The sequence below is a fragment of the Neoarius graeffei genome, chromosome 16 (assembly GCF_027579695.1).
Source record: "Neoarius graeffei isolate fNeoGra1 chromosome 16, fNeoGra1.pri, whole genome shotgun sequence".
In the NCBI taxonomy this organism is placed as follows: domain Eukaryota; kingdom Metazoa; phylum Chordata; class Actinopteri; order Siluriformes; family Ariidae; genus Neoarius; species Neoarius graeffei.
The window spans coordinates 52,237,641-52,381,819 of record NC_083584.1 but is presented as its reverse complement, the minus strand read 5'-3'; the positions used below and the strand labels follow the sequence as shown (position 1 = coordinate 52,381,819).

The 144,179-nt window shown below is 42.9% G+C and overlaps 1 protein-coding gene across 4 annotated transcripts; it reads left to right on the top strand.

Moving 5' to 3' along the window:
- The first annotated feature begins 26,261 nt into the window (after positions 1 to 26,261).
- Positions 26,262 to 129,984, top strand: zgc:86598 (STKc_CK2_alpha domain-containing protein). Of its 4 annotated transcripts, XM_060943157.1 has the most exons (14): positions 26,262 to 26,325; positions 76,524 to 76,654; positions 77,497 to 77,608; positions 78,307 to 78,408; positions 79,822 to 79,908; positions 82,761 to 82,811; positions 82,899 to 82,958; positions 83,765 to 83,848; positions 84,950 to 85,060; positions 90,185 to 90,286; positions 128,040 to 128,140; positions 128,282 to 128,430; positions 129,368 to 129,457; positions 129,601 to 129,984. In XM_060943157.1, exons 2-14 carry the CDS (start codon positions 76,554 to 76,556, stop codon positions 129,717 to 129,719), a joined length of 1,269 nt encoding a protein of 422 aa, XP_060799140.1. In that variant the 5' UTR covers positions 26,262 to 26,325; positions 76,524 to 76,553; the 3' UTR covers positions 129,720 to 129,984. The 4 variants fall into 4 exon arrangements, with proteins under 4 accessions (XP_060799140.1, XP_060799142.1, XP_060799141.1 ...); XM_060943159.1 differs by lacking the exon at positions 78,307 to 78,408; XM_060943158.1 differs by lacking the exon at positions 79,822 to 79,908.
- The last annotated feature ends 14,195 nt before the right edge of the window (positions 129,985 to 144,179 follow it).

The following is a 144,179-nucleotide window of genomic DNA, read 5'->3' as shown; positions in this document are numbered from 1 at the left end:
TAGCGGTGAACATCCCCGTGCACACACAACACCTTCACCCCTTGTGCTCTCCCCAATGCCTCGTCTTGAACCAGGCTTTGGCGAATTGAGGTCTGATTACAACCAGAATCCACCAACGCCTGATATGTAGCCCCTTGGATACTCACCAGTATGCGATACGCTCCAGCCCGATCGAGGGCGGCCTCTGGCGCGTCAGGGATCCGAACCACCGCGCCCACCTCCATCGCCGTGCACTGCTGTTGAAGGTGGCCTGGCTCCCTGCAGCGCCAGCAAACCGGCCCGGGCTTTCCCTCTGCACCGGTGATCTGGGGCTCACTCACCTGAGGTGGGGTAGAGACAGATACAGAAGGGAGAAATGGGAGGGCATCGCAGGTGCGGCGGGCCGGCTGGGGTGGTGCCGGCCCCCACCTCCGCGGTGGGGGAACGGGGAGAGGACGGGACACAGGAGGAGGGGGAGAGAGAGAGAGAGAGAGAGAGAGAGAGAAGAGGAGAGAAGAGAAGATGCCATCTGCTGTCCTGCCGCCGGGACAGCCGCCAGATGATCCTCCGCCAGCTCGATTGCCTGATCCAGCAACGCTGGGCGGTGGCACTGGATCCACTCTGCGGTTCCCGCTGGTAAACGCGCGACGAACTGTTCCAGTACCACCTGGTCAATGAGTCCCTCGGCATCGCAACTGTCGGCCCTCAACCACTGCCAGCAGGCGTCCCGGAGTTGCTGGCCAAACGCAAACGGCCGGCCGACTTCCTCCAAGCGCAGAGCGCGGAAATGCTGATGTTGTTGCTCCGGGGTGCGTCCCACCCGCTGGAGGACAGCCCAGCGAAGGTCCGCGTAGGCCAGCCGGCGGTCGGCGGGGAGCTGTAGCGTGGCCAGCTGCGCCTCTCCCGTTAGCAGGGGGAGGAGGCACGCCACGCGCTGTTTCACCGGCCACCCCGAGGTCTCTGCTACCTGCTCAAAGAGCGTGAAGAATGCCTCGGGGTCGTCCTGCGGGCCCACCTTCATGAGGGTGAGGGGGGAAGGGCCTGCGGCGGTGGAGATGGTGGACCTCGCCGACGCGAGGAGGTACCGGAACGCCCGACGATCTTCCTGTTGCGCCAGCACCAGGGCCTCGAACCGTTGTTCTTGCTCCTTTTGGAGGGCGAGCAGCGCCTGGTGCTGGCTCTGTTGGGTTGTGGCGAGGGCGTGGATCAGGTCGGCGAAGGTGGAGGACTCCATGGGGCTGCTGTCTTCTGTGCTCGGGTCCCGGGTTTCGGCACCACTGTAGCAGTCCATGTAGGTGGGTGGAGCACAGAAGGATGGCAGGACAGAACTGATTTCACAAACTCTCTTTTATTCAGCTTTTCAGCATTAAATATATGTTCCCACACGCTCAGACCCACGCACACACATCAGCCGTCTGGTTGTGGAGAGAGAACTCCCTCTGCTCTCGCTCTCTCTCCTTAAATAGGGCGCAGTCACTGGGAAGACACACAAACACATTAATTAACAACAGGTGTAGTGATTCTGCCACTTAACTTCCCCGACTCCGCCCTCCTGTCACAGACCGATGCTAGACCACGCCCCCGCTGCCACACAGAGACTTTCTTTTTGTGGATGACTGTGCTCTCAGCGTCTGCCTCGACCAAGAGATGTAGTCTCAGGTGGACAGCTTTGCATCAGCCTGTGACAACTTCAGCCTCACCATCAGCATCAAAAAGACTAAAGTGATGCTCCAACTAGCCCCAGGCAAACCCTATCAGGAGCCCAACATTGCAGTGAAGGGTCAGAAACTCCAGGCGGTTGACAGCTTCACATACCTGGGAAGCACTCTCTCCTGCTCGGCAACTATTGATGCAGAGATCAACAACCGAGTCTCACAAGCCAGCAGTGCCTTTGGAAGACTGAGAGCAAATGCCTGGGACTGAAGAGGGATAAGCTTGACCACCAAGCTCAAATTTGATTGGGCTATGGTACTCACAGCTCTCCTCTATGCCTGTGAGACATGGACTGTTTACAGGAGACATGAGAAGCAGCTGAATCAGTTCCACCTCAGATGTCTCTGCAACCTCCTCAAGATCCACTGACAGGACAAAGTACCAGACACTGTAGTCCTGAGTAGAGCAGGCATGACCAGCGTCACCACCATCAAGGCACAGCTTAGATGGGCAGGCCATGTCACCCGCATGCCAAATAACCGGATCCCCAAACAGCTCCTCTATGGGGAACTCAGCCATGGCAAGCACTCTGTCGATGGCCAAAGAAAGCATTTCAAGGACAATCTGAAAGTATCCTTCTCAATGGCCATGGAGGTGCATTGCTCTTTTGCTGCTTTGGCTACTTGCCAGATGAGCCCACGCCAGGCTGGTTGGTCTGCTGCCAGAGACTCGATGTCGAGCCTCCAGTGCCCCCAGTGTCCCACCCACCCACTGGTGCCCTACCTGTGGGAGAGGGTTCCTTGCCTGGATTGGTCTCATCAGCCATTTTTGGGTCCACATCAGATCAATTTCAACCTAACCAGTGGACATGGTTATCTTCGAAGCTGAAGGACTAACAATATATATATATATATATATATATATATATATATATATATATATATATATATATATATATGAAAAAGGTATCACCAAACCAAGAAATAAGGATTGGCGTATGGAATTTTGGAAAAAGAGAGGATTTCATATACACTGAAAACTGATGGCACTTTCTACACACTCATGCTTCTAAGACTAATATCCTTATATGTCCTTACCAGGATAATCGTTGTGGTCATTCAATCTGTTGGGTCTTTTTGCCTTTTATCAGGCCGAATGAATGCCAGAAGTGAATGGGCTGTCTCCAGACAAGACAGGAAGTCTACCCATCTGGGTTTTATGTTTCCTGAATTTGTTTGGGCGCCTGCAGCAAAATAGAACAGGCCCCTCTCAAGCTGAACAGAGGTTAGAGTTGTGATAATGGGAGAAAGTGGTCCTCTGTATTAGAGTTACATCTCACACGTCTTTCGTTCTGGTATTTAGAACTGGTCTGGTCTCCTCTCAAAAGAGCTCTCTGTCTCTATACTAAAAGGATTTCTCTCTTTAAGTGTAAATGGATAATTAACCTCAGTAAGTGCACATTATGGCTTCTTAGCTGCCTTTTAATAGAATATATTTGTGAGTGAAGTCTTAGAAATTTGGTAAGGTCAGATTTACATGTGTATGCAAGGACGCCCCCGGACATTTGGGAATTTCAATCTAGCGGTGTTTTTTTTTTCTTGTGGAAGGAAGTGATTGGATACCTGAATTACACCACACACACACACACACACACACACACACACACACACACACACACACACACACACACACAGAGAGAGAGAGAGAGAGAGAGAGTGAGAGAGAGAGAGTGTTAAGTTCACTCTACTGTGCATCAGATCTCTGTGGAACCCTTTGTCCTCTCTGGACTAAGAATAGTTCATATTGAAAAAGACAACTTGGTAAATGGAGTATTATAATATAGAGGCAACCTTCACTGCCTTCCATCATCATGAAAAATTACACTCTATAACCAGCACATACCAGACAGGATTTATTAAAAGGCTGATAGTACTAGATGGCTTTTTAATATATACAGAGTATCATATGAAGCCTATTGCTTGAACTGTGGGAAAATAATCTGCAGACAATTACTACATATCTTACAGAGTTATTTAAATCTGTTATTCATCCTACAGAGTTATTTAAATCTGTTTTTTTTTTAATTCTATAGCCTTATTTAACAGACTAATTTAACAGCTGAAACAGTTTTTTTCAGTAGGTTTGTTACATATACAAGAAGTTTGCCTTGGTGAAAACATACACATAAGCATGTAACATATTAGGCACACAAATCAAATACACTATATTATTAATAGATATTGAAGAAATACATTGATCATCCATAACATTATGATCACTGACAGGTGAAGTGAACCACACTGATTATCTCATTACAATGGCACCTGTCAAGGGGTGGGATATACAACCCCGATTCCAAAAAAGTTGGGACAAAGTACAAATTGTAAATAAAAATGGAATGGAATAATTTACAAATCTCAAAAACTGATATTGTATTCACAATGGAACATAGACAACATATCAAATGTTGAAAGTGAGACATTTTGAAATTTCATGCCAAATATTGGCTCATTTGAAATTTCATGACAGCAACACATCTCAAAAAAGTTGGGACGGGGCAATAAGAGGCTGGAAAAGTTAAAGGTACAAAAAAGGAACAGCTGGAGGACCAAATTGCAACTCATTAGGTCAATTGGCAATAGGTCATTAGCATGACTGGGTATAAAAAGAGCATCTTGGAGTGGCAGCGGCTCTCAGAAGTAAAGATGGGAAGAGGATCACCATTCCCCCTAATTCTGCACCAACAAATAGTGGAGCAATATCAGAAAGGAGTTTGACAGTGTAAAATTGCAAAGAGTTTGAACATATCATCATCTACAGTGCATAATATCATCAAAAGATTCAGAGAATCTGGAAGAATCTCTGTGCATAAGGGCCAAGGCCGGAAAACCATACTGGGTGCCTGTGATCTTCAGGCCCTTAGACGGCACTGCATCACATACAGGTATGCTTCTGTATTGGAAATCACAAAATGGGCTCAGGAATATTTCCAGAGAACATTATCTGTGAACACAATTCACCGTGCCATCTGCCGTTGCCAGCTAAAACTCTATAGTTCAAAGAAGAAGCCGTATCTAAACATGATCCAGAAGCGCAGACGTCTTCTCTGGGCCAAGGCTCATTTAAAATGGACTGTGGCAAAGTGGAAAACTGTTCTGTGGTCAGACGAATCAAAATTTGAAATTCTTTATGGAAATCAGGGACGCCGTGTCATTCAGACTAAAGAGGAGAAGGACAACCCAAGTTGTTATCAGCGCTCAGTTCAGAAGCCTGCATCTCTGATGGTATGGGGTTGCATTAGTGCATGTGGCATGGGCAGCTTACACATCTGGAAAGACACCATCAATGCTGAAAGGTATATCCAGGTTCTAGAGCAACATATGCTCCCATCCAGATGATGTCTCTTTCAGGGAAGACCTTGCATTTTCCAACATGACAATGCCAAACCACATACTGCATCAATTACAGCATCATGGCTGCATAGAAGAAGGGTCCAGGTACTGAACTGGCCAGCCTGCAGTCCAGAGCTTTCACCCATAGAAAATATTTGGTGGCATCATAAAATGGAAGATACGACAAAAAAGACCTAAGACAGTTGAGCAACTAGAATCCTACATTAGACAAGAATGGGTTAACATTCCTATCCCTAAACTTGAGCAACTTGTCTCCTCAGTCCCCAGACATTTACAGACTGTTGTAAAGAGAAAAGGGGATGTCTCACAGTGGTAAACATGGCCTTGTCCCAACTTTTTTGAGATGTGTTGTTGTCATGAAATTTAAAATCACCTAATTTTTCTCTTTAAATTATAAATTTTCTCCGTTTAAACATTTGATATGTCATCTGTGTTCTATTCTGAATAAAATATGGAATTTTTAAACTTCCACATCATTGCATTCCGTTTTTATTTCCAATTTGTACTTTGTCCCAACTTTTTTGGAATCAGGGTTGTATTAGGCAGCAAGAGAACAGTCAGTTCTCAAAGTTGATGTGTTGGAAGCAGGAAAAATGGGCACATGTAAGGATCTGAGCGACTTTGACAAGGGTCAAATTGTGATGGCCAGATGGCTGGGTCTGAGCATCTCCAAAATGGCACATCTTGTGGGGTGTTCTGGGTATGCAGTGGTTAGTACCTACCAAAAGTGGTCCAGGGAAGGGCAACCGGTGAACCAGCAACAGGGTCATGGGTGTGGAAGACTTACTGATTTGCATGGGGCACAAAGGTTAGCCCATATCGTCCAATCCCACGGAAGAGCTACTGTAGCACAAACTGCTGAAAAAGTTAATGCTGACACCTTTCTGTTTTCGCCAGCATGCCCAATTCATCTCATCTCATCTCATTATCTCTAGCCGCTTTATCCTTCTACAGGGTCGCAGGCAAGCTGGAGCCTATCCCAGCTGACTACGGGCGAAAGGCGGGGTACACCCTGGACAAGTCGCCAGGTCCATGCCCAATTCAATTGGTTAATTCTGTTTCTCACCTTTGTTATGACTATTACTATATGCAAAAATGTTTTTGGACATTGAATAATACTTTGCCCAGTAATTACACTATAATAATCTTAAAAGGTGTATATAATCCACTGTGCTGTGCTGTGCTCTCTCTCTCTCTCTCTGTGTGTGTGTGTGTGTGTGTGTGTGTGTGTGTGTGTGTGTGTGTGTGTGTGTGTGTGTGTGTTAACCATCCAGGAATAAACATTTGGAACTGAAAAATATTTCAGGGGGTCCACCCCTTTAGCTATGGCACTTGGAAGGATATGTGACCTTTTTTTTTTTTTTGAAATACCAGTAGCTAATCTTACTAAATTACATCATTCTACTGCATGGTATAGGGAATACATCAATTTAATTCACTTTGATAGAGTAGGGATAAAGTTTTCACTGGCAATAAACATTAGTATTAGGGGTGGGGAGGTATAGGGAGGGGTGATGTCAAAAGCAGAGGCAGGGGAATTCATGTTTAAGTGCATGTGTGTGTTGTGTCGGCTTCACCAGCTCCATCTCTTCCTAGCTCAGAGAATCTACTTAATAGAAAAACACACATATATAGGCTGCTGGTAATATCACACAAGTGAGAAAAATCACTCATTACTTGCTGGTTCAACCCACTGACATTCTCTGTTCACAGACAATGCTTAACCACATAACCACATGCATGTCCACATGCACTTTAGCAATAGCCCAGCTTGTATAGTGAGAAATTAATGCTCTTTCCAGTACTGTCTCAGGTCAGGTTCACTCCTATTATACACTGGGCATCTCTCCAAGCAGCACTTTATCACTTTTGATCACATATTGTCACTTTTGAGCTCTTCTCTTTTATAATCCTTTAGAGAAACTTTGTTCATTACAAGGTTTCAGACATAGTTAGACAAAAAGAAACCATTATTTTAAATCATATTGCAAACTTTGTCCAGTTTAGAAAAAAATGGCAGTGAATCATGTTGGAGTTGAAAGAATAATTCTTATTGGTGAACCGAATCAAATAATCTGCCTCACTTAAACAAACTTGACTTCCGACTAGTACTTGGGAGACTCTCTGCACAAAAGTGTTAAGAGATAGACAGGGTGCGGTGGTCACGCAAATGTATGCTTTTGTGGAGAACCTGCTTCCGTTACCAAACCAGGAATTGTCTGTACTTTTGAAGTGCTTGGTTGCTCCGGATCACAGCAGCTGACACACACCATCTTCAGTAGCTTTCAAACAACACCAGTGCTGTACCTCTGTGATCTACGGTGCATGAGAAGAGGCTATAGAATTCAGGCATTTTAGGTAACTTTAGAGCTCTATTTCCAGCTACAATGACACATTAGATACTGCCACAGTGCTCTTCATGTTTCAATCAATCATCAAAGTTGCCAGTTCATAGACTCGGTTTATTCAATCAATCTAATTTCTTTGGAGAACCATTCTGCAGGGAGCTCTGCCACTGTGGGTGACCTCTGTACATCCTCCTGGGCTTGGGCACACACCTCATCTTCATTGTAAACAAATGCTCAGTGACCAGTACTCAGCAGTAACTACCTCTCTTAGTGCTAGTTTGAAGCTGTTATAATGTGTATAGTCACATAGAGCCAACAAACAAACAAACAAACAAACAAACAAACAAACAAACACATATACAGTTGTGGCAATGGGAATGTGGCCAAGTGGCAGTTTGTGAATGGAGAGCAGAGTCGGGGAAGGTAAGTGGCTAAGTCATTACACCTGGTGTCATTAATGTGTGTGGGTGTGTTTGTTTGTCACAGGGATTGAGCATAAAAGGAGGGGGAGAGCAGAGAAGAGGGGCTCCCCAACCCCAATGCATGTGTGTGACTGAATGAACGAATGAATGAATGAATGAATGAATGAATGAATGAATGAAGCTAAAAAGCCAAAAGAACCAAATAAAACATGTATGTGAGTGTGTGGAGTTTTGCGCACAGGTCAAGAACATACTGAATTTCACTCTTGCTAGGTGAAGGTCCCTCCTCCCAATTTTCTCGTAGCACATCCAAAATGCCACGTGGCTTATGCCCATATAATAATTCGAATGGAAAAAACCCCATGGAGGACCTCTCGTACTGCAAATAACAGGGGCTCAAGCCACTTATCCCAATTACGTGCGTCCTCACTTACAAATTTCCGAATTATGTTCTTGAGTGTTTGGTTAAATCGCTCCACTAAGCCATCCATTTGTGGGTGATAGACACTGGTGCGGATAGACTTAATCCCCAATAGCTCATACAGTTCGCGCAGTGTGCATGACATAAATGAAGTGCCTTGGTCTATCAGGATTTCATTTGGAATCCCACCCCGGGAGATAAAACAGAAGAGTGCTTCTGCAATACTGCATGCTGAGATATTGCGGAGAGGCACTGCTTCCAGATATTGCATTGCATAGTCCACCAGAACTAAAATAAAGCGATATCCCCATGCTGACCGATCTAATGGCCTGACAAGATCCATCCCAATTCTTTCAAACGGGGTCTCGATTAGAGGGAGAGGGCGCAAAGGCGCTTTTGGAGTGGCCGCGGGATTGACTAATTGACATTTATGGCACGCCGCACACCACCAACAGACGTCCCCGCAAATCCCTGGCCAATAGGGACTATTGCCAATAGGGCCATTATTCAGGCTAGTGTTTTATCTTGCCCCAAGTGTCCAGCCATGGGATTAAAGTGAGCCACATGGAATATGAGTTCCCTAAGGCTCTTTGGGATCAACAATTGAGTTATCTGTTCCCCAGTTTGAGTGTACTGCGTCACTCGGTACAACCTATCCTTAACAATAGCGAAATAAGGGAAGGCCGGCATCGCATTTGGCTGGAGAGTTTGACCATTGATTACTCTCACTTGGTCAAATGCATGCCACAGAGTCTCATCTCATGACTGCTCTAACAGGAAATCCCCAAGGGAATCCCTGAGAGAGGGAGGAGGGGCAGGGTGCTCCTCACTCCTCGCATTGCTCTGACACAGTGCTGACGTAGACGGCTCTGTAACAGCTTCCCCAGTCAATGCCACACCGGGAGCTTCCCGTGATGTATTTATGCAGGACCCACCTCTTATTATGTGTTCCATCAATTCTTTAAACCCTGGCCAATCAGTTCCCAAAATTAAGGAGTGGGTGAGACGAGGGTTAACTGCTGCCTTAATTCTATGCATTTGGCCCTGGAATAGAATATGGACGGACACTAGAGGGTAATTGTGAACATCCCCGTGCACACATAACACCTTCACTGCTTGTGCTCTCCCCAATGCCTCAGCTTGCACCAGGCGTTGGTGAATTGAGGTCTGATTACAACCAGAATCCACCAATGCGTGATATGTATCCCCTTGAACCCTTATTGGAATGCGATACATTCCGGCCCGATCCGGGGCAGTCTCTGGCATGTCGGGGATCCATATCACAGCTTCCACCTCCCTGGCGGAGCTCCGACTCTGGAGATGCTCCGACTCCCCACCGCGTCAGCACACCGGCCCAGGCTTTCTCTCTGCACCGGCATTATGGGAGTCACTCACCTGAGGAGGAGACAACATAGACACGGAAGAGGGAGATGGGAGGACACCACGGGTGCGACGGGCCAGCTGGGGTGGAGCTGGCTGCCGCCTCCATAGAAGGGGAACAAGGTGGGGAGGGGAAGAGAGACAGAGGGGGAGAAGAGAGAGAGAGGAGAAGCAAGGAGAGACGCCTCGTCTGCCTGCTGTCGGCGCCACCTCCAGATGGTCCTCCACCAGGTTCATCCTAGCAACGCCGGGCGATGACACTGGACCCATTCCGCTGTTCCTTCTGGAAGTTGAGAGATGAACTGTTCCAGTGCCACCAGATCGATAATCTCGTCAGCGTCACAGTCTTCCACCCTCAGCCACCGCCGGCAGGTGTCCTGGAGTTGCTGGCCAAATGCAAATGGCCGGCCGACCTCCTCCAATGCCAGTGTCCGGAAGCACTGGCGATGTTGCTCTGGGGAGCAGCCAACCCGCTGCAGGATGGCTTTCTTCAGGTCAGCATACACCAGTCAGCTGTCAGCAGGGAGCTGCTGCACTGCGAGCTGTGCCTCACCAGTCAGGAGCGGGAGGAGGCGTACCACGCGCTGCTCCAGTGGCCACCCCCACACCTCAGCTGCTTGTTCGAAGAGGGCGAGGAACACTTCCGGATCATCCTGCAAGCCCATCTTCATGAGGGTACCAGCTGCGGTGATGGTTGATGCCCCTGCTGACGTGAACAGATGCCAGAATGCCTGGCGATCTACCTGCTGGGTCAGCTTCAAGGCTTCAAAGCATTGCTCTTGTTCCTTTCGGAGGGCGATCAGCGCTTGATGCTGGTTCTGCTGGGCAGTAGCGAGGGCAAGGATGAGCTCTGCGAATGGGGAGGACTCCATGGGGTGGTTCCCTTCTGTGTGGCCTGGGTTTCGGCACCACTGTAACAGTTCCTGATATGGATGGAGCACAGAAGCATGGCAGGCGAGAGTTAATGTTCACATACACTTTTTATTTGGCTCTTTTGGCTTTTCAGCTCCCTTCCTTCCTTCATTCATTCAGTCACACACATGCTTTGGGGTCAGGGAGCCCCTCTTCTCTGCTCTCCCCCTCCTTTTATGCTCAATCCCTGTGACAAACAAACAAACACACCCACACACATTAATGACACCAGGTGTAATGACTTAGCCACTTACCTTCCCCGACCCTGCCCTCCATTCACAAACTGCTACTTGGCCACGCCCCTGTTGCCACAACAGTTTTTCTGTAGGATGCACACTGACAGCTGTCTATGGTACACATACAGTCACATGTTATCATTCCTGTTTTGGATGCCATACTAATAATGCATTGTGTAATAGACAACTGCACTCTCTCCATCTTTTAAAGGGGCCAACTCTCAATTCCCAGAATCCATTTCCTTGTTTTTGCTTTGAAAGCACGTGACTGTTACTCCACAAGCTTTCTGTGCAGCAAAACCTCTGCAAATTCACTGTTAGTGATCCTTCTGAAATCCATCTGAAACTTTTTCTTCATCAATGTGTCAAATGTGGAACTTTTGAGTAGAATATGCCAGATATTTTCTTTCCTTCATGGCCACGCATGAGACGGCTGAGGTTGGTTCCGGTCCATTACAATAGAATAACCATACAAAAATGGAATGGATTGGCTGAAATAATTTAAAATATAACTTTTTTGGCTGTGATGACCTGGGGACTTGTCCAGGGTGTACCCTGCCTTTCGCCCGTAGTCAGCTGGGATGGGCTCCAGCTTGTCTGCGACCCTGTAGAACAGGATAAAGCGGCTAGAGATAATGAGATGAGATGAGATGAGATGAGATGAGATGAGATAACTTTGTAGGCAAAATAGCTTCAATTTCACAGTACAATTTCATACTTGCCAACCCCCAGAAAATGAAAAGCAGTAGATCAGATTGTGCGATGCAGTCACGCCCTTCTAGGGGGGTCCGGGGGCATGTTTCCCCAGAAAAAAAAAAAAAAAAAGGTGTATAGTGGTGCATTCTCCTGCATTCTGAGTGCCATATTCAAAGAAAATTGATTGGGAAATCAAACTGCCATATTTCACCTCGTCTCAATGCTGTGATGCTGGATGATCCAATGACCAAGTCACCTTGAACTTGTTGTCATAGTGCATATTTTTTTTCTAGAGTTTTAATTGTTTGCGATCACCAGAGTATGTTTGTTTTTTACAAATACTGGCACGATTTGTTGAAATATGTGAGCTCATTGCTGATTGGCTAGAACCATTATGAAAACCAGTGGAATGACGTGATAGAATGATACAATTTAGATTCAACATCATTATCACGCCGTTCCATTGGCTCTCAGCTTCACTTAATATTACCATTTGACGGTATATACTTGTATCCCCTGTGGCAAAAACAGCTGAAGTGAGGTCAGAAGAACGAATCCAACAATGTTCGTTGATTAATTTGTAATGCGGTAGTTTCTAGAACTAATATTTGTAGGCGGTATTCACCTGTCAAAATCAGTAGACTACCGTGTGAATTGGCAGAGTTGGCAAGTATGCCATTTTTGATCTATACCTTTGGAATGTTGCCAAATTATTGTGGATTTTTTTTTTTAAAGGTCCCATGGCATGGTGGTTTGTTGATGCTTTAAACGGGCTCGTGGAGGTTTCCGGATGTTATATCCGCAGCCTTTCTCGAAATGAACCCTCAGCACGTAGATATAGCCTCCTGGGAGAAAGCCCCATTTCAGCACTTTTCCCAGTGTGTCGTTTTGCTAATGAGAAGCAGGAGGCGGGGAAGGATAGAGGGTGGGGGTGGGTCTTATCATTAATATTCATGACATGTAAACATGTTACCTCTGATTGGCTAACAGCACTGTGACGCTACCTCCAGTGGGTCAGAACAAGCGGATGTGGGTGTCTTACTATGGCGAGAGAGAAGGAACAAACCGCGAAGGGAAAAATACCGTGCGCTGATGTCATTAAGGTGCGACGCGAGTAAATAAAATAAATTCAACAAATGTTTGGGTTTTTACTGAACAAACAAACAAATAAAATGAACGAGTGACTTAAAAAAAGAATGTGGGTGTCTTTATAAAAACTGTTTTGATTGGCTATTATAACAGCATGCTGCATGCTTTTTGGTTTTGTAGCGCAGAGTACCTGGCTAACTGCAGGAAGCGGTTAGCTGCACAGCTAATGTAGCCATTGCAAGGCTAACGTGGCACCGATTTTAAAACACGGCAAAACATAAGCTCATAAGTTACAGTCAATTTCCAGACTAAACTCAGTTTAACAGAACATGCTGCATGCTTTTTGGTTTTGCAGCGCAGAGTACCTGGCTAACTGCAGGAAGCGGTTAGCTGCACAGCTAATGTAGCCATTGCAAGGCTAACGTGGCACCGATTTTAAAACACGGCAAAACATAAGCTCATAAGTTACAATCAATTTCCAGACTAAACTCAGTTTAACAGAGCATGCTGCATGCTTTTTGGTTTTGTAGCGCAGAGTACCTGGCTAACTGCAGGAAGCGGTTAGCTGCACAGCTAATGTAGCCATTGCAAGGCTAACGTGGCACTGATTTTAAAACACGGCAAAACGACTTAACAGTTATACACTTACTTGTTCGGTGTTTGTTGCTGATGTGGCAGGGATGCTTGGTACGGACCCAGGCTTCAGTGACAGTTGATGTGCAAAACCTGCCCTGTACTGTCCCAAGTTGTGGAAACATTCCTCAGGAAAATGCTTCCGACAAACATACACCGTCTTAGGTAGACTCGATGGCGTATTATTGGAGTAAATAAAATTAAGCCACTGCGTCTTCAGGGGCTCTCCCGTCGGCAGTAAAAACAGACTCCTTTCTGTGTTGTCACATCCATGTACAGCACAACTTCCATGTTTGGTGGCAACTTTTGAGCTGGGCGGGCAATCCATACAGTGGGTGGGAATCCAGAGGGGGGGGGGGCGTGGGGATCATCTCCCTTGCTGACGTAGGCAAGGGAAGAGTTTATCAACGCGCCGTTTTGACGCGCCATTCTCAAATGTTGGGCATAGTTTGGTTTACACATTATGAAATTTCTAGCCACTGGGGTGACTTACGAAGGTCAGAGGAACTCATTTTAACGTTAAAAAACCTCAGAAAGTGAAAATTTCATGCCATGGGAACTTTAAATGGAGAATATCCATAAATGCGAAAATGGCGATTCTGCTACATGGCGCAGAAGCTTCTGAGAAGGGTGAGCCGGCCCCTTTAACTCTATGATTTGCACAGATTTATTTGATTTGCCTAACACCACTGATCTCTATGTAAAATATCTGGATAGCTCATTAGCCAATGCGCTGTACAGATGAGTAAAGCCATTTGGCTGCCATATTACCACACCCATCGCATGTATTTAGGTTACGTGTTAAACGGGTGTATTCGATCAAATTTTCCCGAAGAAAAGTATTTCCTTGTGTCAGCCCTGTGATGACCTGGCGACTTGTCCAGGGTGTACCCCGCCTTTCGCCCGTAGTCAGCTGGGATAGGCTCCAGCTTGCCTGCGACCCTATAGAAGGATAAAGCGGCTAGAGATAATGAGATGAGATGAGAAAAGTATTTCCTGACTTTTTCCCTTTCATTACCTCTTCTTATTTCCTCCACTTTACCCACATTCCCTACATATCTTTATAGCACTCCCCTTTGCAATTGTTTTTTTTTTCCAGTTCAGTATCTGATATTATTATTTTTGAATGGCTCTTTTACTTGTATAATCATGTTTACTAAGATTATTTCAGTTTTTCTCTTATACAGTGTATTTTTCTCTTTAGTATATTTCTTCTTCCTTTCTATTTAGGACAGTTGTTGAAACAGGATTATTTTCTCATATTATTTGCCATTTTCACTTCATTCTTACAGTCATGTCTTAACAGTATTGTAACGGCCAAAGTAGAATTCATTTAGATGTGAATTACAATTTATGTTACATGGTATATATAATTTCATTTGAGTGTGTAATTTCATATAAGTAGTTTATTTCATGATTAAGATGATGAATAATATGTGGCAAGGTTAAAAGAATCAGAATTCATATGTTAAGAATTAGAACTGCCTCACGCTTCTTAAGAATTCATATGTGAAGAATTAGAACAAGAATTAGAACTGTCTCACACTTCTCAAGAATTAGAATTAGAATTCATTCAGCTATATAAGAACGGTCTCGCGCTTCTCAGGGTAGATCTCGAGAAGCCGTGGAAGCGAACAGTTTTTCTTACCTGACTCTCTGACTCTCTGATATTGACTCACCGACTCTCTGTATCTTAGAACCTTTGTAATAGTTAAACGAGGATTAAAGTTCAACTTTCAAGACGTTTCAAGTGGATTTATTGCAAGGCACACGGACGCTGAGAGTGGAAACAGTTACTTTGGGACAGAGACTTCGTCAGCATAAGCTATAGCACTTTTCTCAAGGTCTCACTAAGAACGAGCCTCTACAATAGTAAGAAAAACTGGCTTGACATCGGATTACAAAACGCTGGAGAGGTTCGCTGAAACTGGAAAGAAGATTCATCGAGGGATTTACCGAGGGACTTCTGAACTAGCGCGATCACGCGCTACACTCGTGGCTGGTGATTGACAAGTGGACATGGCTGCAACGTGACTGTCGCAAGTGGAATCGGAACAAAAAACCGGACCGACGTTCAAAGCAACCATGACGGATGAAGAAGAAAAGACGGTAAGCCTTCCGAGGGAAAAACGTCAGCGTAAACCAACACAACGGTCATCGGAAAATAGTCTGCAGACAAGAATTGACTCCAGAAGAGCAAAGCTAGGAAAACTGACTGAGAAAAAAAACGAATTGCGTGAGTTAATGGATGATGATGCAAACGTGGAAATTATAACAAAGGAATTGTTAACCAAGTATGAAGAGCTGATAGAAGAATTCAGTAAGATAAATGCCGATGTCAAAGACCTGTACAGTCAACTTGGATGCACAAAGAATATGAATACAGATCAAAGTAATTGGTTTCAGCCAAGATATGATGAGCAATGCAATTTTGTGCGAGAGGTTAGATCATGGATACAGGATGCAACGCATCGCATAGAAGAGTCTGAAAGAGTGAACAATGAGGTAAATCCTGAAGATAGCGTTTCAGTTACATCCAGAAAGAGTAAAAAAGCCAAGTCTGTCTCTTCTGCTTCTGTAGTATCATCGGTTCGCTCTGAGCGCTTAAAAGTTGAAATGGAGAAAGCTGCTTTGTTAACCAAGACAGCCACATTGAAACAGAAAAGGGCTTTGGAAGAGCAGGAGCTACGGCTCAAAGCTGAAAAGGAAAAACAGAAAAGGGCTTTGGAAGAGCAGGAGCTACGGCTCAAAGCTGAAAAGGAAAAACAGAAAAGGGCTTTGGAAGAGCAGGAGCTACGGCTCAAAGCTAAAAAAGAAGAGTTGGAGTTACAAGCAGAGCTCGCTGCATCAGATGCAAGATTAGCTGTGTTAAGAAAATATGAAGACTCGGATGTGTCAAGTGGCTCTAAAGGCAGTAGAGTGGATTCACTGACGGCTACTCAGAGACAACATGTCAGCCACAATAGGAGCAGTGGGGCTAGTAATGTATCTCAGCATAGCCATAGTAGTGGAATAGCTGCCGCTGCAACACCTGTTGTGCGACAAGAGCCTGTCACTTCAAAGGGCAATTCTGCAAACACAGACAACCTGGCTTCTGTCATGCAACGCCAAAATGAGATAACTGAGAGTCTAATAAAGCAACAAAAGCTATCTACATTGCCATCGCCGAATATTCCAGTTTTTAAAGGAGATCCAATGGAATACCATCTATTCATGAGAGCTTTCGAGCATTGCATAGAAAGCAAGACTGAACACAGCAAAGACCGGCTTTATTATTTGGAACAGCACACAAGTGGTCAGCCTAATAGCTTAGTGCACAGCTGTCTTCATATGGACCCCGAACGGGGCTACCCTGAAGCCAAGAAATTATTAAAGGAGCGCTTTGGTGACAAATATAAGATCTCGATGGCATACCTGGACAAGGCTTTAAATTGGCCTACTATCAAGTCGGACGACGCTAAGGCACTTGAAGCATATGCTCTGTTTCTGATCAACTGTAACAATGCAATGTCGGATCTAGAGTACTTGGATGAGATGGAGAATGCTGCGAACATGCGCACAGCCATCTCCAAGCTCCCATACAGGCTGAGGGAGAAATTCAGGAGCGTCGCCATTGACATTCAGAAGAAAGATCGGCAAACAAAGTTCCAAGATGTGGTGTCATTTGTAACCAAACAGGCTGAAATGGCAGCACACCCTGTGTTTGGTGAAATCTCAGGTCAAACAAAGCGCCAACCTGAAAAATCAGCTGGCAAGAAAACCATCATAACGCTAGCCACTGAAGCTAAAGAGCAGAAAGTAGTGAAAGCTGTTGCTGGTGCCGAGAACAAGAAAGCTAAAGAGAAGAAACCAAACATGAACATGGCTTTCGTGAAACCGTGCATCTTCTGTCAGGGAGAGCATACCATGGAACAGTGCAAGAAACTTCAAAAAAAGCTGCACAAAGAAAAATTGGAATTCCTTAAAAGTAAAGGACTCTGCTTCAGCTGTCTTATAGGAGGACACATGAGCAGTGCCTGTGAAGAAAAGAAGAGCTGTGAGATGTGTTCAGCTAAACACCCTACACTGTTACACATAAAGCAGACCCCTAAAGACATAACAAAAGAAGACACTTCAAGGGAGGAACCAAAAAAGGAGTCTTTACAGGAAGAACAAACTGTGGTCAGTGGATTCGTGGATGCAGGGAAAACTTGCTCTCAGATGGGGGCTGGGGGTGCAGGAACCGTCCTCGCCATCGTTCCGGTGAGAGTGAAGGCAAAGAAAGGCAACAAGGTGCTGACCTGTTATGCGTTCCTGGATCCAGGGAGCAACGCCTCCTTTTGCACTAACAAACTAGCCAACAACCTTAACCTGCAAGGAAAAAATGTGAACATCCTACTTACTACTATGGGAGACCAAAGGACCGTCTCGTGCAAGGTGTTGCCAGACCTAGAAGTCAGCAGTCTGGAGGGGGATGACTTTGTCGGGCTCACTGGTGTGTTTACGCAAAGGGCCATACCTGCTAGTCAGGAGAATATCCCAACCCAAGAGGACGTGGATAGGTGGCCACACTTAGAGGTGTACGAATTCCATTGATCAAGGCGGATATCGATCTTCTAATTGGGACTGATGTCGCAAAGGCTTTAGAGCCAAAAGAGGTAATCTGCAGCGTGAAAGATGGGCCGTATGCAGTACGTACAGTCTTGGCATGGACAGTGAACGGGCCGCTGCGTGAGAACATCGGAAGCTGGTCAAAGGACGGATACCCACAGATCCAAATGAATCGGATATCGGTGGCTCGACTTGAAGAATTGTGGACCCAGCAATTCAAATATGATTTTCCCAAGAATGCTCAAGGAGAGCAGCTTGAGATGTCAAAGGAAGATCAACTGTTTATGGACAGAGTCACCATATCCACAAAACTGGTCGACGGTCACTACTCTATCGGACTGCCATTGAAGAACAAAGATGTGAAAATGCCTAACAATAGAGCAATGATGGAGCAACGAGCGCTCAACATGAAAAAGAAGCTTCAGAAAAACCAGACGTTCCGAGAGGAATACGTCAGCTTCATGAACCAGGTCATAGCCAAGGGATATGCCGTCAAGGTCCCAGACGAAGAGCTTAACAGGAGTGATGGAAAGGTGTGGTTTATTCCACACCATGCTGTCTACCACCCCAAGAAGCATAAACTTCGAGTGGTATTCGACTGCGGTGCTTCATATCAGGGAACCATACTTAATGAGCAACTACTGCAAGGGCCTGACATGACAAGCAGTCTGGTTGGAGTCTTAACACGATTTCGTCAGGAGCCAATCGCAGTTATGGCAGATGTGGAGGCCATGTTCCACCAGGTCAAGGTCCCATCTGAAGACGCAGACCTTCTCAGGTTTTTATGGTGGCCTGACGGGGATATCTCAAAGGAGCTGCAGGAGTACAGAATGGAGGTACACTTGTTCGGAGCCACCTCTTCACCCAGCTGTGCGAACTATGCGCTGAGAAGATGTGCCGAGGACAACAGGAGTACTTTTGATGCAGCAGCTGTGGAGACAGTGTTGAACAATTTTTACGTCGACGATTGTCTAAAATCAGTTAACTCAGAACAGGAAGCGATCAAGCTACTCCACGACTTGACGGCCATCTGTCAAACAGGAGGCTTTAGACTGACAAAATGGACGACCAACAGTCGAAACGTGTTGTTAACCATTCCGCTTGAGGACCGAGCAACAGAAGTCAAAGATCTTGATCTCGACCAGGACTCACTCGCCATCAAGAAAGCCTTGGGAGTACAATGGTGCATCCGGTCAGATCATTTCAAATTTCAGGTGAACATCGAGCAGAAGCCTCTTACCAGGAGAGGAATCCTGTCTACAATGAGCTCTGTCTATGATCCACTAGGAATGTTGTCACCAGTCATACTACCTGCTAGAAACATCTTGCAAGAATTGTGTAGACTAAGAACAGCCTGGGATGACACTGTGCCAGAATACCTCGCACAACAATGGACCAAGTGGACTGAAGAACTCCAACAGCTCACTGACTTTCGAGTAACACGATGCTTTAAGCCACCTGAATTTGGCAAAACTGTGCAAGCTCAACTGCATCACTTTTGTGACGCATGTGAAATAGGCTATGGTACTGTCACGTACTTAGTCCAGAAGAATAGCAGCAACCAAGTATACTGTGCATTCGTCTTGGGGAAGACGGGGGTCGCCCCTCTGAAACCAACTACCATCCTGCGGTTGGAGCTGACGGCGGCTGCCTTAGCTGTGAAAGTGGATGTCATGCTGAAGAAAGAGCTTCAGTTGCTGCTATCAGATTCCAAGTTTTGGACAGACAGTACCGCCATACTCAAGTACATAGCCAAGGAGATAGAGGATCATGGCTAATGGGAGGAATCGTGAAGACTGTGGAGGACGAACATGGAGTCGTCCGCAAGGTTCGAGTCAAGACGAAGATGAATGAACTTGAACGGCCGATCACCAAACTCTGCCTACTTCAAGAAGCAGAATGAAAAGGACTGTTAAGTACATTCAATGTTGTAATTGTTTCTAGGATAGAAAGCAATTAGGGGCCGGGTATGTAACGGCCAAAGTAGAATTCATTTAGATGTGAATTACAATTTATGTTACATGGTATATATAATTTCATTTGAGTGTGTAATTTCATATAAGTAGTTTATTTCATGATTAAGATGATGAATAATATGTGGCAAGGTTAAAAGAATCAGAATTCATATGTTAAGAATTAGAACTGCCTCACGCTTCTTAAGAATTCATATGTGAAGAATTAGAACAAGAATTAGAACTGTCTCACACTTCTCAAGAATTAGAATTAGAATTCATTCAGCTATATAAGAACGGTCTCGCGCTTCTCAGGGTAGATCTCGAGAAGCCGTGGAAGCGAACAGTTTTTCTTTCCTGACTCTCTGACTCTCTGATATTGACTCACCGACTCTCTGTATCTTAGAACCTTTGTAATAGTTAAACGAGGATTAAAGTTCAACTTTCAAGACATTTCAAGTGGATTTATTGCAAGGCACACGGACGCTGAGAGTGGAAACAGTTACTTTGGGACAGATACTTCGTCAGCGTAAGCTATAGCACTTTTCTCAAGGTCTCACTAAGAACGAGCCTCTACAGTATTTATTGGTCACATAATTCACATCACACATGAATTGATCCTGATAGGGTTCAATAACTTATAGATTATTTCTCAGTGCTCACACTGATGTCTCACATCTCATTTTCTTTAATACACATTGGCCTTTTATACTATTGAATTGTTTTATTGATCTTATTTTTTTCTGATATAGTTATAAATAGATATTGCCTGATGTTATTTAGGTTTTCTTGAAATTTCTGTCAAAATTTTTTAACATTTTGGAAATATTAATTTGTATGGAAAACATTTCTAATAAATGGAGTATTAGAATATTGTTTTGTTATAATTATGCGGCAGGGTGAGAAGCTTGGTCATTCAGGAGAGATTCAAAGTAGAACCACTGCTCCTCCACATTGAGAGGAGTCAGTTGAGGTGGTTCAGGCACCTTGTTAGGATGCCCCCTAGATGCCTCCCAAGGGAGGTATTCTGGGCATGCCCCACTGGGAGGAGACCCCGAGGCAGACCCAGGACACGCTGGAGAGATTATATCTTTCGGCTGGCCTGGGAACGCCTCGGTATTCCCCCGGAAGAGCTGGTGGAGGTGGCCGGGAGAGGGAAGTCTGGGCTGCTCTGCTTAGGCTGCTACCTCTGCAACCCAGATCTGGATAAGCGATAGAAGATGGATGGATGGATGGATGGATGAATATAATTATGCAGTAAATAGTAATTTAGGACTTGTTTAATTTTTTTATTATTTCACAAGTGATTGGGCAGCATGGTTGTGTAGTGGTTAGCGCTGTTGCCTCACAGCAAGAAGGTCCTGGGTTTGAGCCCAGCTGCCGATGGGGGCCTTTCTGTGTGGAGTTTGCATGTTCTCCCCGTGTCCGCGTGGGTTTCCTCCGGGTGCTCCGGTTTCCCCCACAGTCCAAAGACATGCAGGTTAGGTTAACTGGTGACTCTAAATTGACCGTAGGTGTGAATGTGAGTGTGAATGGTTGTCTGTGTCTATGTGTCAGCCCTGTGATGACCTGGCGACTTGTCCAGGGTGTACCCCGCCTTTCGCCCGTAGTCAGCTGGGATAGGCTCCAGCTTGCCTGCGACCCTGTAGAAGGATAAAGCGGCTAGAGATAATGAGATGAGATGAGATGAGATTGGGCAGCATGGTTGTGTAGTGGTTAGCACTGTTGCCTCACAGCAAGAAGGTTCTGGGTTTGAGCCCAGCTGCCGATGGGGGCCTTTCTGTGTGGAGTTTGCATGTTCTTTCCGTGTCTGCGTGGGTTTCCTCCTGGTGCTCCGGTTTCCCCCACAGTCTAAAGACATGCAGGTTAGGTTAACTGGTGCCTCTAAATTGCCCATAGGTGTGAATGTGAATGGTTGAGAGGAGAAAACCTCTATAATAATCCTGTAGAAGGCAACGGGAAACCACTACTGTAATGTTTCCTAGAGACTTTGATGGCTGAAGCTATCAGAGCGGCCACATCACTGTAGTGATATGCCAAAAAGGATGGAGATGATTGATTGATTGATTGTACATAATTTTTAACGATAGCTACAGATTGTTATCAATCTGTTTCTAAATAGTTAATTTGTAATATCTACATGATTAGTTTCATTTCATTCTAAGCAATATAATGGATTTGTTATTTATTTATTTATTTATTTTTATTGCTGATCTGGAACAGCTTATGAGGGTAACAGGAAATGACTTTACTTTTGTGGACTCTGGCTCACATGCTGTCTCCATCACTGTGGAGACCAGAGTTGTTTGGTCATGTTGTAATGTACACTTTGTTTTCTTTTCTGTTTGACGAGTGACTGATCCATTGACGGTAAACAAGGATCGAGTGGACTTCAGTGGCGACTATGATATTGAATTTACACTTTGTTGAATTAATTCAGTATCATAGTCGCCACTGAAGTCCACTCGATCCTTGTTTACGGTCAATGGATTGGTCACTCGTCAAACAGTCCGCCAGAATCCGAGTAGGGAATGGCTGAGCGTAGCTGTCAGTCAAACACAAGTTAGCCAATGGGAATGCATTCCTGGACAGCCCACCCACACGTGAAGTTTGTGCCAAAACTGCAAGCAAAAAGTCAGGGAGCGCAAACGAGAAAGCTGGAATCGCAACCAAAATAAATTACGTCAAGCAAAACTGAGAAAGACGCGGAACAAAAATAAAAGGTTTCTGAAGAGTAATAGAGTGATATTTTGCACGATTACACGAATAATTTGTTTGCCAGTCTAAAAAAAATTGACTTTTTTTTTCTTTTTTTGTATTTTGATTTGTCGTTTTTGTTTGATATTTCAAAAGTATTGCATGAACATTTTGGCACAAAATTGATTCCATATCTATCTATCTATCTATCTATCTATCTATCTATCTATCTATCTATCTATCTATCTATCTATCTGAATGATTCACCATATTTCGTGTCAATTTTGTGTCAATTAAATCTTATTAATAGTAACAGATCTAGATAAATCCATTGACTATAGACCAAACTTTAATATGCCTAAAGTCAGTGTTAATAATGATTATTATAAATTGCCAAGGGTGGCACGGTGGTGTAGTGGTTAGCGCTGTCGCCTCACAGCAAGAAGGTCCGGGTTCGAGCCCCGTGGCCGACGAGGGCCTTTCTGTGTGGAGTTTGCATGTTCTCCCCGTGTCCGCGTGGGTTTCCTCCGGGTGCTCCGGTTTCCCCCACAGTCCAAAGACATGCAGGTTAGGTTAACTGGTGACTCTAAATTGACCGTAGGTGTGAATGTGAGTGTGAATGGTTGTCTGTGTCTATGTGTCAGCCCTGTGATGACCTGGCGACTTGTCCAGGGTGTACCCCACCTTTCGCCTGTAGTCAGCTGGGATAGGCTCCAGCTTGCCTGCGACCCTGTAGAAGGATAAAGCGGCTAGAGATAATGAGATGAGATGAGATAAATTGCCAATGGTAGACCTTCTGATGATAATGTTCTAATAATATTCTAAGTCTAAGTTAGTAAAAGTCAGACAAAAAAAGTCAGACAAGTTCGTTAGAATCTAACATCTGGTCTGGTGATCTAACCTTGTCAGATATAGGGTCATCTTGCTGCTGTCCAAAATAGTCCGCCATTTGTCCCTGGCGACCATCGCGATGGGCAATCCGAACTTTATGTTGGTGATTTTCTGATATCTTTTCTTCATAGTTTGGCTTTCGCCATTTCCACCAACGGAATGTCGTTTCATTATCTCATTCAAGAGAACATAAAGTTAAAGACGAGCAGGCGATAAATGCAGACGAAATGCAGATGTGAAAAAACAAACAATATGGTTGAGTGTCGCGGGTTTTCTCATTCTCTCGCGCGTATCATTAATAGCACCATCTGTATGCTTTATTGGTAACTGCTAAGACATTGGGTGGGCTCAAGTGTGTACCCCGCAGCATACCGAATTCCGCTCGTTTCATATGCGTGCTCATAGGCGCCAACTTCATGTCAACATTGGGGGGTCAGAATTATGTTCTTGCACTGTGACATCATGACATCGGCAGTGTATGTAGTTGAATATCAAAGACTCAGTTGTAAGTCATTTTCATTCATTACTATTCACCATTGCAAGTGGGAAGCGCCCATTTTAACGATAACTTATTATGATGCATTAAAAAAATCTCACGACTTTAAACATTGTATGAAACACAATTTATTCAATAAACAAATTTAGTTTCATGCAATTTTCTTTGAGATGAATTCGGCAGACAACTGTACATGAATGTAGTTTCTGTTAAGAGTTAATGGATATGACAAAGTTAATTTTAATCTTACTTACAAACTTTAACAACACATCTCTTTCATGGCCACGGAAATTAACAAGTAGGCAGTGAGAAAATCATATTCATGAACATGAGAAAATCATATTCACCCTAATAACCCATCAGCCCTAAAACTTCGCAAAAACATCACTCCTTCTGTCACAAGCGCTGAACTCATTGGTAATTTTTTTCAAATCAATGTGGTCTGTATGTTCCTTGTGTGTGTAAAGAACAGCCAAGTAATTCAGTCTCGGAGCAGTCATGGTGCTCCGCAGGTAGGTCTTAAGTCTGCGCAAAGCACTAAAGGACGTGTAAATTTTGCGTAGTGAAACCTGTCAATCACTCACTGCCAACCATTGGAATATTGCAAGCGGAAAAGGGGGCGGGTCATGTCTGATCATAACATTTTAGGTGACGTTTCTATAGATTACTTATTTTGCATTCAAAGCTAGACTATTATTTGTTTAGGTGGTTTCAATCGTCAGTTAACATGAGTTCATCTGTACTGTTTACTACTTTTTTCATTATTGGGGTGTTTTTGCCCCCCCAACTTTATCTTTGGGGGGTCAAAAAGGTCCGTGCCCCCGCAGATGGCACCAGTGAGCGTGCTTCATCTGCGCGCGCATGCCTCCAGCATTCACTCCAATCCCCCCGTTACGCTGATCGGTGTACCGACTGGGGAATCGGCATATACCGCAGGGTACACACTTGGATCAATCCATACAATGTCAGACACGAAAAGCGGAAAGTCAATTATTAATTTTCGTCAACATAAACGTATCAAGTTATATATTTTTTAACTAATCATGTGTAGTAAGGGCAGGTGGGAGATTTTTATGTTGTCAGCAGGAGGTCGGGAGGATTTTCTAAATGTTCCCTAAAGCGGGAGATCTCCCGCCCATGGTGGGAGAGTTGGAGCCTCTGTGTTATGCATGTATTGTCCATGTATTTTCTATTTGGTCCAAATAATAATAATAATAATAATAATACAATCTGCAGTAATCTTCCTGAATGTTTCTGTAATGATAAAATGCATTGAATACTGTACATTATGATTAAACACAAAACACCCCCACAAAAATAATTCACACACGTGTAAATAACATGTTCAGTTTGTGTTTTTTTTTTCCTCAACAGTTAGATGAATAACGGGTGGCACGGTGGTGTAGCGGTCAGCACTGTTGCCTCACAGCAAGAAGGTCTTGGGTTCGAGCCCGGTGGCCGGCGAGGGCCTTTCTGTGCGGAGTTTGCATGTTCTCCCCGTGTCTGCGTGGGTTTCCTCCGGGTGCTCCGGTTTCCCCCACAGTCCAAAGACATGCAGGTTAGGTTAACTGGTGACTCTAAATTGACCGTAGGTGTGAATGTGAATGGTTGTCTGTGTCTATGTGTCAGCCCTGCGATGACCTGGCGACTTGTCCAGGGTGTACCCCAGGCTCCAACTTGCCTGCAACCCTGTAGAACAGGATAAAGCGGCTAGAGATAATGGATGGATGAATAACATGCCCAGTTTTGTGTAGCTTCCTAGGCAGAGATATGACCGGACCGATCCGATGTGTGTGGTAATATGGCGGCCAGATCGCTTCACTCTGACTAGCCGATAGGCCTCCAGATATTTTACGTAGATATTATGCTGCATTCATGTGCTATGGGAATTATGGTAAATACCAAACGCCGACATGGAAAACACACATGAACGCCCCCTCTTGTGGTATTTTCCACTGGGCAACTCGTAGAAAATTTTGATACACGAGTTGCCGAGATGAGATGAACTTTAACCTTTTCAACATGGCGGCGAGCGGTACAAGACACTTGAATGCTAAGCATTGTACGCTACTAAAGTTTTTTTTTTACTAGTACTAGTGGGTAGTTTTTGGTGTCTATGCAATGTTGCGTCATTAACAAGTGTAATATAATACATTAGAAATCCGTTTCCTTTAAAAATGCGTTGTTATGGTTTGTTTTTACCTATCCAGAGCAGACGCTATTGCTAACGATAGCTAACTAACTATTGCTAACTTGAATCTGGTCCACCATCTTTAATTTGTCAACCACAACAAAAGCATGTGAACACAACACACTGGTAAATACCACTTCCCAACTGGAAAATATCATCTTCCCAGAGTGTCGAAAACTGATTGAAGCCCCACTCATTTTTAAAAAAGGCTGAATCTGTGATGGCGCCCCTACAGGTGCGGATGTCTTTCTCCCCTCTTTACTCCAGCTAAACCTGTTTGCCCGTCTTCAAGACCCGCCATATTGTCAGCCTCAAAGAGCCAAGAGGTAATGCATGCTGTCTGTTTGAAATATTTATTGAGTGTTTAACCTGAAGTTGTAAGAAGCTGATAAAACTCAGCTTGTGAAACGGCTTTTCATATTAGCTCCCTTCCATGCTTTTATGATTTACCAAAAAAAAAAATATATTGTGGTGTGGCTAACTAGCTATGCTAGGCTATGCTAGGCTAACAACAATAAAAGCATTGAATCCCCTGAACCCGGAGGTTTACCGAGACTCGGCAGTAGCATTGAGGCTACAACTGGCGCTAGTAGCAGGTGGTGCGGTATCTGTCCGGGTTAGCCAGCACACGGTACTGACTGCTACCTGTGTAACCAGCCACTGTAGATCATGTGCTTCAGGTCAGTTATCTGTGCAGTTCAGAAACCTGGCTGAACTTTACTTGGTGAAGCGGAGTGAGTTTGCGGCTCTCATCACTTGGGAGTGTTAGCGAGCTGCTACCCGGCAAAGCAAACTAGCTGAAGGCAAGCCGAGCGGCTCAGGGAGAACTCTCGCTTCTTTCTTTACTCCACACACAACGGAAATGTGGCCGAGGTTCTCCTGCAGTTCTCTGTGTAATCACCATTTCTCAGCTGTCTTAATCAAGCAACAGGAGCGGAGTGGAGTTAACTCAGCTCAGCTCATTAACACGACTAGTCTTAACCTACTGACCTAAACCTGGGGAGAGGAACCTGATGGTTTGAGCTTTCTGCTTCACGATATGGCCCTTTTTTTACTAAACACTGATACAGAGTCGACTTTATTGCAGTTTAATATCAATCTACAGGTGTTTTCTGCTCGTGTGTGTATAATAAATATATAATATACACACACACACACACATTTTGTGGGTATATATAAAATATATATACATACACACAAAATGTATATTTGTGTGTATATATTATATACAGATGCGTGCGTGCATATTTTATATACACGTGTGTGTATTTTATATACGCGTGCGTGTGTGTATTTTATATATGCGTGCGTGTGTATTTTATATACACGTGCGTGTATTTTACATACGCGTGCGTGTATTTTACATACGCGTGCGTGTATTTTACATATGCGTGCGTGTATTTTACATACGCGTGCGCACTTGAGTGTATTTTACATACGCGCGTGTGTGTATTTTACATACGCGCGTGCGTGTATTTTATATACACGCGTGCGCACATTTTACATACACGCGTGCGCGCGTGCGTGTGTTTTATATACACGCGTGCGCGCGTGCGTGTGTTTTATATACACGCGTGCGCGCGTGCGTGTGTTTTGTATACACGCGTGCGCGCGTGCGTGTGTTTTGTATACACGCGTGCGCGCGTGCGTGTGTTTTGTATACACGCGTGCGCGCTGTATACACGCGTGCGTGCGTGTATTTTATGTACACGCATGTGCGCGTGCGTGTGTATTTTATATACACGTGTGCGTGTGTATTTTATATACACGTGTGCGTGTGTATTTAATATACGCGCGCACGTTTTATATACGCGCGCGCGTTTTATATACACGTGCGCGCGTGCGTGTATTTTATATACGCGTGCGCGCGTGCGTGTTTTTTATATACGCGTGTGTGTATTTTATATACGCGTGCGCGCGTGCGTGTATTTTATATACCTGTGCGCGCGCGTGTATTTTATATACGCGTGCACGCGTGCGTGCGTGTATTTTATATACGCGTGCACGCGTGCGTGCGTGTATTTTATATACACGTGCGCGCGTGCGTGTATTTAATATGCGCGCGTGCGTGTATTTAATATGCGCGCGTGCGTGTATTTAATATGCGCGCGTGCGTGTATTTTATATGCGCGTGTGCGCGCGTATTTTATATGCGCGCGTGCGCGCGTATTTTATATGCGCGCGTGCGCGCGTATTTTATATGCGCGCGTGCGCGCGTATTTTATATGCGCGCGTGCGCGCGTATTTTATATACACGTGCGTGCGTGCGTGTAGTTTATATACACGCGCGTGCGTGTATTTTATATACAGTGGTGCTTGAAAGTTTGTGAACCCTTTAGAATGTTCTATATTTCTGCATAAATATGACCTAAAACATCAGATTTTCACACAAGTCCTAAAAGTAGATAAAGAGAACCCAGTTAAACAAATGAGACAAAAATATTATACTTGGTCATTTATTTATTGAGGAAAATGATCCAATATTGCATATCTGTGAGCGGCAAAAGTATGTGAACCTTTGCTTTCAGTATCTGGTGTGACCCCCTTGTGCAGCAATAACTGCAGCTAAACATTTCCGATAACTGTTGATCAGTCCTGCACACCGGCTTGGAGGAATTTTAGCCCATTCCTCCGTACAGAACAGCTTCAACTCTGGGATGTTGGTGGGTTTCCTCACATGAACTGCTCGCTTCAGGTCCTTCCACAACATTTCGATTGGATTAAGGTCAGGACTTTGACTTGGCCATTCCAAAACATTAACTTTATTCTTCTTTAACCATTCTTTGGTAGAACGACTTGTGTGCTTAGGGTTGTTATCTTGCTGTATGACCCACCTTCTCTTGAGATTCAGTTCATGGACAGATGTCCTGATATTTTCCTTTAGAATTCACTGGTATAATTCAGAATTCATTGTTCCATCAACGATGGCAAGCTGTTCTGGCCCAGATGCAGCAAAACAGGCCCAAACCATGATACTACCACCAACATGGTTCACAGATGGGATAAGGTATGCTGGAATGCAGTGTTTTCCTTTCTCCAAACATAATGCTTCTCATTTAAACCAAAAAGTTCTATTTTGGTCTCATCTGTCCACAAAACATTTTCCCAATAGCCTTCTGGCTTGTGTACGTGATCTTTAGCAAACTGCAGACGAGCAGCAATGTTCTTTTTGGAGAGCAGTGGCTTTCTCCTTGCAACCCTGCCATGAACACCATTATTGTTCAGTGTTCTCCTGCTGGTGGACTCATGACCATTAACATTAGCCAATGTGAGAGAGGCCTTCAGATGCTTAGAAGTTACCCTGGGGTCCTTTGTGACCTCGCCGACTATTACATGCCTTGCTCTTGGAGTGATCTTTGTTGGTCGACCACTCCTGGGGAGGGTAACAATGGTCTTGAATTCCTTCCATTTGTACACAATCTGTCTGACTGTGGATTGGTGGAGTCCAAACTCTTCAGAGATGGTTTTGTAACCTTTTCCAGCCTGATGAGCATCAACAACGCTTTTTCTGAAGTCCTCAGAAATCTCCTTTGTTCGTACCATGATACACTTCCACAAACATGTGTTGTGAAGATCAGACTTTGATAGATCCCTGTTCTTTAAATAAAACAGGGTGCCCACTCACACCTGATTGTCATCCCATTGATTGAAAACACCTGACTCTAATTTCACCTTCAAATTAACTGCTAATCCTAGAGGTTCACATACTTTTGCCACTCACAGATATGCAACATTGCACCATTTTCCTCAATAAATAAATGACCATGTATGATATTTTTGTCTCACTTGTTTAACTGGGTTCTCTTTATCTACTTTTAGGATGTGTGTGAAAATCTGATGATGTTTTAGGTCCTATTTATGCAGAAATATAGAAAATTCTAAAGGGTTCACAAACTTTCAAGCACCACTGTACACACACGTGCGCGCGTGCGTGTATTTTATATGTGCACGCGTGCGTATATTTTATGCCTCGGTCACAACCGGCCGTACGTGCTCCTACGGCCAGTCTACGTGCAAAAAACGCAAGAAACGCATGGAGGGCGCGTGTGTGAAGTGCTGATTTTCGAGCTGTAGACTGGCCGCAGAGGTTCTTTGTCATGTCAAACAAACTCTAGGGACGCTTACGTTTTTTTCAGGTTGCAAGACAAACTTACGGCCAATGTGCCTCTTTCTCCACGAACAAAAAAAACGCAGCGATTTTGGGAAACTCCAAAAATCGCACGGCCAAAAAATCGTACTTCCGGTTGTGACCTAGGCTTTATATACACGTGCGTGTGTATGTGTATTTTATATACACGTGCGTGTGTGTGTTTTATCTGTATGTAAAATATACATCCATCTATCTATCTATCTATCTGTCTGTCTGTCTATCTATCTATCTATCTATCTATCTATCTATCTATCTATCTATCTATCTATCTATCTATCTAAATAATCTCTCACCAAGAAATAAGGATACAAAAAAGGTTACAGATATCACTTAGAAAATTAGCAGCAAATACCAAGTTAAAACAAATGAGTATTTGTTGATTTAGAAGTCTTTAACAATTATAGAAATAATTGTTACCTCTCAAGTGCATTCTTATATGCTTTTTTTTTTTTGTAATGGATAATAATCTACAGCTCTTTAGAGGTGTCTCTTGGAAGCTGTCTTAAAAAAAAAAAATCCAAATGATTAAGGAGAGCATGAGGGTCATTCCTTAGACCCTGGGCACACTACAGCTCATGATGTGTTTGCAAATACTTGCTAATGAAAAATTGGTAGAATCGCCTACAGTCATGCAATTCATGACAATTGATCTCCGAGCTTTGCGAGTTGTTTTTTGTCGTCTTTCCACCTCATGAGTGGCCATAAACATTGTGAAAACTTTCAGTGCATGCATTGAAACTTGGTGGTACTGTTTTTGTCTGCGAATACTTGCAGATGGGTTTGGGAATACTTCCCGAAGCTCAGGGAATCTTAGCTGAGTCTCTTGAGATGTATTTGTCTCGAATCCATGTGCCTGATGCTCATGGGAGCCTCATCAACACAGCGGCTCACCATAGCCTAACCTTAGCTGAGACTTAAAGGGCATATCACGGGTAAATTCAGGAGCAAGATCAATGTAGTTCTCCTATTTTATATTAAACTTTGGTCAAATAACTGGAACATTCTGCATTCTCTGCAATTTTTTTACGTTGTGCAATACCAGAAAAATTCAGTTGAAATCAAGCCATTTGAGGCGAATTGGTCCGCCTCTGAAAAAACTTGGCATTTGGATTTCCCGGCAAGCATTGATTTTCGTGACGTCATCTGCGGGACGCCTCCCTCTGAATCCTACGTCAGCGCTGGTTTGTCTATGAGAAAACGATCTGGTGGTTTTCTGCAAATTTCTTCAACGTTATCGCTTAATTATTAAAATGGTTAACAGCTGTATTGTAGGAGGGTGTAGCAACACCGATCTTGATGGGATTAGTACTCATCGTTTCCCAAAAGAGCGGACAATGAGAGAGAAATGGGAGCGCTTGGTGCTGCAGACATCACTCTACACGGACAAATGGATGAAAACCTGGAAGGGCATGGTGGAGTACAACTTTATATATATATGGCTGGGTTAAAGATCTGGGGATCAGGACACTTCGATAAATCATGTATTGTTTATGCCCAGGTAAGGAGGCATTTTTGGGCTTTCTGTACGTGTCTTTTCGGTGGTTGCTAGGACGCTACAAGTTTTAGTGTCTGGTGTAAACAAACCACAGCTGGTCAATTCTCAATCCTCCCTGCTCTTCTCTTCCAGCAAATGATTTATTTATTATTATTATTATTTATTATTTTTTAAATTAAAACTGAGAAAATGTAGTGAGAAGGTACAGTGCTGAGCGTAAATGAGTCCACCCCCTTTGAAAAGTAACATTTTAAACAATATCTCAATGAACACAAACAATTTCCAAAATGTTGAAAAGACAAAGTTTAATATAACATCTGTTTAACTTATAATGTGAAAGTAGGCTTAATAATATAAATTTAGATTACACATTTTTCAGTTTTACTCAAATTAGGGTGGTGCAAAAATGAGTACACCCCACAACAAAAACTACTACATCTAGTACTTTGTATGGCCTCCATGATTTTTAATGACAGCACCAAGTCTTCTAGGCATGGAATGAACAAGTTGGTGACATTTTGCAACGTCAGTCTTTTTCCATTCTTCAACAATGACCTCTTTTAGGTGACTGGATGCTGGATGGAGAGTGATGCTCAACTTGTCTCTTCAGAATTCCCCAAAGAAAATGCTTTCTTTACACCACAAAGGTGAAGGCTCCAAGAAGATCAGCAAAGCTTTACTTATCAGTCAGAATACTGTAGCAAAAGTGGTATAAAAATTTAAGAAAGATGGAACTGAAACCATTTCACAGGGACATCCAGGTCGTCCACGGAAGTTAACACCTCGACAGGAGCGTCTTCTGATGAGAAGGGTTGAAGAAAATCGGCTTGCAAGTTCACTGCAGTTATCTAAAGAAGTAGAAAGCCAAACTGGGGTGACTATTTCCCGTGACACAATACGGCGTACACTGCAGAGGAATGGCATGCATGGATGCCGTCCATGAAAGAAGCCTCTCCTAAAGCCCAGGCACAAAAAAGGCCGCCTAGAGTTTGCCAGGGCCCATACTGACGAAGATGAAGACTACTGGGACTCTATACTCTGGAGTGATGAGACCAAGATAAATGTTTTTGGAACTGATGGCTTGAAAACTGTATGGCGTCGCAAAGGTGAGGGATACAAAGAAAAATGCATGGTGCCTACAGTGAAGCATGGTGGTGGCAGTGTCCTTATGTGGGGCTGCATGAGTGCTGCTGGTGTCGGGGAGCTGCATTTCATTGATGGCATCATGAATTCACAGATGTATTGCTCTATACTGAAAGAGAATATGCTACCATCACTCCGTGCCCTTGGTCGTCGTGCACTTTTCCAACATGACAATGATCCTAAACACACATCTAAGGCCACTGTTGGATTTCTGAAGAAGAACAGGGTGAAACTGATTCAGTGGCCAAGTATGTCTCCTGATCTGAACCCAGTCGAACACCTATAGGGAATTCTGAAGAGACAAGTTGAGCATCACTCTCCATCCAGCATCCAGTCACTAAAAGAGGTCATTGTTGAAGAATGAAAAAAGATTGATGTTGCAAAATGTCGCCAACTTGTTCATTCCATGCCTAGAAGACTTGGTGCTGTCATTAAAAATCATGGAGGCCATACAAAGTACTAGATGTAGTAGTTTTTGTTGTGGGGTGTACTCATTTTTGCACCACCCTAATTTGAGTAAAACTGAAAAATATGTTATCTAAATTTATATTATTAACCTTACTTTCACGTTATAAGTTAAATAAATATTCTATTAAACTTTGTCTTTTCAACATTTTGGAAATTGTTTGTGTTCATTGAGATATTGTTTAAAATGTTACTTTTCAAAGGGGGTGCACTCATTTACGCTCAGCACTGTACGTTCCAACATCTATGTAGGTAACTCTAGGCCACAAATCTACATCGTCACTCCAATGATTTTGAGGAACTTTGTATGGCTCATAACCACTAATAAACTCTACTTTCTGCATATATCTATCCTTTGCTTCTTTCTGACTTATCCAAGTGATCCATTAGTAAAGCATTTTTAGCTGTAGCATTGTAGCATTTTTAGCATTTTTAGCTTCAAACTACAGATGTCTGACATCTTCAATATCACTTCTCTTCAGTATGTAAACAAAGTTCACTTGTCCATCAGGACAAGGGTAGCAATGGTTGCTAAAGTAAGTGTGAAGTCAATGCAAGGGGTTTATATAACGTCCTGTGACAATTCCTATTTTCGAGTTTTCTTTTTTTTCCTTTCAGTGTTAAATCTACAAACTGTTTCATCTTTTCTATGAATAATTTTCCACTATCATTTTTATTTTTGTTGTACAGTGTCTTGCAAAAATATTCATCCCCCTTTGTGTTTGTCTTGTTTTGTCACATGACAAGCTGGAATTAAAATGGATTTTTTGGGGTTGGCACCATTTGATTTACACAACATGCCTACAACTTTAAAGGTGCAAATTGTTTTATTGTGACATGAACAAGAAGTTTCAAAAAAGAACAGAAATCTGTAGTGTGCATAGGCATTCACCCACCCCACCCCCCAAGTCAATACTTTATCGAGCCACTTTTTGCTGCAATTACAGCTGTAAGTCTCTTGGGGTATGTCTCTATTAGCTTAGCACAGCTAGCCACTGGGATTTTTGCCCATTCCTCAAGGCAAAACTGCTCCAACTCCTTCAAGTTAGATGGATTGCATTGGTGTACAGCAATCTTCATGTTATGCCACAGATACTCAATTGCATTGAAGTCTGGGCTTTGATTAGGATATTCCAAGACATTTAAATGTTTCCCTTTAAACCACTCCAATGTAGCTTTAGCAGTATGTTTAGGGTCGTTGTCCTGCTGGAACATGAACCTTCGTCCCAGTCTCAAACCTCTGGCCAACTCAAAAATGTTTTCCTCCAGAATTGCCCTGTATTTAGTGCCATCCGTCTTTCCTTCAATCCTGACCAGCTTTCCTGTCCCTGCAGATGAAAAATATCCCCACACCATGATGCTGCCACCACCATGCTTCACTGTAGGAATGGTGTTCTCAGGGTGTTGGGTTTGCGCCACACATGACCTTTCACATGATGGCCAAAAAGGTCAATTTTAGTCTCATTTGACCAGAGAATCTATTTCCATGTGTTTGGGAAGTCTACCACATGCTGTTAGGCAAACTCCAAGCATGTTTTCTTAAGCAATGACTCTTTTCTGGCCACTCTTCTATAAAGCCTCGCTCTGTGGAGTGCACGACCTAAAGTGTTCCTATGGACAGATACTCCTATCTCTACTGTGGATCTTTGCAGCTCCTTCAGTGTTATCTTTGGTGTTTTTGTTGCATCTCTGATTAATGCCCTCCTTGCCCAGTCCGTGAGTTTTGGTGGGCGGCCTTCTCTTGTCAGGGTGTAGTGGCGACATATTCTTTCCATTTTGCTAGAATGGATTTAATGGTGCTCCGTGGGATATTTAAAGTTTGGGATATTTTTTTTAAGGCCCGGTCCCACTGCACTTACGGAGGCAAAGAGGATGTAAAACGTAAAAAAATCTTTGCCATCCGTTGGAAAACGCTATGCATCCGTTGTGTACTCACTGCATACGTGCTTCATACGCTCTATCCATCGAGCATCCGTCCACTGTGATTTCATCCGCGCAAAAAGTTTTGAGCTGCACAAAACTTTTAGAACGGATGAACTTTCCGCCGTGTACGATGTAAATCCGCAACATATACGAGCAACAAACGTTCTATGTCCGTTATCATCCGTTAAACGTCTGCTGTATCCTCTCTGCATCCTCTGGGCATCCTTGCAACTCACATCCGCTGCAGCTGAAAATGGAAAGAGGGAGGAAAGATAAGGTACATGAAACGTCTATTCATCGTTAGTAGCACGGAAATAGAAAGGATGTAAGTGTATGCATCTCGTATATAAAGTATTCAAAATGGACAAAGCATTTATATCTGGGATGTATCTCGTATATTTAGGATGTCTGGAGTATGTCTAGAGTATGTAGAAGGACACCTAGCGGACAATCGATATTTTGTATAAAAAGGGGGAGAAAATCATCTGGATCTCTTGATGTAGCCGCCAGCACGTCTTTCCACTTTATGCTGACGGCGTGCGTGCTGCATCCCTTTATATCCGCAGAGCAGACGCAATTCATACCCCCCGCATGCGCAGTGAACGGTCTGCATCCGATATACATCCGCGCAACATCCCCTTTGTTTCCGTTAGGCGTACGTGATGCATCCCCTTCATCCGCTATGCATCCGCTCTTTCTGCTATGCGTCCGCTTCTCAGTTATCACCGGTAACCCCTTCGGAGCTGTCATCCACTTCCATCCGCTTTCATCCGCTAGGCTTCCTATGAACATGCGTTTAACATCCCCGCTATATACTACCCACGTCCGTTCTTTTCCGTTCTGTTTTCGCCAATTTTGTCCATTTCTGGAGCGGATGAAAACGGATAGAGCCACCCCCCAAATTTTGCTCGTCGGCTGTGTCCTTTTTGCATACGTTTTGTGTCCATCGGCCAGTGGGACCGGGCCTTTAGAACCCAACCCTGATCTATACTTCTCCACAACTTTGTCTCTGACCTGTTTGGAGTGCTTTTTGGTTTTCATGTTGCTTGCTTAGTAGCGTTGCAGAGTCAGGGTCCTTCCAGAACAGGTTGATTTATACAGATATCGTGTGACACTTTGATTGCACACAGGTGGATCTTAGATTAGATTAGATAAAACTTTATTGATCCCTTTGGGAGGGTTCCCTCAGGGAAATTAATATTCCAGCAGCATCATTACAGATAAACAGAGAAAAGAAATAGAGAAAAGTTTGAGATAAATTAAAATAAATTATTTACATATACAAATATATAAAAAGAATAAGGAAGGGGGGAGGGGGAAGGGAAAAAAAGGTGGGGAGAAGGGTAGGAGAGATAGGTAGGAGAGATGTTGCATTTTATATTGCACATTGTCCGGTATTGCTTATTGTTAGGCTAGGCTACTGCTCCTTCCCGTCCTCTGTCCTCCTGTTACCCCTCCTCCCCCCCAGAGAGGAGTTGTACAGTCTGATGGCGTGAGGGACAAAGGAGTTATTGAGTCTGTTTGTCCTGCACTTGGGAAGGAGCATTCTGTCACTGAACAGGCTCCTCTGGTTGCTGATGACGGTGTGCAGAGGGTGACTGGCATCGTCCATGATGTTCAATAGTTTGTCCATAGACCTTTACTCTGACACCGTCACCAGAGAGTCCAGCTTCATGCTGACCACAGAGCCGGCCCGCCTGATCAGTTTGCAGGCATGAAAATCTCTCACCTTTCGGCGAAATTCACCGTTTTGAAGTCAAAAAGGGTGACCTACGCGAATCGTGTAGATCCGAGGAGATTTTTTTGGGGGGGTGTCGGGGTCGGGAGATTTTTTTAAAAAAATTATCATATGATTGACTTAATACGCAAACTGAGCACTTCAGAAATCGGCCCTTTAAATGACACTTGGACGGTCAGTAAATCCTCCTGGCTGCTTCGCTGCCGAGAACCAATCATATGCCAAACTGCGTTCCATTATTCCAATCATGCGCACACTCTTCACGTGTACTTGGAGTGCATGGAGAGAGCCCGTGGTTGAATTGCAAAGCTGCGAGAACGAGAAGCAGGACATATCCACCTGGGGCCATTATTAAAAAATGTTCTGTTTCTGGTCCACCGGCCGGGTGAGTGCCGTTTGTGCGGGTGAAATTTTTTTTTTAACGCCGGTTTTTCGACATTTTTTTCGGGTTTGTAAATCTAAACTCGAACTTGACATTTACGCATTCCCAGGGCTTTCCACTAAAGCTCATACTGCCTCCGCCGAGTGCGCGCGCACACTACTGCCTCCGCCGAGTGCGCGCTCGCGCACACACCGCATGTCGGGGCCGCGGATGAGTTCCTGTCCCCTGATCAATGAAGTCTGCTGGGAATTTGTGGTTATTATCGGTACAAACAGCGCGAATCACAACTTAAATGAGTGCGGTTCAGTTTGACATTATTGTCAGTCCGTTAGATAAACATTTAATTTTATTAAAATCGAAAATTAATATTTAGAGCCTGTGGGCTACAGAAATAGTCATTAAAGTAGCCGGCTGGACTTAATTGTGTAGCCGCAGCCGGTGCTTGTGGAAAGCCCTGTTGAATCAGCTCTGCGCATGCGCCGTGCGGCACAAAAAAAATGGCAGCCACTATGAAGGAAGGAGATCCGGAGTTTTCAAACATTTGCTTAAGTGTGAAATCGCAAAATGGTATTCTGGCGAACAACAAAATAGTAAAGATTCAGAAAAACAAATCATTCAGTGATCATTTTAATAGTGTAATTTCATCTGAACTAGGCCTAACGCTCGATTTAGAACTACAAAAAGTCAGTGTGTCGGACATTTTAAGTACCTTTGTAAAAGTTTTGCAAATGTTGCAGTCAGCATTTAAAATGCTAACTTAAAGTTTTTGTACAAGTTTCAGTTGATTAAACTGTCATTTTATTAAATGTCTGCTTTTGTAATAAAAAAGTACTGAAAGAAAAAGCAAACACAGCATTGCGATTTCTTATCCATCCATATATAATAAAAAAAAATTTAAAATAAAAATCCCTCCCTCCCGACTGAAAATTTTTTTGCTCACCCGGTGGACAGGAAACGGATTTTTTTTAAGGATGGCCTGGGACAAGGCAGACCAGAGTGTAACTTACACATTTACCTGCATTTACCAGCGGATTGAATTTGGTGAGTAATGGTTTCAATCGTTTTCATATTTTGTGCGGTATAACAAAGTTACTGCCGTTCGCTACAGCTTGCGTTGAACACTGCCAGAGCTAGCCGAAGCTCTGGTGAAAATAATAGCTCCCGTTTGCCAGATATTAAGTTAGCTTAAAGCTTGTGTAGTTAACGGTAACATAAAAGAAGAAACACAAACTTCTTTCTATTATCTCTGTAATTGGTATTTCAGGGACGTGTGAGGATAATATTCACGTGAGGGGCTGAAAAGGCTGAAGGTGAAGTGGTAAACTCTAAAACTTGTTAGCCTATGCTTTAGCCCATGCTTGAAGCCTTTTGTGACAAAATAAAAACTTGTGAACCCTGGTCATTTTTACACTCCACTGTTTTACACTGTTATTTATTGATTCATTAAAACGTAATGGTTTTGAGCCATCTAAAATAGCGAAAGCGGGCATCTCGCATTTACTGCCCGGGCTCCATCCATTGACAAGACGGGGCGTCAATTTTTTTCAGCGCGAAATTAGAGAGAAGACAACAGGGAAGAGTGTGTCACGAAAGGCTTGGCGTGTGTTTAGACCAAAAGCCACTAAAGCTGTTGTGTAAATCGTTATGTTGATATTATTTTTAGTCGCTGCTGTAGCTTTTGTCACCATTCTAAGTCAGCTAGCCTACTCCTGGCCATTAAAGCTTTAGTAGTTTCTGGTGTGAACACACAGACCGTGAGCCAGGGCCTCAAAATATGGAAACAGTTACCGAAAAAGTGGAAAAGGCTACCATACCTTTTCTGAAAGCTTGGATTCTCAGCTTTTCAGTGATGTATGATGGCCATCTGACAAGAGTAGCTGTTTTGAGTTATCACACATAATGTAAACTAAGGTTGAGAAAATATTGCGTATAAATCAAGCAGAACACTGTGTTCATTTTGTAATGTAAATTCCATGAAAGTTGGGACCTGATATAAATTATATGTGGTGGACATGTATTAAGGACCCTTTGAAATATCTCAAAATGCTGAATAACAACTTTTTCTAAAAATGTTTTACCTCAGACTTTCAACTCGACATGTCAACAAATTAGAATCGTACACTACTGTTTTGTCTTTGAAAAAACGCCATGTCTGTTATCAGACTGAAAATCCCCCCTCCAAATCAGATAATATGGGTAAATGGTACATTTTCTGAATCCTCAGGGTCATGCCAGTATTTCAGTGTTTGGATTTTGTTTTTCTGGTGCTCCCTGGTGCCACAGAATTAAAAGACAAAGGATGACTTAGGCGGAAATGGAAGGAAAATGTCATCTCATCTCATTATCTCTAGCCGCTTTATCCTTCTACAGGGTCGCAGGCAAGCTGGAGCCTATCCCAGCTGACTGTGGGCGAAAGGCGGGGTACACCCTGGACAAGTCGCCAGGTCATCACAGGGCTGACACATAGACACAGACAACCATTCACACTCACATTCACACCTACAGTCAATTTAGAGTCACCAGTTAACCTAACCTGCATGTCTTTGGACTGTGGGGGAAACCGGAGCACCCGGAGGAAACCCACGCGGACACAGGGAGAACATGCAAACTCCGCACAGAAAGGCCCTCGCCGGCCCCGGGGCTCGAACCCAGGACCTTCTTGCTGTAAGGCGACAGCGCTAACCACTACACCACCGTGCCGCCACGGAAGGAAAATGTGTGTGATTAAAAGTTTGAAGAGCTCCAGGGTTGGCTGTACTCATCTAAAATGCTCACAAAAGGATTTAAATGAAAGCTCAGAGTCTCCCCTATAAAATGATGCCAAACATAACAAAATAAAATATTCCAATATGTCCAATATAGATTTCGGCAATATCAGTGTTCTGCTTGATTTATACACAATATTTTCTCAACCTTAGTTTACATTATGTGTGATAACTCAAAACAGCTACTCCTGTCAGATGGCCATCATACATCATTGAAAAGCTGAGACTCCAAGCTTTCAGAAAAGGTATGGTAGCCTTTGCCACTTTTTCGGTAATGACCAACCCCTCTAGGTCACGGACTAACAGTAGAGAGTGGTTTACAGTTGATACTGATGTACCACTTGCACTAATACAAACATTATCCTTAGAATGAGTGTGTTAGGGGAAGAGGACGCTGCAGCTGTTAAGCTGGATGCAGGCATTAAATGCAGCTGGAAGTGGGCCTGGCTTAAGCTGGAGGGCAAGGTATCTGTGAAGGGACAAGAGGTGTCCTTTCATGTTGGGGATTTCTTTAAGAAAATTGACAGAGAGGGATTGGCCAGGTGTGTCCTCTGCCACAAGGACATAAATTATGCAAACAAGGGCAGCCATGCTTTGATTGCTCACGTCCAAACTGCGATACATCAGTGTACCGGAAGTATTTCCTCCGCACCACCAACGCCCGTCGCCCGACAATACCCCACCCCCGCGCGTGCGCACCCTTCTCACCTTTTCAACCCCTGACCCATTTTCATGCCTGAGTTTGTCCAGCCTGGATGTGTCCTTGGATGTGCTGCCCCCCCAGCACACCACGGTGTAAAACAGGACACTGGCGACCACATACTGATAGAACATCCACAGGAGTTTCCTGCAGATGTTAAAGGACTGCAGCCTCCTAAGGAAGTATAGCCTGCTCTGTCCCTTCCTGTATAAGTGTTTGGTGTTGCAAGTCCAGTCCAGCTTGCTGTCCAGCCACAGCCCAAGGTACTTGTAGGAATCCACAGCCTCCACCTTGACTCCCTCGATCAGAACTGGTTGTGACCTTGGTCTGGACCTCCCAAAGTCAATGACCAGCTCCTTGGTCTTCGAGGTGTTGAGCTGCAGATGGTTCCTGTTGCACCACACAGAAAAGTCCCTCACCAGGCTCCTATACTCCTCCTCTCTGTCATCACTGATGCACCCAATGATGGCTGTGTCATCGGCAAACTTCTGAATGTGACACAGCTCTGAGTTGTAGCAGAAGTCCGCGGTGTACAGGGTGAAGAGAAGAGGGGCCAGCACGGTGCCCTGGGGTGCTCCGGTGCTGCTAATCACAGTGTCAGACGTGATGTCCTTCAGCCTGATGTACTGCGGTCTGTCAGTGAGGTAGCTGGAGATCCAGGTGACCAGGCAGGGGCCCACTCGCATCCTGTTTAGTTTGTCCTGAAGCAGTAGGGGCTGGATGGTGTTGAAGGCACTCGAAAAGTCCAAGAAGAGGATCCTCACTGTGCCATTTCCCTTATCCAGATGCGAGTGGGCTCGGTGTAGCAGGTAGAGGATGGCGTCTTCCACGCTGACACCTGCCCGGTACGCAAACTGCAGACAGTCCTGGGCATGTTGTACCTGGGGTCTTGAGGAGGCTGAGGAAGAGCTGCTCCAACGTCTTCATCAGATGTGAAGTGAGTGCCACCGATCGGCAGTCGTTCAGCTCGCTGGGCCAATTCTTTTTGGGAACTGGAACGATACATGCTGTCTTCCAGAGGGTGGGTGCTCTCCCCAGCTGCAGGCTGAGGTTGAAGATGTGTTGGAGTGGTTCACCCAGTTCAGCAGCACAGGTCTTCAGTAGTCAGGGACACACCTTGTCCGGGCCTGCTGCTTTCCTGGGTTGAAGCTTCCTCAGTTGACCTCTGACCTGGTCTGCAGTAATGCATGGAGGAGTCTGTGTTGAGGTGGGGGAGGAGGGGGCTGCAGTGATGACTGGGGGGAGGTGGGTTGAGGGAAGAAGGAGAGATGGCTGCAGTGAGGGAGAGGGTGGGGGGGGGACCGATTGAAAAAGTCATTCAACTCATTCGCCCTCTCTATTGTCCCCTCAACGACTCTGGTCTTTGTATTGTGGCCTTTAATTATTGTTTGTGTCACAATAAAACAACAATTTACACCTTTGATGTGGTAGGCATGTTGTGTAAATCAAATGGTGCTAACCCCCCAAAATCCATTTTAATTCCATCTTGTAATGCAATAAAACAGGGCAAACACCAAGGGGGATGAATACTTTTGCAAGACACTGTAGTTTTTATTAGTGAGAGTAAGAGCATTTCCATGCTCACAGCTGTGTCTCCAGGAGGCACTGTATTTTCACTTTCCCTTCTTCTGCATTTTCATTTTTCTCGGATAACTCAAGACTGCAAGTTTTTTCTTTCCTGTGCAAAAACAGCAATTGGCGGCCATCCACATCAGATCTGCCTTAATATCAACAGCTCTTTGATTAAGGTACGTAAACCATTTATTCATGGCACACATTAAGCTAGTTGAGTGCAGGATGTTTAGTCATTCTTCTTCTGTCGTTAGTAATAGCTTTATTTGTGATAAGTGTAGATTGGTTAGCTCTCTGACAGAGAAGATTGCAGCTCTAGAGGTGTGCATCCAGACTCGAGAGAGGGTTAGTGAGAATGAGAGCAGTGTCATTTCTGTAGGGGAAAATCTGGATGCCCTAGGTGGAGTTAGCAGTTCTCCAACTCTGGCATTAGAGCCCTCACAGCGGGGCAAAACGGTGACGACTTGGTGGCACAGTCATAGAGCCAAAGCTACCATTAAGGCACGCCCACGGGAGCACCACTCCTCTCCGCTTCACATGTCTAACAGGTTTGCTCTCCTCAGTGAAGCACCCACTGAGAAACCTGAAAGAGCTCTGGTTATATCTTATAGCATGTGAAATTAGCTAGGCCTTTAGGGGCACCAGCAGCTTTAGTTCAGTGTATACCGGGAGCCAAGGTGCCAGACATAGCAGGTAGTTTTAGGGTCTTGGGCAAGTACAGGTTTTCAAAGATAGTTATTCATGTAGGAGCTAACGTTGTACATCCTCATCACTTTGCCATCCTCATCCCAGTGTAGTGTGGTGATATACCTTTCAGCAGGTTATGGTCACTGAACTGTTCGTTGTCCAGGTGGTGCTCTGAAAACAATGTGGACTTTATAGATAATTGGAGTAGTCTTGAGGGCAGGGCGGGACGATATCCATCCCACTTGGGAAGGTGCTGCTCTTATTTCTTGCAGCATAGGCTCAGAATAGGCCTTGTTAACTTGTGACAATCCAGAGCCAAGGCCAGGGAGTAGATGAACAGGCTAAACCGACTGTCTGCTAGCTGCACAGAGTCGTCACTCAGGTTCCACTATATTGAGACTGTGTCTGTTCCCTGAGCTATAGAAGAAAGTAAAAATACTCAGTTTATTCTCGTAATGTAATTAACATAAATTAGATCATACAGAGACTGTACAGCCACTGCTAGCACCTTTGATCAAAAGGTAGGACTATTAAATATTGGATCCCTTGTGTCTAAAGCACTAATTTTTAATGAACCTATTACTGATCAGGAGTTTAATGGACTGTTTTAACAGAAACATGGATTAAACCAAATGAGTACATAGCATTAAATTAAGCTAGCTCTCCTGGATACAGTTATATACACCAGCCTCGTCTAAGGGCAATTCCATGTAAATGTCAACCTCACCATGCAAAAATAAAGCAACATGTAATACATCAAAACCACTCCCAGAGATATCACCTAGGCCTGTATTTTACAGATGTGAATAAGTTGAACCAATTTGTAACCAACCTAATATGTCACTGTCAGTCTTTCTTATAATGTAAAACCCAAGCTAAAACCAACTTTGATCATGTACAATTCTATATTATTGCCACAAGCCACAGAAATGTATGCTAAAATCCACAAAACAGCAAAACAATAGCCATCCTAAATATTATTTAAGAACTTTGATAGTTTTAGCTGATATTTAGAGAGTTTTTCAAAGGGTTATGGTGGTTAAATTGCTGATTTTCTAAACATATGCCATGTCTATTTCAGACGCGTCACATCCATAACGGAATTTCGTCACATCCATAACGCTGACTTTTCCTTCCGAAACTCTGCATGAAATACAAAATATTTTAAACAAAGATTTTTTAATATTCACCTTGGACCCCTCTATCAAATGCATCTCTCCATTTCGACATTAGGTTTACAATTTCACAGAGTTTGATAAAAATGTACAGTCACCCAAGAAAAGTGATACTTTTTCTGTCACATCCATAACGCATCTTTTATTGGCGTTTTCTGGCATGCCCTAGATGTACTATGGGAATTGTTCTTGTTCTATCACTTCTCCAGTATGGTACAGCCTTAAAATATGCAACACCTGTTTAAATACTGGGAGACAGTAAAACATGCACTGGGTCATTTGTTGCCATTTTGAGTTCAAGTGTCACGTCCATAACGCTGGAATTGCTCCTAACTGGCAATCACGGTTATTTATAATGATTGATTATCTAAGTGTGACACAAAAACCTGGATATAAATTCAATGCGCTTGAAGTTCTTCATAGTAACATATGTAGCCTCAAAAAATAAGTCTACCCAGTCAATTCTGTTATTAATTATTTACAGGCCCCCAGGACCATATTCTAAATTTCTTTCTGAATTTGTGAATTTCATCTCAGATTTTAATGTTCACTTCAATAAGACCCTCTGAAAACAGTGTTCGTGTCCATTCTAGATTCAGTAGGGGTTAATCAGAATGTCATAGGACCTACTCATAATGGTGGTCACACTCTTGATCTAATACTAACATTCAGATTAAATACAGAAATACAGTTGCACTTCCACAGTCTGAAGTTACTTCAGATCATTTCATCTTATTCAAAATATGTCTGAGCAATAATATGTGCACCTTGCCATGCTACTGGGTCAGACGTACATTCATGTCAATTATTGCACAAAGTTTTATAAATAGACCCCCCCCCCCCCCCCCCGGGTTATCAGCTTCAATTTGATCACTGCCAGCCCCCACAGAACTTGATCAGGCAACTGAATGCTTAGTCAACATTCCGCTATACCTTAGATAATGTAGCGCCACTTAAAAGAAAAATGATGAGAGAGAAAAAACTAGCACCCTGGAATAACGATTACATGTGTACCTTTAAACGGACCACTCAAAAATGAGAACGTAAATGTTGTCAAACAAAATTGGTAATATTCTAGTTCGCATGGAAGGAGAGCTTCTTGAAGTACAGAAAAGCTCATAGTGCTGCTAGATCAGTGCATTTCTCCACCCTAGTAGAGAATAACAAAAATAATCCAAGATTCTTATTTAATACTGTAGCAAAATTAACCAGAAAAAAAAAAGAGACTACCATAGTCTTGCATAGGTTGCAGGTGTACCACATGCACACCTGCAATATGTACAGTGGAGCGCCGTTATAATACGGAGCGCTGTTACATGAAATTACACCGTTATAACATGGGTTGACTCGTAACACGGTCAGTTTCTTTGGATCCCAACTACCATGTTATAACAGCGCTCCACTGTCATAGCAATGACTTCATAAATTATTTCCATAGCAAAACTGAAAATATCAGACAAAAAATTCAAACTGCTAATTTAAAGCCACACAATTTGTCACCCTGTAGTTAACTATATAACTGTATCAAATCAGCAATTAGAATGTTTTACTCCCCTTAGAGAGATTGAACTAACTTCCACATCAAAATCTTCAATTTATGTTGTAGCTCAGTAGCAAAGCGAGAGAACAGTCACCTTATCCTGCCTTGAATCCAGGTCTACGGGGTGCCAAATCTGCACCCTGACCACAACACCAAAGAGCCAAGCTAGTTGGTATGGCAGTCAGAGCACATACTCAATTGTAGTGACTGGTACTCCATCACACTGCCCTCCCCTTTGGGAGGTGCACCCGTGCGCTTCACGCGCACAGGTGTCCCTCACGCATCCCCCAACCGTACTTTTCCCACACCAGAGTGCCCCACACACTCGTGCTTCTCCCATCTCTGGGGTCTCTCGCACAGGGGCTACCTATCCTTCGTACAGGTCACACACAGGGCACACCTCCGATGGCCTCCCGGCAAGCCATCCCAATTCTGACACCATCTGTAGCGAAGCGAGAACAGTCACCTTATCCTGCCTTGAACCCAGGTCTACAGGATGGCAAACCTGTACCCTGACCACAACACCAAAGAGCCAGGCTTGTTAGTATGACAGTCAGAGCACATACTCCCCCCACAGTTCAAAGACAATGTGGTTAGGTTAACATGAGGCAGCCTTGGGCTGAAGTGCCCTTGAGCAAGGCACCTAACCCCCAACTGCTCCCTGGGCGCTGTAGCATGGCTGCCCACTGCTGTGTGTGTGTGTGCATGCATGTGTTCACTGCTTCAGATGGGTTAAATGCAGAGGATGAATTTGAGTGTGCATGTGACTGACAAAGGCTTTTTCTTCTTAATGGCTTTTTATTCAAGAGTACATCTGGAGGGTCCTCAGGCATAGTGTTTTTTGGTAGACTGGGATGTGTGGACGTTGCATCCCCTCCCCCCCCAACACACACACACACACACACACACACACACACACACACACGCGCGCGCGTTCACTCAGGTTTGTTGACGGTAAAATGGCTTTGTGTCCTAGGGCTCCCTCATATCTGTGCCTGTCATAGTCTTGCTGGAGTCCTTGCTTGCACTCAGTGCCCAATGTACACTGTTCTTAACCATTAGGTGACACCGGGCATACCTAACAACCTGTGTTGTGCTTTTTCTCTCTCTCTCTCTCTCTCTCTCTCTCTCTCTCTCTCTAGTTACATATCAATTGTGACACACCAGTGATACTGACCTCTTCTACTCCTCAGACCTGCCTGATCCACCCGGATGCCCTGTGCCTGGCTGGAGTCTCATCACATTGCTCCTGTTGAGGATGACTCCCATATGGACAGTCGAAAGTCGCTCTTGGAAGATGGCTCTGGGCACGTAGTTTTGCTATAATGGCTGAGGACTACAATTGCCATAATAACTTTGGGACTGCAGTTGTCATCAACCATTTTACACTCAAGTCTCCATCAGTGACAAGTTGATAACTTCAACAAAATAGACTTCAGATCAAAACTATCATGAATTTCCTGGTTACACAGTTGTACTTTGTGACTATGTAGAACGCGATTATAGAAGCATGTTATTTATAATCACGCTGTCTGTTATCACCCAAGGTCAAGGCTTTTTTATTTGTCATTTCAACCATATACAGTTGGTACAGTACACAGTTAAAATGAAAGTGTTTCTCCAGGACCATGATACTACATTAAACGTCACAGAAGTACAGTCTACAATACAGCATAAAGTGCAATGAGTGCCAACATTGCAGACAGTAATCAACACAAATAACATGAAGTGCAGAGATGTGTGCATATTGAGGTAGAATATGAAAAGGGAACAAATAAATGTAAACCGTGTGTGTGTGTGTGTGAAAGGCATTTGTAAACATTGTAAAGCAATAGTGCATTATTGTCCACTGTGCAAAGACTGCAGTGTGAGTGGTGTGTTCAACAGTCTGTGAATATCAGTCCAGTCCTCCAGAGTTGAGGAGTCTGATGGCATGTGGGAAGAAACTGTTAGAGTCTGGCTGTGAAGGCCCGAATGCTTCGGTACCTTTTTCCAGATGGCAGGATGGCGAAGAGTTTTTGTGAGGAGTATGTGGGGTCGGCCACAATGCTAGTAGCTTTACGGATGCTGCGTGTGGTGTAACTGTCCTTGATGGAGGGAAGAGAGACTCCAATGATCTTTTCAGCTGTCCTCACTATCTGCTGTAGGGTCTTGTGACCCAAGACGGTTCAGTTTCCAAACCGGACTGTGATGCAGCTGCTCAGAATGCTCTCAATAATCCCTCTGTAGAATATTGTGAGGATGGGAGATGGGTTTTCCTCAGCGTCTGTAAGAAATAGAGACTCTGATGGGTTTTCTTAGCTATGGAGCACTTGCATGTGACGTCACAGCCGATCCAGATTGTGACAGACGCCATCTTGTCGGTCAAACGCCATATTCCGCCTTCTACTTCTACTTCTGGGTCTACTTCTGCTTTTACTTCTACCTTTTCTTCTGGAAAACCCTACTATATACAATTCTACTACAACGGCTGCGGCTACAAGCTCTCCCTACCTGTGCACGTTTTTTATGTTTTTTGTGTGTATTTTTGCGTGTTGTTCGTCTGTACCGGACTTCAATATCCACTACAACCGTATGGACTTACTGGACATTGGTTTCCAGCAGAAAATGACGGTTTGTAGCGATTTCCATCGCATGCACAACATTCCGGACGAGAAAAAAAAAAAACATTCCGGACGAGATAGCGAGACCAGCGGGGTCTCCGTGGATTGTTATCGGAAGCAAAGCGAAGGAGGCGGTGCCGGGAGTGGAAGCAAAAGCGAGGCTGCAGAGCCGGCCTGTTGACTAAGCTCAGAAAACAGCCACTCAAATCTCCACTGCCAAGCCTCTACCTCTCCAACACCAGATCCATGTAAACAACACGGACGATTTGGAATTACCTTATTCTATTCTATAATCGGCTGGTCAGTGCTATACTCAATACTTAAGTGACTTACCCATTCAATGAGGATTCTTGTTTACAAGATGCCACATCTGAGTCGCTGACAAATCCTGAATTTCTGTAGAGATAACTGTCCAGAGATTTATAGGCACGCAGTGCTTCACCACTGAACAGCGAGGGAAAGTTAATGAGGTAATTATACACGTCCGGGTATTCCGCTGACAGTTCAAAATCCGGTTGTGAAAACTCCGTCCGGTAAGCCATAAGGGTCACAAATCTGTAGATCGTTTATTTTAGACATGTATCTAGTTATCTGTTCATTAGAAAAATGAGCCGTGTAGTCCGTCGGTTGAAATTGATCCATTCTGTACACGAGTGCAGCAGTATTCAGCGGTGTTTTTGACCGACAAGATGGCGGTTGTGTACTTTCCGGTCACGTGACTGCAAGATCTCTATAGAGCTGGTGTTGAGGGACCAGGTAAGGTCCTCTGCCAGAAGAACACCAAGGAATTTAATGCTCTTGACGTTCTCCATGAGTGAGCTGTTGATGTGTAGTGGAGAGTGGTTACTCTGTGTTTTTCTGAAGTCAACAACCATCTCTTTTGTTTTGTCCACGTTTAGAGACAGGTTGTTGACTCTGCACCAGTCTGATAGCTGTTGCACCTCCTCTCTGTGTGCTGACTCGTCATTCTTACTGATGAGACCCACCACAGCCATGTGATCAGCAAGCTTGATGATGTGATTCGAACTGTGCCTTGCTACACAGTCCTGAGCCAGCAGAGTGAACAGCAGTGGACTGAGCCCACAGCTCTGGGGGGCCCCAGTGCTCAGTATGGTGGTGCTGGAAGTTCTGCTCCCAATCTGGACTGACTGAGGTCTCTCAGTCAGGAAGTCCAGGATCCAGTTGCAGAGGGAGGTGTTCAGGCTCAGCTTTCCAATTAGCTGCTGAGGGATGATTGTGTTGAATGCTGAACTGAAGTCAATGACCAGCATTTGAACGTATGTGTCATTTTTGTCCAGGTGGCTAAGAGTCAGATGAAGGGTGGTGGTGATGGCATCATCTGTTGACCAGTAATGGTGATATGCAAACTGCAGGGGGTCCAGTGAGGGAGGCAGTAGGGTCTTTTATGTGCCTCATGATGAGCCTCTCAAAGCACTTCACAATGATGGGTGTGAGTGCAACAGGACGGTAATCATTGAGGCAGGACACTGAAGACGTCTTCGGTGCATAGACAATGGTAGTGGTCTGGAAGCACTTTGGAATGATGGTGTTGCTCAGGGAAATGTTGGAAGATGTCAGTGAGAACATCTGCCAGCTGGTCCGCACATTTTCTGAGCACTTTACTGGGGATGATTGCTGGACCAGCAGCCTTCTGTGGGTTGACTCTGCATAGAGTTTTCCTCACATCAGCTGCGGTCAGACACAGCACCTGGTCGTTGGGAGGAGGGATGGTCTTCCTCGCTGCCATGCCCTTCTGCGCCTCAAACAGCATAGAAGCTGTTCAACGCATCTGGAAGGGAGGCATCATTGTCACAGGCAGGTGGTTTTGTCCTGTTGTTTGTGATGGCCTGGATGCCCTCACACATGTGCTGTGTGTTGCCACTGTCCTGAAAGTAGCTATGGATTCTCTGAGCATGTGCATACCTTTCTGCTCTGATGGCCTGAGACAGTTTGGCCCTCACTAGTCTTAGGGCTGCTCTGAAGGCAGCATCTTGGATCCTCAGTAATGCATGTACCTCTGCAGTAATCCATGGCTTCTGGTTGGGGCGAGTGGTGATGGTCTTGGAGACAGTAACATCATCAATGCACTTGTTGATGTAGCTCATCACTGATGCTGTGTACTCCAAATTAGTCCAGTCACCATTGGTTGCAGCCTCACTAAACATCTCCCAGTCAGTTCTATCAAAACAGTTCTGGAGAGCAGATATGGCTCCTTCTGACCAGATTTTCACCTGCCTTAGAACCGGTTTGAAGCTTCTGATGTGTGGTCTGGATGCTGGAATTAGCATAACAGAGATGTAGTCTGAGTAGCCGAGGTGGGGATGGGGCTCCACCCAGTTTGCACGGGGAATGTTTGTATAAACAAGATCCAGTGTGTTTGCCCCTCTTGTTGCAAAATCCACATACTGATGGAATTTAGGGAGCACTGACCTGAAATTCATATGGTTGAAATCTCCAGCAACAATAAATAGTCCATCTGGGTGTGCGTTCTGCAGTTCACTGATAGCACTGTACAGTACACAGAACACTTCCTTAGCATTAGGGTCATTGTCTTGCTGCAGGACCCACCTTCTCTTGAGATTCAGTTCATGGACAGATGTCCTGACATTTTCCTTTAGAATTCGCTGGTATAATTCAGAATTCATTGTTCCATCAGTGATGGCAAGCCGTTCTGGCCCAGATGCAGCAAAACAGGCCCAAACTATGATACTACCACCACCATGTTTCACAGATGGGATAAGGTTCTTATGCTGGAATGCAGTGTTTTCCTTTCTCCAAATATAACGCTTCTCATTTAAACCAAAAACATCTGTCCACAAAACATTTTTCCAATTGCCTTCTGGCTTATCCATGTGATCTTTAGCAAACTGCAGACGAGCAGCAATGTTCTTTTTGGAGAGCAGTGGCTTTCTCCTTGCAACCCTGCCATGCACACCATTGTTGTTCAGTGTTCTCCTGATGGTGGACTCATGAACATTAACATTAGCCACTGCGAGAGAGGCCTTTAGCAGGGCTCTACAGTGCGCACGTTTCACTTGCATTTGCGAGCGAATTTTTCGGCATGTGAATGACGAAAAAAAAATGCGCATTCATGCGAGGGCTTCTTGCGGCCGACAATTTAGGAAAGCACTGAGCACAGACGCGACGAGTTTAACATGTATCAAACGTTAAACTGCAAAGTATGTAAATCCAGCGCTGGATAGCCTACCTAATATAGTGTAACGAGTAATGGCTTGTATTGTTGTAAGTGTGTGTGTATGTGTTCTGCCTGCACTTTGCTCCCTGTCTGTAGTTGCGTGCATTGCCCCTGTCTTGCACCTGCGGTGGTTCCCATGGCAGCCGGGGGGGGGAGTGAAAAAGTTAAATTTTTTTTGCTGTTCTGCCACATCTTTCTGTGATTGCCCCTCTTTCCCACGGTTGTATGTTGTGGGTGTGGCATTAGGTGGGAAAAGTGCTTTTTAGGGATTCATCAGATCATTCAACTGAGAGCTGATTCGGACCGAGCTGAGAAATATATTTGCTATGCAGAGAATAACGGCGTTTTTTAAAAGCAATGATGGTGGAAACAAGAATAAAAGAACGGACGAGGAAGAAAGTGTAGTGAAGAAAACTAGAACGACGAGAGAAGGTGCGGGAAAATTATATAATGAGATGGAAAGCACACACCCCAGTGCAAACATTTAGATGGGAACATACAACACAGCAGAAAAACAAATAATATACAGTATATACAAATGGTGCATGTCACAACACAGCAGAAAAACAAAGAATATATATATAACTGGGCGTGTTGAGGTGCAATTAACATCTGCAAATTAGTTATAGAAACTCAGTTCAGCTACAAAACTCAGGATATTGCACTGTATTTGGTATTGCATTGTATTGGGTATGGATGTCAAAGTGTAGAAATATAAAATATACAAAAGCTATAAAAACTAAAAAGTTGCACTGTAATAAGTATTGCACTGTATCAGGTAAGTGTGAGAATATTGTCCTTTTAGGTCCTTGTTGGTGCATTGTTGCACCTGCCAGAAGTGGCATCAGTCAGTGCATGTAATTAGCCTTTTTCACATTACGTCACTTGCAGAAGAACCTCACATCCGTTTTCAGCCTTTTGAATGGAAGAGGCGGCGGCATGCTAATCTGCTGGCTAACAAGTAGCAACCATAGAAAGTCAGTAAACTTCCTTTCCAAAACAAGGCAGATAGGTGACTGGAATGGTCGCTAACAATACGTAATGATAAACAACAATGCGCAATATTATTATCAGTCTTATCTGTGAATGACACAGTTTTGTTAACACATGTTGCCGCCGTATACCTCTTCTTCCATTCAAAAGGCTGAAAACGGATACGAGTTCCCCTGCAAGTGACGTAATGTGAAAAAGGCTAATTGTTCAAGGTGGTTATGGCCTGTAGGGAAAAAACTGTTTTTGAGTCTGTTGGTCCTTGCTTTGATGCACCTGTAACGCCTGCCTGAGGGCAGCAAGTCAAAGAACTCAGAGCCAGGGTGGGAGCTGTCCTTGATGATGATGTTAGCTCTGCTGAGCTCTGCTCTCTGTTTTGCTACTGTTTGTTCATTCATTCAGTTGTTCGTTATTCATTTGTTTGTTCATTCATTCGTTCATTCATTCATTCTCAACTGAATTTTGCGTTTTATGTGTTGGTGTGTCTAAGGTTTGCGCTGCAATAAACCTTTAAAATGAAAACCTGCTTGTGCTTGTGCCCCCATTTTTTTCCCTGTGCTCCTAAAATTTTTAACTTAGGAGCACGTGTGCTCCTGAAAAAAAAAGTTAGTGTAGAGCCCTGCCTTTAGTTGCTTAGAAGTTGCACTGGGGTCCTTTGTGACCTCACTGACTATTACACGCCTTGCTTTTGGAGTGATCTTTGTTGGTCGACCACTCCTGGGGAGGGTAACAATGGTCTTGAATTTCCTCCATTTGTACACAATCTGTCTGACTGTGGATTGGTGGAGTCCAAACTCTTTAGAGATGGTTTTGTAACCTTTTCCATCCTGATGAGCATCAACAACGCTTTTTCTGATGTCCTCAGAAATCTCCTTTGTTCATGCCATGATACACTTCCACAAACATGTGTTGTGAAGATCAGATTTTGATAGATCCCTGTTCTTTAAATAAAACAGGGTGCCCACTCACACCTGATTATCATCCCATTGATTGAAAACACCTGACTCTAATTTCACCTTGAAATTAACTGCTAATCCTAGAGGTTCACATACATTTGCCACTCACAAATATGTAATCTCGTCTCGTCTCGTCTTCTTCCGCTTTATCCGGGACCGGGTCGTGGAGGCAGCAGTCTAAGCAGGGAAGCCCAAACTTCCCTTTCCCCAGACACCTCGGCCAGCTCCTCGGGAAGAACACCGAGGCGTTCCCAGGCCAGCCGAGAGACATAGTCCCTCCAGCGTGTCCTGGGTCTTCCCCGGGGCCTCCTCCCGGGGGGACATGCCTGGAACACCTCCCCAGGGAGGCGTCCAGGAGGCATCCGAAAAAGATGCCCGAGCCACCTCAGCTGATTCCTCTCGATGTGGAGCAGCAGCGGCTCTACTCCGAGCTCCTCCCGAGTGACTGTGCTTCTCACCCTATCTCTAAGGGAGCGCCCAGCCACCCTGCGAAGGAAACTCATTTCGGCCGCTTGTATCCGCGATCTTGTCCTTTCGGTCATTACCCAAAGCTCATGACCATAGGTGAGAGTCGGAACGTAGATCGACCGGTAAATTGAGAGCTTTGCCTTTTGGCTCAGCTCCTTCTTCACCACAACGGACCGGTAAAGCGACCGCATCACTGCGGAGGCTGCACCGATCCGCCTGTCGATCTCACGCTCCATCCTTCCCTCACTCGTGAACAAGATCCCGAGATACTTAAACTCCTCCACTTGAGGCAGAACTTCTCCACCAACCTGGAGAGGGCAAGCCACCCTTTTCCGGTCGAGAACCATGGCCTCGGACTTGGAGGTGCTGATTCTCATCCCAGCCGCTTCACACTCGACTGCAAACCGCCCCAGTGCATGCTGAAGGTCCTGGTTTGAAGAAGCCAACAGGACAACATCATCCGCAAAAAGCAGAGATGAAATCCTGTGGTTCCCAAACAGGATTCCTTCTGGCCCCTGGCTGCGCCTAGAAATTCTGTCCATAAAAATTATGAACAGAACCGGTGACAAAGGGCAGCCCTGCCGGAGTCCAACATGCACTGGGAACAGGTCTGACTTACTGCCGGCAATGCGAACCAGACTCCTGCTCCGTTCGTACAGGGACCGGACAGCCCTTAGCAAAGAGCCCCGAACCCCATACTCCCGAAGCACCCCCCACAGAATACTACGGGGGACACGGTCGAATGCCTTCTCCAGATCCACAAAGCACATGTGGACTGGTTGGGCAAACTCCCATGAACCCTCGAGCACCCTATGAAGGGTATAGAGCTGGTCCAGTGTTCCGCGACCAGGACGAAAACCGCATTGTTCCTCCTGGATCCGAGGTTCGACTATTGGTCGAATTCTCCTCTCCAGTACCCTGGAGTAAACCTTCCCTGGGAGGCTGAGAAGTGTGATTCCCCTATAATTGGGGCACACTCTCCGGTCCCCTTTCTTAAAAAGAGGGACCACCACCCCAGTCTGCCACTCCAGAGGCACTGTCCCTGACCGCCACGCGATGTTGCAGAGGCGTGTCAACCAAGACAGCCCCACAACATCCAGAGACTTGAGATACTCAGGGCGGATTTCATCCACCCCCGGTGCCTTGCCACCGAGGAGCTTGCAAACCACCTCAGTGACTTCGGCTTGGGTAATGGACGAGTCCACCTCTGAGTCATCAGCCTCAGTCTCCTCAGTGGAAGACATGACGGTGGGATTGAGGAGATCCTCAAAGTATTCCTTCCGCCGCCCGACAATGTCCCCAGTCGAGGTCAACAGCTCCCCACCCGCACTGTAAACAGTGTTGGCAGAGTACTGCTTCCCCCTCCTGAGGCGCCGGACGGTTTGCCAGAATTTCTTCGAGGCCGACCGATAGTCCTTCTCCATGGCCTCCCCGAACTCCTCCCAGTTCCGAGTTTTTGCCTCCACAACTGCCCGAGCTGCAGCACGCCTGGCCTGCCGATACCCGTCAGCTGCCTCGGGAGTCCTGGAGGTTAACATGGCCCGATAGGACTCCTTCTTCAGCTTGACGGCATCCCTTACTTCTGGTGTCCACCACCGGGTTCGGGGATTGCCGCCACGACAGGCACCGGAGACCTTGCGGCCACAGCTCTGAACAGCTGCGTCCACAATGGAGGTAGAGAACATGGTCCACTCAGACTCAATGTCCCCCGCCTCCCTCGGAAGCTGGGAAAAGCTCTCCCGGAGGTGGGAGTTGAAGACCTCCCCGACAGAGTGCTCGGCCAGACGTTCCCAGCAGACCCTCACCATACGTTTGGGCCTGCCAGGTCTGTCCAGCTTCCTCCTCCGCCAGCGGATCCAACTCACCACCAGGTGGTGATCAGTTGACAGCTCAGCCCCTCTCTTCACCCGAGTGTCCAAGACATAGGGCCGGAGATCAGATGAAACGACTACAAAGTCGATCATCGACCTCCGACCTAAGGTGTCCTGGTGCCACGTGCACTTATGGACACCCCTATGCTCGAACATGGTGTTCGTTATGGACAAACCGTGACTAGCACAGAAGTCCAATAACAAAACATCACTCGGGTTCAGATCGGGGAGGCCGTTCCTCCCAACCACGCCCCTCCAGGTGTCACTGTCATCTCCCACGTGAGCATTGAAGTCCCCCAGTAACACAATGGAGTCCCCAGTCTGAGCACTCCTCAGTACCTCTCCCAGGGACTCCAAGAAGGCCGGATACTCTATACTGCTATTTGGGCCATAGGCACAAACAACAGCAAGAGCCCTCTCCCCAATCCGAAGGCGCAGCGAGGCGACCCTCTCGTTCACTGGGGTAAACTCCAACACATGGCGGCTGAGCTGGGGAGCTATAAGCAAGCCCACACCAGCCCGCCGCCGCTCACCACGGGCGACTCCAGAGAAGTGGAGAGTCCAGCCCCTCTCGAGGAGCTGGGTTCCAGAGCCCAAGCTGTGCGTGGAGGTGAGCCCGACTATCTCTAGCCGGTACCTCTCAACCTCCCGCACAAGCTCAGGCTCTTCCCCCCCCAGCGAAGTGACATTCCATGTCCCAACAGCCAGCCGCTGTGTCCGGGGATCAGGTCGTCGAGGCCCCTGCCTTCGACTGCCACCCAATCCACATTGCACCAGTCCCCTACTGCTACCTCTGTGGGTGGTGAACCCACAGGAGGTCGGGCCCACGTCAGCTCTTCGGGCTGAGCCCGGCCGGGCCCCATGGGCAAAGGCCCGGCCACCAAGCGCTCGCATACGAGCCCCAACCCCGGGCCTGGCTCCAGGGTGGGGCCCCGGCTGCGTCATCCCGGGCGATGTCACGGTCCTCGGATTTCTCTCCATAGGGGTTTTGGTGAACTGCTCTTAGTCTGGCCTGTCACCTAGGACCTGTCTGCCTTGGGAAACCCTGACAGGGGCATAATGCCCCCGACAACATAGCTCCTAGGATCATTCAAGCACACAAACCCCTCCACCACAATAAGGTGGCAGTTCAAGGAGGGACATATTACAAATATGTAATATTGGATAATTTTCCTCAATAAATAAATGACCAAGTATACTATTTTTGTCTCATTTGTTTAACTGGGTCTTCTTTATCTACTTTTAGGACTTGTGTGAAAATCTGATGTTGTTTTAGGTCATATTTATGCAGAAATATAGAAAGTTCTAAAGGGTTCACAAACTTTCAAGCACTACTGTGTGTGTGTGTGTGTGTGTGTAGGTGAAGCCCAGGTTGCTTTGATAGCGGCCTTCAGCTCATCTCTATTTTTGGGTCAGGTGTTTGTCATCATCCTCATGACAATACCCCATAGGTTTTCTGTGGGGTTCAGGTCAGGCAAGTTGGCTTGGCCAATCAAGCACAGTAATATCATGGTCAGAAAACCGTAGTAGTTTTGGCACTGTAGGCAGGTGCTAAGTCCTGCTGGAAAAGGAAATTGGCAGCTCCATAAAGCAGGTAGAAGCATGAAGTGCTCTAAAATCTCCTGGTAGATGGCTGCATTGAATTAATAAAAAACGGTGGACCAACACCAGCAGATGACATGGCACCCTAAATCATCACAGACTGCAGAAACTTCACACTGCACTTCAAGCCCCTTGGATTCTGTGCTTCTCCACTCTTCCTCCAGACTCTAGGACCTTGATTTCCAAATGAAATGCAAAATTCATTTTCATCTGAAAAGAGGACTTTGGACCATCAAGCAACAGTCCAGTTCTTTCTGTCCTTAGCCCAGGTAAGACACTTCTGACGACGTCTCCGGTTCAGGAGTGGCTTGATATTAGGAATGTGACAGTTGTAGCTCCTTTCCTGAAGACGTGTGCACGCGTGGTGACTCAATACACTGAAACCAGCCTCAGTCCACTCCTTGTGAATCTCTCCCAAGTTATTGAATCAACTTTTGACAATCTTCTCAAGGCTGCAGTCATCCCTGTTGCTTGTGCACCTTTTCCATCCAGCCTTTTTAGCAATGACCTTCTGTGGCTTACCCTCCTTGTGGAGAGTGTCGGTGATCATCATCTGGACAGCTGTCAAGTCAGCAGTCTTCCCCATGATTGTGGTTGTGTGTACTGAACTAAACTGAGAGATGCACAGTATTTTTATTGTTTTACTCAAACACGAAATATTCTAATAATTTGAAATACTGGATTTTTGATTTTTTATGAGCTATAAGCCATTAATTAAATCAACAAAAAGGCTTGTAATAGTTGACTTTACATGTAATTAATATAGAATATATGAAAGCTTACCTTTTTGAATTAAATAATGGAAAAAATGAACTTTTTCACGATATTCTAATTTTTTTGAGATGTACTAGTATATAACCACGCTATACAATTGTGAGCAGAAAAGCATGTCGGAATGCACAACACGTTGAATCTTGAGACACATGGGCTACAATAGCAGGAGACCATGTTGAGTTTCATGTCTGTCAGCGAAGAACAGAAAGATGAGGCTGCAGTGAGCACAGACTCACCAAAACTGGGCAGTTGAAGACTGGAAAAACGTAACCTGATCTGATGAATCTTGATTTCTGCTGAGGCACACAGATGGTAGTCTGATTTTGGCACCAACAGCATGAATCCATGGACCCAACCTGCCTTGTATCAACAGTACTGGCTGGGTTAGGTGGTGTAATGGAGTGGGGAATGTTTTCTTGGCATACTTTTAATACCAATCATCATGTGAATGCCACAACCTTTCTGAGTATTGTTGCTGACCATGTGGAGTCCTTACTGGCCACAGCTCGTCCATCTTTCAATGGTCTGCATCGAGTATTGTCATGCACCAAGTCACAAAGCAAAGTCGTCTTGGTGGTTTCATGAACATGACAATGCATCGCAGATTCAGATCTGGTGACTGGGAAGGCTGCCGAAGGGCATTGAATACAATCATGCCAACATGGACCAGAGTCTCAAAGGAATGTTTTCAACATTGTGTGGAATACATGCTATAATGTATTGAGGCTATTTTGCGAGTAAAGGGAGGCCCTACCCAATGTTAGTATGGTGTTCCCTAATGAAGTGCTCTGTGAGCGTACAGGATGTGCTGCATCACATTATTTACAGGATTTAGGCAGATTTGCTGGCTTTTTCCATTTGAGTAATGGAACACCAAAATCTTATAACGATGATTATTTCTGTCCCTACTGTAAATATTTATTACTGCAAAACTTAATTAATTTGTGAGGTTATATAATTTAGATGATTGTCTTTTTGTCATTACAAGGGACAGGTTTTTTTCTTTTGTTTTTTTTTTTTGGGGGGGGGGACTGTGTAGATGGTAGGAAACACTTGAGAAGGATTATAATTAGAAGAATTAGAATGCCTTTATTGTCACTATACACATGTACAATGAGATTAAAAGCAACTCCAATCAGTGCAAACAGCATAAAAATATGCAATATAAACACAGAACAAAAAATATAGTGCAAAAAAAAAATGGGTTGCTATATACAGTGTTGTGTTCCATATTATGGAGTGGGGTATTGCACATTATAAGTATTGCACAGAGTCAGTCCAGGTATGGCACATTATAAGTATTGCACAGAGAGTCCGGGTATTGCACATTATAAGTATTGCACAGGGAGAGTCCGGGGGCTGGGGGGGTTAGACTATGAAGTCAGTGCATATTCAAGTTCAGGATGGTTATGGCTTTTGTAAAGAAGCTGTTTTTGAATCTATTTGTTTTTGTCTTGATGCACCTGTAGCGCCTCCCTGAGGGCAACAGGTCAAACAGATCAAAGCCAGGGTGGGAGCTGTCCTTGGTAATGTTCTTAGCTCTGCTGAGGCAGCGGGAGGTGTAAATGTCCATCAGGGAGGGGAGAGGGCAGCCGATGATCTTCTGTGCTGCCTTTACTACTCTCTGAAGCCTCTCCCTGTCTGCAGCAGTGCAGCTGCTGTACCATACTGTGATACAGTATGTCGGCAGGCTCTCAATGGATGAGCGGTAGAAGGTCAGCAGCAGGTTGGAGTCCAGGTTGTACTTCCCGAGGACTCTCAGGAAGTGTAACCGCTGCTGAGCCTTCTTGATGACTGCCGTGATGTTCTCTGTCCAGGAGATGTCGGCAGAGATGAGAACGCCGAGAAGCCGGAAGGTGTGGACCCTCTCCACACACTCGCCGTTGATATGAAGGGGGGCTAGGTCAGTGCTGTGCTTCCTGAAGTCAACGATGATCTCTTTGGTTTTCTTGGTGTTCAGAGCAAGGTTATTCTCCGAACACCAGACTGCCAACTTCAGGACCTCCTCTCTGTAGGCTGCCTTGTCTCCCTTCGAGATGAGTCCGACCACAGTGGTGTCGTCAGCAAACTTGACGATGAGGTTGTTGTTGTGGGTCGAACTGCAGTCATGGGTGTAGAGGCAGTACAGGAGGGGGCTCAGCACACAGCCCTGTGGAGAGCCGGTGCTCAACGTGCGGGTGGAGGAGAAGTGGGGGCCAAGTCTCACAGTCTGGGGCCGGCTGGTGAGAAAGTCCTTTATCCAGGCACATGTGAGACGGGGGAGGCCGAGAGTGTCCAGTTTCCTGATGAGAATGTCTGGGATTATTGTGTTAAAGGCTGAATTGTAATCCACAAAGAGCATCCGGACGTAGCTCTGGCACTGCTCCAGGTGGTTCAGCACAGAGTGGAGAGCTACGGCAATGGCGTCTTCTGTGGATCTGTTCGCACAATATGCGAAGTGGTGGGGGTTGAAGTCTTGGGGGAGGTAGTCCTTGATGTGCTGAAGAACTAGTCTCTCGAAGCACTTCATGATCACCGGGGTGAGGGCCACAGGACAGTAATCATTCAGACTGGTGACAGGAGACTTCTTCGGCACTGGGATTATTGTTGCTGATTTCAGGCAGGGCGGGATGACTGCCTGAGCCAGGGAGAGGTTGAAGATCCTGGTGAAGGTGAGGGCGAGCTGATGGGCGCACGCTCTGAGCACCTTGCCAGGTACTCCGTCTGGGCCTGTAGCTTTCTTGGGGTTCACTGCCAGGAGCATCCGTCTGACATCGTGCTCCTGTACAGTGAATGGAGTGGTGCAGGAACCGGGTGGGGGCAGGGCTGGAGCAGATGAGTGCTGCTGGGATGTTTCAAAGCAAGCACAGAAGCAATTTAGCTCCTCTGCCAGCGGCGCACTCAGGTCTCCTGTTGACACATCACAGCCTCTAAAGTTTGTGATGTCTTGTATACCCCGCCACGCCTCCCGTGTGTTGTTGCTGGACAGGTGGGACTCTATACTTATCCTATGGTCCGCCTTGGCTTTTTTAATTCCTCTTTTCAGGTCAGCTCGAGCAGCTCTGTACAGAGCTCTGTCACCTGACCTGAAGGCAGCATCGCGGGCTCTGAGGAGTGAGCGGACCTGGCTGGTCATCCAGGGTTTCTGGTTTGGGAAAACCTGGACGTTTTTGTCCACTGTCACATTCCCAATGCAGAACTTGATATAGTCCAGTACCGTTCCTGTGAATATCTCCAGCTCCTGGTGTGCTCTCTGGCTGTTCTCAGATTTGATTTTTGTTTCAGATGTAAGGTATTTTGCTCTGTTGATGTCTGATGCAATATCAACTCAACTGTATGACTAATCATCTTTTTTTTTTTTAAGGCTGTCAATCGATTAAAAAAAAAAAACCTAATTAATCACACATTTTCCAGTGAATTAATCGCGATTCAAAATTGTTTTTCTTCTGAAGACTAAAGCTTGTTATAATGCATATTTAAATGTAAAATCACCAAATTTATGTAGAATAATCACAGAGGATGTATATTTCGGACCCCGTTGTTTAACAGCATATTTAAACACAGAACTATGTAGTTGCAGAAAGAAAACTCAGGCCTATAAAGTGCCAGTTGATTTCAAAATCAAGGCCAGAGAGAGAGCAAGAATACCCAGCGCGCGCGCACACAACGTGGGAGGGACAGAGATGGCAAACAGCACACCAGAGAGAGAAGAAAGAATCAACTGAACTGCAAGGTTCAAGCAGTTCGTCCAACTTCTGCGCTTTGTCAAGCTCCTGTGTAGTCAGCATAGAAACTTTTTTTTTTGCTGTGCCAATGTAGTGGTGAGTGGAGGCCCCCCCCCTTATTTTTATTTGTTTGTTTGTTTGTTTGTTTGTTTGTATTCGCTTGACCATGTCTAGGGTAGAATTCCACCGTGTGGCAACTTCTTGAATGCACAATTCTTCCTGATGTCTGAGTGCAACTTGCTGTTCTCTTAATTCCCGGATGTTTGATGGACTGTTTAAAGTGACTGACAGTCTTGTGACATTTCGCCAGAACACTTTCAAATCCACTATCGTGAAGGGAAACGGTGATCGTTCTTTGCAGACTGTGGGCCATGCAAGGCAGATGATCAAATGGAAGTAGTCTAGCAGCTGCAATCATATTACAGGCACTGTCTGTGCCAAGAGTTCTTAATTTTTCTGCAATATTCCACTCTTTTGTGACCTCAAGTAATATTCAAAACTAGCCCTTTTGAATATTAGATCACTTTTAAACAAGTCATTTTTAATTAATGATCTTATTTGTAAACACAATCTTGATTTTTTGCTTCTAACTGAAACCTGGCTGGATCAAGCAAATAGTGCTACCACCCTTATTGAAGCAGCTCCCCCAAATTTTAATTTTTTGAATGTTACCCGACAAGGGAAAGGTGGAGGGATCGCAAATATTTTCAAAGTCTCTTTTCAATGTAAACAATCCTCACTTGGTGATTTTATGTCCTTTGAACACTTATGTGCACTTGTTACATTGCAGACCAAGTGGAAGAATTCATAACTCAACCTGTACAAAATGTGAGTACTGAAAACTGGCAAATGATGGGTGCTAAGCCTAAAAACAAAAACAGAAGAGTAATTACTTCAACACCAGCTCGTTCTACAAATTACAATAGGATCTACAATCCTATGGAAAATCCACAGCCCATAAAGCTTCAGAACAAATTTGAATGCCTCAGGGATGTGGAAGAGGATTTGTCAAGTGGACAAACACATAGTAAAAAGAGATCGCACCAAGATCGAAGAGCTGTGAGAAGAGGCAAAAAGCAGCTCGTAACACCACCTGATCCCACAACCCTTGTTCTTGGTGATTCCACTGTAAGACAATTAAAAGGTTATGAGATGATTATTTGTTGTCTTCCAAATGCATCCATCTCTGACACCAAAGACAGCATTTTGAAACTCATGTCCGAGCATAAAACGATTAAGCGTATCGTTGTACATGTGGGAGCAAACGATGTTTTCAGAGAACAGCTGTTTGTCCAAGATGATTTCAGAAAACTTTTTTCTGAGCTCTACAAGACTGGAATTCAATCTTTTATCAGTGGCCCACTCCCAGCGAGAGGAAGTTTTGCTTTTTCTCGACTCTTCAGTCTTAACACCTGGCTTGGAAAAACTTGTTCTTCATTTGGTATGAATTTCATAGACAATTTTAATCTTTTTTGGAATCGCAAAGAATTCTACAAGCCAAATAGCACTGAACTCAGCTGGATTGGAGCCAAAGTCTTAGCAGACCACTACAAACTTGCAATCTTTTCTCAGCCAGCACCGAGGAAAACAGTTGATAAGATGTCGCAGACTGACATAGTTACAAAGCCTAAACAATCATCTTTGCAAGTCGTCATCAAGGACACACAAACATCTGACTTGCAGGCCTCCCAACATTCAAGGACAGACGACTCCACTTCTCCTCGGATGGATTTCCCAAATAGCATGAAAAAACTGTTTCCTATGGCTACGCTCTCTTTTTCTAGTCCAAATTTGTCGCGACAAGCAGTGTACCCAGTTCATCAAAATTGTGTTCGTCCAGGACTTTCAGCTGGCTACAAATCTTTTTCACCATCCAAAAGATACATGTCATCTCCAGTCCTTTCACCCTCAAACCAAATGGAACATTTAGAAAGTCTTGTTTGATGTACTCTGGGTCCCTGCAAATGGATGTAGAAAAAAGCAGGGATCCGATGTTGACACTATTCCTGTGTTGATAAGAAACAGAAAACATAGAGCACATTTAACCCTGGGGGTGAACCAATCTAATCTCCTTCCTGTTTTAAAACAGCATCAGAGTGCACAATCAAATATTACTGTAAAACTAGCCCTTTTGAATATTAGATCACTTTTAAACAAGTCATTTTTAATTAATGATCTTATTTGTAAACACAATCTTGATTTTTTGCTTCTAACTGAAACCTGGCTGGATCAAGCAAATAGTGCTACCACCCTTATCGAAGCAGCTCCCCCAAATTTTAATTTTTTGAATGTTACCCGACAAGGGAAAGGTGGAGGGATCGCAAATATTTTCAAAGTCTCTTTTCAATGTAAACAATCCTCACTTGGTGATTTTATGTCCTTTGAACACTTATGTGCACTTGTTACATGCTCTCCTAACATATTATTATTAACTATTTATAGGCCTCCGAGACATTCAGCCAAAGTCTTTCTTGAAGAGTTTGGTGAATTGTTATCAGTCATTTGCTTAGAGTTTGATTGTCTTATTATATCTGGGGATTTTAACTTACATGTAGATAATACTGATAACATTTATGCCAAAGAACTATTTGCAATTATTGATAACTTTAACCTAGTACAACATGTACAGGGACCGACCCACTCTCGTGGTCATACTCTTGACCTCGTCATCACAAAGGGTCTTACTGTTTCTTATACTGTTGTTGACTTGGCCTTATCTGACCATTTCTGTGTTTTCTTTGAAGTTTCTATGTCTCCTCACATTCAGAATAGCTCAACGACTATAGGCAGGAGAGTCATAAACGACAACACGTGCTCTTTTTAAGCAAGCTCTCTCTCAGAACTCAACCAAAATGTCAGACTCTGTAGATGATTTACTGGAATTTTTTAATTTAAATATGACCCAAATTATGGATGATATTGCTCCATTCAAAATCAAAAGAATCAATGATAAGCAGAAAGCACCATGGAAGCAGTACCCGGCTGTTAAACTGCTAAAGAGAGAATGTAGAAAGACTGAAAGAAAATGGCGCAAATCTAAACTTCATATCCATTATCAAATCCATAAAGAGATGCTTTGTAATTATAATTATGAAATTCGTAAAGCAAGACAGTCTTTCTTCTCCAACATCATCAGCAGGAATATGAACAATGCCCGTGTGCTATTTTCAACAGTAGAGAAGCTAACTAATCCCCCACCACAATTAGCACCTGAACTTCTTTCAGTTAATAAATGCAATGAGTTTGCATCCTTCTTCAAAGGTAAAATTGATAAAATACGGCAGAATATTTCTCATAATATATCTCAGCTGCAAAAAATTGAAAAACTGCAATCACCAATGACACAGATAGATAACTTTAACACAATGTCAGAATTTTGTTTAATTGATTATGAGACTCTTGAAAAAACTGTACAAAATCTCAGTTCTTCAACATCTGAACTGGACATTCTGCCCACCAACTTTTTTAAGTCTGTTCTTCATCTTATAATTACAGATGTGCTTCAAATTATAAATACATCCTTGGAGACTGGTGTTGTTCCTGTGTCCCTAAAAAAAGCTGTTGTAAAGCCCCTTCTTAAAAAAAATAATCTGGATCCTTCAGTGTTAAATAATTACAGGCCAATATCAAATCTACCATTTATCGGGAAAATCCTGGAAAAAATTGTCTTCAATCAATTAACTGCCTTCTTGATATCAAACAGCCGTTTTGATAATTTTCAGTCAGGATTTCGTGCCAATCATAGCACTGAAACAGCGCTGATTAAAGTTATAAATGACATACGTCTTAATACTGATGCAGGCAAAACATCGGTCCTGGTATTACTGGACCTCAGTGCAGCTTTTGATACTGTTGATCACAACATACTGCTATATAGACTTGAACACTGGGTTGGATTGACTGGTAAAGTTATCAATTGGTTAAAATCATACTTAAAAGATAGAAGCTTCTTTGTTACCCTGGGAAATTGTTCCTCAACGTCAATGCCCTTGACCTGTGGTGTCCCCCAGGGGTCGATTCTTGGACCATTACTTTTCAACCTTTATATGCTCCCACTTGGGCAAATTATCAATAAAAATTCAATTTTGTATCACTGCTATGCAGATGATACCCAAATTTATTTTGCTCTATCACCAAATGATTATGCCCCCCTTGAATGTCTCTACCAGTGTATCGATCAAATCAATAGCTGGATGTCACAAAATTTTCTTCAGCTGAACACAGATAAAACAGAAATAATTCTATTTGGAAAAAAGATGAAAGACTCAGGATTACCACTATTCTTGACACAAAAGGGATTAAAACTAAAGAAATGGTTAAAAATCTTGCCTCTGCATGCCTCTGCATCGTGTTGCTCTTCTGTTTTTCTCACAGTTAGTGTAAACGATTGCAGTTTCCATTCCTTATCAATGAAATGTGCTGTGACACCCAAGTAATTGTCATTGCTCATAGAAATCCAGTGGTCTCCAGTAAGGGTGATGTCTGAACTTGCTGAAGCATGTTCAACTTGCGTGTCCTCTCGCCTTCATACAAAGTGTGTATTCATGACACAATGGTTCCTCTCGAGAGTAGATTACAAGAGGTGTCTCCTGATGCTAATTGAACTATTTCTGTTAGTTCATTGTCTTTTACTATGCTCATGGGTCTGAAATTTTTAGCTATCCAAGTAGCCAAAACAGTGGTAACCTTTTCACTTACTGGTTCAGTTATTCGCTCACGAGGACCACATTCCTGTAATGTAGACTGGTGAGCAGTACAGATGGCTTCCATAGGGTGTTTTGCATGAAGGTGATATTTTAAAGACGAGATGCTTCTGTTATGATTGAATTCGGCTTTGCAGACTGTGCCAATTACTTTTGTTTTGCCAATGGTTCCATTGGACAACTTTTTATATTGAAACTTTCTGCCCAAAGCTCTTTCACTGTTCGTCTCCATCTTTAGCTAGGGATTGTCTCTGGCTAGGATGAGGTTTCACAGCATCCGTGTCATAGGTCAGCCCCCGCACAGGAAGTAAATAAAATGCAACTGCATTAATTGTGTTTTAATTTATTTTAATGCGTTAAATATTTTAAATTAATTGCAATGAACATGCTAATTTTGACAGCCCTAGCATTTTTCTTCAGTTGGCACAGGATTTGTGACTTGCAAGTCTTTGGCCACAGCGTGTGATATCAAGTTTAGCTGTGATACTGAAGGAGACTGTTCATCCACTAAAGTAGTTGGAAGTCAAGACCCAGGAATTTCTGGAATGATACTTTTAACAAGAGACCATCTGTCCATTGTATCTTGTGCTTTTCCCCTTTTGTGAGGATGCTACGTTTTTGATGAATTCTTCATGACAAATTTATGGTAGTCGTCCAAGACAAAATGCACATTCTATATTGGTTTTAATCAGCATGTCATGAATATTAATTAGGGTATTAGGACAGTGAAAATATGGTCAATTTCTTTATAAAATGGATAAGTTAAATAATTTTGATAACATTTATAAATTCTATCTCTCTCTGACTGATATTTAACCAGATTCAATGAAAACAAAGTCCAAATGTGCTTTTTGGGCAATTGTGCACCTAAATTATTGTTTGGTTGTTGTAAGAATGTTCATTTCATATTTCCAGTGTTGACACTGCGTTTGTAGCCCTGATTAAAAGTCTTGCATTGAAAGTGTCTAATAGAACAGTCTAAACATCACAATTTTGACATTTATTTACATGATGTAATTCTGTGCTTACTTACAGATGTATCAATCTTTGAGTATAAGTAGTATATAAATGTTTGCGTAAACAAAAAAAAAATTCTGCCAGATTTACAAACTGCTGTTTGGTAAACTGATATTATTAAATGCGTATGTTGATGAATTGTAATCACCTGTAAATTGCCAAGAGCATGCACCACACAGCTGATTTGCATGTAGTAACACCCACAAAACTCCATAAAAGTTAAAAGGCACAGACAGCTAAGTGATCAGGGTAAAGGCTGAGAAACAGAAGTAGAAGTTTTGACACTACTATGCCAATAAAAATATCGATCATCCATAACATTAAAACCACTGACAGGTGATGTAATTAAGCTTGATTATCTCATGACAGTGCCACTTGTCAAGGGGTGAGATATATTGGGCAGCAAGTGAACAGTCAGTTGACTTTGACAAGGGCCAAATTGTGATGGTTAGGTGACTGGGTAAGGGGGGTGAACTGCACGTCTTGTGGTGTATTCCCAGAATACAGTGGTTAGTACCCACCAAAAGTGCTCCAAGGAAAGACAACTGGTGAACTGGAGACAGGGTCATGGGTACCCAAGGCTCACTGATGCAAGTGGGGAGCAAATGCTAGCCCGTCTGGTCCGATCACACAGAAGAGCTGCTGTAGTACAAATTGTTGAAAAATGTAATGCTGACTATGACAGAAAGGTGTTGGAACACACAGTGCATCCCAGCTTGCTGTGCAAGGAGCTGTGTGCTGCAGACCAGTCAGAGTGCCCATACTGACCCCTGTCCACCACTGAAACCACCTACAGTGGGCACGTGGGCATCAGAACAGGTCCATGGAGTAATCAAAAATAGTGGCCTGGTCTGATGAATCATGTTTTCTTTTACATCATGTGGATGGTGGGGTGTATGTGCACCGCTTACATGGGGAAGAGATGGCACTAGGATACACTATGGGAAGAAGGCAAGGCAGTGTGATGCTCTGGGCAGTGTTCTCCTAGGAAACCTTGGGTCCTGGTATTCGTGTGGATGTGATGTTATGAACCACTTACCTAAACATTGTTGCAGACCAAGTTCACCCCTTCATAGAAGCAGTATTCCCTAATGGTATTGGCCTCTTTCAGCAGGATGATGCTCCCTGACAACTGACAAAAGACTCTTCAGGAATAGTTTGAGGAACATGACAAAGTGTTGATTTGGCCTCCAGTTCCCCAGATCTCAATTTGATTGAGCATCTATGGGATGTGCTGGACAAACAAGTCTGATCCCTGGAGGCTCCACCTCAACTTACAGGACTTAAAGGATCTGCTACTCACATCTTGGTGCCAAATACTACAGCATACCTTCAATGAACAGTTGCTAACTTCAACAAAATAGACTTCATGTTAAAACCATGATGCATTTCCTGGTTACGCAGTTGCAGTTTGACTATATAGGACACATTTATAGAAGTGAGTGGGTTTTTTTTTTGTTTTTTTTTGTTTGTTTTTTTAATTATAATCACACTATTTGTTATCACCCAAATGAGGATGGGTTCCCTTTTGAGTCCAGTTCCTCTCAAGGTTTCTTCCTTATGTCATCTGAGGGAGTTTTTCCTTGCCACTGTTGCTACAGGCTTGCTCATTAGGGATCAATGTATGAGTTCATATGTTTAAAATCTTGATTTTCCTGTAAACCTGCTTTGCAACAATGTCTGTTTTTAAAATCGCTATACAAATAAATGGACTTGACCTTCAGAAGTCTTATGGAGTCCATGCCTCAACGAGTCAGAGCTGTTGTGGCAGCACAAGGGGGACTTGTGCAAGATTAGGCAGGAGGTTTTCGTTTTTAGTACATAAAATTGGTGTTTTAATATTGTACACCAGTCAGCTATGGTTTTAATGGTATTATTAATAATAATAAGACTGCCAGATGTTCTATCAGCAGAGGTGTTTGTTTACGGATTACGGCTATTCGCAGACAGATCGGCCATTTCTTCATTTATACCACACGCCAAACATCACATTAGGCCCACAGGCCAAATCCAACCTTTTTGTTTTGTTTTTTCCCCTCAAAGGGTAATGATGTATTTGAAGGGTAGTTAATATAAACTGTGCTGTGTATACATGCACTCTGGTTTCCACTGTGGCTGGCTTGACTGCAATCTGAATGCAGGTTAAATCAACACATGTATGCTGTGCTTGATGCAAGTCACACTCTCATCTGATTCAGAAGCATGTCGTGTTTTATGCTGGCATTGGTGTAAGCAAAAGTTAATTTGAGAGGGCTGAGGAAATGTACAAAATAACACATGGTTTTCCTGGTGTGCACAATTAAATTAGTGTGATGTGCATGTGCATTTCAGACAGCAGTAGCTGATCAAGAGCTGGTGACACCAAGTTATTTAAAAATGTATGGTACAATCTACTGTCAAACAATCTTTTAATATTAATTTTTCCTTCTTATTAACATTGTAATGAAATACATTTGACAGTACCACTTTAAAAAAAATTACAAATCATGATCATTTATTTTGCAGTAAACCCTAGCAGCTTTTGCCTCCATATCTTTGTCTCTTTAAACAGTTCTGGACAATTAAATTGCTTATGGTAATATTTTTAAATGGAATATTTGTGATAAATAAAAATTCACAACATATATGCTTTGAGGTGAACAGTGCTGTGTAATGTAAAGCATCTCTGGACTTTAAAGGAGGTCGTAATGTTTTTTGTTGTAACATGCCACCATTTCAATCAAATATCTTTATTTGAAAATGAAGTGATGTAGTGCACCAACACAGCATGCTTCATTACACTCCAAATAATCAGTAATAAAATTTGTTGCCAACTATTTTACTAATTGATTGTCAATTTTGTTGATTTATTTATTGCAGCCTTAATTATGTCCCTCCCTGTAATTTTCTGTTTTCACCATGAAAGAGATTCAGACAAATAAACTAATGAATGAGGGTGGTACATCATCTAGTTTTTAAGGTTATTAGATAATTTCATATCAAGATGAAAATACATCAGAGACAACTTTATTTTGTTACTCTGCTTTTCATTGAATAAGTTTTCTTTCTTTCTTTCTCTCTCTCTCTCTCTCTCTCTCTCTCTCTCTCTCAAACTGAAAGACCAGGCTCTTGATTAAAGATGAGAATAAAACTCCATATAAATATAGCCGCTCACACCCTGGATGTGAGTGACGCCAGTGCATAGCAGTCTCCTATGTCACCACATGACATCTGTTCCACACAATATGATTGGTTGAAGGCGTTTATTCATGGTGCAAAAGCTCAGAAAAATTGACCTCGGTGTAAAGAAAAGCCACTTTTTTGCTGGGTAATATGTGCATTCTGTGTGAAAGTACTCATGACACAAGTTTGAAAAAATATCAACATGCAGATTAATCATACAAAAAACCTGCCCCCTGTATGTGTGTAAAGGCCTTGGATCTGTATACATGTTTAGCTTTGTGTAGTATTCATTTTCTTTCTTGGTTGTGTATTTTTATTTATAAATCAACTGAAATCATTCTCTATTTACTCTGACAGAAAACAAGGGCATGGCATGAAATTAAATGAGATTTGTTGGTGAAAAGTGCTGCTAATTTTAAGTGATGGGTCTGTCTCAGAAACTGGGTACTGTGGGGGTACCCCACTAAATATACTCTGTCAATAAACTATACGGTTTTGAATGGTGATGTTGGTTTTAATTTGAAATAAAATGAAAGAAATAATACAGATAAAACTAAATCTTTGATGTGAATACTCTACTCAGAATTTGGCAAAAATTCTGCAAATTTGTGGAAAAATGGCAGCTTGATCTGGGACATGATAAATGGTTGACTACATCGCATTCCCTTAAAAAGGCTGTAGTCCACTGAAAAGTCTACAGTTATCACTAATTGTATTTTAAGTTGTAACTTTATACACCTAAGGATTGGTGCGCTCACAGAATAATCATAACCGTAATAAAACATCATGCAAAATATTTGATCACTGTTGTAACTCCATTTTCCGCAGACCCAAAACCATTACGATCGTGTGTTTTGATCTAAATGGAAAGCCTCAGGGTCAAAGTCACTACCTCACCAAAAGTAGGAACTCAAAATCACTACGCCATATAAAAATTTAGTTATAAATCTGCGATTTTGTTTTTTAAAACGAAAGCTGAAAGTTAGGATATGTTTCTTACAGAATATGTTACAGTGGTAGCTGGTCTTGTATGAATTTCTGAGCTATAAAATGAGTTGTGGTCTATTTTTTACTGTAGCGTGTTTTGTGTGCGGGGAAGGACACACATTAACAATTTGCATGTGTAGAATGGAATTTTCCACTCCAACAGTTAGAAGTTGATCTCACTTCCATTTGCGGTCTTTCTGTTACGCGAGTGATCTGTTCAGATGTCGTCACTGAAAAGGTGAGTTTTGACAGTTTTATTTTGTTTTAGTCTTGCAGTATAAGGCAATAGAATGTTTCTTTTTCATCTTACTTTCATATTTTGTAGTGTTTGCGTATTTTTGGCCAATATTTTGCAACCATGGTCAATTTAGATCGAACTTTTGATAGAATCTACGGCCAGTCATTTTGCTCCGTCCGGTGCGGTAGTGATGTCCCGTTGCTCGTGCACCACAGCAGAGACCCGCGCGACCTTCAGCCGGTACAGTCACTGTTCTTTTACCACCGCCGTTATTCTCATCTTTCCGGTGTGTTCTTGATTTTTCCATTATGTCCTATTGTCCTATTTCGCCATATCAAATACCCAAAATGTATCATATTATTCATATTTAAGTGAATAATCAATTCAGTCATCATAACTTGGCATTTTTAACCCAAGCAATCAAAAAGAGGAAATTTATTCAATAATTTCACTCATCTGTGAAGGAGGGGCTTTAATTCTTTATGATGTAGTTATTTTATATGTAAATCAATTTTACAAAAGCATTTGAATTGTAATCAAAAAAATTTTCCACAGTGGAGGCCAGATAAAGCAAGATGCTATCTTTTATTCTTATTAAACATGACAAAAGAAACATTGAGTGTTAGGTAAATGCAAAAAAAAAAAGTAAAATTAGAAAATTTATTTTTTGACCATAATGCTCCAAATGAGAGACCAGTTTCTGAGACGGACCCTGATACTTTATAGCAAGGAACTATGATATTAAATTGTAGAACTATGTAAAATGAGTAAACTTCATGGCTCAGGTTCGGACCTCACGGCTGGCGGGTCTTCCTGTGTGGAGTTTGCTTGTTCTTTCTGTGTCAATGTGGGTTTCCTCCTACAGTACAAAGACATGCAGATTAGGTAAAATACTGAGCCATTGGGGTGACACAAGCCCAGATAGATTGGGGAGGGTTGCGTCAGGAAGGGCATCTAGTGTAAAATCTATGCCAAATCAAATATGCGGGTCATGAGGAGCCTCTGTGGTGACCCCTAACGGGAGCCGCTGAAAGAAGATGCAAAACGAATAATGGTCACTGGACAAAATGTCTGTGTACATTATAATGCTTATATTAATGTTTTATTTATTTACAGTGGTGCTTGAAAGTTTGTGAACCCTTTAGAATTTTCTATATTTCTGCATAAATATGACATAAAACAACATCAGATTTTCACACAAGTCCTAAAAGTAGATAAAGAGAACCCAGTTAAACAAATGAGACAAATATATTATACTTGGTCATTTATTTATTGAGGAAAATGATCTAATATTACATATCTGTGAGTGGCAAAAGTATATGAACCTTTGTTTTCAGTATCGGGTGTGACCCCCTTGTGCAGCAATAACTGCAACTAAATGTTTCCGGTAACTGTTGATCAGTCCTGCACACGGGCTTGGAGGAATTTTGGCCCATTCCTCCATACAGAACAGCTTCAACTCTGGGATGTTGGTGGGTATCCTCACATGAACTGCTTGCTTCAGGTCCTTCCACAACCTTTCGATTGGATTAAGGTCAGGACTTTGACTTGGCCATTCCAAAGCATTAACTTTATTCTTCTTTAACCATTCTTTGGTAGAATGACTTGTGTGCTTAGGGTCATTGTCTTGCTGCATGACCCATCTTTTCTTGAGATTCAGTTCATGGACATATGTCCTGATGCTTTCCTTTAGAATTCGCTGGTATAATTCAGAATTCATTGTTCCATCAATGATGGTAAGCTGTCCTGGCCCAGATGCAGCAAAACAGGCCCAAACCATGATACTACCACCACCATGTTTCACAAATGGGATAAGGTTTTTATGCTGGAATGCAGTGTTTTCCTTTCTCCAAACATTACGCTTCTCATTTAAACCAGAAAGTTCCATTTTGGTCTCCTCTGTCCACAAAACATTTTTCCAGTAGCCTTCTGGCTTGTCCACATGAGCTTTAGCAAACTGCAGACGAGCAGCAATGTTCTTTTTGGAGATCAGTGGCTTTCTCCTTGCAACCCTGCCATGCACACCATTGTTGTTCAGTGTTCTCCTGATGGTGGACTCATGAACATTAACATTAGCCAATGTGAGAGAGGCCTTCAGTTGCTTAGAAGTTACCCTGGAGTCCTTTGTGACGTCACCGACTATTACACACCTTGCTCTTGGAGTGATCTTTGTTGGTCGACCACTCCTGGGGAGGGTAACAATGGTCTTGAATTTCCTCCCTTTGTTCACGATCTGTCTGACTGTGGATTGATGGAGTCCCAACTCTTTAGAGATGGTTTTGTAACCTTTTCCATCCTGATGAGCATCAACAACACTTTTTCTGAGGTCCTCAGAAATCTCCTTTGTTCATGCCATGATACACTTCCACAAACATGTGTTGTGAAGATCAGACTTTGATAGATCCCTGTTCTTTAAATAAAACAGGGTGCCCACTCACACCTGATTGTCATCCCATTGATTGAAAACACCTGACTCTAATTTCACCTTGAAATTAACTGCTAATCCTAGAGGTTCACATACTTTTGCCATTCACAGATATATAATATTGGATCATTTTCCTCAATAAATAAATGATCGAGTATAATATTTTTTTTGTCTCATTTTGTTTAACTGGGTTCTCTTTATCTACTTTTAGGACTTTTGTGAAAATCTGATGTTTTTGGTCATATTTATGCAGAAATATAGAAAATTCTAAAGTGTTCACAAACTTTCAAGCACCACTGTAGGTATATAATGGATTGCTTGTGCTGTCATTAGTTGTGCGTATATTAGGGTTGAGTGATTTTTTTTACCTTTTGATTCTTGGAGCGATGTTCACTAGAGTCTTCCTACTCCTGGTAGGGTTACCCATGCTGAACAGATCGAAGGGTAGAGACCAGACAAAGAGTGATCCCCTGGTCCTCCAGGGTGGGGGTTGGGCTGATAACCTTCTGTAAAAACGCACTATTACAGAAATTGGAAGCAGAGAAAATCTATCAAATCTCAGGGATGCTGTGGAACAACAGCGAGCCCATGATGCATGAGGGCCAAAGCCGACAGGAAACCCTTGGGCTGACTAGGCCATTTTTACACCCGACAAAAATCATGAGGATTGGTAACTGGAATGTGAGAACACTACATAGAAGTAGTAATCTTACACAGGTGGCAAAAGAGATGGTTTGAAATAATGGGCATTATTGGACAGGTCAAGGGAGGATGCAGTTGCCAGACAGAGAAACTGTATTTGACCCAGGCAATGACCTGGGTCCTGGAGATGAAATAAAAGCGAGGATGGCCCAAGACCACCTGGAGGCACATTGTAGAGAAAGGGAGGAAAGTGGCGAGTAGTGGTGGTTAATCGGAACAAGTAGAGAGACTCTGTGAAGGGCTTATGTGCCACGAGGCATGAAGCAGATGGGTAACAGTCGTGTTGGGTATGGCACTATGTCCCTAAAACCAGTTTCGGCAGTGGAGGAGTTCAAGTATCTTGGCATCACAACTGAGGAAGGAATAGAGCAAGAGGTCAGCAAACTGATCGTGTGGAAGCTGTACGGGTCTGTCGCAGTGAAGAGAGAACTGGGCCAAAAGATAAATCTAACCCTCCAGGATAAGTGGTTTAGAAAATGGATAGATTGATAGCCAAGTCAAACAAACCCTGATTTTATGGCTTGGTCAAAACTCAAAACATTCTCTTTTTCCCTTGTCAGAAAGTGAGTGTTCCACAAGTCTAGTCAAGAGCTTGTGAGATTTTCCAAGAGGTGTTGGTTAATATCAAAACAAAATATCATGTATGGACAATAAAATCTTATGGTTATATAGCTGATTATATGCTATAATACATTGGGAACACCTTTTTCAAGAATTTCTCTCAGTATTAACTTACAAAATGTGACCATGTTTTGAGAATTGAATTTGTTTATAGGACTAGGCATGCACAAATTGAGAATCTATAGAGATATTCAACACATGGGTGAGTTGATCATTAAAATTTTGAATGTTTGAATAGGTTCAGGTAGTCATGTAGTCAACTGTTTTACTGCAATATTGAGATGGCCTGATAACCCGTAACTCTAAGGTAGGGTTAGGAACTCGTCAATGTTTTGAAAACGCACTAATCAGACATGCCTAGTACATACCAGGCATTTCTAATTAGTGCATTTTCAAATCAGTGCTTCAAGTCAGTGAACGTGTGTGTTTTGTGTACGTTTGAGTTGGCCTAAGAGCAGGGAACTTGACAGCACTGTACAACCAGATTTCACCTCCTCTGTCATCATGAATGAACTCTACCTTGCTTGGCTTGCACCAAGATTAAAACTTCCCACCTTTGGCTGGGTTTCAGTGACTTAATCCAATTTAACAAGCCATGGCATGAGGATGGAATTTTAATTACCATTCTTTCATTTCTTCTGATCTTGTCATTGTTCATATGGACTAAGTCATCATGTTTATGGATGCACACATGCTTGACCTGGTTTAACCTGGTGACATGGTATTAATTGCTGAATCTTACTTTGGTGAACATCTTCCCTTTCTCATAGGCCTGACAGAAGCAGCAACACATTTTAATAATGTCTGGCCCGGTCACCAGCCGCTCCCGGGTTTACCCAGATGTCAACACACAGAGACCTCGGGAGTACTGGGACTACGAATCGCATGTTGTGGAGTGGGGGTGAGCCTGCTGGTGCTTGTTTTTGATTGTAAAGATATAGTACAGTGGGTTGAAACAGTTGCTCGGGCATTCATTTCATCATGTTATTGGTCATGTTTTGAGCCCATTTAAGAAAGCTAAGAAATATGAACTTTTCAGGATATGATCAAATTATTGCAAGGACATTATTATATATTATGACTTGTGTATGTAAACAAATATGTAAATCTTTCTTGTGTAATTTTGACACATTGTTTACTTTTGTTAAATCACACAAAAGTGGAGCATCTGAACTTGGTTTATGTGTTCAACCACCAACCTTTATGCATTTTGTGTAGGACCTCAGTCTTCTTTTTCTCCCCAGAAAAAATGTGATAAGCCCATCTGTGAATCTAAAATGATTTACAGCTGTGTAGGTATTTTTAATGCACCAATATTAACAGACACCCTAGTTAGTGTATATTTAGCATTGGATAACTATATTTATTCAAAAATATTACTTGTATACTCAAAAACAGCACTTTTCGTAATGAAAGTGGCACGTTAGGATGAAAAAGGTTAAGAAAAAAAAAAGACCAAGGGAAATGGGTGTAAAATGAAGTGTAAATATTAACACACTCTTAACATATAAGTTGAATGCCAGTGCTGACTAGAAAGTGATTAAAAATGCTGCTTGCTTTCCTGCACCGGTCAGTGCAGTTTTGCTCATACATGTATACCAGTTTTTACAGTGACCAGACCCCCATGGGTACTGTAAAACCCTGTTTTTATTATTATTATTATTTTATATTATATTATGCATTTAATTGCAATAAAACTGTTAACTTGTTTTTTAACACAGCTTCTTGTATTTGTTTTTAAAGGAACCAAGATGACTACCAGCTTGTTCGTAAACTAGGGCGTGGCAAATACAGTGAAGTTTTTGAAGCTATCAATATCACAAACAATGAGAAAGTAGTTGTTAAAATACTCAAAGTAAGTACATTAGACTGCCTGTTTGTCTGGAAACCTGTTTAATTATGTATGATTATCATTAAGGAAAAGATTTGTTAAATAACTGGATTAATTATTATTGATGGGTGGATGGGAATGAACTGATTTGTGGAATGAATGGATGTTTGCAGGGATGGATGGATAATCCATCATATACATATAATGCTGTACTGCTGTGCCATAGGAAGTCTTTGAGAACTGCAAATGGAGTTCATTTCAGTTTATTGGAGCACAGTATACCTGAACAGACTAAACCTCTTACATTACATGCCATCCTAACTCTCATTTTCCAGGTCACTGATGAGCATCTTTGCCAAATAAGCTTGTTTGTATTATGGGCTCTAACAAAAAAAAAAAAAAAAGACTTGTAACTCAATCCTGTCCACAAAAACCCAAATTAAGAGAGGGAGACTTTCTTTAAGAGAGAATTCCTCTTTCTTCTTGTAGCTGAACATGGCTCCAGATTCATTTGATAACATTTTGTGAGATGAGAGGTTTCTTTCATGCTATGTCATAAATGCTTGTGGAGATTAGCCACATCTCTCTTAATGTAGCCAGGTTTTTATTTTGAGCTTCCCTTTACTGGAGACAGGATGGGACGAGTGCAACACAATCAGTGCCTGGAATTGAAAAGGTTTTTGGACTCAGTTTTTGTCTCCTTTTTTTCTTTCTATCTACAGCCAGTAAAGAAGAAGAAAATAAAACGAGAAATAAAGATCTTAGAGAATCTGCGAGGTGGCCCAAACATCATCACACTTTTAGACATTGTGAAGGATCCAGTGGTTAGTATCATAGTACATCAAAAATAAAATGAGGTTAAAGGGATTTATTTGGATTGGGCTGATGGATGATGCCCATCACATCATCATGATGTTGAGCCCGGCAAATTTTAATATAAGTGCAAACACAAAGTTCATTTTAAATCTCCCTAGTTTGTGCCCGCTGTAGTAAATCAGTGAATGAGGCTTTATTTGAATTACAAAACTGAGGATTAAAATTTACCTACAGACCGAACTTTCCCATTCTCTGCTTTATCTGTCTGAAACAAACAGTTCCTAATTGTTATATTGTTAACATTTTTTCAACCATGTCTCAGTCCTGCACATTTAACGGAGTTATTTTATGTTTAGGAAAAATGATCATAGGTTTTATTTTGTACTTATGAACTAATTAATCTTTGTAAGATGGTCATTTAACGTTGTGGGTTGGGGTTATTGAATAAAAATAAAATAGTAGATAATACTAACCTGGTTTTAGTAGTCATTAACAAATGCTACAGTTGTGTGAAAAAATAAGTACATCCCATGGAAATTGTAGACTTTTCTCAACAGATTTAAACAAGCAAACATTTCACTCTCTTTGATACAGTGCCTACAGATAAAGACCCCGTTTACACGTAGCCGGGTATCTATAAAAACGGATATTTATTTATGCGGTTGCACCCATCATTTACATGTAAACGGAGGTTTCAGTCACTGAAAACGGCTGCTTTCGAAAACTCCAGGCAAAGTGGAGATTTGTGAAAACTCCGTTTTCATGCCTGCGTGTAAATAGTGGAAAACGGAGTTTTCTCTGTGTTATGGGGAAAACGGAGTTTTAGCATTGTGATCTGACGGTCCCTCCTCCTTGGCTTTCAGATCTCTGGTTGGCTTTTTATTTGTTTGACATGTTTTTGACAGCCTTCCCTGGCTGTTTTTGAGCATTGTGTAAACGGAATTATTTTCTAGTATGGGGAGGAGAAGATACCCGTTTTCATAAATACCCGGCTACGTGTAAACGAAGTAAAAGATACTATACTCCAACAAACAACACATACAATTGACATTTTTTGTCATTTTCATAATTTAAATTAAAAAAATAAGTACACCTTTATAGTTATCACACTTTCATGTCCATAAAATTAGAATCAGGTGTTCCAGATTAGGTGCCACTGATCAGAACCTCCTGCAGGTGGAACCGGTCTTATTTAAACCTGACATCTAGGGTCTGGTGTTCTCTTTGCTACTGAAGTATGTGGTGTCATCATGCCAAGACCTAAAGAGCTCTCTAAAGACATCCAAAAAAAGCTTGTGGATGTCTATGAATCTGGCAAGGGATTTAAAAAGATCTCCAAGTTATTTTTATAGAAGTAAATCATTTCAGTGGAAGGAAATGTACAAGTGGCGTAGATCTCAAACAACTGCCAATTTGTCTAGGACTGGCAGCAAATTCAGCCCAAGACAGACCCTTTGATGATAAAAGAAGTTTCCAACGCTCCCAAAACTTCATCACTGGATCTACAGGTATGTAGTTCTTGCAACTGTTGGTGTGAAAGTGCAAACATCTACAATCAGAAAGAGATTGGACCAATTTGACCTGTATGCATGGGCGTCGCCACCATTGAATGTGAAGGGGACTTGTCCCCTTCACTTTTCATAATTCTTCGTTTGGACCCCCCCCCCCCCCCCCCCCCCCCACACACACACACATTTAACATTAAAATATTAGTTCACCCAGCGCTGTTTCTATTGCTTCGTGAAAGAATCCATTCCACTTGATCGATAAAAGAATACACATCCCACTGAAAATACACATACCACTGAAAATCCACTCCAGGTTTTCTGGTCGTTACCTACAACAACTCACTGCACTCAAGTGAAGTGAATCTCAGTGCAAGCAGAGAAATTCTGGTGCAAGGTGCAGACTGCTCGAAAGTGGAGGAGGCAACGTCAGCCCCATTGCCACCTCACAATGTCTAGCTCTTGCTAAAACCTTATTATTTTGTTATATGCCCTCAAAATTAACCCTAGGCCACGTTAAATTAATGTTCAACTAAACAATGAAATAAGCTTAGCCTAATGGGGTATTCTTGGTTGATGATGAATTGTTTGCAGTATTTGCTCCCTCCCCAGATGCAATGGACATAAGGAAATTCTTTACAAAGAAGCGGAAAGTAAGTCAAAATTTCCCCACAGGACAGGTTTTTTTTTTTTTGTCCCAATGGAAACGTTAGTGCAGTTAGCTGGCTAGTCAATGTTAGATGTATCAGCTAGCTTAATGTTAGCTATCATTTAATTCAAACCCAGTAGGCCGACCTTATTGTAATGCCAAGAATGAGGTCAAGTCTGCTCTGATGATATTTATTGATTCCCTGTTGTGATTTGAAGGACTTGTTTTGTCTGGCCTTTGCCAGTTTTCTGGAAAGTAACATGGGAAATCAGTGTATGGGGAAGGAATAGTAGAAAGGAACGTAATGGAGAGAGATGGATGTTATTCCAGGTGGATTGTGAAGGAAAGGGGGATAAAAGTTATGAAGTGGTAGAAATTGTGGTGGCACCAATGTAAGAAGGAGTTATATCTATAAATCTATTTGTTATACTAATCTGTAAATGTTACTGTAGCACCACCATTGCATGTAGGTTGACAAAACTGCACTTGTTCATTGTGTGAAGTTCTCTTTTATGTGTCATTGCTTGACCCAGTGTGATTTTGTGTTATGAAGACTGCATGATGCCATGCCATTTTTGTTATGAGTATCACTAAATCGGAAAAAAGCAAAATGCACCCACTAAAGTCACTGTTGGTGGTGAACAAAATTGCACCTGTTCATTGTGTGAAGTTATTTTTTATGTGTCACCGTTGCTTGACACAGTGTGATTTTGTGTTATGAAGTTTGCATGATGCCATGTCATGCCTGTTCATTGTGTGAAATTATGAATATTCTTATTTTTAAACATACAGTTGAGTGTCACTATTGCTTGGCACAGTGGCATGTTGTGTTACATCTAAAACTAAATAAAAAAGGAAACACAAAATAAAAAGTAAAATGCACCCATAAAGTCATTGTTGGTGATAAATTGTGTCACATGCATCTCATTATCTTAGGCAGAGCAGTGGGTTTAAAAACAGGCTGATGAATATATGGACTGGTTGAATGAGGACTTATTGTTGAGTCTCTAAAATAGTTATTGAATTAAGTGACTTTTGTAGGTAAAATGAGGTGTTTAACAACCTGTTAAAAATACAGCAGAATGCAGGAAATGGCGTCTAATTAATTAAAAATTTTCTGGGGGAGGACCCCCAGACCCCCTGCTAGTGTGTCCCCCCCCCCCCCCCCCCACCACCACATTAAAAATGCTTCTGACGCCCCTGCCTGTATGTGAGGTGTGCCAGAAAAAAAGTCTTTACTGTCCAAAAGGAATGTTAAAGCAAGACTCCAGTTTGCCAGTGAACATATACGTAGGCAAGGCCCAGGCTTTGGAAATAACATGCTCCAGACAGACAAATCAAAGGTAGAGTTGTTTGGCCAAAGTAAGAGTACATGTGTGTGGTGCAAACCAAAGACGGCTTTTCAGGAGAAGAACCTCATACCAACTGTGAAGCATGGTGTTAGAAATGTTATGGTTTGGAGTTGCATCACTGCTTCAGGGACTAAGCTTGCATTCATTGATTCAACTCTGAATTCTGAGTCTCATCAAAGAGTGCTTGAAGATAATATGAGGCCATCTGTTCAAAAGTTGAAGTTGAACTGGAGGTAGACCTTTCAACAAGATAATGATCCTAAGCACATAAGCAAATCCACCAAGGAATGGCTCAAAAAGAAGAAATGGAGGGTTATGGAATGGCCTTGTCAAAGCCCAGATTTCAACCCCATTGAAATGTTGTGGGGAGATTTGAAAATGGCAGAACATGCAAGAAAACCCTCAAACATCTTGAAACTGAAGGACTTTTGTATGGAAGAACGGTCAGAAATTTCAGCGAGCTGATATCGGAGCCTGCTGGACAATTATGCAAAACGCCTACAAGGAGTTATTTCTGTTAAAGGGGGCAATACTAGCTTCTGAAGCCAAGGGTGTACTTACTTTCTCCACAGACGAATATTACATCTGTTGGTGTTTTTTTTCTTGAATAAATGATTGAAAGAGCTAATTTTCCTTGTTGTTTTGTTCAAGTACTTCACGTCTATCTGTAGGCACTGTGTCAAAAGGGTCAAAGGTTTGCTTGTTTTAAATATGTTGAGAAAAGTCTACAATTTCCATGGGATGTACTTATTTTTTCCCATGACCATATATGATTATTTGGAAAAGGGAAGCACCGGGATTTCAGTGCTTTTGTAAGTATAATCGACAAGTTTCTCTCTGTTTTTGTTTTCAAGTCTCGAACACCTGCTCTGGTTTTTGAACATGTTAACAACACAGACTTTAAGGTGAATCTCTTGTTCTTTTACACAAAACATCATAAATGGCATGTTTTGAAATTAAAGTGAACCCAGTTTTTTCCTTATTTTGCGCAGCAATTGTATCAAACACTATCAGACTACGACATCCGATTCTACATGTATGAGATCTTAAAGGTAAGTTATAGTTCCTTAGTACACATCAAAATGCCAATTAGCTGGTAATTATCAAAATCATCATAATTATAAACTTGCAACAAGAGCTTGCTGATGTCCCATCTTACGGAAGAAAATGAGAATACTCTGGGGTTAATGAATCACGTGGCCAGTACCAGCATTTCTGCTCGTCTTGTACACCTGTAGAGGGGTGCGTACTTTTTCAAGGATTTCATATACTGGTTCATTTCCATTATTCCCTATTTCTAGTTCGCTTAACTAGCTTGTCACACATTATTACAATACGTTAGCTACCACTTTTACTCATAGTCAGTCAGTTTGCCTGGCTACCGGAACATGGGGCTGAACGATCATTTGTGCTTTTGTCACATAAACAGGACAGCATAGCAAAATTCATTTCTTCATAGAGGGTTAAGGGCCTTGCTCAAGGGCCCCAACAATGGTAGCTTGGCAGTGCTGTAGCTTGAACCCCCAACCTTCTGATCAGTAACCAGGAACCTTAATCACTCAGCTGACACAATGGACTTGAATTGGAAAATTACTTTGTGAGTACTTGGCATCAGTGTTTTGAGTGTTTGGTCAGAGGTTTGAATCTGCAGCTCACTCACAGTGAGACTCATTTTGCTCACTGTGTTCTTGAGCCTGGAAGGTAAATAAATATGTGGAGCATTTGGTCAAATTAAGGACACTTTCTATGTTTCTATGGGTTCCTCCTCTGTAAAATACTTTTGGTCTCTTATTTCACCATTTGTTCATTCAGTTGTATCTTGTCCTTTGAATATCTGAAAACAGTCCTCTCTTCTTAGGCCTTGGACTACTGCCACAGTATGGGAATCATGCACAGAGATGTCAAGCCCCATAACATCATGATTGATCATGAGCACAGAAAGGTATTGACCTTCCCAACTCTGATCCGCATTTGTTACATCACTATGCTTCTTGTCATACCCTAGACTCCTCCTTCAAAGAATGGGGCAGGGTTACTTATCTTCCTGACAATAACATTCACACCCACATCAATGAAAACCGTAGGCAATGCAAAGGGACCAATAAGGTCTCTGAGGAGAAACAATGACATATTAGCCCCTTTTACACAGCCTGTTCAAGGCGGGAATGTTGCACTGTTATGCCACCTCACCGTTCTGTGTGAAAGGTTCAAATACAGAATGGGGGGTCTGTGGTGTTCTGCCTCCGAGCCAGAACTGTTGGTAGCAACAGAGCCAGAATTAACATCTGTCTGTGGCATCTTAGGTCTGCATGCCTTTCTGCCACAAATTGCTTCCCGCTTCTCTTCAGTTTCTCCTCCAACATAATTCTGATTGCACAAATGTTTGAGTGGTATAAATGCTATCAAAAGCACCTCAACACTCAGTTCACCTGCCATTATTATTTCGAAAGCAAAGCCGGTATGCTCAGAGTATTCGTATTTCTAACATGCTGTATGTTATGCATCACTCTAGACACTGACACTCCATTACACATCATGCCTCTGGCAGAGATGCCAACGTACATGATTTGGGTGTAGCAGCTATGGATTTGAAGCACAATTACAGTGCTACGCATAAACCTGAATATAATACGTTTTCAATTGGTTTTGCCTGTGTATTGATCAAATCAACATATTTTAGGCGTTCGGACTGTTCCACATGTCATTGTTTACACTGATTTGGATTATTCCAGGAATTTCCGTATCCTTATGTTAGTTGCGCTGTGATTGGCTGAGAGTTGACCTGATTCATGCTATCGGCCAATCGCAGCGCATGTTAAATGCAGTGGTTAGAAATGCACAGGAGTGATACGCAGTTGTCTTCCTGAAAGCAAGCGGTCTTCATCGGTTATGTTCCAAAACTGAAACTTTTGATTGTCAGCATATTTGGGGGGTTCTTAACAGCAATATTGCGGTATCCGTGTAACAAGGGCTATTGATTTCCAAGCCCTTCATGCTATCTTTCTGTAAGACCCAGACCATAATGCGGTGTTTGGTTTCTCAGCTTCGTCTGATAGACTGGGGCCTGGCTGAATTCTACCACCCAAGTCAGGAGTACAATGTCAGAGTGGCTTCCCGATACTTTAAAGGACCTGAACTGCTTGTTGATTACCAGGTTAGTGTGTTAGGGCTGTTCGAGTCCGGTAAAAATTGCAGTTTACAAAAAGTGCCATTTTCTTATGCAAAAAGTAGAAGTCATTACAGTTAATGTTTTTAAGTACTGTATTTTTCCACAGAACAGCTAGCTGTATTTGTATTTACCCATAGTTGTTTACTTGTTGCTGATGTATAGTTAGTTTATATGATACGAAATATCCTCTATTTTGTGCTCATCTTCATGTAGGAATATAAAGTGTGTTCAGAAAGTATTCAGAACCCTTCACTGGGTTATTTTGTGGGTCAAAATTGGTCTGAGGTGGTGCATACCCAAACCATACACTTGTATTGACATGAATATTAACCTACTGTACCTTTTAAACATATCCAAAATTAACTTACAACTCCATTTCCAAAAAAGTTGGGACACTGTGCAAAATGTACCGAATACAGAATGTGAAGGTTTGTAAATCATTGGAGACCTTATATTTAATTGAAAATGGTACAGAGATAGCATATCAAATGTTGAAACTGAGGAAAAACTTGTGTGCTCATTTTGAAATTTAATGCCAGCAAAAAGTTTGGACAGGGCAACAAAAGACAGGAAAATTTGTGTAATGCTTAAAAAAACCATTGTAGAACATCTCACAACTAAATTAGATAAATTGGCAACAGGTCAGTAACATGATTGGATATAAAAAGAGCATCCCAGCGAGGCGGAGTCTCTCAGAAGTAAAGATGGGGAAGGGTTCACCACTCTTTGAAAGACTGCGTGGGTCAGTAGTGCAGCAATTCTAAGAATAACGTTCCTCAGTGTAAAATTGCAAAGAATTTGGGGATCACATCATCTATGGTACATAATATCATTAAAAGATTCAGAGAATCCAGATAAATCTCTGTATACAAGGAACAAGGCTGAAAAACAGTCACTGGATGCTTGTGATCTTCAGGCCCTCGGGAGACACTGCATTAAAAATGGGCAGGGTTTTGTAGTGGAAATCGCTGAATGGGCTTAGGAACACTTCTGAAAACCATCGTCTGTGAACACCGTTCATCACTGCATCAACAAATTCAAGTTAAAAGTGTATATAAACAATATCCAGAAACCCTGCAGCCTTCTCTGGGCCTGAGCTCATTTACGATGGACTGGGGCAAAGTGGAAAACTGTCCTGTGGTCTGACAAATCGAAATTTGAAATTCTTTTTGGAAATCATGGGCACCCTGTCCTCCAGGCTAAAGAGGAGAGGGGCTATCCGGCTTGTTATCAGCACATGGTTCCAAAGCCAGCATCTGTGATGGTATGAGGGCATTAGTGCACATGGAATGGGTAACTTACATGTCTGGGAAGATGCTGTTAATGCTGAGTGATATATTGTACGTCAAAAGTTTGGACATGCCTACCCATTCACAGGTTTTGTTGTTGTTGTTTTATTTTGGCCATTTTCTACATTGTAGAACAATACTGAAGACATCAGACATATGAAATTATGTGGTCAGCAAAGAAGTGTTAAAAGTTTCATGTTTTAGATTCTTCTAAGTAGTCACCATTTACCTTGACAGCTTTGCACTCTGTTGGCATTATCTTAACTTCTGAAGGCAAACAGTAAATAATAATAAAAATGCAGTAATTCGACAACTGTAGTAATCCATATTATGTCAAGAACAGCTCAACTAAGTAAAGAGAAACGACATCCATCATTACTTTAAGACAGTCTTTTTTAAATTATGTATTAATAATTATAATAATAATAATAATAATAATAATAATAATAAAGAAAAACATCTTTTTCAGGGAAGGTTGTGCTTATTTCAACAAGACAATGTCAAGCTGAATTCTGCACATATTACAATTGCATGACGCCACAGTAAAAGAGTCCAGGTGCTAAACTGCCTGTCTGCAATCCAGACTTGTCTCCCATTGAAAACATTTGGTGCAAAATACAACAAAGGAGCCCCCAAAATATGGAGCAATTGAAATTCTAGATCAAGCATCATTTCGCTTTCAAAACTACAGCACTTTATCTCCTCAGTTCACAACCATATACAGAGGTGATGCAACAGTGATACACGCCCCTGTCCCAACTTTTTTGAAACATTGCTGGCATCAAATTTCAAAATGAGCGCATATTTTTCAAAGAACTTTTTTTTTTTGTATTTTTATTTTCTCAGTTTCAAAATTTGATGTGTATGTGGTGCAGGAGCTTTTTCAGTCTTGTGTATGTCGTGAGGGAGCTTTATTCTGGAGCTTTATTAAATTTAACACTTTGTGTTAGATTTAATTTAAAATGAACTGGACCATAAATCTGCCTGCAATAATTTAAAATGACAAAACAAATTTTTGTAAATTGTGGCAAATTTATTAAATCACTGAATTGTCTCGTTTAGATAAATATACAAGTATATACAGTTGTGGTCAGAAGTTTACATACAGTGATATGTCATGGCAATATTTGGGCTTTCAGTAATTTCTTTGAACTGTTCTTTTTCTGTGGCAGAATGATTGTACAGCATACATTTTTAATTTAAAAAAAAACACTAGAATTTGGCATGTTCTCCCCGTGTCTGCGTGGGTTTCCTCCGGGTGCTCCGGTTTCCCCCACAATCCAAAAACATGCGGGTTAGGTTAACTGGTGACTCTAAATTGACCGTAGGTGTGAATGTGAGTGTGAATGGTTGTGTGTGTCTATGTGTCGGCCCTGTGATGACCTGGCGACTTGTCCAGGGTGTACCCCGCCTTTCGCCCGTAGTCAGCTGGGATAGGCTCCAGCTTGCCTGCAACCCTGTAGAACAGGATAAAGTGGCTAGAGATGATGAGATGAGACTAGAATTTGGTGCACAAGTTTTAATTTTCTTTGGGTTTTCTGAAATCAACACAGGGTCAAAATTATACATACAGGGTCAAAAGTTTACTTATGCTCATTTAGATTATTAATTCAGAGGTGCTGAAACTTCCAAAATGTCTTTTATCTTGCCAAGGCCAAGGTCTCTTAACTTCCTGTTAGTGATCATGATTTACTACAGCTGGTAGCTTCTGGTAGCTTCATAAAAAGGGTTTGTTTACAGCACTCACTGGATTGACCAACACACAATACAATGGGAAAGTCTAAGGAGCTCAGTGCAGATCTGAGAAAGAGGATCGCAGATGTACACAACTCCGGAATGCCTCTTGGAGCCATTTCTAAACAACTGCAAATTCCAAGATCAGTTCAAGCAATTGTATGCAAGTTATTGTGAGGTGTAGTCACTTTGCCAAGCCACTTTGCTTCAAGAAAACCCAAACTGTCACCCTCAGCTGAAAGGAAATTGGTTTGGATGGTCAGGAACAACCTGGTAACCACCATGGCACAGCCCTGCCATGAAGTGGAAGCTGATGGATCACTGTCTACAGTTCAGATCACCATGGACTAAGAGGCTGCTATCCCCTGCTCCAAAATTGACACCTTCAAGCTTAACTAAAGTTTGAAGCTGACCACACGGACAAAGAAAAAGCCTTCTGGAGGATAACTGTATGGTCAGATGAGACAAAGATTGAGTTGTTTGGCCACAATGACCACCATGTACAGAGGGACACTGTACCAGCTGGTGGTGGTGGTAGGATCATCATGCTCTGGGGCTGTTTTGCTGCCAGTGGAACTGGTTCATTGCACAAAGTGGATGGAATAATGAAGAAGGAGGACTATCTCAGAATTCTTCAGCATAAACCATCAGAAACTTGAACACGACTTGGGAGTTACAACAGGACAATGAACCCAAACACGCATCAGAGCTGGTTGTGGAGGATAAAGCAGGCTAGTATTAAGCTTAAAACAAGTCCTGACTTCAACCCTATTGAAAATATATGGACCGTGCTTATAAGTCGAGTCCATGCCAAGAAAAAAAAAATGTAATTGAACTCTATCAATTCTAGCATGAAGAGTCGTGAAATATCCAACCAGAACTCTGCCAGAATAGATAGATAGACAACCTTTGTCATTCAGTATGCAACAAGTGTACACAGAACGAAATTTTGTTGCAATTTGGCTCAGCACAGAATTAAATATAAAAGTATATTAAAATATACAGCAGCAAAAATATTATAAAGTGCAATAGTACAAAGTGACCTGTGGAATTAGGAATTGTTCAAGTATAAATGGAAGTTAGAGTTCAGTTTGATTTAGGATTTGGAGTTCAGCACTCTAATGACCTGGGGGAAAAGCTATGACAGAACCTTGTGGTCCTGCACCGAATGCTGTGGAACCTCTTTCCAGAGGCCAGGAAGCTTGTTCATGGTAAACAAAAACCTTTGGTCAAGGTGAATCTTGCGAAGAGACATTTTACCCAAATATTAGGTGTGCTGTATGTATATTTTTGACCTTGTATGTATAATTTTGACCCTGTGTTGATTTCAGAAAATGCAAAGAAAATTCAAACTTGTACACCAAATTCTATTCTTTTTAATTAAAGATGTATGTCGTACATTCTGCCACAAAAAAAGAACAGTTCAAAGAAATTACTGAAAGCCCAAATATTGCCATTCATGTCACTGTATGTAAACTTTTGACCACAACTGTAAGTCAGACCCTTTATTCAGTACTTTACAGAAGCGCCTTTGGCAGCAAATACATCTTCAAGTTAAATGTAAATAGTTATCCATCCACAAGTTGTCATTATCTCATCAGCTAAAAGAACTTCACAACTGGTTAATGCAAACACATTCCACAACTCTGATTAACCAGATGACTATTATTCACCAACCTCCCACCAAATTAAAGAACAAATAAATGCTCTACCTCTTCAGCAGCAAAAAAAAAAAAAAATCATCACTTCTTATTACTTATTTACTATACTGACAGTCTCATACTCTCCTTGTTATTGCATTTCTCTATTGATTGCCTGCCTGTGATAGTGGAGATTAGTTTCTTTTGTGACTGGGAGGTTTGATGCATCTGAGCCGGCACATGATGTGCGCACACATTTCAGCTCAGCAACAACATATTAAAGAGTATTTTATAGTCATCTGAATTAATCTTGTGGGTTTTTTTTGTTCTTTTGATTTTTTTTACATAAAATATTTGTAGCTTTAATGATGGATGTGCCTGTCAGAAAAAAATCATTTGATGGGCCAAAATTCATATTACATGACTCTATTCTTGTGATTTGTCAGATGTATGACTACAGCTTAGATATGTGGAGTTTAGGCTGCATGTTGGCCAGTATGATTTTCAGGAAAGAACCATTCTTCCATGGACATGACAATTACGATCAGGTGAGTGGTATACATGTAGTTTAAATGCACACACTGACAGTTTAATCCCAAAAAAACCCTGATGCTGAAGTGTGTAACATGAATAAACTCAATTAAAAGCAAGTATGTCAAAGTGGCAAAAATTATCTGTAGATTATATTTTTATAGCCTCTGATAAGTTTAAAAGCTTGCTGTCTCACTGAAAATTGGTGAGACTGCCAGGTTTGTTAATGATTCAGAAAATTGTAATGAACATCCTTTAAAGCTGCTACTTTTTCTTATTATTTTCATTCCTATTCTCATTTTTAGCTCATCCGGCCGTAGGCCAGGCCGGGTGAGCTTATGTGATCGTTCGTCGTCGTCCATCCACAGTTTACAAAAATCGCTACTCCTCCTACAGGATTGATCAGATTTAAATCAAACTTGCATTCAATGTTCCCCAAGTGGGTCTGCATAAAAGTTGTCAAGATGGTGGCGCCACCTGTCATGTTTACGATTTTATGGGCATATGAAATTTTTGGGTGACTCGGCACATTAAACACTACTCTTCAAAAACTGCTGGGAGTGTTTTCACTGAAACTCACCCAGAATACTCTAAAGACATATTCCAACAAGAATTGTTCACCAGGTGGTGCTACCTGCCATGGATGCAACTACACAGGGATCATATGCAATTTCACAAAAATCACTACTTCTCCCACAGGATTGATCAGATTTCAAGCTCACACACAGCAGTGGCCAGTATGAGCTACAGCCTCACTGAAGCTATTTTTATTCATAATAGGATGTAGTATAATATTGTCTGGAATAATGTGATGCATAGGAGATACAGTGCAACCCAGAACCACCAGATTTGATGTCCTCAGCATGAAAATGGCTTTGTATTCTTGACCATACTACTTTCTCTGACAGTCCAGATGCTGACCTTTGTCCCTTGGTTATTTTAATTTTGGTAGGGTGTTAGGTTTTGTCAGCTTTGCAATTTTGTTGAACAGGGTTAGTAGGTTCTCTCAGTAGTACAGTTGTTTGTTTGATTGTGTCCATGCGAAATGGTGTGAGCTGGTGCTCGTGCGAGTTTTAATTTCATAAACACAGCAAGCCTGTGGAGAAATGGAGTACAGCACTTCAGAGCAAGGGGAGTAGTACCAACGAAGAATAATCAAGGACATGCATGAGAACAGGCATGTGCTTAATTTAGCTGCAGTGTTTTCATTTTCAGTCAGAACACATGCACACGCTGGTCACTTTAGTGGAGAAAAAAATGGGACATGCAGCTTGTCTTGTTTAATGCGCTGGAAAATAAACCAAGTTTGTGCTCTGTGTGTGTGCATGCATGTCTGCCTGCAGAAGACAGCACTGTACGCCACCATTTGCGTAAGGGTCATTAGTCCCACCCTGGCTGTTAGTGACTTGGGTGGTGCAGGACTCTGGTGGCCAATTCACATGTGAAAATTATTCCTAATGCTCCCTGAACCACTCTTTCACTATTTGAGCCTTATTTTATGCCCATGCCGTCAGGGAAGAAAAAATACATTGATGTGAACCTGGTCATTCAGTACATTCAGGTCATCAGCTGGCTTCATTTTATTGCCCCTTAACGTTGCAGAGCCTTGACATGACCAACTGAATCAACCCCAGATCATAACACTGCCTCCAGAGGCTTGTACAGTGGCTACTATGCTTCCCTTCTTACCCTGATACACCCATCACTCAGGAATAGGGTCAGTCTGGACTGATCAAACCACATGACCTTTTTCCATTGCTCCAAGATCCAATCTTTATGCTCCCTGACACATTGAAGCCTCTTCTCCTGATTAGTCTCACTAACAAGTGGTTTTCTTCTGGACACACAGCTGTGAGCGTGGAAATGCTCTTTCACTAATAAAAACTACAGTGTCTTGCAAAAGTATTCATCCCCCTTGGTGTTTGTCCTGTGTTGTTGTATTACAAGATGGAATTAAAATGGATTGGGGGGGGGGCTTAGCACCATTTACACAACATGCCTACCAATTCAAAGGTGTAAACTGTTTGTTTTATTGTGACACAAAAAATAATTAAGGTTTAAAAAACAAACAAGCAACAAAAAAACAGAAATCTGGAGTGTGCATGTGACGAAAAGGGGTGAATACCTATGCACACTCCAGATTTCTTTGTTTGTTTTGTTTTTTTTTCCCCCAAGCACAATAAAATTCATCCTCTGCATTTAACCCATCTGAAGCAGTGAACACGTGTGAACACACGTGCGCACGCACCCAGAGCAGTGGACAGCCATACTACAGTGCCCAGGGAGCAGTTAGGGGTTAGGTAACTTGCTTGAGGGCACTTCAGCCCAAGGCCACCCTATGTTAACCTAACTGCATGTCTTTGAACTGAGGGAAACTGGAGCACTCGGAGGAATCCCACACAGAAAGGCCCCCCTCCCCCGTCGGCCACTGGGCTCAAACCCAGAACCTTCTTGCTGTGAGGCAACAGTGCTAACCACTACACCACCGTGCTGCCCAAAATGGAAAGAGTATGGCACCACTTCAAACTTGACAAGAGAAGGCCATTCACCAAAACTCACAGACCGGGCAAGGAGGGCATTAATCAGAGATGCAAAAAAGACATCAAAGATAACACTGAAGGAGCTGCAAAGATCCACAGCGGAGATGGGAGTGTCTGTCCGTAGGACCACTTTATGCCATACACACCACAGAGTGGGGCTTTATGGAAGAGTGGCCAGAAAAAAGCCACTGCTTAAGGAAAAAAAAAACATTTGGAGTTTGCCCAACAACTTGTGGCAGACTCCCCAAACACATGGAAGATTTTCTGGTCAGATGAGACTAAAATTGATCTTTTTGGTCATCATGGGAAATCCCATGTGTGGCACAACCCCAACCCCCTGAGAACACCATTCCTGCAGTGAAGCATGGTGGTGGCAGCATCATGCTGTGGGGATATTTTATATCTGCAGGGACAGGGAAGCTGGTCAGGACTGAAGGAAAGATGGATGACTCTAAATGCAGGGCAATTGTGAAGGAAAACCTGTTTGAGTCAGCCAGAGGTTTGAGACTGGGATGAAAGTTCATGTTCCAGCAGGACAATGACCCTGAACATACTGCTAAAGCTATACTGGAGTGGTTTAACCCTCTGGGCTTGAGAGCTTTGCTGACAAAGCTTGGCGGGTTTTGAATGAATAGGTTATGTATTGAGAGAAATATCGTTTTTTTAATCATACAGGCATAATAAACATATTGACAAACTTTATACTTTACACTTTCCTATATTGCCCACTGCCAAACAATATTATAGTTTTTAAATTATCTAAATTAGATGAAACATAAAATTTGTCACCTTCCTCAGTCACATCAGCGTTGTTGTGCAGAGCGCACACACATTCATAAAAGACTATTCACATGGTAACGGAATGATAATCACTTTCACTCTTTCCGCTTTGATTGGTTTCTCTCAGGAACACCCACCGTAAACAGAATAAAATTTGTCAGGCATAGTTCAGGCTATTTGGAGGTAAAACTTGTTGCGAGATGGCATGAGGTTTTCTACGCTTTGGATGATTCAGTACAGCGAATCAATTCATGATTCAGTTCTTGATTCGGGACAGCGATTTGGTTCAGTCTTGAGAACTGCGACACTGATGATGAATTGGTGCCCTTTGAACTGTGTTGGGATGTGAAAACATTACCTTACCCATTGTGACTTGACCTGATGGAATTAAGAGTTAATCTGTTGGGATTAAGAGATGGCAGTGGGAGGGGTTTTCATTCTCTTCATTGAATGAATGTAATTTTTTTTACCCTTCTTATTGAATACCCCTCCCACTGCCAACCCTTTATCCCAAAACAATAGGACATACGTTTTTTGATAGCCAGTAACTTGTCCAAATCAGTGGAGCAGATTTAAGTTTTTGTGCTTGATCCATTCCTAAGACTGAACAGAATCACTTCAAGTGACCAAAACGGTTTGACAGAATGGGTAAGGTCATGTTTTTTTCACATATTCCAACACCGTTCTAAAACTGCTTTGTACAACATCTTCATTTGTCTGTTTTTTTTTTTAAAGTACAATCATGACTTACATACTGCAGAGAGCTTATTGTTGCTGAACTTGTGCTGAATACAAAAAAAGTCATATGACTTTAAAAATACTGCTTAGATTTGTTGAAATTGATAAAATCGTTTGCCAGAAGATACCCTCAGACCCCAGAGGGTTAAGGGGAAACATTTAAATGTCTTGGAATGGTCTAATCAAAGCCCAGACCTCAATCCAATTGAGAATCTGTGGCATAACTTGAAGATTGTTGTACAACCCCGATTCCAAAAAAGTTGGGACAAAGTACAAATTGTAAATAAAAACGGAATGCAATGATGTGGAAGTTTCAAAATTCCATGTTTTATTCAGAATAGAACGGAGGTTTTCAACCGGTGGTCCGCGGCCCCCTGGTGGTCCGTGGCGGTACTGCTGGTGGTCCGTGACTTGCTATCCAGTTTAACTACTAAAAATACTTTTTAGAATAATTTCATTTTATTTTATTTTTCTAATCGTTTCAGTTGATTTTGGTATCAGAATGAATAATAAATATCATGCAAATATTGAAAAAAAAACAAGATGGGAGATTCAACCTTATCCTTGTTGCACCAATCAGGTCGATCTGTACTTCACCTATGGTAACGTGAACGTCATATCAAAACTCGTCCTTCGTGCGCGAATGAACTAGCTTGCAAAAGCAACTAGCAAGGCTATATAATTCAGTTTAGTTTGACAAATATTCACTTTTTTGTGAAGTTAAATTTTGAACGGTATGCTGTAAAGCTGAGGTAGCTGTACAAGTGAAGCTAGCTTGTCAGCATGGATCGCTATTTGGTGAGGAAAGGGAGCAATGCCACCACAGAGAACACCTCTAATGCTGCGAGCTGTTCAGGAAAAGATACAGATGAAACGGTGAAACATAGGGAAAGACGAAAAAGGAAATACAATGAAGCTTACATCAAATACAGATTTACAGTAACAGACAAAGCTGGAGAGGAGGTACCGCTGTGTTTTGTGTGCTCAACAGTACTTTCAAATGAAGCCATGAAGCCTTCAAAACTACTGTGGCATTTAGAGACGCATCACAGTTCATTGATTGGCAAGCCTATCGAGTTAATGCAGCAGATGTTGCGTGATTTCAAAGGACAGCAGACTCTCATGAGAAAGAGTGCTAAAGTTAGTGAAAATGCACTGAAAGCATCATATCAGGTGGCCCTCAGAGTTGCACAATGCAAGAAACCCCATACCATTGCAGAGCAGCTAGTTTTGCCAGCAGCTATGGACATGTGTAAAATCATGATAAACGAAGAATCTGCAAACAAATTAAAAACTATTCCATTGTCAGACAGTACAATTGGATGAAGAATCGAGGAAATGGCCACTAACGTGAAAGAGCAGCTAATAGAGAAACTTAGAACAGTGCAAGGATTTTCGATTCAAATAGACGAGACAACAGACATTACCAATGATGCGCAGCTACTGACATTTGTGCGATACGAGGATAATGGTGCTATGTGCGAAGAATTTCTTTTTTGCAAACCACTTCCAGGGCGAACTACAGGTGCAGAGATATTTAAAGCCCTTGACGATTTTTTCAAAGATCACAATATTTTGTGGCAGAAGTGTGTGGCATTATGTAGCGATGGGGCCAGAGCGATGAGTGGTAGCCAGACTGGATTGCTTGGGCACATAAGAAAAGTAGCACTGGGAATACTTTGGACTCACTGCCAGGGCCGGATTATGGGGGGGTCTGGACCCCGGGGCCAGGAGTTCGCAAAGCCCCCCCACCCACCCACCCACCCACACACACACACCCACACACACACACACACACACACACACACACGCACACATAAAGGCTACTGAGGTCGCAAACTAGCAGAGGGCAACATGTGAATGAAGTAAATAAAGTGACGTGAACATACTGTATGTTAAGAACATTAAGGCATACATGTCTGTGAAGATTCTCAGTCATCCAGGTCATGGTAAACTGTGGGTGGTAAAAGAGAGCAACTGGACTTGCTTGAAGATTCTTGAAGACGTTTCACCTCTCATCCGAAAGGCTTCTTCAGTTCTGTCTGACTGGTAGGGAGCATCAGGTATTTATCCTCTCATGGATGAAAAGCTCATCTAAGGTGTCATTGAGTCATCCTGTTGGTGTGGGTCAACTGGGGGCTGGTTGTGAACGGCCTCGAGAGTCGTTAGGATTAGGGATCGACCAATATGTTTTTTTCAGGGCCGATACCGATTATTATGGAATTGGGATGCCGATAACCGATATGTGCAACCGATAAATGTAAACATTATAATTCACATGAAATTAAACATAGCACACACTGACACAGACCTTCATATCCATGAAATGTATGTTTAATTGTAAAATTGAACATGAAATTTTGTGCAGGGAGATGCCAGCAGCATTTGTACAATAAAGTCAAACATTAGTTAGAATAAAATGAGAAAATAATAAAATAAATATTCACCAATTAAAAAAATCACTCTCTACTATATTACAGCTCACCATTTTCAGTGGAAAATAAATGAAAATACACTCTGGATTCTTTTACACTAAGAACTAAGTAAGACTTACCAACTTCAAGTAGTTTTTAAATAACAAATCAAGTGTAGGGAGCTGCCTGCAGCATTTTTTAAAAAGTAAAATCAAACAAAGTCAGCTATAACTCCCTATTATGTAACAACAAGTAACCATCTACATTCTAATGCTTTTAATGCCCAAGCCTAATATTCCCAATTTAGGAGGATTATATTGTAGTGAAGGAAGCACAGTTGCTCTGCATGTTAAAAGGAGCAGCTGCTCCTTTAAGAGTCTGTTCAGAAAACGGAAGTCGGAGTGAGGGGGCGGCTTGAAACAGTTCACAGCGGTTAGCTACGCGTGTTGATTGGCTATTGAGGTATTTCACCTGACGTCACAGGGTCACGTGACGCCCCGGTGTCCACCATTTTGGACGGCAAGCTAGCTAATGTCAACAACAGTAGCTAGTATGTTACTGTAGCAATATTTACGTTCAGTCATTTGGATGACTGTTAAAACCTTTCAGTCTCAAGTTTTTCCTTTACTGGATTTACTAGTTTACTGAGCTAGCGCGCGATGGCTCCCGGCTTGGCCGGCGAGCGCGCGATGGCTCCCGGCTTGGCCGGCGAGCGCGCGATGGCTCCCGGCTTGGCCGGAGAGCGCGCGATGGCTCCCGGCTTGGCCGGAGAGCGCGCGATGGCTCCCGACTTGGCCGGAGAGCGCGCGATGGCTCCCGGCTTGGCCGGCGAGCGCGCGATGGCTCCCGGCTTGGCCGGCGAGCGCGCGATGGCTCCCGGCTTGGCCGAGCGCGCTAGCTCAGTAAACTAGTAAATCCAGTAAAGGAAAAACTTGAGACTGAAAGGTTTTAACAGTCATCCAAATGACTGAACGTAAATATTGCTACAGTAACATACCAGCTACGATGTTGTTGACATTAGCTAGTGCTAACAGCTAGTTGCTAATACACTGCTACAACTACACCGACCCTAATAATACAGTTCTTAGTCATTGCCTGGTAACAGCAAATTTATAACGGGCCATGTCTCAACAGACTAAGAAGTTATTTCAATGACATAACATTTTGTTTATCCTGAGGACCGAAAGTAAATGAAAATGTGAACAAACCTTAGCTGTAATCAGATGACGACCCACTGATGTAGGCATGTTACCCAGCCTGACACAAAGTATTTGTAGGCATCCAAACTCGTATACGCTTTCAGATCAATACCTGTGTATGGCGATGGGTTTTTAACGACATAGGTATACAGATCATGTGGGCCGAAGTCAGGTAAAGACGAGGGCTTCGTGTACTTCCGTACGTCAGTGAACAATCCTGGTGGAAGCAGGTAAACGTCGTTCTCTAAGCCTGCTAACCTCAATTTTTGCAAATACCTCTCCCTCTGCTCGCCCTGTAAATGCCCTACATCACTGGATAGTGAAGGTGTTTTCTGCATCTCGCTCCTTTTTCTTTTATGTTTTTCGTTTGTCGCCTTCCTCGCATTCAAACTGATTCGAGCCGTGCCGTCCAAAATGGCAGCATCACATGACTTGGTCACGTGAGTGAAATACCTCAATATCGCTTGTGCCAAACAAATCAGATGTTGTGGTGGGCGGGACCGTGTTCTTGAACTCAGAGAGGCGAGTGCAGGAAAGGACGTGCAGGGACAGTCGCGTTAGGAACGAAATGGCTGCAAAAAGGCATGTTATCAGCATATCGGTGGAAATTATGGCCGATACCGATAACCCTAAAAATGCAGAATATCGGCCCGATATATCGGCCAGGCCGATTATCGGTCGACCCCTAGTTAGGATGATCAATGGATTGCCCGTTAGGGTGATCAATGGAATGCTGATTCTCTCTGTCCTCCTGTGAGTCACTGAAAACAGCTGGGTTTTGGTGTGCATTCAGTTATCTGGGAAGTGTGCCAAGGACTGCATTGTAGGTAGCTGATAAATGATCAATGATTGTGATGTACACATTAGACAAGACAGAAGCCTGAGCATCGAGGTCTACCGGAAACCCCCACACACAGACTAGTACCTACTCTTTGACTCTCACCACCCACTGGAACACAAATTGGGGGTCATTAGGACCTTGCAACATAAAGCTCAGAATATCCCTACAACAATGGAGGGAAAAGAGAAGGAGCAGAATCACATCAAGAAAGCACTTCAGAACTGTGGGTATCCCAACTGGTCTTTCCTCAAGAGCAGAAAAAGGAACAGAACAGACAAGGAGGATAACCGGAACAAACGCAAGAACATTGTCATTCCCTACATTTCTGGTCTATCTGAGAAACTCAGGAGGATCTTCTACAAACACAACATTCCGGTACATTTCAGACCCAGCAACACTTTGAAGCAGAAACTGGTCCACCCTAAGGACAGAATACCCAGACACAAACAGGACAACATAGTGTATGCCATTCAGTGCAGTGAGGAATGCATGGACTCGTATATTGGGGAGACAAAGCAACCGCTTCACAGGCGCATGACTCAACACAGGAGAGCCAGTTCCTCAGGCCAGGACTCTGCTGTCTACCTTCATCTTAACAACAAAGGACACTCATTTCAGGATTGCAACGTACGCATTTTAGCCAGAGAGGATCGTTGGTATGAGCAAGGAGTTAAAGAAGCCATTTTTGTCAACCTGGAACGGCCATCACTGAACAGAGGTGGGGGTCTAAGGCCCTGTCCACACGGCAACGGATTCAGGTGACTCCGATACAATTGCTTATCGTTTAGGCCTGGCGTCCACACGGCACCGGTGTTTTGGGTGCCCAAAACGCAATCTTTTTGAGAACGGGTTCCAGAGTGGAAAGATCTGGCAACGTTGCCGTTGTGAAGTCGTCTGGATGAGTAGAACGGATTTGTTTACGATGACGTCACAACCACATGACTGTGAGTGCTTCACGCCGGGTAGAAGTGTAACGAATATCACCAGGATATCACCAGGAAAAAGCCTTACAGAGTACTAGTGAGAGTGAAACACGAGCTTGGATATTATTATTATTATTATGTTCAGTGTTAGTTCACAGTAGTAATGCAAGAAGCAGAATAGTGACAGTAATAGTGAAGCAAAAACATGCAATTGTACAAACACTGCAGCTCTACAGCAAAATATTCATTTATGAAATTGTCTGATTCTTAACACCAGTAGTGCCAATGATCTTCTCATTGCGATGCGATGCGAGTTGTCAACAAATCCTATAACTTGGTTCATGAAACGCGCTTACAAAATATTTTCACTGTGAATATTTATTGTGTAATGGTGCAAAGTGTGAGAGAGAGAGAGAGAGACACTCTGCCCTTAGGGCAGAGTCAATCCCGCCAGCAAAAATAGGGAAAAAAAAGGAGCGATCTCACCTCTTCAGATGTGGGTTTAAGTCCGATAATACATTCCTCAAAAAGGGCGTAGAGGAGCAAATTAATCCATCAACGTGTAGCATTCAATTTATTCCGGACCATTAAAGACGCCGCTTTCCGCGTAGAATCATACGTCATCCTCGCCGCCATATTGGATAGGTCAAAGCAGAGAATAAAGATTCATGTGCTGCCTTTAACTGTACCAACAGGTTTACCGTCCAAACGAGATCACATGGGATTACCTTTCACAGGTGAGAAACAACAAATTAATCCATCAACGTGTATCATTCAATTTATTCCGGACCATTAAAGACGCCGCCTTCCGCGTAGAATCATACGTCATCCTCGCCGCCATTTTGGAGAGGTCAAAGCGGAGAATAAAGATTAGCTGCGTTTAACTGTACCAACAGGTTTGCCGTCCAAACGAGATCACATGGGATTACCTTTCACAGGTGAGACTGGAAAAATACTTTTCATTGTATTTGGTCATTATAATGTAATTTTACGAACAGATTTTCCTGACTTTGTGGCTAATATGAAGTCTCGCACATAATAGTTTATGCGCATGCGTCCTTACTTCTTCTATTGTTCTGGTGTCTCTGAAGGGACCGTCTTACAGCGCCCCTAGAGGTGTGGCATGTGTATTGCATTGTTTTCAGCAAGCGTTGCATTGCCATATGGACCTGATATTTTACTGATTGTTGCCCATTTGGACGCGATATATTTTTAAATAACATCTCGTTGCCGTCCACACGACAACGGCAACGAGATGTTATTTAAAAATATATCGCGTCCAAATGGGCAACAATCAGTAAAATATCAGGTCTATATGGCAACGCAACGCTTGCTGAAAATGATGCAATACACATGCCACACCTCTAGGGGCGCTGTAAGACGGTCCCTTCAGAGACACCAGAACAATAGAAGAAGTAAGGACGCATGCGCATAAACTATTATGCGCGAGACTTCATATTAGCCACAAAGTCAGGAAAATCTGTTCGTAAAATTACATTATAATGACCAAATACAATGAAAAGTATTTTTCCAGTCTCACCTGTGAAAGGTAATCCCATGTGATCTCGTTTGGATGGCAAACCTGTTGGTACAGTTAAACGCAGCTAATCTTTATTCTCCACTTTGACCTCTCCAAAATGGCGGCGAGGATGACGTATGATTCTACGCGGAAGGCGGCGTCTTTAATGGTCCGGAATAAATTGAATGATACACGTTGATGGATTAATTTGTTGTTTCTCACCTGTGAAAGGTAATCCCATATGATCTCATTTGGACGGTAAACCTGTTGGTACAGTTAAACGCAGCACATGAATCTTTATTCTCCTCTTTGACCTATCCAATATGGCGGCGAGGATGATGTATGATTCTACGTGGAAGGCGGCGTCTTTAATGGTCCGGAATAAATTGAATGATACACGTTGATGGATTAATTTCTTCTACGCCCTTTTTGAAGAATGTATTGTCGGACTTAAACCCACATCTGAAGAGGTGAGATCGCTCCTTTTTTTTTCCCTATTTTTGCTGGCGGGATTGACTCTGCCCTAAGGGCAGAGTCTCTCTCTCTCACTTTGCACCATTACACAATAAATATTCACAGTGAAAATATTTTGTAAGCGCGTTTCATGAACCAAGTTATAGGATTTGTTGACAACTCGCATCGCAATGAGATCATCATTGGCACTACTGGTGTTAAGAATCAGACCATTTCATAAATGAATATTTTGCTGTAGAGCTGCAGTGTTTGTACAATTGCATGTTTTTGCTTCACTATTACTGTCACTATTCTGCTTCTTGCATTACTACTGTGAACTAACACTGAACATAATAATAATAATAATAATAATATCCAAGCTCGTGTTTCACTCTCACTAGTGCTCTGTAAGGCTTTTTCCTGGTGATATTCGTTACACTTCTACCCGGCGTGAAGCACTCACAGTCATGTGGTTGTGACGTCATCGTAAACAAATCCGTTCTACTCATCCAGACGACTTCACAACGGCAACGTTGCCAGATCTTTCCACTCTGGAACCCGTTCTCAAAAAGATTGCGTTTTGGGCACCCAAAACACCGGTGCCGTGTGGACGCCAGGCCTAAATGATAAGCAATTGTATCGGAGTCACCTGAATCCGTTGCCGTGTGGACAGAGCCTAAGACATCATTTATCAGCCACCTACAATGCAGTCCTTGGCACACTTCCCAGACAACTGAATGCACACCAAAACCCAGCTGTTTTCAGTGACTCACAGGAGGACAGAGAGAATCAGCATTCCATTGATCACCCTAACGGGCAATCCATTGATCATCCTAACGACCCTCGAGGCCGTTCACAACCAGCCCCCAGTTGACCCACACCAACAGGATGACTCAATGACACCTTAGATGAGCTTTTCATCCATGAGAGGATAAATACCTGATGCTCCCTACCAGTCAGACAGAACTGAAGAAGCCTTTCGGATGAGAGGTGAAACATCTTCAAGAATCTTCAAGCAAGTCCAGTTGCTCTCTTTTACCACCCACATTAAGGCATACAATGTTAGTGATTAAAGATATATGTATTGTGTCAAGAAGTTAACAAGGAAACTGATTAGGATATGTCAATAATTAAGCCGTACCTAAGGAATAATTCATTCTAGGCTATATAAGTTTTTTCCTACTCTTCCTTCTTGCAAAGTCATCCACTAATTCATCAAAGTTAAGCTGTCGGACCAGCTCTGATTCAATTGCCAGAAGAGAAAGTTAATTCAAGCGGTTTTGGCACATTGTCATCCTGAGTTCATTCTTAATACGAGCCAGTCTGGAGAATGAACATTCCCCTTCATAATTTGTAATAGGCAGGGTCAAAAAAAGTCTGAGTGCTGTGTAGACATTTGGAAAAGTGGACTGTAGATCCAAATCCACCATGGTCTTCAGCATTGTACTTGGGCATTTTTGATTTTCTGACATGAATGATTTGTATTGTACAAGTTCATCTGCCAGGCTCATGTCCAAGTCTGTGGGATATGCTGCAGCAAGTGATTTGGCCCTTGAAGTGAGCTCACTGTTGGACATATTGTCAGGCATGAAAAGAACATGAAAAAGATTGGTCAAGTGTGTGTATGCAGTTAACTGATGGTTAAGACAGGACACAAGTTTGTCAATTAGAACATTGAATGTTTCAATCCGAAACTTTTCTTTTCCACTAAATTCAACACCTGGCTCTTCACTTTCATCAGCCATACGTTTGCGCTTCTTTGTGCACTGGAGGTCATGCCTGTAGTCTTGGGAGACTGAATGGGTAACATTTAAAGCTGACCCTTCAAAAAAGGCGAAATTGTCTCTCTGTTCTGCCACAAAGTCACGAAGTGAAAGGAGAAGCCGTGTAGCCGTGTGTATGTCAATGTTATGTTTCTGCAACTGCAGACTTGTGGCTTGGAACCGCTGCAGTATTGTATCCCAAAAGTGTGCCATGAAGGCTATCTCTAGGGTGTCCAGCTTGCCACAGAGTGCAGAGGCCTCGCTTCTAGTTTCACGTTTCTCCTGTGAATCTTTGGAAATATTGTTCAGTGCCTCTCTCAATTGTGGATAATATTTCCAAAGAGCCTTTGTGGATTTAGCTCTTGAACTCCAGCGAGTACCTGACAACGATTTCAATATGAGTTTCACATCTGTATCACGAAACACCTTTCCCCACCTGTGTGTTGATGAGGTACAAAATGTGTATAGTGATTGCACAAAGTCAAAGAAACAGCCAGCTTCTGGGCAACTGTCAACAGCATTGACACCAACTAAATTCAACGAATGTGCTGCACAGGGGACATAACAAGTTAATGGGTTTATTCGTTTCAGATGAACTTGGACTCCATTGTACTTTCCTGACATATTACATTGTCATAAGACTGGCCTCTACAGTTAGTTAAGTCTAGGCCTAGGTTCTCCACCATAGCAACAACACACTCAGCCAAACTGCTCCCACTATGATTTCCAATAGGCTCAAAAGCCAGAAAATGCTCAACTACTTCTCCACCATTATTTACAAACCTGAAAATAAAAGTGAGTTGGTCCACATGAGCAAGGTCTGGAGTGGAGTCAACTATAACAGAAAAGTATTTGGACTCTTTAATCTCGCTGATAATTGCTTCCTTTGTTCTTTCTCCCAATAAGCGGATAAATTCCTCACGGATTGTTGATGAGAGGTAGGACACAGAGCCTTTGCCCTTGCCTCCAAACCTTTGGAGATGGTCGGCTAGAAAAGGGTCAAATTTGGCCAACATTTCGACAATGCCCAAGAAATTACCATTGTGAGGTGATCCCAGCTGCTCATCATCTCCCCTGAAAGCAAGGCCCCTCTCCCCCAAAAATTGGATTACAGCAACAACTCTTTTCAAAACTTCCCGCCAGTATTGCCTCTCTGCATCCATTTGTTTGACAAGATCAGAATCAACTGTTCCTGTGTTTTTGGAGCAATTGTGTAATGCTAGCATGCAAGCCCTATGCTCCTCACTCCTCTCATGCTCACCGATATGCTCAGAATGTTTCCAATCAGAAAACCCATGGACAAACGCATTGTGCTTACTTGAAAATAGCTTGCAAGCAAAACAAAAGATGCAACCAGCTGAAGGGGAGTAAAGTAGCCACTGCCTAGTCACAGATTGGCCATTAGGTAGAGAACATTTGAGTAAGGAATTTGTGAAACTCCTAGTCATGCCCCCCATTGTCCTATCCCTACTTGAGGCAGGGTACTTTTTACTTCGATTTTGAAAAGCAGCTGCTCCTCTACTAACCAGAATCGACTTGGCTTGTTCAGTAATGGAACTTGGCCATAAAGCAGGGTCATTATCTGTTTCACACCAGGAGTTTGAGCCCCCAGCTTCTGATGTGATACTGGTCTCGGTGTACCCCTTCTGACTTGACAAGACTTTCTCAGGCGATGCCTGGTCTGACAGTGAGTCTCCTGTACTAACAAGAGTGCAGTCTTGGTCGGTTGTGGTATTTGGCCATAAAGCTGGGTCATTAAGTGTTTCACAACTGGAGTTGGAGTCCCAAGTTTCTGGTGTGAAACTGGGCTCCGTGCACCACTCCTCACTTGGAAACACTTTCTCAGGCGATGCCTGGTCTGATTGTGGGCCTGAGGCCTGAGCCTGACAGGTCGGGTCTACGCTTGATTGGGTCTGTGAGGGCTCCTGTATGATCAAGCCAGTAGTGATCTCTTCATTGCTACAACTTGGGCCACTGATGACATTATCAATACTTGAATCTTGAGGCTTGTCGAAAAAGTTAGAAATCAGAGGCACATTTTTTTAAAAATCGGCCTGCTTTGCCTCCCTAATTTTTTTTGGCTTTTCGTTTTGAAGCCCCACTTTTTTGTTTGCAATCCATATTACTGATGCCAAGTGTAATGTGGGAGTGTTATATCTATTGGATTTTCACTGGGACTTCCTAAATTTCTCACAACTGATTATAATATATATATATATTTCATTAATCTCTAGTTGTGATAGTAGATTTCGATTACGGATGTTGGAACACTGGGCTAATAGCTGTTTCTTTGTTAGCCTTGATTGTGGGTTTCGAAGTATCCAATGGTCCCACATTCGCTGCATGTATCCCCTCTCTCTGGGATTACTTGTATAGTAGCATTCCAGCAAATCCGTATTTTCTGTCCTCGTCCATCGATGTCTTGTTCCAGTAGCCCATTTAAGGAAGATCGTGACCCAACTGGAAACCTGGAGCCCCCGACGAATACCGAAGCTGAGTTGCCAAGTACCTTCAGAAGATCTACTAGTAGATGTGAATGCTGCTCTGAAGACAATCTCCACAAGAACCATCACTGAGACCAACAAGCTGATACACAGTACAGCAACAGTAATCATGGAGATGCTTGGACACAAGGTGGGCTCGGGATATAACAAACAGTATCCACCATGGAATAGACGATTAGAGGCCAAGATAAAGGCAGCACGGAGAGAAGTTAGCCAGCTAGCTGAACTACAGAAAGGGAACATGGTGAATAAAGGGGCACCCAGGAAGTACAACTCACTCTCCATACCAGAGGCACTCGAAACTGCCAAACAGCGACTAACAGCCCTGGCCATCCGGTTGAAGAGATACACCAAGGAGGGAGAGGCCAGGAGAATAAACAAGCTGTTCTCCACTGAACCAGCCAACGTGTACTCTCAGTGGCAGGGGAACAACAACCGGTCAGACCCACCAAGAGCTGAGGTGGAAAAATACTGGAAAGACATATGGGAAAGAAAGGCATCACACAACACCGATGCCCAATGGTTAGTGGACCTGAGAACTGACCACAGCAACCTCCCAGAACAAGAACCAGTAACCATCTCAATGGCAGACATCCAAGAAAGAGTGTCAAAGATGAAGAGCTGGACAGCACCAGGCCCCGATATGATCCATACATACTGGCTGAAGAAGCTAACTGCACTCCATGAACGCCTAGCAGCACAGATGAACCAGCTGCTGAGGGATGGGACCCACCCAGAATGGCTAACCCAAGGCAGGACAGTCCTAATCATGAAGGACCCCCAGAAGGGACCCATCCCATCCAACTACCGGCCAATTACCTGTCTCTGCACAACATGGAAGGCCCTGTCAGGCATCATTGCGGCAAAAATGAGTAAGCATGTGGCTCAATACATGAGCGAGGCACAGAAAGGAATTGGCAGTAACACCAGAGGAGCCAAGCACCAGCTACTGGTCGATAGAACAGTCGCCCGAGACTGTAAGAAGAGACAGACCAACCTGTGCACTGCCTGGATTGACTACAAGAAAGCCTACGACTCAATGCCACACACATGGATACTGGAATGTCTGGAACTGTATAAGATCAACAGGAACCTAAGGACCTTCATCCAGAACTCAATGGAAATGTGGAAGACAACCCTAGAGGCCAACTCAAAACCCATTGCCCAAGTCAACATCAAGTGCGGCATATACCAAGGAGATGCGCTATCACCACTGCTGTTCTGCATAGGCCTGAACCCCCTCAGTCAGATCATCACGAAGAGCGGCTACGGGTACCGATTCCGTAGTGGGACAACAATCAGCCACCTGCTCTACATGGATGACATCAAGCTGTATGCCAGGAACGAGCGAGAAATAGACTCGCTGATCCACACCACCCGGATCTACAGCGATGACATAGGGATGTCATTCTGATTGGACAAGTGTGGCCGGATGGTCTCAAAGAGAGGCAAGATGATCCGGACTGAGGGGATTGACCTACCAGAGGGCAACATAGGTGATATTCAAGACAGCTACAAGTACCTTGGCATCCCACAGGCTAATGGAAATCATGAGGAGGCCACAAGGAAGTCAACCACAGCCAAATACCTCCAGAGAGTAAGGCAGGTTCTGAAAAGTCAGCTGAATGGTAAGAACAAGGTCCGAGCCATCAACATGTACGCACTACCAGTCATCAGATACCCCGCTGGTATCATAAACTGGCCAAAGGAGGAGATAGAAGCCACAGATATCAAGACTAGAAAGCTCCTCACCATGCATGGAGGGTTCCACCCCAAGTCCAGCACCCTGAGACTATAGACTAAGCGGAAAGAGGGAGGCCGATGGCTAATGAGCGTCAAGACCACGGTCCAGGATGAAACATCGAAAATCCAAGAATACATCAGAAAGATGGCCCCAAAGGATGAACTGCTAAGTGAATGTCTCAGGCAGCAGAACCCTGATGAGAGTGCAGAGGAGGAGGAGGAACAGACAACCTGGAGGGACAAACCCCTACATGGCATGTACCACCGTCAGATAGAGGAAGTGGCTGATATCAAGAAATCCTACCAGTGGCTGGATAATGCAGGACTGACAGACAGCACAGAGGCACTAATCATGGCAGCACAAGAACAGGCCATAAGCACAAGAGCCATAGAGGCCAGGATCTACCAGAGTAGATCAGACCCAAGATGCAGACTGTGCAAAGAAGCCCCTGAAACAGTCCAGCACATAGTAGCAGGGTGTAAGATGCTAGCTGGATCAGCGTACATGGAGAGGCACAACCAAGTGGCTGGGATAGTATACAGGAACATCTGCAATCAGTATGGAATAGAAGTACCCAAGTCCCAATGGGCCATACCACAGAAGGTGGCTGAGACCAACAGGGCCAAGGTTCTGTGGGACTTCAGCTTCCAGACTGACAAACAGATCCTGGCTAACCAACCGGACATAGGGGTGGTGGACAAAGAGCAGAAGAGGGTGGTGGTGATAGATGTGGCGATCCCAGCTGACGCCAACATCAGGAAGAAGGAACATGAGAAACTTGAGAAGTATCAAGAGTTGAAAGAGCAGCTGGAACGGATGTGGAAGGTCAAGGGTTGCGTGGTCCCCGTGGTAGTGGGGGCACTTGGGGCAGTAACCCCCAAACTGGGAGAGTGGCTCCAGCAAATCCCAGGAACAACATCTGAAGCCTCAGTCCAGAAGAGCGCAGTCCTAGGAACATCGAAGATACTGCGCAGAACCCTCAAACTCCTAGGCCTCTGGTAGAGGACCCGAGCTTGAGGATGACATGGATACCACCACCCCCGCCGGGGGTCAGAAGGATATATATATATATATATATATATATATATATATATATATATATATATATATATACGCACACGCAATACAATAATTAAAGGCAATGAGCCTTTAAAAAGGCTTTGAACCTTTGAAGGTGCAGTATTGTTTCTAGTAATATAATGAAATATAATATAATGATTAAAGACAATGAGCCTTCACAAAGGCTGTTGGAAATGCATTAGCCTTTTACAAAGGCTTTGAACCTTTGTGTTAGGACTAGGACTGTTTTGGCCTCTAGAGGCCGCTGTTATTTCCTTTTCATGTCGTGTTTATTTTGGCCTCTAGAGGCCGCCACTGTTCCTGTGTTTTGTGTTTGTGTTAATTGCCTAATTATCTTCACCTGTGTCCTTAATTAGTTTGTCTATTTATACCCCTGAGTTCAGTCCTCTTGTCACGGAGTCTTTGTGCTGTTATGTTTATCTCCAGTTTCCTTTGTACTGTGTTTTTTGGTCTTCTTAGCTTTTGTATTTTTGCACTTTGCTTTTCTTTTGGATTTTACTCTTTGTTTTTTTTTGTCTTTTGTTTTGCCCTGTATATAGTGTATATAGTTTAAATAAACCTTTTGTTACTTTTTCTACTTCCGCCTCACGCCTCTGCATTTGAGTCATTCCCCTGGTGGCCTAGTGGGGGTTTGCTGGATCATCACACCAACGAACCAGGTTCGAATCCCAGCAAAACCCTAACAGAAAGACTCCGTCATGACCGACTCAGCAGAGGCTGCTTCAACTGTCTACCCGGCCAACCTTCAGGGAATTATGGCAGCTCCGACACACTTCGGAGCAACCATGGACGCTCATGGACGTACGCTCACCAGCCAACGTGAGGCCCTCGCTCGCCACGAGGAACTGCTTCAGCAAATTGGGAAAACCCTGGCACAGCTGACATCTCTGCCTGCATCTCCTGCTCCTGATCCAGTTCCTGCTCCTGATCCAGCTCCCACTCCTGCTCCAGTGCCTCCTGCAATGCTGCCTTCTTCACCTCGCGAACCCAGCCTTCCTGCACCACAGAGGTATGACGGCAAGCACAGTGAGTGCCGAGAGTTCCTTACCCAGTGTCAACTCACCTTTGAGCTTCAGCCTACCACCTACACTACGGATCGCCGCAAGATTGCCTTTGTGATCACCTTATTAGCTGGTAAGGCGCGAGCCTGGGCTACTGCTATCTGGCAAAGACAGGGACCTGAGTGCTTTGATTTCCAGCTGTTTTCTGAAGAGATGCTTCGGGTCTTCGATCAGGCAGACATCAGTACCGACGCAGCCCGAAAGCTCATGTCCATCCGGCAAGGAGGAAGCGTCGCAGATTACGCCATCTCGTTCCGAACGCTCGCAGCAGTAAGTGGATGGAACGAGACTGCCCTGGTGTCAGCCTTCCACCATGGTCTGTCTGACCCCATCAAGGATGGTCTGGCCTCGATTGGATGCCCAAGTGACCTCGAAACCCTCATCTCACATGCTATTCGTCTGGACAACAGGATGAGAGAACGCCACCAAGCCTTGAGCCCCCCCAGCCTCCCTACCTCTACCTGGAGACCATCTACCTCCTTCAGTGACTGTCCAGAACCCATGCAAGTGGGTCGTACTCGCCTCTCCGCATCTGAGAGGGAGCGCAGAAGGAGGGACAAGTGCTGCATCTACTGTGGCAAGCCTGGTCACTTCCGAGCATCATGTCCCGAACTCTTGGGAAAAGGACCGCCCCGTCCAGCCGAGGGAGGGTTGTGACGGGGCCTACCCTCTCTCCCGGACTCCCTGGCCAAGGAATCTACATCCCGGTCTCCATCTCCTGGGGTGAGTCTGTCCACTCTTGTCAAGCTTTGATAGACTCAGGGGCGGCTGGGAACTTTATGGATATTCACTTCGCCCAAAGCATCAATATACCTACTGCACCTCTTGAAGTCCCTCTGTCTGTGTCTGCCCTCGATGGTCAAGCGTTAGGTGATGGAAGAGTCACCCAAGTTACTTCTCCAGTCTTCCTCCAGTCTCAAGGTCACAAGGAAGAAATATCCCTGCACCTGATTCCTTCACCTGAGTTCCCAGTTATTCTAGGCCTTCCTTGGCTTACTCGCCACAACCCTCGCATAGACTGGGTAACAAGCCAGGTTGTGGAATGGGGCCCTGCATGCCATGCCTCTTGTCTGCTCTCTAGCTCTCCTGTGTCTCCTGCCGAGCCCCCTGATCTCACCGAGTTATCTCAAGTTCCCACAGAGTACTGGGATCTCAAGGAGGTATTCAGCAAGAGCAGGGCCGCCGTTCTTCCTCTGCACCGGGCCTACGACTGTGCCATCGATTTGCTCCCTGGGACTACCCCTCCTCGTGGCAGACTGTTTTCCCTCTCTCAGCCAGAACGCAAGGCTATGGAGGAATACCTCAAAGACGCCCTGGTCTCTGGGTTCATTCGACCCTCCACCTCACCTGCTGGTGCCGGCTTCTTCTTTGTCGGCAAGAAGGATGGGGGGCTTCGACCATGTATTGACTACAGGGGCCTGAACAAGATCACTGTGCGCAACCGATATCCCCTTCCGCTGATGTCCACTGCTTTCGACCTGCTCCAAGGCGCCACCGTCTTCACCAAGTTGGACCTACGGAACGCATACCACCTCATCCGTATCCGACAGGGAGACGAGTGGAAGACTGCCTTTAACACCCCGTCTGGGCACTACGAATACCAGGTGATGCCCTTCGGACTCACCAACGCACCAGCTGTTTTTCAGGCCCTAATCAACGACGTCTTAAGGGACATGATTAACCTGTACGTCTTTGTCTACCTCGATGACATCCTTATCTTTTCCAAGACCGTGCAGGAGCACCGCCACCATGTCCGCCAGGTTCTCCAGAGGCTGCTACAGAACAATCTGTTCGCCAAGGCCCAGAAATGCGAATTTCATGTTCCCGAGGTCTCCTTTCTGGGATTTATTGTACGGACAGGCCAACTCCAAATGGACCCTGCCAAGACCCTGGCTGTCCGGGACTGGCCTACTCCCAAGTCCGTTAAGGAGGTTCAGCGGTTCTTAGGATTCGCTAACTTCTACCGCAAGTTCATCAGGAACTTCAGTTCTGTGGCAGCACCCATGTCAGACCTCACCAAAGGGACAGGTGGATCTTATGGCTGGTCTCCTCAGGCAGAAAAGGCGTTCAAAGACCTCAAGGACCGCTTCTGCACGGCACCCATTCTGGTTCTCCCGGACACCTCCCAACCATTCATCGTGGAGGTGGACGCCTCGGACAGTGGTGTCGGCGCGGTGCTCTCTCAACGTTCGGAAGGAAAGCTGCACCCCTGCGCTTACTTCTCCCACCGCCTGAGTCCTGCTGAGTCCCGGTACGATGTGGGGGATCGAGAACTGCTAGCGGTCAAACTGGCCCTTGAGGAGTGGAGGCACTGGCTGGAGGGAGCACAACATCCATTCCTGGTTTGGACTGACCACAAGAACCTGGAGTACCTCCAGCAAGCCAAGAGACTGAACCCTCGACAGGCTAGGTGGGCCCTGTTTTTCAGTCGGTTTGACTTCACCCTCTCATACCGCCCCGGCTCCAAGAACACCAAACCTGACGCACTGTCCAGACTGTTCTCTGCCACTAACAGGGAGAATGAAGTCGGGCCTATTATCCCTGTGTCCCGGATTGTGGCCCCTGTCCGCTGGGGTATTGAGGAGGCTGTCCGACGAGCCCAACGCCAGGACCCCGGTCCTGGGACGGGGCCACCAGGCCTCTTGTACGTCCCACATCAAGCCCGGGCCAAGGTTCTCCAGTGGGGTCACTCTTCCCCTCTCACCGCCCACCCGGGAGCTCGGAGGACCCTGGACTTCCTGAAAAGACGCTTCTGGTGGCCTAACATGGAGAAGGAAGTAAGGTCATTTGTCCTGTCCTGTGAGGTTTGCACCAGAACCAAGAACCCACGACAGCGTCCCCATGGTCTCCTGCATCCTCTGACCATTCCCCGGCGTCCCTGGTCCCACGTGGCAGTCGACTTTATCACGGGTCTCCCTGAGTCACAAGGTAACACGGTCATTTTGGTCTTAGTTGACAGATTCTCCAAGGCCTGCCGCTTCATACCACTGTGCAAACTCCCCTCTGCTCTTGAAACTGCGAAACTTTTGTTTAATCATGTCTTCCGAGTCTTTGGTCTTCCACAGGACATCGTCTCAGACCGAGGGCCCCAGTTCTCCTCCCGAGTGTGGCACGGGTTCTGCAAGGTCATCGGAGCCACTGCCAGCCTCTCCTCTGGGTTTCACCCACAGTCCAATGGTCAGACGGAGAGGCTCAACCAGGACCTGGAAACCACCCTGCGAGGCCTGGCTATGGATAACCCGACATCGTGGAGCACCTGGCTGCCATGGGCGGAGTACGCCCACAACACCCTGCAGTCATCGGCCACCAAGCTGTCGCCATTCCAGTGCCAATTCGGGTTCCAGCCACCTCTGTTCCCGGACCAGGAGGAGGACGCGGGGGTGCCCTCGGTCAACCAATATGTGAGACGGTGTCGCAAGACCTGGAGCAAGGTCAGGAAGACCCTCATACAGACCTCCAGAACCAACCAGACTCAGGCCAACCGCCATAGAAGACCTGCACACGCTTTCCGCCCTGGGCAGCGTGTTTGGCTGTCCACTAAGGACCTTCCACTGCGGGTGGAGAACCGCAAGCTTGCTCCTCGCTACATTGGCCCCTTCAAGGTGGTGCGCAGGGTGAACCCTGTCTCCTACCGGCTCCAGTTGCCCCGGACTCTTAGGATCAACCCCACTTTCCATGTTTCCCTGTTACGGCCCGTACTGACGTCTACGTATGCCCCTGCCCCTAGGAACCCCCCACCCCCCCGCATCTTCCAGGGGCAGACTGTGTTCACTGTGAATCGCCTGCTTGACTCCCGCCGGGTCCGCGGCGGGTTGCAATATCTGGTGGACTGGGAGGGCTATGGTCCTGAGGAGCGCTGCTGGGTTCCTGCTCGGGATGTCCTTGATAAAGAACTATGTCGGGACTTCCATTCGGCCCATCCGGATTGCCCTGGGAACGTCAGGAGACGCTCCTAGAGGGGGGGGTCCTGTTAGGACTAGGACTGTTTTGGCCTCTAGAGGCCGCTGTTATTTCCTTTTCATGTCGTGTTTATTTTGGCCTCTAGAGGCCGCCACTGTTCCTGTGTTTTGTGTTTGTGTTAATTGCCTAATTATCTTCACCTGTGTCCTTAATTAGTTTGTCTATTTATACCCCTGACTTCAGTCCTCTTGTCACGGAGTCTTTGTGCTGTTATGTTTATCTCCAGTTTCCTTTGTACTGTGTTTTTTGATCTTCTTAGCTTTTGTATTTTTGCACTTTGCTTTTCTTTTGGATTTTACTCTTTGTTTTTTTTTTGTCTTTTGTTTTGCCCTGTATATAGTGTATATAGTTTAAATAAACCTTTTGTTACTTTTTCTACTTCCGCCTCACGCCTCTGCATTTGAGTCATTCCCCTGGTGGCCTAGTGGGGGTTTGCTGGATCATCACACCAACGAACCAGGTTCGAATCCCAGCAAAACCCTAACACTTTGAATGTGCAGTGATGTGTTATAATATAATATATAAATGGATATAAGCCTTTAAAAAGGCTGTTGGATGCTAAACTGCTGAACAAGTCTGGTTGAACAGGCTGAACACAGAGCAAGTTGTCAAGCTGAACGGTCAGAATGTTGTGAGGAGTACTGAAGCAGGGAGCCTATATATAGAGAGAGAGCCCAAGTCTCCGCCCCTTCTGGTCAGTCCATTGGAAAATCGATATTAGATTTTCACTTAGACTTCCGAAATTTCTCACTGAAAATACACTAGTCCTTACAACGGCTTTGAGGTCGTAGCGGCGAATCAAATTGATTAAAACATTTATGTTGTTGATTTGATTGGCCGCTGCATGCGAAATTCGCTCCTCATTTGCATAATATTAAACTTGGCCAAATATTTTCACTTCGCTTCACCCTGTTCGCTTGCCTTCGCCCCACTTCGCTTCCCTCGTAGGAATGAATGGCGAATTTCGCTTTGCTTTGCCAAATTCGCGTATATGTGTCCCCGGCGTAAGGCACGCAAGGCATGTTGTTATCTGCCTATGACATGACATGAAGTAAGGAACAAAAACGAACCCCAATACCAAAACCCTTGGTAAATCAGAGGCCCTTTGTAAGGACATTTGTAATCAGAGGGCTCTCTTCAGGGACGTCGAAGTAGGGGGAAAAGTGGGACTCAGTCACCAGGGCCCTACGTATCGGGGGGCCCCATAGGGAGTCAGTTTTTTTTTTTGTAGGGGGGGGTCCATTTGAGCTAGGTCCATAGAGCCCAGAATTTGGTGCTACTCTTAACAGTACGCTTTCCCGTTAGGGCTCTTTCTAGGGCCCCCAGATAGCCAGAAGTCACGACCCTTAGCAGGGGCATTCATAATCATAGGATCCTCTGAAAGCATTCCCCCTACTTCCTTGAACCCCTAGTTGGCAGACGTTACGGCCTCAGGAGTTTTCACGAGATGCACTACAGCAGGGCCAGGGGCCCTCTGATTGCCGTCTCCCGCCACCCACCAACCCACCCCTTCCCTCTGTTTTCTTCAGATATGCCCTATAACAGTGTAAGTAGTCATAAGATCCTAGAGAATAGAGGCCCTCTGATGTCGCAATTGGCATCGGCATCGCTATGGGCCCCCCTGGACCCCTGGGCGCTGGCCCCACTGGCCCGGTCCGTAATCCGGGATAGCTCACTGCATGATTCATAGAGAGTCTCCAGCCTCCAAAAATTTCAGTGCAGAGCTCAGTGGTGTCTTTGACGTTGTTGACACGGTAAAACTGATTAAACGAAGTGCGTTAAATACACGCCTGTTTGCATCCCTATGTCAAGACTTAGGAAGTGAACATGGCACCCTTCTTTATCACTCCGAGGTCAGGTGGCTGTCTCACGGCACGACCCTTGCCCGTGTGTTCGAGCTGCACGAAGCTATTCATGGTTTCTTATGCGAGAAGGACAGTGAACTGGATTCTAAGTTTAACGACAGCCATTGGCTAACTAAGTTGGCATATCTCACAGACGTTTTTGCCGACCTTAACAAGTTAAACAGCTCAATGCAAGGGAGAGACTCTAACGTCCTGCAGCTCTACGAAAAGCTGGATGCGTTCGTTAAAAAAATGTTGAGGTGGATAGAAAGAGTCGAAAGTGGCAACTTGGCTATGTTTCATTCAGTTGAGGAATATAATGAGAGCACAGACATTAAAGGCATAGTCTGTGAACATTTGAGGAATGCAGTGCTACAATTCCAGAAGTACTTCAAAGATTCAGATCAGTGGCGCTGTGACAGCAAGTGGATAATGCTCCCATTTAGTAATGATGCAGCATCAGGGTCAAGCTTAACAGCAACAGAAGAGGATCAGCTAATTGAAATGTCAACAGACTCTGTCAGAAAGCACCTGATTGATACACAACCCCTTGTGAAGTTCTGGACCAGTTGTCAGGCAGAATTTCCAGAGCTTGCAACAAAAGCAGTAAGATGTCTTCTACCATTCCCAACCACATACCTCTGTGAGAATGGTTTTTCAACACTTGCATACATAAAGAACAAGTACAGGGCAAGGCTGGCACCTGAAAATGACATGAGACTGGCACTTTCTACAACAATATCCCCCCAGATAGACAGACTGTGTGCAAATCATCATGCCCAGATATCTCATTAGCAGGTAAGAAACCTCCCGCCACCTGCACGCACACTCACGCACACACGCGCACACACAGGGGGCCGCAGGCTACTGCATAGTCTGAATGGTGGTCCCTGGGGCAGAACCAGTTGAAAACCCCTGACGTACGCTATCGTAAAACTGAGTGACAACTTTTCTGCGGCCTTGCAACATTTTGTTAAGATTATTCAGGTGCTGTGTAATATCCACCATAAAGGCCAGATCCTGCACCCATTCCGGGCATTTAAATTCCTCTACTGGTCTGCCCTTTTACTCCATGAACTGTCCAATTTCCTCTCGTAGTTCAAAGAAATGCTTGAGTACGGCACCTCGGCTTAACCACCGTACTTCAGTGTGGTATGGTAAGCCAGCCGGAATGTAATTATCACTGAGAAAACAGTCAAACTGACGGTGATTCAGACCTTGTGCTCTGATGAAATTTACAGTTTGCACAACCACACTCATAACATGATCTATTTTTAGTGTTTTACAACACAATGCCTCCTGGTGCAAAATACAATGAAATGCCCAAACATCTTGTCCTCTGTTTGCAGCCTGCACTTTCTCTCTGAATTTTGTCGCAACGCCTGCCTTTCTCCCGACCATTGATGGGGCGCCATCTGTAGCCAAACGGACAGCACGGGACCAGTCCACTCCGACCTTGTCCAGCGCTCTAACGAGAGAGCTGAATATGTCATTCGCTGTTGTAGTGTCCTTCATAGGCACCAACTCAAGAAACTCTTCAGTGACGGTCAAAGTCTCATCAATACCACGAATAAATATGCACAGTTGTGCAACATCTGTGACATTGGTGCTCTCATCAATTGCAACTGAAAATGCAATAATTGACTTGATTTTGTCATTCATTTGGCTGCCCAAGTCTCGTGAGAGATCTTCAACCCTATCTGCAATAGTGTTCCTCGATAGACTAATGTTGGCAAAGGCAGGTTGCTTTTCAGGTCACACGACTTCTGCAGCTTTCAGCATGCATTTTTTCATGAGTTCACCATCAGAAAATGGCTTGGATGCTTGCACCAACTTGTTTGCAATAAGGTAGCTACTGTAGCTTTCACTGCTCCATCACTGACCTCACGGCTGCGAGTAAATGCAGACTGCTGTTTCTTCAGACCAGCTAACAATTCGTTTACCTTCTCTTTTCTTAATTGTCCATACAAATTGTGAAATTTTTCTTTATGATGAGTTTCATAGTGGCGCCGAATATTATATTTTTTGAGCACTGCAACCTGTTGATTACATACCAAGCACACTGGTTTTGTATTCACATCTCATCTCATCTCGTTATCTCTAGCCGCTTTATCCTTCTACAGGGTCGCAGGCAAGCTGGAGCCTATCCCAGCTGACTACGGGCGAAAGGCGGGGTACACCCTGGACAAGTCGCCAGGTCATCACAGGGCTGACACATAGACACAGACAACCATTCACACTCACATTCACACCTACGGTCAATTTAGAGTCACCAGTTAACCTAACCTGCATGTCTTTGGACTGTGGGGGAAACCGGAGCAACCGGAGGAAACCCACGCGGACACGGGGAGAACATGCAAACTCCGCACAGAAAGGCCCTCGCCGGCCACGGGGCTCGAACCCGGACCTTCTTGCTGTGAGGCGACAGCGCTAACCACTACACCACCGTGCCGCCCTGTATTCACCTCTGTGAATAAATAATACTCAGTCAATTTTTCCTGGAAAACTCTGCACTCTACGTCAACTTTTCTTCTTTTTGACAGACATTTTGGTAATGGGGGTATCACTCTTGATAATTTTGATAGCAACTTAATAGTGGTGAGGCAAGACTGCCATTCATGGAATCAGACAGCATATCTGGGCACGTTGCTAAAATGTGCTGTTTATTTCCTGATCTCTTATGTCAGTGCTGCTTTTTTTGGCTGCCCCTAGCGGCTGAATTGAGCATTTCGGTTATTTCTTTAAAAATTCATAAGTTGTCACAGGAATGGGCTAGAGATTTACTTTTTTTGACATCCTTAGAAATTTTTTCTCTACAAGTCTGGGGCTGGATTAAACCATCTGGCGGGCCGGATCCGGCCCGCGGGCCGTATGTTTGACACCCCTGCTCTAGAACCTGGATATACCTTTCAGCATTGATGTTGTCTTTCCAGATGTGTAAGCTGCCCATGCCACACGCACTAATGCAACCCCATACCATCATAGATGCAGGCTTCTGAACTGAGCGCTGATAACAACTTGGGTCGTCCTTCTCCTCTTTAGTCCGAATGACACGGCATCCCTGATTTCCATAAAGAACTTCAAATTTTGATTCGTCTGACCACAGAACAGTTTTCCACTTTGCCACAGTCCATTTTAAATGAGCCTTGGCCCAGAGAAGACGTCTGCACTTCTGGATCATGTTTAGATACGGCTTCTTCTTTGAACTATAGAGTTTTAGCTGGCGACGGCGGATGGCACGGAGAATTGTGTTCACAGATAATGTTCTCTGGAAATATTCCTGAGCCCATTTTGTGATTTCCAATACAGAAGCATGCCTGTATGTGATGCAGTGCCGTCTAAGGGCCCGAAGATCACGGGCACCCAGTATGGTTTTTCGGCCTTGACCCTTACGCACAGAGATTCTTCCAGATTCTCTGAATCTTTTGATGATATTATGCACTGTAGATGATGATGATATGTTCAAACTCTTTGCAATTTTACACTGTCGAACTCCTTTCTGATATTGCTCCACTATTTGTCGGCGCAGAATTAGGGGGATTGGTGATCCTCTTCCCATCTTTACTTCTGAGAGCCGCTGTCACTCCAAGATGCTCTTTTTTATATCCAGTCATGTTAATGACCTATTGCCAATTGACCTAATGAGTTGCAATTTGGTCCTCCAGCTGTTCCTTTTTTGTACCTTTAACTTTTCCAGCCTCTTGTTGCCCCTGTCCCAACTTTTTTGAGATGTGTTGCTGTCATGAAATTTCAAATGAGTCAATATTTGGCATGAAATTTCAAAATGTCTCACTTTTGACATTTGATATGTTGTCTATGTTCTATTGTGAATACAATATCAGTTTTTGAGATTTGTAAATTATTGCATTCCGTTTTTATGTACAATTTTTGTACTTTGTCCCAACTTTTTTGGAATCGGGGTTGTACATCAGCGCAACCCATCTAACTTGAAGGAGTTGGAGCAGTTTTGTCTTGAAGAATGGGCAAAAATCCCAGTGGCTAGATATGCTAAGCTAATAGAGACATACCCCAAGAGGCTTGCAGCTGTAATTGCAGTAAAAGGTGGCTCTACAAAGTATTGACACTGGGGGGGGGGGAATACCTATGCACGCTCCAGATTTCTGTTTTTTCATCTTAATTATTGTTTGTGTCACAATAAAACAACAATTTTCACATTTAAATTTGTAGGCATGTTGTGTAAATCAAATGGTGCCAACCCCTAAAAATCCATTTTAATTCCAGCTTGTAATGCAACAAAACAGGACAAACACCAAGGGGGATGAATACTTTTGCAAAACACTGTAGCTGTGAGTTTAACTGTCAGTTTTTACAATTCAATTTCAAGTATTTAAGTGATCTCCAGTCACAGTCAGTGAGGAGTATTCTCAACCACATTTCTTCCATGAAGTTGATGCTTCACCACTATCCTTCCAGGATTTAATAATGTGTTGGATAGTTCTTTACCCAATTCCAGTCATTGCAGATATCTCAGTTGTTATCTTTGCTTGACACAGCCCAGTAACATCTTTTCCATGAGCATAGGATACGTCTTCCAACATGGTTTATCAATGAATAATCACTGCAGTAATTATCAAATGAAAGGCACTTAAGTATTTTCTTATTTAATCACAAATGGCAACCTTTTGGGGGGGGGCGGGTGAAGAATAATTCGGAGAATAATTCTGAGTTCAGAGAATAATTACACTTTTGCATTAGACATACTACTTTACATTAACCCTCTGGGGTCGAGAGCTTCGCCAGTGAAGCTTGACAGGTTTAGAATGATTTGGTCATGTATTTAGATAAATATCTTCAAGTTTTTATCGTACAAGCATGATAAACATATTGATGGAAACTTTACACTTTCCTATGTGCCCACTAAATTATCTAAATTAAATGAAACATAAAACTTGTCACTTTACTCAGTCACACCAGAGTTGACATGCTGAATGCCTACTTAAGCATTCATAAAAGACTGTTTACATGATAATGGCATGATAATCACTTTCACTCTTTTGGTTTCTCTTTTGCAGTGGGAACACCCACCATAAACAGGATAAAATATGTCGGCCATAGTTTAGGCAGGGCGGCACGGTGGTGTAGTGGTTAGCGCTGTCGCCTCACAGCAAGAAGGTCTGAGTTTGAGCCCCATGGCCGACGAGGGCCTTTCTGTGCGGAGTTTGCATGTTCTCCCCGTGTCTGCGTGGGTTTCCTCCGGGTGCTCCGGTTTCCCCCACAGTCCAAAGACATGCAGGTTAGGTTAACTGGTGACTCTAAATTGACCGTAGGTGTGAATGTGAGTGTGAATGGTTGTCTGTGTCTATGTGTCAGCCCTGTGATGACCTGGCGACTTGTCCAGGGTGTACCCCGCCTTTCGCCCGTAGTCAGCTGGGATAGGCTCCAGCTTGCCTGCGACCCTGTAGAACAGGATAAAGCGGCTAGAGATAATGAGATGAGATAGTTTAGGCAACTTGTTTGGAGGTAAAACTTGTTGCGAGATGGCACGTGGATTTTATGCTCAGGAGGCACTTCGGATGATTCAGGACAGTGAATCAGTTTCAGGACAGCGATTCAATTAAATCTTGAGATCTGCAGCACTGATGAGCAGTATCATTTTGAACTTCTGCTTGATCCAGCTGATTGCGTTACCCATTGTGATGAACCGTTTTGGTCACTTGACCTGATGTGATTAAGAGATGGCAGTGGGAGGGGTTTTCATTCTTCTCATTGAATGGAATGGAATTTTTTTGCTCTTCTCATTGAATACCCCTCCCACTGCTAACTCTTTATCCCAAAACAATAGGACATAATTAACTGGCCATCAAAAAATTTGTCCAAATTAATGGAGCAGATTTAAGTTTATGTGTTCGATACATTCTTAAGACTGAACAGAATAACCTCAAGTGACCAAAACGGTTCATCACAATGGGTAAGGTCATGTCTTTTCACACATTCCAACACAGTTCTAAAACTGCTTTTTACAACGTCTTCATTTATCTGTTACTTTTAAAAGTACAATCATGATATACATACTACATATTGTAGCTGAAATTGCGCTGAATACAAAAATACTGCTTAGATTTGTTGAAATTGACAACAAAATCAGAGCATGCCAAAATCATTAGTGCCAGAAAATACCCTCAGACCCCAGAGGGTTAACTCTTTCACCACTGTGTAACTTCATAGATAGCTATATTGTGCATATAGTAGCCTGTATAAGAAATACCATTAACACTAAATAACTTGTGTGATAAATTCAGTATAAACTGTACACAATTTTAAAAGGATATATAGTGAACTAGTGTGTACCATAGTAACACTTGGGACAATAAACTGAACATGGGTAAATTCACATTTTTATCCACCAACATTTACTGAAAGAGATGCATAACCCGAATTAACATAACATTGTCCTTATCTAAATTACATTACAGAAATCCTGGGGAATCTGACTTCTCAACTAGTCAGTATATACAATACACAGGGGTTTCCCTACTACAATGAGACCGGAATAGTGGTCTGCCGTGGTAATGGTAACCAATGCATGAGGATGCTTTTGTGGTCTGTTGTATTGAAAAATTCCATATTTTCTGGACTGATCTTGTGGTTTGCAGTGATGAAAGTATTTTTTTAAGTGTTTAGAAGCTATTGAATCTTATAAGTATTGAGTCATATCAATTTTTTGGTGTACTCAGAATGCTCCATTTTAAAAGTTTGTTTTAATTCTTTAATGTATTTAGGCTATTATTATTATTATTATTATTATTATTATTATTATTATTATGGGCAGCAGCACAGTGGTGTAGTGGTTAGCGCTGTCACCTCACAGCAAGAAGGTCCGGGTTCGAGCCCCGTGGCCGACGAGGGCCTTTCTGTGCGGAGTTTGCATGTTCTCCCCGTGTCCGCGTGGGTTTCCTCCGGGTGCTCCGGTTTCCCCCACAGTCCAAAGACATGCAGGTTAGGTTAACTGGTGACTCTAAATTGACCGTAGGTGTGAATGTGAGTGTGAATGGTTGTCTGTGTCGGCCCTGTGATGACCTGGCGACTTGTCCAGGGTGTACCCCGCCTTTCGCCCGTAGTCAGCTGGGATAGGCTCCAGCTTGCCTGCAACCCTGTAGAACAGGATAAAGCAGCTAGAGATAATGAGATGAGGTTATTATGGGCAGCACAGTGGTGCAGTGTTTAGCCCTGTTGCCTTACAGCAAGAAAGTTGTGTGTTCAAACTAGCCAGTCAACCGGGGCCTTTCTATGTGGAGTTTGCATGTTCTCCTCGGACTTGTGTGGGTTTCCTCTGGGTGCTCCATTTCTTGCCACAGTCCAAAGGCATGTGGATTAGATCAGTCTGACTACTCTAAATTGCCACCATTCAAAGTATCCAGTGTTTACCTTGATGATGCTTTGCACACTATTGGCATTATCTTAACCAGCTTCATGAGGTAGTCACCTGGAATGTTTTTCAATTAACAGGTGTGTCTAATTAATTAGTGGAATTTTTCGTGTTCTTAATGTGCCTGAAATCATCAAACAGTAAATAGTAATTAATAAAAATACAGTAAATAGTAAATAATAAAAATACAGTAAATAGCCCTATTCCACAGCTGTAGTAATCCATATGTCAAGAGCCACTCAACTTAGTAAAGAGAAACGACATCCATCATTACTTTAAGACATGAAATGACTTAAATAATAAAGAAAAACATGAATGAAGACCTGAGTCTTCAGGACAAGAGGAGTTTACCCTTTCAGGTTTCTCAGTAATAAAACAAACTGCGTGGTTTTTGTGGCTACTGCCTCACAGAGGCTGTAGTCACTGTGTCATTGTGTTGTAAGAATGAGTGTAACAGTAGCGCACTACGCATACAGGTGTTCCTATTAAAATAGCCGGTGAGTGTATACAATTCGGTTCACCATTCGAAATAAATGGACTAGATGAAAGGAATCGCTTTCAGAAATGTTTATGCTTCTAAGTTCTTACAGAGGGAAAGTGCATTCCTATTTTAAAATATACTCCAGGTTGTCCCCCTTTCCTTGCCTTCTTCGACCAGTGGTCCCATGTATGATGTAGATGTGACGCACTTCCGAGTTGTTACAAACATACTGTATATACACGCACGCACATACATACATACACACACACATATATGTATATAAAATGTATGTGTAGGTGTTGAATTTGATTTGATAAGGAACAGCATCTCAGTTCTCAACTGAGATGAATGGTGTAGCGCTGCAACACATCCTTCAATTTAATTAAAGGCTATTTATTTATTTAAATTATTATTCTTAAGGATTCTGTTATTCTACAGTGATGGTGGTGTTTTTTGTTATTTGCTTTGTGACAATGTCTGTTGTTAAAAGCACTATACAAATAACATGGAATTGACATGGCAAAAAAAAAAAAAAAACCTGAATATCCAAGCCCCAAAATTGAAAACTGAATACCCATCCAACAAACAAATTTCCAGATAGTTGACTATTTGGGTCCAGCCCTACAAACTACGTTTTTGCCCTCGTGTCTCCTTTTCTTAGTGTGTTGCAAGAAGCCAGTAAGATAATTACATCCCCCCCCCCCAATTTTAATGTTATCTTTTGGCTTTGTGCAACGCTAAGGGAGATGAGTGCAAAAACATCCATCCCTCTAAGAGTTTTATCATAAGAATGAAAAAAGATCTCTATGACTCGTGCTTATTTTGTGGAGGATCCCCAGAATCCGCTGTACATCTATTTTGGTCTTGCGAATACTCCAATAAACTCTGGACAGAGCTTTTATCATTTCTGTGTACAAGGTTTAAACGAAACCTTGATTTTTCTTTTAAGCAAGTTGTAGTTGGTTTTCATGGGTTTAGTAGCGAAGAAAGTAGTGTGTTTTACATCCTAAACCTAATTTTTCTACTTGCTAAATATTATATACATAAATGTAAATTCAGCAATAGCAAGCCTCTCCTTTCTGTTTTTTTGAGTGAATTAAAAATATACAAGGACTCATTACTTGGCTCATCAAACCCCAAAGCCATAAGAACTGTTCTCCTCCTAGGCGCTTTCAACCTGTTAGATTAATGGAAATGGTTTTTTTTTTTTGTCTTTCTTTCTTTCTTTCTTTCTTTCTTTCTTTCTTTCTTTCTTTCTTTCTTTCTTTCTTTCTTTCTTTCTTTTTTTTTCTTTTCTTCTTCTTAGTTATAGACCGACTGTTTTTGAATGTACCCTGACTTGCGTGCAAATGTCATGTTTCAATTTTTGACATTGAAAATGATTGACATTGTTTTTTGTATTCTTGGAGAAGATTCAATAAAAGAAAAATATTTTTTTTAAAAATTAAAAAAAAACATCATTTCCAGATGTGCTTGAGGGACAGATTGTGGTTTTAAAGCAGGAAGAACAGTTAAGTTATTCCACAAAATGAAGTCGTACATGAGCTGATAATAAATGTTTTATTACCGTATATCCACATTCACTGGATTTTGAGAGAAAGAGCATTTATTTATTTATTTAGCAAATTCAATAAATTACTTCATACAAAACGTCTGATGAAATCATTTCTGCTTAGAATGTAAACAAACTGGCAGAATGACAGTACACTGATTCTTGGGATTTTGGATAAAACAGGTTTTAATTTTGAAAATAAAAAGTTACTTAAATTACAAAATCTAAAGGTATATCATTATAGGACAAGGCCTTGGCCGTTCAGCAATGTGCAAGCTCCTCATTTTGTATTTTTTTCATTTTTTCAGCTATTACTTTGTTTTTGTCAACACCATCAGACACAATAAAAAGCAAATTATTTTGTATATATTTGGTCTAATATGTATTTAGAGTTTTTAAATCATTATCTGGCATTCTTGGCACACATGTACACTGTTAAAAGTTGAATATTCACTTTTATTTAATTTTTATACAGTTTCACGTGTACTCCTTTAAAGATCTAATATTATACAATATTTACTTTCAGCCTAAGGAGACAAAGTAATGTTTTTTTTATTTAACAAACTTATTTTTGCATTAAAAGAGACTATTACTTTCATAACTCAACAGCACTGAAGAAACATGTTGTAAGCATATTCATTTAAAACAAATAAAACTCCCTCTGACGGTGGTGACTTTAAAACTGACGGTGGTGACAGTGGCCTCATTACAACACATAATTCCAAATTTCAATTCCAAAGTCAATGGCTTTTTGCTTAACAACTTTATTTAACTATTTGGTCAAAAAAAAAAAAACAATCCTGAGCAATGTAATAACATTTTTTCAAGGAATATAGGCCTAAGGTACAATTAAGCAATATCAATAGAATAGCAACGTTTTCTTGATAGTGGGGGTTTTGAGTTGGCTTCCCTGCAGCAGCTGCTCTGTTTTTTTTTTTTCTTGGTGATTCTTGTGTTTTTTTTTATTCCTAGCTTGTTCTCGTAACCAACACTTTTTCATTTTGTTCCTGTCCTTTATTACCTCTTGAAGTTTATTTCTCATAGCTTTCATCTCTCTAGAGTATCTTTTTCTTGTTTTCTTTCTTTCCCTTTCTCCTGCTATAGCCTGCCTACTTCGAGCTGGCTGGTGTATAGCCTGATCCACTGGGCTATCTGGGGGAGTTTCTGGGTGATCTGAGACCTTTCTCTTACATTCTCTTGATACTTGTTGCCTACGTTTCCAAGCCTTTCTCTGACTTCTCTTTTCCCTTTCATTCAAGTCATTGATATTTTTAATCTTCCCTTACTGAGGTATTCCTCCTTTAGCTCTGCGTCACTGTGTATTTTCTCTCTGCACTTTTTTTGATATTCCATGTTTCTTCTCCTTCTCTCCTCCACTGATAGCTGCTGCCTAGCCAAAACTTCCTAAAATACATAAAGTCAAAGTTGAGTGTAATGACTATGAAATTGAGGGAGATGTTATGAATGTTGGATTTGGTTAAAGGTCATTCCATTTCCATTTGGCTTTAGTCATTGGAGAAGGGACACTGTATACTATGTGCTATATACTGTAGGTAGGTAGTAGGTGCCCTATGTGCATCCCAAATGACATAAGCCAAATGAACATGGCATAATAGTGAATTGAGAGAGAGAGAAGAAAGGCACACTACATCCCCTAAGGGTTGGACAATAGGGAAGAAATACTGTATAGGAGGAATTATATAAATATAAAAGAGGTTAATGAAACATCACATGTCATATTGGTATTTATTGTGATCAACAGTTATGTTCTAGCCTCCGTTGAGGGCCATTTGGAGGTTTTTGTCACCACCGTCAGGTTTTCTGTCTGACGGTGGTGACGCACAATCTGACGGTGGTGACAAAAACCTACTCTTTCACATGATATGCAGGAGTTGTTCACATTAGCCATCTTGTTTTCCCTCTGTTGCTAGCTACTTCAAACCTCTTCTTAAAAAGTATACATTTATGTCAAAATCTAATCTAATATTTTTTATACAAAAGTGGCGGTGTTGACATGCTATGGCTGTGACTGTAGTAGTGTCCAAAAATATGAACAAGTTTAAGAGAAAATACCAAACTTACAGGAGCTTGAGTAATCTGGAAGCATGCAATAGAGCTGAAAGTTTGAAAAGAGGGTCCTCAGGAATATAGTTGACCTTTTAGTTGCCTGATTTTATTGCTTTTTGTAAATATCTGACGGTGGTGACGAATATGTGGGACACATTTTGAGCAACCACAAAATAATAGTAAGCATCATTCAAAACTCACCGTTTGCAGTTGTGAATACATATAACAATGTATTCTTTCATGAAGTAAAGGTATTATTCAATTAAATTATTACTTTTTATTTTTTTAATCAAGTTGAAATGATTAGCTCCTATCTGAGGACAACTGATTTTGTAGGCAGTGGCCAGCATATAATCATTAAATTAATAAAAAATAAAAACAATCCTATAAAAGAACCTTACATATGTGCAAAGGACCCCCTGATTATAACTTTAATTTTTTTTATTTATGAAAATGTTATTAATTTCCAACAGACTTAGCACTTTTCTTAGTGGGACACGTTTTTGCCAAAGTTTCAAGAATCAGTGAGTAGCAATTTGTGAAAAATGCTGTCATAATAATTCTTGAAAAATAAAAAAAGATATGTTATTACCATCAAATACTTTTTATTCCATATTTTGTTGCTTTTTATTTGTGTGTGTGTGTGGGGGGGTGTTTTTGAGTTTTTATTTCGTCCTCGGTTGGTTGAGCAATACAGTCTGCCATTTTGTTTTTCTCTACTCATGGTATATGAGCTGATATTCTAGTAGTAGAGTAGCCAATCCGAGCGCACGGTTGCTCATATCCAGTGAATGTGGATCAAAAAATTGCATTTATTTTGTTAATTTGCTTAAAGTCTTATTGTTGACTGGTGGTTTTTGCATCAGTGCATTATGTGCTAATTTCACTCTCTAGTGCTTAAATGAGTCATGTCTTTACAGCTTGTACGAATTGCCAAAGTTCTGGGCACAGAAGACCTATATGATTATATTGACAAATACAACATAGAACTTGATCCACGGTTCAATGACATCTTGGGCAGGTAAGACTTCAATGTTTGGTTTATACTGGATCTTAATATAGATTTTTTTTTAAGCATTGTGATGTACTGTGTACAAGGCGTTAAGATCCTTGTTTTTATTTCGTTAAATTCTTTGCCTACTCCATGCTCCCTTTCCTCCAGACATTCCAGAAAGAGGTGGGAGAGGTTTGTGCACAGTGAGAACCAGCATCTGGTCAGTACTGAAGCCCTGGACTTTCTGGACAAACTTCTGCGCTATGACCATCAAGCTCGCCTCACAGCCCGGGAGGCCATGGAGCACCCATACTTCTGTGAGTCCTAGTAGCAAGAACTGGCTAGGCATTCATTTGGATCAAACACATCTGAATTTGCAAGAAATAGTTTGCGTATCCTTTGGCCTTCATCTTTGCCTTTGAGTTGCATGTTGACTGACTTGCAGCTCGATTCAGCTGAAATAGCTGCCTGGATGAGAACATGGAAAAAATACTGTTTGCATGTAGGTTCTGTCCCAAGTGGTATACACCCAGCCTCAACATTTTATGCTCAGCACCCAGAACTGCTTCATATTCTAACCAGTGTTGTACAGCTCAGTGCTGAAAGTGGATCCTTTTTCCTCCAGTATGACAGTCTGGGGGGCCTGGAGATGTACCAGGATAGACGTGATTTCGAAATTGGAATGATTTTGAACCACAGTAAACATATGACCAGCTCTCTACTGCATAATGTTTGAGTATGTTTCTGGCCTTTTATGCCTCTACCACTAGGTTTATTGATAGTAACAGTAGTACAACATAAAAAATAATGGGTGTCGTATACTGGACACCACCCACTCCCACCTCCCTTTTTTTTTTTTTAAACATTCGTTGTGTGTGTTCACGCACGGGGGATATTTGAACCCACTGTTTAACAGTGGCTCCTCTGAAATCTCTCTGATTTCCTGCAACTTCTGACTTGGTGAGGAGTAATTGTTTAGTACTGCTGTTCAAATGACTATTAATTGCAGACTACATTAATGCAAGTTTGAGAGGACTGGTTAATGCAGACATCTCAATGCTGTGAACTTCACTTACAGCTTAATATGTAAGGGATTTTTATATGCGAGAGCTTATTTTCATGAAGGATTAAAGGTTATTGTACCCTTTTGTGTACTGTTTAGTGGTTGACTAAGTTAAATAAATTCTCATGTTTGTTTTAGAGGCAGTCTGTCTGTCTTTAAGCAGTCAGTATTTATTGTTTGTCCCTTTACAGATCCCATAGTAAAAGATCAGGCAAGGATGGGCTCTACATCAGGGCTGTCCACTGGTTCCACTCCTGTTAGCACCTCCAGCATGATGACTGGTAAAACTTTCCCAGAGCCATTTTAAATTCAGTCCATTTTCAGATTACCCCAACTGGTAATCAGCCTTACAAGGTTAGTTGAACTGATCGTGTGCTGCTGTCCTTGAACAGTCTTGTTAAACTCTAGTCCTGTTCTGCTTTAGGAGGGATCACATCCATGTCATCGTCGCAACCTATGGCCAACATGACCGCTTCTCCTGTCATCCCCTCGTCCAGTGCTTTGGCCACACAAGTCACCGCTGCTGCTGGCGCACAACCATGATGAGGATTAGCGCACTCAACTCCGTTTCAAGCCCTTATTTTTACTTTTATTACAACATACCAAGCAGAGACAGAATTGGATTTTGGGTTTGTTTTTTTTTGTTTGTTTGTTTCCATCCAGTACTTATATATTGAGTTCGGGCACAAAGCAGACAGTGTCCGGCTGAAACTGTGGCTGCTGTATTTTATGATGGTGTCTAGAGAAGCAACTACACTGTAGAAATTAAGAAAAAAAGGATAATAAAATTAATTTTATATGTCCCTAATTTTTGTTGCTTTTATTTTGTTATTTTGAAAAGGTCAGTGTGGTATCCTCATTTACAATGCACCATGCCATTATTGTCTGTGTCAAGGGCTGCATTTCATTACTACATATTCTTAATTACATGTTTTGACTAGGAATGGAGCTATATGGTATGGTTCTACAACATAGCAAAATATGATCATAAAATGTAACAAGAGCGCTAGCAATGTTTTTAAAACTTTTGAGTATTAATTTTAGTTCTTTAACATATCTGCATTTGTTTTTGTACCTGATCACACAAGTGCTTGTCATGAACCACTTGCCTCCAGTCTATTGGCCCTTTTCCACTACCCTTTTTCAGCTCACTTCAGCCCGACACGGCTCGCGTTTCGACTACCTCAGAGCAGCACGACTCAGCTCGCTTCAGCCCTGCTTAGCACCCAAAACTCGCACGGTTTTGGAGTGGGGCTGAAGCGAGCCAAACCGAGCCGAGTGGGGCTAGGGGCGTGAGGAGACACTCCCCTGTGCACTGATTGGTGAGGAGGAGTGTCCTCACACGCCCACACACGCCCCACGAGCACGCTGGGATCTGTAAACACCGTAAACCCGGAAGAAGAATAATTACGAATCACGAGAGTTTCTGAAGCCTTATGCGCCTCGCCTCATCTATATGCTCTTGCCAGTATCTGTTGGCGTTGTCGGTGACAACAAGCCACAGCACCAAGACCAGCAACACTAACGACTCCATGTCCTCCATGTTTATTGTTTACTATCCAGGTCGTGAGACTACCGCTTAAAAGATCACTGATGTCACTGTTTGCACCGCCTAACGACATCATGTGACGTCCACCCACTTTCGCTAACTCCACCCAATGTGTCCACCCACTTCCAGCCAGCACGGTTCAGCGCGGTTGTAGTCGAAATGCAACTCCAACAGCCCCACTCAGCTCGACTCAGCCCAACTCAGCACCGCATGGCTCAGCCCAACTCAGCCGCGTTGGTAGTGGAAAAGCGGTATTTGTCTCCAGATCGCCTTTCCTGGATCCTCACTACATTGATGTGAATACACTACAGTAATGTGTCTTATTAAATGCGAGATTGTCGTCATGACACAAACTTGGGCTCAACATCCAAATCTTCAAAGGATTTTATAAAGGGTTAATAAGTTTTGCTAAAAATTACTCTAGTTAGACTAACAAGTCAGGTCGAAGGGTCGTGGTGTGGTGGTGGGTTTTGTTTTTTGTTTTTTTGGCAAGTTGATCCATCATGCTTAGACATTTTAATGTATATGTTATTCATGCTATTGAAGTATGAATACCACTTCAGCACAAGGTGTTTTTGTTCATTATGTGCTATTATTTGGCAATGGTCATACTTTAGTAGTATTCCTGTATCAATCTCAAATAAATGTGGTGGTGTCTAGGGACCACTAGCTTACCAATAAGCTAGTGATGGCTTGTTTCCTGGTAGATTAGACTGCTTTGTCCATAAAGTCAATAATAGGAAAAAGTCCTTCCCACGCCATGTGGCGCATAGGCCGGCACCGACCTCCGTAGCCCTCAGCCTCTTGTCTATTACATAGCTAGGGTTACAGTGGGGGGGGCTAGTCCTCTGGTAACCACAAGAGTTTGACTCCCCACTCGCATCTGTATTGCAGCGTGCCTTGCCAGACAGCAGTAGGTACCATTTTTATGATGGTCTTTGGTATGACCTGACTGTGAGTAGAACTCGCGATCTTGAGACGGACACACTAACCACTAGGCCAACTCATGGTTAATAATGGGAAAACACTGCAACAGTTTTCCTATAGCAAAGTAGAATTTGGTGTCTCTAGTACTGGAACTCAAAACCAGTGCCTGAAATTGCATAAAGCTGAGTAAGGAGTCCGCATGGAACGTAGAGAATTAACAGATAACAGACCATGATTGGTGTGCTAATTATTGATGGTAACATTCCTGGTAAAAGTACAGTACAGTGAAAGATGACTAGTAAAAGTATAATTTGAAGTGACAGATGATGGTGAAAAGCAGAGGTAGGTAGAGTAAGCAAACATTATACAAGTATTGTTACTTTATCATAATTACTCAAATGGATAACATTCAAATGTTAGTTATCCCCAAGTTTAAAGTGCTTGTCTAATAAACACAACATAAAATCTGCTCATTCAAGTACTACACCTAATTAAAAAATATATTTACAGAATAACATAAAATAAGGCAATTTTGCCACAGGTTAGTTTTATAAATCTTCCAGGATAAAGAGAGCTGAGCAGAGCTATGTGCGCCCGCTGAATAAACTAAAATCACTGAATAGCAGAAGTGAAGGAAAATAAAGCACACTTATTTTCAAGCCAACACTGAAGTCAGAGCACTGTTTAATCTCTTAAACTATAACTTAGTCCTGGTCTGTCTTTATTTGTCCATTTGTATGTCCAAAGGCCATGCATCAGAATGATGTACATTGTAGAAGCTGTGGCCATGTGAATATAAATAATTGAGTAACTAAAAGTAGCAAAAAGTATGTAGTCTAATGAAATGGAGTATAAGAATTTTTTTTTAATTGTAAATGTACTTGAGTAAGAGTGAACAGTATTACACATTAAAACTCATACAGTGGTGCTTGAAAGTTTGTGAATCCTTTAGAATTTTCTATATTTCTGCATAAATATGAGCTAAAACATCATCAGATTTTCACACAAGAACTAAAAGTAGATAAAGAGAACCCAGTTAAACAAATGAGACAAAAATATTATACTTGGTCATTTATTTATTGAGGAAAATGATCCAATATTACATATCTGTGAGTGGCAAAAGTATGTGAACCTATGCTTTCAGTATCTGGTGTGACCTCGTTGTGCAGCAATAACTGCAACTAAACATTTCCGGTAACTGTTGATCAGTCCTAAACACCGGCTTGGAGGAATTTTAGCCCATTCCTCCGTACAGAACAGCTTCAGCTCTGGGATGTTGGTGGGTTTCCTCACATGAACTGCTCGCTTCAGGTCCTTCCACAACATTTCGATTGGATTAAGGTCAGGACTTTGACTTGGCCATTCCAAAACATTAACTTTATTCTTCTTTAGCCATTCTTTGGTGGAACAACTTGTGTGCTTAGGGTCGTTGTCTTGATGCATGACCCACCTCTTGAGATTCAGTTCATGGACAGACGTCCTGATATTTTCCTTTAAAATTTGCTGGTATGATTCAGAATCCATTGTTCCATCAATGATGGCAAGCTGTCCTGGCCCAGATGCAGCAAAACAGGCCAAACCATGATACTACCACCACCATGTTTCACAGATGGGATAAGGTTCTTATGCTGGAATGCAGTGTTTTCCTTTCTCCAAAACATAACGCTTCTCATTTAAACTAAAATGTTCTATTTTGGTCTCATACATCCACAAAACATTTTCCCAGTAACCTTCTGGCTTGTCCACATGATTTTTAGCAAACTGCAGATGAGCAGCAATGTTCTTTTTGGAGAGCAGTGGCTTTCTCCTTGCAACCCTGCCATGCACACCATTGTTGTTCAGTGTTCTCCTGATGGTGGACTCATGAACATTAACATTAGCCAATGTGAGAGAAGCCTTCAGTTGCTTAGAAGTTACCTTGGGGTCCTTTGTGACCTCGCCGACTATTACACGCCTTGCTCTTGGAGTGATCTTTGTTGGTTGACCACTCCTGGGGAGGGTAACAATGGTCTTGAATTTCCTCCATTTGTAAACAATCTGTCTGACTGTGGATTGGTGGAGTCCAAACTCTTTAGAGATGGTTTTGTAACCTTTTCCAGCCTGATGAACATCAACAACGCTTTTTCTGAGGTCCTCAGGAATCTCCATTGTTTGTGCCATGATATACTTCCACAAACATGTGTTGTGAAGATCAGACTTTGATAGATCCCTGTTCTTTAAATAAAACAGGGTGCCCACTCACACCTGATTGTCATCCCATTGATTGAAAACACCTGACTCTAATTTCACCTTCAAATTAACTGCTGATCCTAGAGGTTCACATACTTTTGCCACTCACAGATATGTAATATTGGATAATTTTCCTCAATAAATAGATGAACAAGTATAATATTTTTGTCTCATTTGTTTAAATGGGTTCTCTTTATCTACTGTTATGACTTGTGTGAAAATCTGATGATGTTTTAGGTCATATTTATGCAGAAACATAGAAAATTCTAAAGGATTCACACATTTTCAAGCACCACTGTAAGTACAATTTATTGGAAAAAGCAATGGAGTAAGCATAACTCATAACCCACTTCTTGTTTGGAGTGACAGACGACTGGGGGGGAAGCATAGTTTGAAGCAAAAGACTCCCAACCTTTTCTCTACTGTGGAAAATAAAGGCTTGAGGAACTTTGTCAAGAAACTTGACCCCAGTAATGCCCTTAAAACACTGCTGAGATCCGGATATACAAAGAGCAAGGATAAAGTAATGGCAAAGGCCAAAGCTCTAAGTTTAACTATATGTGGACCTCAATTAACATGGATGCTTACTAAGCAGTAACATGCCATTTAAATGATGAACTGATCAAGCTCTCAAACTTGAGCTGTTTGTGTGTCTCAGTGAGAAGTACAAGTAATAAAAAACAACCAAAATGTGAAGAGAGAAATAGTGATTTAAAGTAACCTGCCTATCTCCATACATCAGTGTCCCTGAAGTGCTACATGCACCAATATGATTGCCTGTGCACATCTTTTGCAAGTACACTGTAAAATATAATAAGTTGACTTTACTTAAAAAAAATATGCAAAGTCATTGCCTCAAAAAAAGTCATTTATGTTGATTTAGATAAATTAGATTGGGTTAACTTATTTTTTGTGAGTTTGCAGTACTCAAATTAACTTAGATTAGTTTGATTACATTAACTTATTTATTGTGAGTTTGCAGTACTCATCTTATATAATTTTGATTACATTAACTTATTTATTTTAAGTTTACAGTACTCAAATCAATGGCTTTCAGATATCTTTTTTCATAAATTTAACTTAATATTCATGAATTGTGAAAGCTTAATTCTCTAGTTTTACTCATCCTTCAAATTGAGGCCAATTTAACTTTAATTTTCTTGACCAAAGAGTTTTGCGAAAGACAATAGGACACATGCTAATTTAATAAAATAAAAAAAAAACACAATACAAGGTAATGAGCCCCCAAACAAATGAATGGTGAACACATTGGATTTACTTTGCAATTAACATTTATTTTAAATGCTAAACAACGCATCATTTAAGGCTCTGGAAACATGTTCCACTTTTGTTAATCCTGGTGCATGTGCTGAAAAGACCGCGCGTAGATGGGGCAGGTCTGCGCATGTCTAAACACAACGCCCAAAGGACTCTGGGACAATAAATTATATTTTCTAATTTAACTGAAGTGGAGTACACTAAGTTAAGCGTGTTCTCCAACTTGAAATTAGCAGTTATTTATTTAATATTAGTGTTGACAACAGGTTGATGATTTCTAAGTTTGATTCACTAATCATTTCTAATTAATTTGAATATTTGCATTTACAGTGTACGGCATGTGCCTTGTTTTGCTCACGCTCTGAATCTGGTACTGAAAAAGCCATGTGTCCACAGTCAAGACAGATGGTTAGCTTCTTTAGGTCTTGTACCACTGCCAAGTAGAAGCTGTCAAACATTCAGGAGCAATTGGGAAAACCTGCAATGAAACCTATTCAGGAGGTTGAGACCAGATGGAAGAGTGCCCATTTAATGTTTCAGCATCTGTTGGAGCAGCGTGAAACAATGGCAGCAGCCTTAGCCTCTCTGAACACAAGTTAAACCGTGCTGATCAAGAAAAATTATGTGAGTGCCTTCAGATTCTTGCTGCTGTCTTCAGTCAAGCCACTGTGGATCTATAATATTCCATTTGTATTTTCACTTTCCCTTTTTCTACATTGGTGTTCTCTGAAAAAATTTAAAAGACTGCAAGTTTTTTCTTTCCTGTACAAAAACAGTAACTGGAGGCCATCCACATCGGATCTGCCTTAATATTAGCAGATCATCGATTAAGGTACATGAACCATTTATCATGGCACACATTCAGTTTGTTCAGTGTGTAGGGTGCAAAATCTTTAGTCATTCTTCCTCCATTGTTAGCTTTATTTGTGATCAGTGTATATTAGTTAGTGCTCTGATGGAGAAAATTGAAGATTTAGAGGTGTGTATCCAGACTCTAGAGAGGGTTAGTGAGAATGAGAACAGTGTCGTTTCTGTAGAGGAAAGTCTGGATGCCCTAGGTGGAGTTAGCAATCCCCCCCATTCCAGCATTAGAGCCCTCAAATGGGGGTGAATGGGTGACAACTAATGCCGCTTTTCCACTACCAATGCGGCTGAGTTGGGCTGAGCCGTGCGGTGCTGAGTTGGGCTGAGTCGAGCTGAGTGGGGCTGTTGGAGTTGCATTTCGACTACAGCCGCGCTGAACCGTGCTGGCTGGAAGTGGGTGGACACATTGGGTGGAGTTAGCGAAAGTGGGTGGACGTCACGTGATATCGTTAGGCGGCGCAAACAGTGACATCAGTGATCTTTTAAGCGGTAGTCTCACGACCCGGATAGTAAACAATAAACATGGAGGACATGGAGTCGTTAGTGTTGCTGGTCTTGGTGCTGTGGCTTGTTGTCACCGACAACGCCAACAGATACTGGCAAGAGCGTATAGATGAGGCGAGGCGCATAAGGCTTCAGAAATTCTCGTGATTCGTAATTCTTCTTCTTCCGGGTTTACGGTGTTTACAGATCCCAGCGTGCTCGTGTGTGGGCATGTGAGGACACTCCTCCTCACCAATCAGTGCACAGGGGAGTGTCTCCTCACGCCCCTAGCCCCACTCGGCTTGGTTTGGCTCGCTTCAGCCCCACTCCAAAACCGTGCGAGTTTTGGGTGCTAAGCAGGGCTGAAGCGAGCTGAGTCGTGCTGCTCTGAGGTAGTCGAAACGCGAGCCGTGTCGGGCTGAAGCGAGCTGAAGTGAGCTGAAAAAGGGTAGTGGAAAAGGGCCATTAGTGGCATAATTGCAGAGCCAAAACTACCGCTGAGGCTCGCCCACAGGAGCACCACTCCTCTGTCTAAGTTTGCTCTCCTCAGTGAAGCACCCACTGAAAAACCTGAAAGAGCTCTGGTTGTAGGAGACTCCATCTTACAGCAGGTGAAATTAGCTAGGCCTTTAGGGGCACCAGCAGCTTTAGTCAGGTGTATATCGAGAGCCAAGGTGCCGGACATAGCAGGTAATCTTAGGGTCCTAGGCAAGCACAGGTTTTCAACGATAGTTATTCATGTAGGCACTAATGATATATGCCTTTGTCAGTCTGAAGTTACTAAGAGTAACTTTATAGAGGTGTTTAAATTAGTGAAGGCAATGTCCAATGCTGTAGTATGCACTAGCCCCATCCCAATGCAGCATGGCGATGTACCTTTCAGCAGGTTATGGTCGCTGAACTGCTAGTTGTCCAGGTGGTGCTCTGAAAATAATGTAGGCTTTATATATAATTAGAATAGTTTTGAGGGCAAAGCTGGCCTATTAGGGCAAGACAGTATCCATCCCACTCGGGAAGGTGCTGGTCTCATTTCTTGCATAGCTCAGAGACTCAGAACAGGCCTAGTTAACCTGTGACAATCCAAAGCCAAGGCCAGGGAGCAGATGAACAAGCTAACTGTCTGCTAGCTGCACAGAGTCATCACTCAGGTTCCACTATATCAAGACTGTGTCTGTTCCCTGAGCTAAACAAAAAACTAGAAATACTCAGTTTGTTCTTGTAATCTAATTAATATAAAATTAGATCATACTGACTGTACAGCCACTGCCAGCACCTTTGATCTAAAGGCAGGACTATGAAATATTAGATCTCTTACATCTAAAGCGTTTGTGTCAGGTCATAAGATCTGCTACCAGTAAACCAAGTAAGTAAATCCGGTACAACCTGTTTATGGATCAGGTGACCATCAACTGAACTGGTCCCTCCCACTAGCTTTTAGTTGATGTGGCAGGTAGGTGGACAGCCTTCGGGACTAAAAACAACACCTAAAAATGGCCAGATGAGTTCACTGGAGCCAGCACCCATTCACCAAGAACATGTAGTTGTTGAGCATGCCAACTCGGGGTGCAAAACAGTTGCACGTGCCAGCTCTAGTTGGCCAGTATGCTTGGATCAGTCCATCAGGTGCCATCCCACTGACTCTCCGCTAATGACCGCTTTTTGATTGTTATGTCACACTGATATGAGGCTCTTGTGGTTCCACTTTGTGACAGTATGGCCAGGAGGATACAAGTATGGAAGAAGGCAGCCTGCTTGCTCTGTGTGTCTGAGGCCAGCACCTTCTGACATGTGGTTTACTTATACCCACTATGGACCTTGCAACAGATAATCATTACTATTGTGGACGCCGTACACTAGGGCAGGCTCATAGCAAGAATGATGAATTGCGGGCCAATCCATCCGGAACATGTTCCTCTGATCTGCCCAGATGTACCCATAAATACATTTCCCAGGTCAAAGTAGTATCCTGGAATGTGCACACCTTGGCTGATTCTCCCATCTCATAATGACAGACCCCCGAGTGCTGCTCTGCCCTGGTAGCCAAAGAACTAAAACATCTCAGTTTCGATATCATCTGCCTGAGTGAGTACCACATTCCTAGGGATGGAAAGTTCATTGATGGTAATTACACCTTTATTTATTTGGGTCAAGACAGTAACCAACCCAAACTTGAAGGCATGGCTATTGCACTTAAAGCGTATACGCAGAATAGGGTGACCACCTGCTCATAAGCCCAAGGTGGGACAAGGGGTATGTTTTTGAGGGACAATGTGGGACGCCGCCCCCACTGCGCCGCGCTGGCCGCTGGAAGACTCACAGATTTTTTACCCATTTCTAGCACATACTACCTTACATGGTATATCAATAATACCCTATTCTGCTGTTATTGGTGATGTATGGTCATGAACAGGCCACCAAATGTGTTTTTTTTTTAAATAAACATAATATTTTGACCATTCAATGACTTGACAGACACACTTCCACTTATGATTTACTGAAGCTACTCAATTTTATTTATTTTCCATTACAATTCATTCACTTTAAATCAATCATAATATAATATCGAGTCTGAGGCTTTGCAGTGCATCAGTACAGCAGGAATAGTGACAAGTCTCCATTTAGTTTTCAGTGGATTAACAGGAATTGTAGTGGCTCAGCACCACAGAAACGGTAGAAAAAAAGTCTCTTAACTCACAACCGCAGTCACTTTGTCAGCTAGAGAGTCGTTTTTAGGTCGGAGGAAAGAGGTTTTTTTTCTGTTGCACACGTTTCTTGTGAGTCTCCGCGAGCCTGTGTCGTTTCACATCGTATTCCCCGCCATGTCCGACTGAGAAAGATGTTTTGCAAAGGTCACAAAAAGCCCTCTCGGTATCCCCCTCAACCCCTTTCAGCCACAAATATTCATTTTCCCACTCTTTCCTGTACATACACCTTCTCTTTTTAACTGGAGGTGGCGGTGCCTCACCTGCCATCTTCCCAGTACCTTTCTCCATTTTTTAATATGAAAGCAATGCATGCGTTGCACCTGCGTCCCTCGTCACTGTCTGTGCACATGAGTGCGGTATCATGGCAACAACAAAAAGTTGACAACAACCAGTCAGTTGTGAGGGGTGTGTGTGTGGTTTTGTTCTACAGTCTATAGTGGTGACGCTGGTGTGCTGAAATGTCAAGTAATATTCGTTTGGCTGCCTGGGTGGCCCGGGGAGAGTGACATCCCCCTCAGCAAGCATCGATTATGCGGGACACGTTCTGAATTTGCGGGACGCATAAATTCGGCTTCAAATGCTGTACGCGCATGCGCTATGCGGGACAGGTGGTCACCCTAATGCAGAACCATGGCCTCACTTTCATTTATAAATGCCTTGAGACCTCAAAAATGGCACAGGAATAGTTTTAAGCGTTAACAATAAATCTAATATAGTAATTTTTACAATTAAAGTGATTCATATAGGTAGCAGTCTGAGTGAATGACCTTGACATCCATAACGTCACAGCAGGAAGTCTATCAGTCTCATCGCCATTTCCGCTATACTAAAACACAGAGCTGACTGCAACTCCATTTTGAGCTAATTTATCGCCATGCCACATAGATGTGTTGCTGGCCGGTGCAGCAACATGACAGAAGCTGGATTTACACTGCATTCATGGCCCAAGAATGTTCAAACTGCAAAGATTTGGACGCGTTTTGCAAGAAGTTCAAGGGCACATTGGGCGCCTATGAAGTGGTCTCTCCTCTGCTCTGCACATTTTACTGAAGACTCGTACGAGACCTCTAATCTGTTGAGGAGCATTGGCTATAAGCCTGTATTAAAAGAGGGTGCAGCATCAACAATTAAAAAAAATAATAAAACTACAAGAAAAGGAAAAAGTATTTTTTTTTTAATTTTTTTTTTAAAGGAGAGTTCAGTTGCACCAGTCTTCCCGGAGTGAGCCGAGGGTTGTTGCTAAAACCTGGGATGGAACGGGACAGGACATATCACTTGGGCAGTGACCTTCCCGCAGTTGTTGCTAAAACCAGTGACTTCCCATTCCGTCCCGGGTTTTAGTAATTGCCTGAGCAGTAATGGTGGAATACACAGTATGAAGAAAACAGTGAATGAGTGGAGCAGCCGTCTGATTTCTAAACTGGATATTGCTGCCATCTTGCCCTTACGTGGAAAAAGTGAATGAACGGAGAACTGAACGAACAACTGAAAGTCAGATTGTTTCAAAACAATTGGCCACAAGATCGGCCTTCAAGAAGCAAGAACACAGACGGGTAAGCTCCAACTCTCATTTGGATAAAAAAAACAACACGTTGTTTACCTGCATTTAGATTAATACAAGTAACTTGTATTGTGTGTTTGAGTTACCGGTATAAGACTATTTAATTTGCTTCAGAATGTGATTGTCTCAGTTCATCTGATTATTTAATTAGCCTTTTACGTTTTATCACTGAAAATGCATGCATGTACATGTACTGTATGTTGCATAAGTTATAACACCTATCCTGTTTTAATGAGAGTCAACCGACAATCAGTGAAGTCAAATCAGTCTTAGTTGAGCAAGTCGGTAACGGTATTTCTTACTTTCACCATAAATTTTTATTTATATGACTTTGGTCTATAACTGTAAAAGGCCTCGGCCTTAAAACCGGTTACCGTAATGACATCATGCATTCAGGCATGCTAGCTCAGCAGGGCAGCTCGAATGCCAACTTTGCGGTCGATTTTTAACTTTCAAAAATAGATTTGTTTTATTCCCATTTATGCAGCATGGAGATACTATCCACCCAGAAATTTATTTAAAAATAAAGGTTCTGCGTATCTCCTTTAAGTTTCATCTACAATCATCCGTTGTCAACTTGAAAGGGACTAACTCAAGGCTTATGATGATGTGCATTAAACTGGAGAAAAACTGTCACACTACAGTGCTTAGTGTCTGTACCCACTTTTCAAATGTCCCCTGGAGGAAAGGATTCTTTTCTATGACCAGCTGTCAACAGCTCTCGAGTCTATGCCAAACAGTGATAGGGTCTTTCTTTTGGGAGACTTTAACACCTGTGTTGGTACTGACACCACAACCTGGACCAATGTTATTGGGCCCCACGGTCAAGGCAAAGCCAACGCCCAAGGTCTTATACAACTTGAATTGTGTACAAGATTCTGGCTCACCATCTATAACACACTCTTTGCCCATGCCAATATACAAAAGGGGACATGGAAGCATCCTAGCTCGAAAAGGTGGCATATGATTGATTACATAATTGTCAGTCAACACTTCACTAGTGACTTACTGGACTCACGTGTCTGCCATAGCGTGGATTGCTGGACCGATCATAACCTAGTTTGTGCCAGACTCAAGCTGCACTTTCACATCTCTAAGCAGCGCAGACACAATTCCAGCCCAAAGAGACTTAACATCCGTTTCTCCAAGATCCTGTCACGAGACAACAGTTTCATCAGAACATTGTTACTGGCTTATCCCAAGAAGAACATCCAGCTGGCCTAGATGAACAATGTGAGTTCCTCAAAACCCATACTTGCCAACCCTCCCGATTTCAGTGGGAGGCTCCCGATTTTAGCCTTCGTCTCCCGCCTCCCGATCGTATTTGTTAAAAACTGGATAATCTCCCAGTTTTGGGAAATCCCTACCGCCAAGTTAAAAATACTCCCGATTATGTCCAATCAGAATCGTATGAGAAACACTGCTGACGTCAACTGATTTTTAACCAATCAATGCACAGAACGACCATCACTTCCGTAATGTAGGATTCACCCAGGCTGTCCGACATTTTTTACAAGCAGTCATTCATCATGGCCACTAAACCCAAAACCAAATGGTAAAAATATGAATGCAAATAGCAGGTTGCATGAGAGAATGAATTTCCATGAATAAGCAAATGTTCGACCAGCCAGTTACACATTTTAAGGTAAAGATACCTTAAATCAGAATATAATGGACATTTGAGTGTGAAATTAAACTAGTCTTCCATACCATTTTAGAAACAAACTGTACAACTTCTAAAGTGTTTAGTGAAATTTTGCATGACAGAGAATTTGTTTGGTGAGTGTAATTGAATAGTGTGGTAGTGTTTTAGTGCTATTTCGAATTTATGTTTGAAAGTTTTAAGTGAAAGCTTACAAGTGAATTATCTGGAAAGTGATTGATTTTAATCGAGTTTTGAGGTTTTAAGTGAAAGATTACTAGTGAGTGTATTTTGGTAGTACTAAAATTTTGCATCCGAGTGAATTTCTTTGTGGAGTATATTTTGATAGTATGGTAGTATTTATAGTGCCGTTTTTAAATTTTGTTTGCAAACTTTCAAAGTTTGCAAATGAGCACATTCCTCTGATGCATTCTGATAGGATTTCTAGTGCTTTTTAAAAATTCTGTTGGAAACTGTTTAGTGAGAGAGATGCATTTTAGTAGTCCTAAGACAGTGCAGTATTTATTTAATTGAGTTGTTACTATTTTGGTCAAATCTTATTAAAATTTAATTTATATATGATATTATAGTTCTCTGTATTTTTACATAAGCTTACAGAAGGAAAACACATTTGATGCAATCCAATAATACTTTCATTCACTGTAACTATTTCATACGTCAACCTATACGGAATGTCCGTATTTTATACGGATTTGATTCAATAAGCGTAGTATACGGGCGTATAAATAAAGTTATACGGATTCTTTTAAAAAAAAAAACTTCAATATTTATTTAGAGCTATAATCAATTCCCACGATGATAAAAGAGCGCATAACATCTACTGTACACCACAGACAGCCAGTAAAGAGTCTTATGAAATCGCGCGTTATCTTGTGGTAGCGAGACTTCGTTCCACTTTTGATCATGCGCACACCGCATTGCGAGAATCCTGCCAACCGGGAAGTCATAGACATATAAACATAGATGCCGCCTTCTGCGTAGAATCATACGTCATCCTCGCCGCCATATTGGATGGGGCAAAGTGGAGATTCTTCAGCCGTCTCTGCGCATAATAGCCGCTCGGTGAAACCTGTCTCCAAACAATGAAGTATTTCCTTCGTAACTACGCTGATAACACTTTGTGTTTTTGTCAAACATTGGAGCTTTGTATTCATTCTGAAGGTTTATTGTTATTAATATTGAATAAAAAGTAACTGGGATATATCATTGTTAATTATCATTCAAATTTTAGGTAAATTATTTTAATTTGCATCTTATACGGATTTTATAAGGGAAATACGGATTTTGGAGGTTGGTTATACAGGTTTGATTGACCAAAGGTTGACATGTATGCTATTTTAAGAAATTATAAACATTCTTCTAAAGCAGGGGTGCCCACAATATTTTTGATTCGCGAGCTACTTTTAAAATGACCATGTTAATATGATCTAGTCGGACTAGGTTGTTACCACTACTAGGCCTACTATGACTACTAGTACTGCTACTACTAGGCCTACTACTACTACTACTACTACTACTACTACTAATAATAATAATAATAATAATAATAAACAATAATGACACTTGTTTTGATTTATAAACATTCACATGCAATTTGTTTAATAATATGCAAACATGCATACAAAAAGGTGACTGAAATTTACATTCAAATTATGTTAAATGCATAATCTTTGTACTTCTAAACGTATTTTTGTTCAAATCACTGTTAACTTTTATAAACCACAAACTACTAATATGTAAACAT

Bases quoted from the DNA above. Each gene is read 5' to 3' on its own strand.
- zgc:86598 (XM_060943157.1), top strand. From the start codon at position 76,554: ATGTCTGGCCCGGTCACCAGCCGCTCCCGGGTTTACCCAGATGTCAAC. The intron at 90,287-128,039 runs GTGAGTGGTATA...ATGTCTTTACAG, and splicing joins GACATGACAATTACGATCAG to CTTGTACGAATTGCCAAAGT. The intron at 128,141-128,281 runs GTAAGACTTCAA...CCTTTCCTCCAG, and splicing joins TTCAATGACATCTTGGGCAG to ACATTCCAGAAAGAGGTGGG.